General features: G+C 43.9%; 5 protein-coding genes across 8 annotated transcripts in view; 2 read left to right on the top strand and 3 right to left on the bottom strand.

Annotated features, from left to right (window-relative positions):
* cul2 (cullin 2) overlaps positions 1-13,973 on the bottom strand; it is a 16,561-nt gene extending 2,588 nt beyond the window's left edge. For 2 of the 4 annotated variants that reach the window (XM_080544522.1, XM_080544524.1), the window contains exons 1-17: positions 13,884-13,973; positions 12,297-12,435; positions 11,931-12,033; positions 11,725-11,819; positions 7,507-7,612; positions 7,309-7,391; positions 6,635-6,731; positions 6,091-6,201; positions 4,650-4,812; positions 3,907-4,049; positions 2,959-3,066; positions 2,726-2,785; positions 1,820-1,948; positions 1,582-1,668; positions 1,086-1,238; positions 781-858; positions 607-673 (exon numbers count right to left, since the gene is read on the bottom strand). In XM_080544522.1, coding sequence (XP_080400648.1) covers positions 607-673; positions 781-858; positions 1,086-1,238; positions 1,582-1,668; positions 1,820-1,948; positions 2,726-2,785; positions 2,959-3,066; positions 3,907-4,049; positions 4,650-4,812; positions 6,091-6,201; positions 6,635-6,731; positions 7,309-7,391; positions 7,507-7,612; positions 11,725-11,819; positions 11,931-12,033; positions 12,297-12,415 — 1,702 coding nt within the window. In that variant the 5' untranslated portion in view covers positions 12,416-12,435; positions 13,884-13,973. The remainder of the gene's footprint in view (positions 1-606; positions 674-780; positions 859-1,085; positions 1,239-1,581; positions 1,669-1,819; positions 1,949-2,725; positions 2,786-2,958; positions 3,067-3,906; positions 4,050-4,649; positions 4,813-6,090; positions 6,202-6,634; positions 6,732-7,308; positions 7,392-7,506; positions 7,613-11,724; positions 11,820-11,930; positions 12,034-12,296; positions 12,436-13,883) is intronic. The other 2 variants (XM_080544523.1, XM_080544525.1) reach the window with 1 other exon arrangement.
* Positions 13,974-37,193: 23,220 nt separating this feature from the next.
* ccny (cyclin Y) lies at positions 37,194-71,696 on the top strand. The gene is made up of 10 exons (XM_080544426.1): positions 37,194-37,409; positions 56,797-56,871; positions 62,038-62,072; positions 63,221-63,321; positions 63,615-63,650; positions 64,141-64,198; positions 64,537-64,656; positions 67,865-68,031; positions 69,104-69,266; positions 70,071-71,696. The coding sequence occupies exons 1-10, from the start codon at positions 37,253-37,255 to the stop codon at positions 70,185-70,187; spliced, it is 1,029 nt and encodes a 342-aa protein (XP_080400552.1). The 5' UTR covers positions 37,194-37,252; the 3' UTR covers positions 70,188-71,696.
* A 4,217-nt stretch (positions 71,697-75,913) lies between these two features.
* gjd4 (gap junction protein delta 4) lies at positions 75,914-77,786 on the top strand (the record flags this gene model as incomplete). The annotated part of the gene is made up of 2 exons (XM_080543925.1): positions 75,914-75,977; positions 76,567-77,786. 2 exons carry the CDS (start codon positions 75,914-75,916, stop codon positions 77,784-77,786), a joined length of 1,284 nt encoding a protein of 427 aa, XP_080400051.1.
* Positions 77,787-96,510: 18,724 nt separating this feature from the next.
* LOC308169286 (E3 ubiquitin-protein ligase TRIM21-like) lies at positions 96,511-98,154 on the bottom strand (the record flags this gene model as incomplete). Its single annotated transcript, XM_080543965.1, has 1 exon — positions 96,511-98,154. One exon carries the CDS (start codon positions 98,152-98,154, stop codon positions 96,511-96,513), a length of 1,644 nt encoding a protein of 547 aa, XP_080400091.1.
* A 10,889-nt stretch (positions 98,155-109,043) lies between these two features.
* Positions 109,044-112,053, bottom strand: fzd8a (frizzled class receptor 8a). The gene has a single exon (XM_080544260.1). It carries the CDS (start codon positions 111,596-111,598, stop codon positions 109,832-109,834), a length of 1,767 nt encoding a protein of 588 aa, XP_080400386.1. The 5' UTR covers positions 111,599-112,053; the 3' UTR covers positions 109,044-109,831.
* Between the last annotated feature and the right edge of the window lie 32,126 nt (positions 112,054-144,179).

The raw sequence follows: 144,179 nt of genomic DNA, 5'->3' as shown, positions 1-144,179 counted from the left end.
AGGCACATCAACAGTCATCACCATGCACAGTATATTCAAGGCATAAAATAAAGCACCGCATTTGCCATTCCACACACTTCCAATACAATACAACGGTTTCCTTGGTGCACGCCAGAAGACGTAATCCCCTCTCCGCAGTGTACTCTAGACATTTTTGTCATGTGTTGGGATTAAGCCCAAATCCTTTTAATTGCAGTGTTTGTGGGGACTGCGTCTGGTGTATGCTGTGAGCTCTGAGAGTGTGATCACGGTCTTCGTACTCTGTGATTTCATGGATTATGAAGTAGAGCCATGTGCAGTGTTGAACATAATCACCGTGTCACTACCACCACGGTCCTATTATAGAATCACACTGATAGGGATGAAAACATCCACACATACTATATTTCAGACTACGGAGGCATCAGTAACTCCTGTGAAATCAGGGAGAAGCCCTGCCATGTATGGAGGTTTACTGAAAAACAATCTACTGTAGCTACCGAAAACTGCAAGTTATTCTGCTAATCTTATTCTGTTATCACCTGCTGTGTGTGTGTGTGTGTGTGTGTGTGTGTGTGTGTGTGTGTGTGTGTGTGTGTGTGTGTGTGTGCGCGTGTCTGTCCGTACCTGTGCAGAGATAGTGCAGCCAGGTCAGCTTCCGCCCACTGAAGTGTTGATTATAGAACAACTCAAACTGGAAAGAAAAAGCATCATCATGTTAGTGTTACAATTGACAAATGATTTTTTTCAGTTTAGGGAAAAAAAACAGCCAACAGTCCAACAGTCTCCCAGGCCACCCACCATCTGGACGCTCTTCTCCAGCTCCTGGGGGATGGCAAAGGTGGAGGAGGGGACGTGTGTGAGGGGCCAGGCTCCTGCCTGTAGACACACACACGCACACACACAGAGACACACACACACACACACACACACACACAGTCAGAATGCTTTTCACTGTGAGCTTGCCTGACCTTTAAAAAAACATAATTACCATACTTCATCGCAACTCTTATTAATGGAAAAGCAGCATATCAGCTGCTAGGCACATACACTGTATATACACTGTACATACACTGCTACGTTGCTACACTGCAGGCCTCTCTCACCTGTAATACGTAGATCTGGAAGCTGATCCCCAGATCGACCACTGTTTCCTGGGTTTTGATGAAATTGTTGAACTTGTTGTTGAGGTCTGCGCTGACGCTCATGTCTGTGTACATTCTGTGGAGCTTGCTCGTGAACTCGTAGCCGCACGCTTGCTGTGGTGGGAAGCACAGGGAGTTCACAGGGTGACGCAGGGGACAGGGAAGGGGCAACCAGGCACTTTAATAAACACATCCTTCATTATTACTGCCAAATATTACAGATGATGACAGATACATAAGAGTACTTGTCACATGGTGTAGGGCCAGGTACTGCATAGCGAATCACATCAATGTTTTGAGGGTCGGATTAAGAGCAATGCAGGATGGGATTAGGAGACAAACTGACAGTGACTCTCAATTATGGCATTAACGATTCTGTTCAGTAATCAAACCCTTCACTGGTGCCTGGCAGTTGAAAGGCATCTTAATGATGACATTGTGTGAATGCATTTCTCACCTTAAGTTTGTTGATCATGGCTTCTTCGGAGTCCATGGACAAGGAGAGACCGTGTATTAACCTCTTTGCTAGCATTCTTGCATAAAACTGTGTGGGAGGGAGCACAGAACTCAATTACTTACAGAACAAAGACAAGGAGGAGAAGAGAGACATGATTTCAACTGTACCGTCACCATAGACACCCACAACGGAACAGAGCAAAAGTGAATAAAAGGCAGTCACGGCAGGAGTGGGTCACCTTCTGAAACACGTCCTTGTCGTCTATGTACTTGAACACGGTAATAAAGCTGGTCAGCTTGTCCTCCACCTCGTTCTCCGTCATTCCCTTTGCAGACTTCTTCAGCAGATTGTCACAATACTTGGCGAGCTTCAGGTACAGTCAGACAACACAAGGTCAACACACCAACAACAGACGCAACGGCTATAATTTATCTATAACATATTCATAGCTTTCTCTTTTGGGGCCAGCTGTGAGAAATGGCTCAGAGGGTCCAGTCTGTCCGTTGCCTCTGGTCCGATACTGGTTTGTCACCACCAGATTGAGGTTGTGACCAAAACAGTTGAACCACAGCTAATAGACCCATCCCTAAGCCACGCCCCCAGATAGAAATTGTCCAATCATGTCACAGCAAAAGTCACTCCAGGCAGAAAACTCGGACAAACAACTCACTAATATCTGAAGGTGAAAAGCTTCTAGACGAAATATTCTTGTCATATTTAAAAAATATATGTCTATTACTTGCCAACTCCCGCCATTGTAAGTCATTGAATGTCATTCAGTCACGGTCGGTCAGTCAGTCACCGTCAGTGAAGTGTTGTTTGTTTGTCTGAGTTTTCAAAGGGGGCGTGGCTTAGCGATAGGTCCATTCCGGGCCATGATGATGGCTGCAATGTTAGCGGCATTATCAGTCGTTATGCCTCGAGAGTGTATGCGCATCCCAGTGCTGCGCAGAGTAAATCAACAATGTTATCCACCGTGTGGTTTTCTGAGAAAAAGGTAGTCTGTAGGCATTTTGACTGTAGTTTACAGTCGGGTGTGACAAAGTGGACGGTTAACGACATGTATGGTGTCATGTCAGGGTATAGCTGTTTGAACCCGACAGCAGCATTTGATACAGACAGATATCCCACCCGTGCAGCTCACCAATTCAGGGGCTTTGCAGATGGATTTGGGCTCCCTGTAGTTAACCACTGAAGTCAAAGCCTGGGGGGAAGAGACAACAAAGTTTTAGTTTGACAGCAAAGACAGCCATAGACTACATCGAGCCATATGCATTGTGAACACAAATAACCATCTCATTGACGCCATCTACTGGACTGACTGCTGTCCACATTCTGGTTTGGCATAAGCTCTCTAAGAAAGTCAGGAGCTAATACCTTATCAAGTGCGCTCATGAAGTGCTGATCCCCGTTCAGAACTGTGTTAATGAGCTGAACAAATTTACTGTGAACCTCCAAGACAGACTCCACAAACTGGGTTGGCGTCTAGGGGACAATGGGAGAAATAGCAGTGAGTTACATGTTAAAGGGATGTTCCACCCTAATTAGATGGTGCAGTTGCCTAGCACTAGTATTCAAGGTCAGGACATCAACAAAACAGTTTTTACATGCATAGATCTTATTAAGTATTTACTGTAGATTAACTCAATATCTGTTGGAATCGGCATATTTCCAAAAAAGACTCAAACTGAACTCTGAAATATTTTGTCAACGTAATGTGTTTGTGTTAGTTTCCAAATAAAATGTCCTGTACTTTTTAAACATACTGAATAGATCAGACTTATTTCCTGACAAATGCGCAAGTAGACCTCAAGTAGACCTCTCAGACTGTCAACATTAATTGGGTTGCCTCAGTATCAAAATGTGGCTTTTGGATTGGAACTTCAAACTTATAATAAACATAGTGTTGCTACTTGCACAGCACTTTATGTTCAGCACTTTATGTCCCTTATGTCCTGTGTCTTTTATTGTTACTATTGTTTCTTTCTTCTCTGGCACAGTGTTGAGTGTCTAGTCCCATTTCATTTCACTGCATGTTTTACTTTGTATTTCTGTGCATGTGACAAATAAAGCACCCTTGAACCCTTGAACCCTTGTGGGGTTTATCAATAATATAGACCAAATGTAGAACAGACAAATTACTCAGAAGCAACATTGGTGTAACATATCCTTGATTTGAGTGTTTGGAGAATGTCAAGTTATCTTTCTAGAAAGAATGTCACAACATCAAATCGAAGTGCAAAACAACTATACGATGTAAACGGAGTGGAACATCGCTGTCATGATAAAGTATGTCTAAGAAAAAAAAAAAAGAGATATATTTACGCTGCTGAGGTTACTGACGTTTTCCTGAGAGAGGTTACTGGTGGCTCGGAGGCCCTCGTCGTGGATATGGATCTGCAGCTCCTGGATCATGTGAGGTAAGCCGCTGGAGACGGCTCTCAACAGAGTGTACATGTTAGCCATGTCTGCAGAGGGAACATGGCCGAGGGAGGGTCAGAAGAGCAGATCTCTAGACAATACAGCTGGATAAGCTACGGGCTCTGACTTCAATCTGATTCAGGCCTATACAGTATCAAATTAAACCACATGCAATTCTGACAGCACTAATCCAGCCTGCTCAATTGCCGGTAAGAGCAGGACCTCACCTGGTCCACCGATCTGTATGAGCTGTCAGCCCACTCCTATGACCGTCTTGGTTGTGCTAGTTTGGTATGACAACGGTAGTCATAAGAGTTGGCTGAAGCCTATACAGATCTGGGAGCAGACGAGGTGGACTGCACTTGTATAGCGCCTTTATCCAAAGCGCTTTACAACGGCCTCTCATTCACCCGTTCACACACACGTTCACGCACCAATGGCGGCAAGCTACGACGCAAGGCGCCGGCCCGCTCACTGGGAGCAATTTGGGGTTCAGTGTCTTGCCCAAGGACACTTCGACATGTGGCCAGCCGGCTGGCTCGAACCGCCGATCTTGCGATCATTAGACAGCGGCTCTCCCTCCTGCGCCACAGCCGCCCCCAAGGTCATCCTCTGACTAAGCCGTCCTTCTCCCCTACCAGACTGACCCTCTCTCTTCTCCTGCCGGATGATGTTCTGGCACTCTCCGTGAAGGAACTGCAGGTGGTCGGCCACCATCCTCTGCTGGCATTCGTGGATGACTTTGGCATAGGAGCTGGGGTGCAGGTACTTCCGACATCGCACCTCCTCATCTTTCAACCGTCCTAAAACCTAAAAGAAAAACACAAGGAAGGGCCAAGTCGGAGATCGATCTCGTAAAAAAGGTTCATTCGTGTCGAACGTCAAAGACAACCGGCCCGGCCCCATTAGGCTGAATGCCAATAGCCCACTACCAATCATCCCTGCGGTCTCCTACTGCTGCAGTGAACGTGAAGAGAGGCAGAGGCACCGTAATGAAATGACATGAGACGTGAGGAAAAAGCTAACCAGCTAATACCGATACATTAGCTACTGACAACCCTTCTCTGAAACTGACAACTGAACACAGTCCGACACGAGATGGGGCTACAGAGCAGCGTCGGTCATCACAACAACAACAGATGGACAAGCATACTGCCCCAGTGCCTTTTAAAGCCAGAGTGATTAGGTTTTATTTGCAGGGCTGGATAAATTGGTCGGATAAATCTGATCATTGGCAGTGATTTACAGGTTAGTCCGGGAGCGCAGCGGGGTATGAGGAGTGCGCTAAACCAGGGGACTGTGATCTTTCCCTGCAGGCAAATAAACCGTAATACACAGATTAAGCATTTAAGTCACTTCATCCACAGGATCTCTCTAATACATCCCTCACAATTAGGGAGCCTTGCGGCGGTAGATTTGACCTCTTCATTGGATTTATAACACACACTCACGCACGCACGGCTAACGGCGCTACAGCTGGTCGCTCCCTGGGTCTCCTCGGATGACTGTGTGCACAGCTGCTCCACAAGTCACCGAGGCCTCTAATAGAATAACACCAAGGAAACAGAGCTGATACGGCCCCACGTGAAAATACCTTCATGTATTGACAAGTTGTGTTGCATTACTGATCTAATATTTTCATAATATCCTTATGTCAACAATTTGTCTCCAGAGAAGCATAGCAGAAGCAAAGGTAAAAGGCTTTCCCGACCATCACACCAGACAGGTTTATTTCTGGGCATCTTCAACATTTGGACTATAAGGCGAGCAAAACAGACACGTTTACATAGTTCCTAGTAGAATGTAATTGAAGCTACAGTTGTTGTGCCCAGCTGTGCGTGAGCTCAGCTCCTCCTACAGAGCTGTCATCTCTGACAGGTACCCACTTCTGACTCCCTCACCTGTCTCACTGCCCAGGTAGGCCTGTCTGTCTGTCTGTCTGTCTGTTTGCCTACCTGTCTGCTTGTCTGTCTGTCTGTCTGTCTGCCTGTCTGTCTGTCTGTCTTTCAACCAAACCCTCGGGCCACAACGGGACAGCAGCATGACCCAGGCCCACCCAGGACGCCACCCTACCTGCAGTCGTGTTACCTTTTCCATATACTGTGAGCAGTTGGATTCTTGCAGTAGATTGGAGGCTTCCTGTTTGTAATACCCTCCCGTTTTTGTCAGAAATGGCCCTTCGAAGATTTCCTGATAAAACTGAAAAAAAAGAACAGGAAGAGCATGGGTGAATTGAGAGAACACACAAAGTGCAAGTACACACCTAAGCCACAAAGACATACAGTGTCATTAACATACATATATAGACATACAGTACATTAACACAGACAAGGCGTTAGGTTTGAAGTTTGTTGTCCTGGTTAGGATGTGGCGAGCGACCCACGGTCAGAGAAAACATGCATGATAAGTTTCTTTGGAAAAGATGATTACTGTGCCTAGTACTGCCTACTACATAGATCCTACGGTATATAGGCTATAAAAGAGAATAATTTCTTGACTTCAGCCAACCTTACTTCAAGCTATAATAACAGTAACTGAAATTATTCAATGTGGACCAATGTGAGGAAACAATGCAACAACCAAGCAACAATAAACCAGCCTTCTCCTTTAACAGCTCAGCACTAATGCTTACCTTCAGAGGAAACTTTTTCTTGTACTGTTCAACATGAACAAAGGAGTTGATAACCCCATGGATTACTTTCTGGTTCGGGTCATCACCACAACGGTCACTGAAAGAGAACGAGCTCTATTAGGGCGAGGCTATGTCTGACAATCTTTAACAATGCAGTGTGGCAAAATAACACACTTTGTTGCTTTCTCATATCTACATATTATCAAAAGGTAGGCCTATATGCAAGTGGGAACAAATGCCAAGTGCATAATAATAAAAAGCAATTGGCCTAATACGAAATACAAATTGAGGTTTTAAATTGCAGTAGGTCGTCTAACACCACCTCGCTAATCTTGATAATAGCTACTGCACGTTACCGCAGAGAAAATTTAATCTCCTTTTCACGCCTATTCCCCGTCAATCAAAAGCAGATCGGGAGCTTAGAACTATAAGGTTCTATCTCCATTTAGGGTAGTTCAGAGATATCGAGCGTCAAAGTTGTTACATTCCATTATGTTTTGTGAGATGGAACCTTTGTATTTTATGAATTACTAACTCAAAAATTAATAAACACCTAATGGATCAGATTATGTAAAAAAAATCAATTTTGACAAAAATGGAGATAGAACCTTATAATTCTAACATCACAAGTTAGCACTGCTGAATCCAAAACAGAGCCTCAGTCAACAACTAACTTTTTGATTTCATTCAGCAGCATCCGGATCAGGACATCTTGCAGGGGCTCGATCATCAGTTTCCGCCACATGTCTAGTGCTAGCTGGAATGTCAAAGGGGGGGGGGGTCACAGGTCACATTTTACAACAACACACAAGGTGGATACATTTATAATGTGGCACTGAGTCTCTTACGGTGAGTGGACAGAAAATGTTTACCTCTCCGATCTCCATGAGTGGTTCGTTCATGTCAACCCCGCCGTAGCCATACTGTAAGTCTGCCTCAGTTAGTTTGTTCTTCTTGATAAACTGTGTGTTCAGGTACCTGCATTGGAGAGGGAGATCTTTACCAAATGTGTCATATTACAAGGATAACACTCAGAGATGTTGCTGATGTAAAGAGTTGGACCATGGTAGTGGTGGGCTACGTAGCAGGCTATGAGAGACTCCTAACTGAAGTTGACTATGGTGTGTGAATGGCCAAGGTCCACTGGGTCAACCAGCCCACAGAGATAGCTGACAGCAACAGGACATAACTGTCACACAGACACACTCTGACACTCACTTTGGAGGCTGTCATCAAAATCACCTGCCGCTGGCTCAATCTAAATGACAAGTTGTTTTCACAGCTGTGCTGTCGACTTGGATCAGCAGGACGTTGATGAGACTCACCCCAGCCTCTTAAGCTCTGTTAATCTACGTGACGGGGCCGTTTTAGAACGTCGCAGAGAAAAACTCGGCGACTACTTGCGCCGAGACACAGGCGACCGTTTCCATAACAGCGACGGAAGTTGTGTTTACCCTGCGAGACGGCTGAGAGCGACAGTGACATGGTGGCGGTAGCACTGGTCAATAAACGGCAAAGACGCCGAGCTAGGAAACAGAGGATATGGAGCGTTTTCTGACTTGAGTAATTAATTAATTAATTAATTAATTTTAATTTTGCCATTTAGCAGACGCTTTTATCCAAAGCGACTTACAATTACGAATTACAGGGACATTCCCCCTGGAGTAACTGAGGGCTAAGTGCCTTACCCAAGGGCACACTAGTAGTGGTGTGGCTTCAGGCGGGATTTGAACTCACAACCTTCCGATCCCAAGTCCAACTCACTATCCACTAGACCACCACTACCCCCAGGTATGTAGGCTATCTAGCTAGCTAACTTGCCTCCCATTTGCAACACAAATGCATTAGCTGTCAAGGTTAACGTGCACTAGACGAAAACATAAAAACACACCGCTGCACTCATATTCAGACTCCATTGTCATGACAGACCTAAAAGTTGAATAAAGCCAGCTCCCTATATAACAACAAGAGATTATCTATTGGCTACGGAGGGGTCCGTTTCATGTCACTCAAAGATGAACCTGAGTATGAAGGCTATCTAGCCAACTTGCCCCCCATTTGCAACGCATTACGGCGAACGTGCACACACACACTAGATGAAAACATCAAAACACATCGCTGCACTCATATTCAGACTCCATTGTCATGACAGACCTAAAGGTTGAGTAAAGCCAGCTCCCTATATAACAACAAGGGGTTATTTATTGGCTAAGGAAAGGTCCGTCACAAAGATGTACCCCTTTCTAAGTGAGAGTTTCATATGCTGATAATTCCTGATTTGCTCGGAAACGGTTCTTATTGATAAGGTCCACTCCACTGCTTGGCAACAGATGACGCTGGTCTGTGCTATTTCCTGATTGGCTGAAGAGAAATATCAGATGGTCCATAAAATCTGGACGTTCTGCTGAGATTTGACAATCGCTGGCGATTCCTTGCGACTGCGACTCGAGTTCTGTCACGTCGCATAGATGTGAACTTGGCTTTACACTCCGATTCTAAGCCATACAAATGGAAAACAAAGTGAGCTTGTGTAGGGTAATGTAACCAGTTATACAACATAACATAACATACAAAGCACATGTCTGCTTTCTAGGGTTAGGGTTAGCATAGCATATGATGGCAATGTCTCACACACACACACACACACACACACACACACACACACACACACACACACACAGCTTGACAGGGAGCACGTGTAAAAATAGATCTGATGTCTGCCTCTCCAAGGGGTTTGTTTTTTCCAAATGAAACAAGAGGACACAGTAAACAGCTTTTGGCACTCCACAGTTATGCATTAAAGGGTCATATTGATATTAATGGACAATAATAAGATGATGAACTGCAAGCCAATGATGAACCCCTCGGGCTACATTTGTAGGGACAAGTACCGTATTTTCCGGACTATAAGTCGCTCCGGAGTATAAGTCGCATCAATCAAAAAATGCGACATTAAGAGGAAAAAACATATATAAGTCGCACTGGACTATAAGTCGCATTTATTTAGAAATATATTTCACAAAATCCAAGACCAAGAACAGACATTTAATCTGGAAAGGCAAGTTTATTCAACTACAAATAGCACACAGAACAACAGGCTGAATAGAAGTCCGGTATGTTAACATAACACATTAACAGTTATTCAGCAACACAATAGCATAAAGAACATACCTGGGAAGCTGAATAGGCTAAATGAACATAACAAGCCAGCGAGTCCAACAAGCAAGTTACCAGTAATCAAGTTTGCTTAGCTTCAACAAGCTAATGTTTTAGATAACTTCTTCAGGGGAATAGGAGCAGCATATACCGTATTTTCCGCACTATAAGGCGCACCGGATTATAAGGCGCACCTTCAATGAATGGCCTATTTTAGAACTGTTTTCATATACAGGGCGCACCGGATTATAAGGCGCACCGGATTATAAGGCGCATAGAATAGATACTGCAGCCAAACGTTTGACTGGGGTTGCGTTACGCCCAAGCTCCACCTACTGCGTTGCGTCACCTCTCCATCGGTGTTGTGTCAACTTCCCGTTGTCCAAGCTCCACCTGAGCGTTGTCACCGTCAACGTTCTACCTGCTCCACTGTCAAAAATATATATTTTTCCACCTCAAGTATCAGCCGTTCGTCATCCATTTTTGCAACAAGCGTCAAGGACCTGCGGTGATTCACAGCTGACTCGCGTGAATAGCAATTCGCAATAGCTGCAACCACGAGATATAGAGTAGTTAGCTACAAGCATTTTCAATCTGCTATTATCTCTATTAGTGGATTAACCGCTGTGGTGATTTAACAGCTGATAAAAATACATCAAGTAGACTACAAACAGAGCAAAACAACACCAGAAAACAACCAATAGGCTATACAATTATAACCAACAACCAATATGTGACAGCTCCTGGTGAAATGTGCAACGTACTTTTTCAGTTTTTACACATGCTTAAACTACAGATTGTAAGCTTTCAAATGATGTGTCATACATTCAAATCAGAGAAAGATTGAACACGACAGGCGTATTTGAATGTTGGTTCACCTCAAACACTGAATGGGAGAAAAGTGACTCTGACCAAACCACAACAAACGCTGTTAGCGGCTAACAGCTAACAAAACACATCGCTACGAAGGTCTAAACTGTATTTTAATAACATGACAACATACTGGGAGAACATCGACATGCTAAAAACACATAACTACACATAACTAGATGAACACACAGTTCTTGCTTTTGAACACGAGCTAAAACGAAACTATGTTTACAAGTCAACCCTCCCTTACCGGTAGCCTCCGGCAAACGAGAATAATGAATCCAATACACAAATGATAAGTGTTTAGTGATCGTTAAACTGTTGTTTATTATATCGAGTGGGTACTTTAAAACTTCAAGTTGAAAGGACCAAGAATCTCACTTTGTTCCCTCGGAAACTCTGTTTAGTCTTCTTTACTTGGGGTCTTGTGGTGTGGGACTGTGAGTAAGCACAGTATACCGGTGTTTACTGATTACCGTAATGCTGCAAGCGGTGCGGCTTTGTAGTTTACCAGTCGTACTGAAACATTTTGACAGAGCGCCTTGAGCGCCGTGTACAACCAGTATGGATCAACAAATTAACCAATTGATCCATATATAAGGCACTCCGGGTTATAAGGCGCACTGTCGTTTTTTTGGAAAATTAAAGGCTTTTAAGTGCGCCTTATAGTGCGGAAAATACGGTAGTTGTCACAAGCCCAGAGCGGCCCAGAGCGCCCTCTGTCGGCTGTAGACAGTAATGTTTACTCCTTCGTTCATGTCAGTCAGTATGAAATTATATATATATATATTGATATATAAGTCGCACCTGACTATAAGTCGCAGGACCAGCCAAACTATGAAAAAAAGCGCGACTTATAGTCCGGAAAATACGGTACTCGCCCTAGAAATAGTTTAACGTTGCATCATACCTAGTTGCTAAATCCAGTTGACCATTTCATGCTTCTTGCAGGATTCAAATGAACTGTCCTGAACTATTTCAAATTTTAGAAAATGGTGCTAAACTAATCATTAGGGTGTCATTGTGTGAAAGAAGACGTTTCCGGAAAAGCAAAGATACATTACCTGTACAAGCAATCCATGTAGTCTGCTCCCTTGCTGTACTCCTCCCAGTATCTGTGGTACATCACTAAGACCTTCTCCTCAGACTCCAGAACTTTCTGAAATACACAGGCACAATATCTCTCTTATCAAGGCCATAACAGAGCTGTGTTTTAACTAACTCTCAGTACATACGGGAACATTGTCCTCAAATCGTAATGGATGTTTACCTTGCACAACTGCCGGACATGGTTCTCCAGGAATACCTTTGTCTCTGTGTACAATCTTTCACCCAGGGGCTCTGGGTATGCAACACACAAGGCATAAATGTCACTGATTTAAGAGTGAAGGAAAGTAAGTAACCCATTACACTTTGCATGGAGGGAAAAACATGTTGTTATGACATCATTATTCTTTTCAGTTTGAGAGGAGATTGTTTATTAAAACTAAGTTACAGCTTTATGGCATGACCATGTAATTCATGCAGAGATCAGTACAAATTACTCAATTACTAGGCAACACATTTTTACAGGCTGAAAGCTCTGACTTGTTATCAAAGCTTTTTTTTCATGCAAGGCTTAACATTGAAAGGATACGAGAACCGGTCATTCCATGTGGCTCTCTCCACATAGTCAAGCATCACAACAGCCTTGATTGTCGTCAATAGCTTGTTCCATGTCTCATCAAAATCCACCACCCGCGGCTTTAAGGACATTGTATGACTTCTTCTTTAGGCTGGAAAGAGGGAACATTTTTCGTTAGTTCCATCGGACATTACAATAATATTATAACAAAGTAACCATATACTGTCGCAATCGCAAACCAAAATACACTAACAAAAAAAATCATGTTAGAGCAGTAGAGTAAACAATTATATATAATAAAGTAACCCCTTGGAAATTAAATTAAATTAAATTAAATTAAACTAAAATCAGAAGATAAAAATGAGTGTCCTTACTCTTGTAGCTCTTGTTATTGGGATAAATCAACTGAATTGTCTCCAAATATGAACAACATTCGCAACATACATGTGCATTGCAGAAATGACCAGAATAAATAACACTCCAAGTGCTGTTATGTGATTGTGATGAGAAGTGACATTAATTTGACAATGAATGGCTTGTGAATGTAGCCAATCATAACAATCTTAGCAATCAGACAGCTATTTAGGCCCTATCATGCACAAGAACAGGTTGATGTAGCTAACTACTATTCTGCATCGAAAAATACAAATGGTCTATTAAATGACATATCAGATGGTTAGACATCTCGAGGACCATCAATGATCCAAACTCACGGGTTTCTAGGCTGACTGACAGTGTCAACAATCACCAGTCTCTGTCATATAACTAGAGTACAGCTTTATCTGTGTATGTACAACGATGCAATCTGCATTATTCATACATGATAATGACACCAGCTAGTTGAACTGTCACAGGGAGGAAGATGACTTTCACGACAGTCAATCTTTAGTTCATCCCGCAAGTGTCTGTCTAGGGAAGGCCTAGGTTAGCACGTAGCTCTCCGTTTCATTCGTCATTCCAGACTGCTAAGCCAGCAACAGAGAACTAAACATTACAACATTACACATTCCTCCTGATCATTAAACTCATGTCGAGTCAAATCGCTTAAACGGTGACTTGTAATACTACTAGCTAGCTAGCTAACCCGACCATAGGTAAGGAGTAGCAATAGCTAGCTAAAATACAGAGCAAGCTAGTCTAAAGCACTGGTGATCGCTGTCTGCAGCTCCGATGTTACAATGTAGCCTCCGTCTGTCTGTGGCTGTGTTCGAAATGGCATACTAGCATACTGCATACTAGCATACTCAATGAATATATACTGCATACTGCTTACTAAATTCATAATAAGTATGCGAATACCAGCCGACCGAAAATCTAGTACACATTTCTCGCATACTCAAATTTCACATAATCTACAGTGTGAACGCACTGCATACTCAAAATCTACGTCATATCTAGTATGAGTAGTATGCTAGTATGCCATTCCGAACAGTGTGTGAGTGAGTTAGCCGCTAGCTAGCTGGTACGAGCTAGCCTGTGTGAGCCTCCTAGCCCCGATGACTTTCTGACATTTCCACTGACAACAACGGCGCAACGTTGTATCGTTGTTCACACAAATACGTTAACAAGGTTACGCGAAGGTTTGTGAAAGGTCCATACCTCTGGTCCGATATGTTGATGTTATTTAAAAACTCCAAGTTCCTCCGCTGTCAAAGGCTTGACGATTTCGCTTACAGGTCTTCCATTACCCTACCTCCTGGAACAACTTAACTATCAGCTGGAGGGGTGTACATCACTGCCATGGCTCTGTATTTTGCAATTACTTGGGAATTATTACAAAAAAGCAGGAAAGATCAACGGGAATTATGTAGAGAAAAACGTTTCATGTGATATGTCAATAATACAGGTAAAAGCGATTAGAAAGCACGTGTAAAACAACACTGTGTAGAAATGCCATCCCCATTTCAGAATGGTATAGGCGTAAAGCTACGGGTACCTATTTGCTAACTGTCAGAGCAAATCGCGTATTGTGATATTATAATTGCATATCGCATACTGTAAATTAGGTTTAGGGAGAGATGTAGGTCTATATCTTAATATCTGTTTGATTTTACTTGCTGGACTTTGGGTCTAGTCCAACGTCACTGCATTCCCAAGTCGGTATAACTCAGTGGAAACAGATAAAGTTGTGGGTATTGGATTGTAATGTGAACTGATTTCACACATGCCATGTTGTTATTCTCATGTTTGTCTGTCATTTTCATATTTATCTACAGTTGGTTGATGTCAGTCTATGTCAAAACATCCTATTTTAAAACGTGTTTTTTAAAATACATATATAAATATATTCATATATATTCATTTTCTTTCTATTTATATATACATTGCACTAAAAGCGTTAGCAAGCATTCAAACACTTGCAATGCTCTCACTGTAGTTGACCATAATTCCATCGCCCCCCCCAAAAGATATTAATCAATTTGAGAAATATGGAGTGATTAATCTGAAGTCATATTATTATATAAATTATATCTCTGAACATGCACAAATGAAGTGGTAACACATCCGCATGGCATTCAGCCAAATCTGAATAGTAAGATTTAGGATCTATGTGACACAGTCTGATCATTTGGTCCGCATGTCTGCAACCAATCAACATGTTCTGACTTTTCTTTTGAACAGAACTATGTTTCAACGTTGAGAATCACAACACAAACTCGCCAGTCAAGCCAAATACTGTAACTCAATAGATTGGGTGAGTAATCCCCACTGCTACCAAGTTAACTATAAAAAAGAATCCATACCAGTTCGCCTACAGAGCCCACAGGTCCACAGAGGACGCCATCGCGACGACTCTCCACTCCACTCCACTCTATCCCACCTGGAGAGGGGGAACAGCTACGCGAGACTGCTCTTTGTGGACTGGTGGACTCTGCTTTCAACACTATCCTTCCAGACAGGCTAGTGACCAAACTACTAGACCTGGGACTATCACACTCCATCTGCGCATGGATCAAGGACTTCCTGTCTGACCGCCCCCAGAGAGTGCGGGTGGGCTCCCACACCTCCACAGCCCTCAGACTCAGCACTGGGTCCCCCCAGGGCTGCGTGCTGAGCCCAATCCTCTACAACCTCTACACCTACGACTTCACCCCCGTCCACCCCAGCAACTCCATCATAAAGTTTGCAGACGACACCACCGTGGTGGGCTGCATCTCGGGGGGGGACGAGGCGGCGTACAGGGATGAGGTGGAGCAGCTGGGCAAGCTGTGCAAGGTTAACAACCTGCTGCTAAACCAGCTAAAGACCCAGGAAATCATCGTGGACTTCAGGAGGAAAAAATCTGAGATCCAGCCCCTGCTCGTCGACGGAGAGAGCGTGGAGAGAGTCTCAACCCTCCGATTCCTGGGGGTGCACATACAGGATGACCTGTCCTGGAGGACCAACACAGCAGCCATCATCAAGAAGGCACAACAGCGGCTCTACTTCCTGAGAGTCCTCAGGAAATACCACCTCAGACAGGAGCTGCTTGTGACTTTCTATCGCTGCACAGTGGAGAGCATCCTCACCTACTGCATTTGCGTGTGGTTCTCCAGCTGCACAGCCGCAGAGAGGAAAGCGCTACAGAGAGTCGTGAGATCGGCCCAGAAGATCATCGGCGCCCCCCTCCCCTCTCTGGAAGAGCTGTACAACACACGCTGCCTCAGGAAGGCCTCCAAGATCTCCAGAGACCCATCCCACCCTGGGAACAAACACTTTGTTAGGCTGCCCTCAGGCAGGCGGTTCAGGACCATGTCCGCAAGGACAAATAGACTGAAGCTCAGCTTCTACCCCAGGGCCATCCAGGCCCTGAACACAGCAAAGACCTAGGTTCTAGGCCCTGGACAATCTAGACAACTTGATGGCAGCTACTAGATTGTAAAACACAAGTGCAATATTGAAATACAACTGTGAACATTTCAAACCTGCTAACTGCGACACTTTTAAATGAATGTGCAACAATACTATGTGCAATATGACAACCCTTGTGTACATAAGGTTCAGATATATAGGAAAAGTTAGGATATTTATAGCATAGCATAGAGTACAGCACAGTGTTTTATTGTATAGTATAGTAGTATAGTATAGCAGATAGTGTACATAGCCTTTATTTATGTAAACCAGCTCTTTTCCCTTTTTTATTTTTACCCTTGGCCCTCTTGTTTTTAGTCTTTTTCCTAGCACCAGGGGAGCCCCCCCTCCTAAATGTCGTTGTATGGTACCTGTACTGTATTAATGACAATAAAGACCATTCATTCATTCATAATACTACTTTACATTGTTATCAGGCTCACAAAACAAGCTGTGTTAGTTGACTAGCGAGTGTGTCATTGATTTTCAACAACACAGAAATGTATTGACATTATTTTTTTCGAAAGAAAAGTCCGATCATTCCATCAGATCCCAATATGAGGACCAAAGCATTAGAATGTGTCACATATATAGAGAGAGATTTTATTAGGCCATGGATATGTATGTCCTGTCCAACCCAACGCATGCCATGTCGTGACGTTAGAATTATAAGGTTCTATCTCCATTTTTGTCAAAATTGAGTTTTTTACATAATCTGATCCATTAGGTGTTTATTAATGCCTGTGTGGTGTTATTTTTAAAATGTTGACATTTTTGAGTTAGTAATTCATAAAATACAAAGGTTCCATCTCACAAAACATAATGGAATGTAAAAACGTTGACGCTCAATATCTCTGAACTACCCTAAACGGAGATAGAACCTTATCATTCTAAACGGAGATAGAACCTTATCATTCTAAACGGAGATAGAACCTTATCATTCTAAACGGAGATAGAACCTTATCATTCTGAGCTCGCGATGTACAAACGCAACGTTCCAAGTCAGTTAGCTCTCTGCCCAACATATCATGCGCATATGACCATTGTCGTTTTTTGAATAAATACGGTTGGTTAGAATACTTACGGTTAGACGTCGAGCTGCACATTTTTAGTAGCGCCTGTGTCGTTGCCCTGCGTAAACACAGCTGATTAATGATCGGTGATCACATCACATGTCCCCGGGCTCCTTTGGCATCTGACAGACCAGAGAAGATCAGATCTGACGTCGTGATTGTTGGGTGATTTTGAAATCAGACCAAAAATCTGCAACCCTAGCAACATAACACGAACAGCTGGTAAGTTAGCTAGCAAAACGATATATATACCTCGATAATCCGCCACTTTAGCGCCAGATAAACGATCCATTCCGTCATTACTACATTGTTTTTTAATCTAGTAACATTATTATAACAATAACAAGATTATAACAGTATTATTTCCACTCATGTAACTGATCGCTAGCCTGCATTCGCCTGCTACTAGCATACTAGCTAGCTAAATTGAACAATCCAGCTCACAGAGACACACCCCCTCCTCCCTCTCACCTGCACTGATTAAAAAGGAGAAAGCCCATTATGATGTTATAGTTATAGTTATGGCAATGTATTTCCTATCTATCCACTTCAGTTAGTTCTGGTCAGTACAGCTATCTAGGCTTAACAGTCTGTTGGAACGGAGGGAAGTTGGGTTAAAGCCTCTGTTAGACTACTTGGGGTTAATTTATTCACCCAGGACATAGATCTGCAATATTACAGGATTGATAGCAAACTAATATGTGTTTGCTAGTTATAAATACATCTCTCTTTTTGAATTCAAGATTGACATATAATGTCATGTATTGTTCTTCACAGGACAACTATGGAGAACGAGGACTCTGAAACTCAAGAGCAGCCTGGCAGTTCAACAAAAGTACAATTTGAAGTTTGTTTTAGCCTTACCTGAAGTTAATACCTGAGTTCCCCCCAACCCATTGTTAGCACAGCTTACATTGTGTGATTGGCTGTATGACTATCTGACACTAGTTAGGTTGTAAAGATATAACAAATGTTGGCCCATAAGATGAGTTGTTTAAAAGGTGAACTGTGAGTGTCAGTTATTTGTTATATCAAAATGAAAACAATTTCAGGATGCAACAAGAGCAAAACAGGATGTTTCTAGCAAACCCAACAAGAGAGAGCTTTCCTCCAAACGACCATACAGGTAAATATTATCCTTACCCTTTCTAGCTGGGCGATATGGACACAAACACTTATCACAATCATTTTGAACAATTTACCTCAATAATGATAATCGAGTCATGATCAACGTTTTGAGAACAAAATCTTGCTGTTCGCTGCTCAAGTGGGGTCAATCACACAGGTTTTAAAATTCAACGAGGACCTCATGAATGAATGCATCACTTGTATTCTCCTTACTTGAGATGAGCAAGGTGTGCTAAGGGTGGCTGTGATTGGCTGCTGTGCTTTGGGGAAAAAAACAAAAACAAGAATACAGATGCAGAAATCTGTCCATGAATACGGATATTGTTATGTTTAGATATGGTTCTAAGATTGCAGGATAACTGTCTGTGTAATCACCGAAATTACTGTAATGTCAAATTACATTGGTATGAGACCTGAAATGTCAGCATCAGTACATTTTCTCAACTCTACCTTGATATGAATAAACAGTGTAGAATAAAAAGTAAACATCTAATTGTGGTCAATTGTATGTTTCTCTTTAGAAAAAAAACTCAAAATGAGATGTTATCAGATGTATCAGTTGTGACTCAAACTGATGCGGTGAAACAAGAAGTAGAAGAGGAAGCCGCCGGTGACTTCCCAACAACTGTTTATCAGACCGACGATGGCCAATACAGTAAGTCTTTCCCAAAGTGGGAAGTGTTGGAATTTGAAAGAAAAGTACATATTAAGGCCAGAATTTGAAATGACTGTTGCACTTCATTTTACACTTCACAAAGTCAGTGTTGTAGTCGAGTCCCTAAATCTCGAGTCGAGTCCGAGTCTTGGCACCTCAGTCGGCATCTTAGCAGTAACTGTAACAGGATTCAACGCCGGTGAATCCGCATGTAGGTGGAATACGTGCCTGTCCTTGCAGGAACTTGAATAATGTTACGGTAACAAAGCTATCAATGTCTTGAAGTAACAATGTTTGTTACTTCAATGTGTCTGTTCTCCTCAGTTGCATTCACTCCGGGAGGTGCCTTCCATTTCTCCGACTCAGGAGCTGAGGGTATGCAGGTCATGCAGCCTTTGACCATGTCCAACACAGGGGCTCCCCAATCTGATGCAAGCACCATTCAGTACGCCACACAGTCAAGCGATGGCGGTCAGCAGTACTATATGTCAGGCAACAAGATGATGGTACCAGGTAAATACTCCAGAGGTCTTCAATATGATCATATAGCCTGGATGTGGGCATAACCAAGGTAAAGCATGTTCATCTGTCATAAATAATGGTGTATACTGTATTAGTAGCAGAAGTAGTAGTAGAGAGAACTATACTATTAGTTGTACATTGAGTTGAAAAGTTCTTCTCCTAAAATATGTAGCTTTGAGGCTCAAAGGACGTCCTGTGAGGCCATGCAAAGAGAACGAGCATCAATAAGTTAGCATACTTGTCTACCAGCAGAGGGAGCCCCATCCCCTATCACATCATTTTGAATGACTTCATGATAGTTTTGCTCCAGGTAGCACCGATGCATGCAACTTTGTCAAATACTATGTGCTTTACTCGTGTACATTTCCCCCCAGCATACAAGTGTAAAGAATCAGAGACCATATGGGTTTATGCTGTAAGGCTTCCTCCCCATCTTCTTTAAGAGGTGTGGATAATAGGGCAGAATATTTGTTTCTGTCTTATTACAACAACGAGAAGCACCTCTATAAACCCACACATTCTGTTCAATTCTAACCATGAATTATTACCAAATAGCCAAAAGACCAAATAGAAGCAATAGACTGGTGTAGGGGGAGGGCCGACAAAGCAAACCACGGCATTGACACCAGGAGGCCAATGATGTCATAGTGATGTCAATGCCCTTAATTGTAATTGCTCACATAGCTGCTGATTTAGAAACATTTCAGTGAGAGAGTTGAAGGAGAGGGGTCTCACGTGGAGTAGAGTATGACTGTTACTGGTCTGAGTCTGAGTTAGGTATGTACGATCATTGGCATTATTATAAAGTTGCAAAGAAATAATTGTGAGCTGTGGATGGAACTCATCTATTCTGTGGTGCACTGCTATGCCACATCTCCGTTTTTTTTTATGACATCGCAATAGTTGGCTACAGATAGATAATAGGTCAAATAGAATGAAGACTTACCATGATCATAAAAGTGTTGGAAATTAATTTAATATAAATTAATATCCTGAGATCTGGGCTTTTCAGTTATGCCATTGGAACAGTTGGTGTGGTGCTGAGGATCTGTTGTTAGACACTGATATTTAAACATTAATACACACCGGTATTCAAATCCTTGGAAGAATGTTTGCGTTAATCTTTTGGAGGCTACAACAAAATATCCTTGGAAATATCAGTCCCACTGTTTCCCTTTTAACACGATAATCTGAATTCAAAAAGCAAAGGTATTTCTCACAGGGTGTTTTCCTGTCTACTAAGCACTCCCTCTCTATCTCTCTCCCTCCCTCTATCTCTCTCCCTCCCTCTCTCTCTCTCTCTCTCTCTCAAATGCCTCAATGCAGAGCCCACTCACAGCCCACAGATGCTGGCATCACCAGTGTCCTACAATTGGCCCCCAGCTGGAAAAAGTAAATGCTAAGCAACAAATAAGATGCATTAAAGTCAATCCAAGTGAATGACAGTTCCTTTTGCAAGAAGAGCAAAGCTGAATTAATTTCTGCTCCTTGGAAATGAATCAAATCTTTTCAGAATTGCAGACTTCAAACAGCATAGGCTACAGTATGTGTTAGTGTTCATAGCAGTATGTGAATTCATATCTACTTTTTTTTTTCCTTCAACTAATTGTTCTGTAAATATGAAGTATTTCTCCTTTGATGTTATGTGAGCATTAGCATTTGCAGTATATTAGCAGGAAACTAATCAACACTGTGTTTGGTGTCCTGTAGAGACAGCATAACAACCATCACATCCAATGTACGTCATGATGTGTGTTTATTACACAAACTACGATCGTCCCTCTCTAAAATGGCTTCACACACTGACTCCCTGTTGTATCTCTTCCCCAGCGGCCTCAGGTGACATGTCAGCCTACCAGCTCCACACACCGACCTCCAGCATGCCCCAGGGAGAGGTGACGGCAGGTTCCCCCGGCTCACTAGAGAGCCCCCAACACGAGGGCGAGAAGGCCGAGGGCGAGAAGGCCACGCGCAAGAGACAGCTCCGCCTCTTGAAGAACAGGTAGACGTTTAGACAAGTCTGTCATCTGTCAGCGCCGTACCATACCACAGCCTGATCACACTCATCTCCTGCCTGACTCCTGCTGACAAAATCACAAATCGTCACTCACTGGAAAGCTTCAAACACGTTCAAACATGCTACAGTGATAACAAACTCACGTGCTTGTAAGCCTGCTCCATCCACTTCCTCGTCCACCTGGGTTGTGTGTATGATCACTGCTGAATGTTCTCGCTCTTTGTTGGGTCGCTTTGGCTTTGTTGTGCTTCGACCGTGTAAAAAAAGGAGAAGCTATTTGTTATGAATGGCGTGATGACATTTTCCTTTGCTACCGCATGAAACGTACGATGTCCTGATTTTGCATGGATCATATCATCAAGTCTCTCATACATAATCATGATGATAAGTTTGGTAATGATCGATGTTTCTTTAGTGCTATGAATGCATTCTGTATGATCAGGCTATTTTTTGTTGTGGGCCAAGATAATGTCAACAAGATAACTCTACATCGTTCAGTGTAGTAGCCTAAGTGATTGCATTCTCTGAGCTATCCATCATTGTTGTTACCTTAGGGATTGTTAACTCCCAGATATAGTTCTCTGATGTTTATTGGATACTGGATTTAAGTGAAAGGCAACTCAAGTTATGTTGTTCTTGGCTAGCAGTCTTTTCATGGAGGATGTGGGTTGTCGCTTCCAGGGTAGCTCCCCGGGAGTGTCACCGAAAGATGATATAAAATGCCTCGAAAACTGTGTGGCTGTGCTCGAAAATCAAAACAAGACTCTTATTGAGGAACTGTTAAAAACATATAGTATTGTCACAAAGCTGAATGACCGTTGATTCAGTCCAGTGGGACTGCTAAATGCTTGAGAGTAGTGAAGTTTACAGATTGCCGTGAGAGAATCCGCTCTCACACACACTGTCCATTCTGCTCCGTGTGTATACAAGACAGTAATGTCCATGTTTCTGTGGTCATTCCCGTGGCCGGACAATTCTCTGGTGCGGTCTGGAGCGAGTGAATATTATGGGATGCTCCTGTTACTTTTTGCAGGGATGCTGCCAAAGAGTGCCGGCGAAGGAAGAGGGAGTATGTGCGCTCCCTGGAGACTCGCCTCGACGTGCTTGAGATGCAGAATAAACACCTAATGGAAGAGCATGAATACTTCAAGAAGATATGGGGTCCCTATGTCCCGAGGAGTTATGAGTAGACAGAACGTACCGTCCACTCTGCCAAGACATAACACAGATATCAACGCCTTTGACACCCGGCTACAGCAGACAATAATAGAATACTAATAGAATACTAGTAGAATACTAATAGAATACTAATAGAATACTAGTAGAATACTGAGGGCGTTACCCCAGGATACCTTTTACCAAGTTGTTAGCTTGGAAACCTTACCAGCGTACAACCAGCACTGTATCTCTAAAAGGGATATTCTTTTTAAACACTTTATTGTACTATTTAATTCATATTTATTTGGTTGTTATTTTACATCTTAAGAGAGCTTCTATTTACACTGTAATTGTATCTAATGTTTGTGCGTTTGTCTCTATGGGCTGAATGTGAATGCATGTATTTATTAAAGTTTACAAAACACAAATTAAAAATGGAGAGACCATATGGGTTTTTCTTTGTTTTGTGTTTAAATGTATGTTGAATTGGATGCAGCTGAAATAACACTCATTGCAATTCTCTATTCTGTATTAGTTCAAGTGTGCTACATTTCACTAATGATATGCTTCTCGTAATGCTTTGATATAAATTAGATTGCCAAATAAAACCTTCCCCCCCGGAATTGAAAATATTTTTTTTTTTTTGTAGAATGTCTGTATGGTAAACGAAAGATATAACTGAAATCCCTTTCTTACTGCACAGTTACTAGTGTCCTGTAAGCAGCTATACTATATGCTGGAGCTGACAAGGCATATAGCATTAGTATTACAAATAACTCCAAGTTAATTATGTCATTTATATAAACTCTTACGCAAAGGCCATGGTATGTAGGCCCAACACAATGTTCTATCACTGGTCGATTCTCAACCTTGGGGTTTTCTTTACAGAACGTGCTGTGCTGTACCTTCAATGGAATGACTCAGAACTGCACCGTTCTCAAGGCTGCTGTTGCTGTCATTGATGCAGCAATGTCTTTTTATCCCTTTTCTGCCCTTTTTCTGAAGTGATCCGTTCATGTTGTCAGTCAGTTCAGTTGACCTCTCAGAGCCACTAGTGATGGGAGGAATTCCGCCTCTTTTTAGTGAGCCTGATCTATTGGCTCAGCAATAAGAGACGGCTCTTCAGACACATTTTGCAATATTTTGACCTATGATTTGTATGTGTATATACATAATATGTGTACACATACATATATCACTTAAATAATTCTATGTAATTATACTAAACCGTATAATTTCCAGAATATTATAATTTTAGATTATGTTACCTTAAATAATGTAAAAACATCCAACACTGTTACACGTGTATTGAACGTTCTATTTATATTGAACTACAGTATCCAAAACAATACCATTCCAAACAAGTCACACAATAGTAATGTTTCAATAATTACACAACTGACAACAGACACATATATTTCAATTTAATGTATATGATATAATATGGGACAAACATTTTTTCACAATGTTCACGTGATTTTCTGGGATTTTTTTTGTTATATTCTGCCTCTCACTGTTAAAATGAACCTACCATTAAAAACTCTGGGGTCTGGGGGACTGCCTTCTCTCTCTGGGGGGATGCCTTTACCTCCAGGGGGGTGCCTTCTCAATCTGGGGGGCTGCCCTCTGTCCTTGGGGGGCTGCCTTTACCTCCAGGGGGGTGCTTTCTCAATCTGGGGGGCTGCCTTTACCTCCAGGGGGGTGCCTTCTCAATCTGGGGGGCTGCCTTCTCTCTAAGGGGGGCTGGTTTTGCAGCCAGGGGAGCTGCCTTTGCTCCCTGAGGGGGTGGCCTCTCCGCCCTCTTACATATGTATATATATTGCGCGACATTGTGATTGAAACATCAGTTGTCATGACAACAGGTGCAACATGCCAAAAAACTATCCTATTAATACAAGCGGGCCATCAAGGCCATAGAGTCTCTAATTCAAGACTCCGGTAACGCTGCACACCGTTGATTGGTCAATGGAAATCGTCATCCCATGTGCATAGATTTCATCACTAACCGCCATTTTTAAATACCACAACAGATTTCGCTCTAGGAAAATGTCACTTACTGTTTCTGTAATAACGTATTAATAAAGATTTGAAAAAATATGATAACCATCGTATTATCTTAGTTTAATGTCATTTCAATGCATCATATAACTTTTATTTACAACAAGCATAACCAACAAATCGCTATTATGGCGATGTGCTGTGCCTATGCTGTCCTTCAGTCCAGAGCTTCATCATCCCCCTTCTAAGACTGCCATCTCCCCTTTCCATCCCTTATGTCATTTTATCAATGAACATTGTGTTAATGTTATTTCAACATTTAAGCCTCTTTCACACATAGTTCCCTGTAACTTCAATGGAATCCCAAGCTGTGCCGTCCAGGCATTTTCGCCGTTCACTCATGAGTCAAATGCCGGTAGATTCGCGTCTTGTTGGCGTTTCCCTGGTTGCGAGATCTAAACTACTAGAACTGAAATCGGCAGGTAACAGGCACGTAACATCCATATGCTGTATATATACATACATATATTTGACTACCAGCAAGACACCGGAGCACTCTATAAACGCGGAGATTGTATGAGCCTCGCGTCAGTCAGCTTTTTCGTAGAAATACATCGCTTCCCAATCCCTGGTTGCGAGATCTAAACTACAAATCTACTAGAACTGAAAGCGGCAAGTAGGCTAACAGGCACGTAACATCCATATATGCTGTATAAATAAATATATTTGACTACCAGCAAGACAGCGCTGCACTCGTATCTATCAGCCTGTCTGTATGTCATAATGATGTCGTTGAATGCAGTGGCGGCTGGTGCTAAAATGTTTGGGTGGGGCACAGGTTATGGGGGCATGCTCCACGGGGAAGAATATCAACTTTCAAATCTGGATTTACAGTCAATTTTAGCATGAGAATAGCTCTACCCCCCTGTACAGACCTCGCCATCCCCTCTACCCCCCTGTACAGACCTCTTCATCCCCTCTACCCCCCTGTACAGACCTCTTCATCCCCTCTACCCACCTCTACAGACCTCTTCATCCCCTCTACCCACCTCTACAGACCTCTCCATCCCCTCTACCCACCTCTACAGACCTCTCCATCCCCTCTACCCCCCTGTACAGACCTCTTCATCCCCTCTACCCCCTGTACAGACCTCTCCATCCCCTCTACCCCCTGTACAGACCTCTCCATCCCCTCTACCCCCCTGTACAGACCTCTCCATCCCCTCTACCCCCTGTACAGACCTCTTCATCCCCTCTACCCTCCTCTACAGACCTCTTCATCCCCTCTACCCTCCTCTACAGACCTCTTCATCCCCTCTACCCCCCTGTACAGACCTCTTCATCCCCTCTACCCCCCCTGTACAGACCTCTCCATCCCCTCTACCCTCCTCTACAGACCTCTCCATCCCCTCTACCCTCCTCTACAGACCTCTCCATCCCCTCTACCCCCCTGTACAGACCTCTTCATCCCCTCTACCCCCCTGTACAGACCTCTTCATACCCTCTACCCCCTTGTACAGACCTCTTCATCCCCTCTACCCCCCTGTACAGACCTCTTCATCCCCTCTACCCCTCTGTACAGACCTCTTCATCCCCTCTACCCCTCTGTACAGACCTCTTCATCCCCTGTACAGACCTCTTCATCCCCTCTACCCCCCTGTACAGACCTCTTCATCCCCTCTACCCCCCCTGTACAGACCTCTTCATCCCCTCTACCCCCCTGTACAGACCTCTTCATCCCCTCTACCCCCCTGTACAGACCTCTTCATCCCCTCTACCTCCCTGTACAGACCTCTCCATCCCCTCTACCCCCCCTGTACAGACCTCTTCATCACCTCTACCCCCCTGTACAGACCTCTTCATCACCTCTACCCCCCCCTGTACAGTCCTCTTCATCACCTCTACCCCCCCAGTTTTCTCTACAATTTCTACAATTTTCTCTCTACAGTTTCTACACGTCAACGTGTACCGAAACACTTGTTTCCAACGTGGTCCTACGTTTCTCCTACACCAAGACACATACAAAGAGCATAGAAACATACAAAGAGCATAGAAACATACAAAGAGCATAGAAGATACAATCAGAATACAGTCTGCCATTCCTTCTCCCAGCATCGATTTGGTTTTCCTATCATGACTGAAGGACAGATGATTCACTTACTTACACAAGTTTGACTTCGGTAATAGGTCCAGTTGCAATATCAAGTTGGGAACAAAAGATGCCTCCTTCTAATCCATTTGTTCAATTTGTTTACAAAGTCCGGTAGTGGAAAGCAGAACAACGCATTTGTTACTTCACATCCCGCTAGCCATGTTTTCTTCTCATACCAACCCCTCGTAAATCCTCGGTTATACGATTTTCCAATTTTCCCTGCCTTTGTATAAACTTGCTTTATAATTAAATTTGGTCTGGGTGGTCCTAATTCCTTTACTGTTGATTTCTCCTGGTTGCTACGACGGCTGAACGGTGTTTCTTTTAAAGATTCAACCGAGTTGTTCAGAACATTACTAGCCATGGTGGAGCAGGTGAACGAACGTGACGCAGGCCGTATGACATGACGTAAGCACGTACGATTCTTTGTGCATGTCCCAAAACCCCATAGACAAATGACCGAATGGCCTGAAGTTACCAAAATAGATTTTACATGCAAGTCTACGAGAACAGCCTAGTGCAATTTCGAGTAGGATGAAAGTTGCCCTGAAAGGGGCGGGACTTGAAGCTGATTGGAACATACTCCACAGAACACTAGCTGATTGGACTATGATATACTCCACAGAACACTAGCTGATTGGACTATGATATTCAGAAGCAACACTGTCTAGAAGTCATAGAAAAAAAATCTCTCTCTTCTCCCTTTGGTGGGGCATTGTCCAATTGCCCCTAATGAACCAGCCTCCCCTGGTTGAATGTCGTGGAATGGTCATTGAATGCCGATGCTGAGATACTGTGCTGATGGACCATTCGCTGACTGTCTTTAATAAATCAAGCACGGAGATTCCGACCCGTGTTGAACATCCTATTTCCGTGTCAAATCGTGTATGCTGTGCACCTAATCTATCCTGAGATGACACAACGCATTTAAGATCACAATCCTCAATAGATTGATTCCATCGTTTTACCGACAAGAATATTCTACAATCTATCAGCCTTTCCGTATAAATACATCGCTCCCTGTATAACGATATATATATATATATATATAACGCAGGCACGTGCCGTGAGCTTTTAGATTGGGTAAGCATAAGATATAGAAATACACGTAATTACACATACACGCTATCAGTGAACGCAGTTTCAAGGAAATGCAATTTTGATGCCCTAGAACCCGCTAATAAACTGTAGTGTCACTTTGTGATCAGATTACCAAAAACAAAAAAAACTGTTGCCAGTTTCGACTATATCAGGGGTGCTCATTGTTCAAAGATCTTTTCAAGTAGCCAACCTGCTGAAATCTACAAATCCAGTTTCAACATCGCACACGCACACACGCACAACACAGACACACACCGTTTCCATCCTCCATAGTAAACACAACACACTTTCTTTTCACACTTTGTCACACAGGCACTTGACATCACAATCACAGACCCTCCCTCTCAAAGTACTCAAACCATATTATAAACAAGCACAGATCGCCACCAGCCTCGCGAATCATATACATCATATAAACCGCTCATACCAGGCTTGCTGTAGCCGCTGGCGACTCTCCCTTTCTGGGTCAGTGTGAACATCGGTGAGCGAGCGGCCAGGCGGCCTTTAGCCAGTAGTTGTGTTTTTCCAGTCCAGTCCAGTCTACGAAATCCCTTTAGGTCGCTGACAGTAATGTCCATATTCACAAAATCAAGCAAGTTATCCTTATTGATTATTATTATTTAGATCGTTTGAGCTAGCTGGCATAAGCTATTCTGCCGGGCGAGAGGTGAAATGTTAAGTGAACTTGAAAGTGATAAGAGCCAATCAGTAGCTCTTATCGGAATGAAAGACCTACTCTGATTGGCTGTAAGCATGCTTACCCTGGTCACATTAAACAGCGGGTTGAGGCATCGGAAAAAAATAAAAAAGACATTTTCACGCATTCGAATGTACGCGAGGGAAAGCAGAGAGCGGAGTGCTTATATGCAAAGCAGAGTAGAGAGTGCTTTACTCCTACAGGTGGCGCTAAAAATGCAACGTCAAAATGAATGACTCCTGCTGCCCTGGGACCTAAAATACGACTCTTTTAATGAAAACAAACAAACGGTTACATGCACTTTTATTTTAATATTTTCCTTTTTTCTTTTTTCGTTGGGTAAGCACTGCTTACCCTGCTTATATGGACGGCACGTCCCTGATATAACGTTACATGTTTTAAGGCTGATCTGTGCATGATGGTGCTGCATTTTGACATAATTCTTATCGCATTTCCCCCCGTTGTGCTGTGCTGTGCCGTTCCATAGTCCAGCGCTTCATCATCCCCCTTCTAAAACTGCCATCACACCTTTCCATCCCTGGCGTAATTTTATCAATGAACGTGGTATTATACATATTTACATATTACATATTTGTTATTTATGGAAGTGTCCGGTTGCTGGAGGAACCAGGACGCCGGCTACACTGCACAGTTTAGCCCGAAATAGAGAGAGTGCTTTACACCCCGAGAAGTTATGCTTTTAACCGTAAACTCAATGAACCGGGAGTTCACCCGCTGCTGCTCGCAGCACCGCTTGCTGCTGGATGAAACTCCCGTTGACAGCGGGGGGAGAGAAAAGTTTTAACAGGGAATTCGCTCCGCGCTGTGTCGACCGTGATAGGAGTGTAGAATCGACACCATTCAAATGGTTTCGGGTTCCCTGTCCTCTCCCCTATCCGGACACGTTTGAATTGTTATCCTAACCCACGGTAAATCACAGTTATTAACCCGCAAAGGGTGCCTCCGGGCACCGTGTTTGTCCGTGAATAACACGGCACACAATGATACTACAGTTCATAAAGCAGACAAGTGAAGGCAGTGGTTTTAAGGGTTCAGAAAACATGACTTTATTATGTGTACATAGCTTCCTCTCTCTCTTTCTCTTTCTCTCCAAAAAACCACGGTTAATAATATACCACATGCCGAGGAAAAAGTATACGATAGCTTCAAGTTCCTCCATGTTGCTATTGTTGTGGCTGTGTTGTGTCTCGTGAAAATATACATCACCACCATGGCGCGCTTTTATGACGCGTAACTCCGCCTACTATCGCCTACTCCTCCTACTCGTTCCTGGTCTCTTGTGTATAGTGGAAAACCAGAACTGTTCAAAAGCGTCCCGAAGCGTGCCGAAGCGAGCCGACCCGAGCCGAGCCGGGCCGATAGTGGAAAAGCGCCAAAAGTGTAGTGTTGAAAGAAAGGCCTAGCTCTTCAACTCTTGTCGGCTTCACGCCTTCTCTTTCACCTTGTTTATTACAGAAGGTGGATCAGTATTGTACTGTCCAGTTAGGATGGGGTGTGTTCATTGTGCATGTTTTAGCCTATAAAATGGGACAAATGTGAAATGTTATTTTAAATGTTATTTGAATAATTATTAGTTATTATTAATTAATCAAATTATTAGATACTTGTAACATTATTTTGAGTTATGCCTCATAACTGCGTGGGAATTGTTTGATTATATAGATCCGTTATGCGTAGGGATATTGGGGGCTGTGATTAGGTGCTTAAATAGTGGGAGACCGTGCGTAGGGGTTCATTGTGTGATGCCAGGACTTGAGTGATGCCACGGTTAGTGTGTTTGATGCGTGTTTTGTGTAACATTTATATGCTTTGTTTTAGTCTTTGAATGTGTCAGAGCTGTGTATTTATGTATGTTTTGTTGTCTGCATTCGCAGGTTTTACAATCTATTCAATTTTCATAAAGAATAAGAAAAACGAGTTGAATGGTATCCGTGTCCCTCAGTCCAGCCTTTCTGTCGGCGTTAGTAGACAGAACAATTGTAAAACCTACGGCCCGGGCATCAAAGAAATATCTTTGAAAAGATTCCCGAGGTGGTGGAGAAGTAAATTGACAGCCACATTCAGAGAGGAGTTCTCCGCGGGACGAATACAAGCGTCGAGGGAACTCGGAAAAGTGACTGCAATTAACCGGAGCTAGCTAGCCAGGTGTGCTGTCTGTGAAGCGTGTCTGTGCAGAGCCTACTGGACATGAGACAGTGTCGGCAGCGCGAGACAGCGAGAGAGGACAGCAAGACCAGGAAAGCGGTCGGGTAAGCAACAGCACTGACCAACGAACTAATTCAAGCTGGATGTTTATAGAGACTTGCCTTGCTAGCCAGAGTAATTAACGTGGGACTGACTGTGTCTGCTAAAGTGGCTAACCGGCGGAGTGATATATCCAAACTGTGAAAGGAGGAGGAGCCCTAGTGCGTCGCAGCAACCAGGAAGTAAATATACGCAGAAGATCCGGAGTTTCAAAATAAGAGTCCCATTTATTCTTGAAGTAACCAGGAAGTTAAAATACACAGAAGATCCGGAGTTTCAAAATAAGAGTCCCATTTATTCTGGCAGTAAATAAATGTCAGTTTTGACTGTAAAACGTCACAGTTGAATAAAACGAAATAAAAACACTAAGTGAGCAGTTTGAAGGGACTTTAATCTGTTAAAGAAAATAACAGCAGAGTTTGAATAAATATTTAAACATTGATAGCCTGTGAAAAGAGAAGGAAAATGGCTGAAGAGGACCAGTCCGTAGCTCAACTGAAAAAGGAGAGAAATTCAGCTAAATCCAACTTTAACCAAAAATCTGCCTTCATGCTCCGCGTTACACCCTCCATGGTCGAGAGCGAATTAAAGGTCCAGTGGCAGGCTTTCTCTAATGAAGCTGAGAAGCTCCTGGAAGCCAATAGTAGCTATGAAGAGGGTCTGCTTGCAGAAGCGGAAGAGGACCCCACCAAACTATCGGAACAACAGACGAGAGACATCGAGAAGGTGAGCAAAGACTGCATGACTAAATTGTCGAAGGTTGGCGATCTCGTAAAACTCCATCTGTGGTCAAGATACGGTGAAAGAAGAGTGTTGTTCGCGATCAGGGAGGCTGAACGAGCTAAAGAAGAGACAGAAGAGGTCCCATTGGGCCAGCTAGACCATGACTGCCATGAGAGACAAGTGCACCATTTAGAGGAGCTCACTACAGGAGCAGAGAAAGAGCTCTCTGTCTGGAGAGACTGGGCCCCTGTCGCTGCTATAGAAGACGTGGAGAGACAGCTGCATCATTTAATGTCCTCAAAGAACAAGCTCAGGCGAGATAGAGACGCCGAGATAGGAAAAGCTCGAAAGGCAACTGAGGAAGAAGACCGCGCCCGCCGCACAACAGCTGAAGGAGACCGCCAGAGGGCTGAAGAGGAAGAACGCGCCAGACGCGCCCAGCTTATCCTGGCTCAACAGGCGGAGACTGAAGCACGGGCAGAGCTTGTTAAAGCCCAGCAAAAAGCGTTGGAGGAGACTCAAGCAGGCGCACGGGGTGGAAATGCAGCTACGAGAGGCATTCCAAAAGTGAGGCTGAAGCCTACAAGTCTCCCGACGTTTAGAGGTAGCATTCGGGAATACTACCGCTGGAGGAAGGATTGGGAAAGCCTACAGGAACAAGGCGATCCCTCCGGGTCTCCGGAAGTTAAGAAGTTTCAACTTCTGGAAAGTATAGAGGAGACCATAGTGAAGGATCTCAGGCTCGCGAGCCACAATACTGCCGAAGATGTCTTCAGGGTGCTAGAGAGTCGTTTCGGAAACAAGAATGCAATCACCAACCTGATCGTAGCAGAGCTGCAGAAGATTTCTCCAGTCAAAGAGCACCAATTCAGGAAGGTGATTGATCTGATCCGAATCACAGAGAAAGCTCTAGCAGACCTTAAAGATCTTGACAATGAAGTAGCCATCAAAAACCCTCTGGTGACTGGAGCCATTGAGAACAAACTGCCACTCACTTTGAAAAAGGAGTGGCTTACTTTCAAAATAGACCCCCGAAATGGTTTCCAGCCGGAGAGATACTTTGACACCTTCCTGGACTTCCTACAAAAGCAGGAAAGCATCCTCGAACAGTTGGAGCAGATGGAGATCACGGAGATCCCAGAGAAGAATACTGGGAAGAAGTTTGCTTTCACTAGAGCCACTGAGAGAGGCAGCGCTGATGACAATTGTGTTCTGTGCGAAGATAAACACAGAAGTAGGCTGTTCACCTGTAAGAAGTTCAGAGGCCTCGACTTGGCAGCAAGAAAGGCCGCGGTGAAGAAGTCTAGAGCCTGCCGGCTGTGCCTTTCATCACATGGCGCTGACGGAGAGTGTAACCTTAAATTCCTCTGCACCAAGAGAGGCTGCAAAGAAGGAGAGTCGTCAGACCACCATTACCTTCTCTGCCCCAGTAGAGACAGTAAGAGGGATGGTGGGGAAAAGAGAGAAACTCCAAGTAGCGGCGTTGAACGTGCAAGGAGGTTAACCGTTGAACAGGAAGAGCTCTTGTCCCAACTCGCTCCAGAGATTGCGCAAAAAGTCAGGAAAGCCTTCACAAATAAGACAGCAGTTACGAGCTGCACTAAAGCAAAAGCCGGGAAGCTCCTGGAAGAAAATGGAATAAAGGAGTGTCCGGTAATAATGATGCTCCTGGAGGTCACTGCTAACGACGGGCAACAAATTGGTGCTCTGATAGACCTAGCATCAGATACAAATTACATTACCCACGCGGCTGCAAGTAGGCTTGGCCTGAAGAGCGAGAAAATCACGCTAGTGGTGCAGGGCGTCGGAGGGATGACTGTGACAGCCAACACCAGAAGGTACCTCCTGAAGGTGAGGTTCAGGACCCCGGAAGGTGAAAGAGCCCACCAGTTGGTCTGCTACGGCTTAGATGAAATAGCCAAGGTGCACCATGCCATCGAGCCACAGCAACTGAAAAGGTTCTTCCCCGAGGTCAAGACCCAGGAGTTGGTCCGGCCAAGGAGTATTGAGCTCCTCATCAGCCAAAGAGAGGGGCGGCTGGTTCCCTGTCCCGTGAAGGTAGTAGGAGACCTGGTCCTGTGGGAAGGCCCACTTGGAAAGATTGTGAGTGGGACGCATCCCAATCTGTTTGAAGATGTGGAGACGGTGACCTACGAGTCCAAGACACACTTCGCCCAATCAATGAGAACAGCAGCGGCCAAGTATGAGGAAATCGTCAAGTGTATCGGGTGCTGCGAAGAGACCAGGGAGAGTGGACTGAGGCAGGAAAGCAACTCCAGAGTCCAGAGCTCAATGGCAACCAACAAAGAAGTGTTGGAAGACGATCCTGAAGAGGACATCGGGGAGTACGCCATCACGAGGGTGAACATTGGAGACCGTCCTGCTGGTTGCATTGCTCAACTGGCAATGAGGGAGACAGCAGGGCTACCTCAGTTCATTGAAAGGGAGGAAGAGCGTCGTGTCTTGGAGAAAGACAGCTACGTCGACGACATCTTGACTTCCCATGATGATCTGAAGATGCTCGACACCATCACGAGTGGAGTGGAGGAGATCTTGAGCGCTGGAGGATTCTTTCTAAAGCCGTGGGTCCGGTCTGGCCAAGGTGGGAGGAGAAAGGACGGCGCCAGAACCTGTGGAGGGGAGAGGCCTGGAGCGACATCCAAAACCCTGATGCTACCGAATCAGCTGAAAGACGAGGATAATAAGGCCCTTGGCATTGGGTATCTCGTGGATTCCGACCAGCTCTACGTGATGACATCAGTATACTTCTCCAAGAGAAAAGGAAAGATGAGGACAGGCCTCAACCTCAAGGTAGAAGAAGTCCGGGAGAGTACACCCAACGGCTTGTCAAGGAGAGAGCTGCTGAGCCAAGTGGCTGGCCTATACAATCCAATTGGCCTGGTGTCCCCGGCCAAACAAAAAGGAAACATCCTTGTAAGAAGAGCCTTCCAAGAGGCAGGAGGCGGGAACTCAGCCAAGGAAACGTGGGACCCTGGGAAGACAGGGTCTCCAACCGAGTGGTCGTGGATCCCCGGTGAGTGCAATGTGGCCGACATCATCACAAGAGGAGCAGTTCCTGAAGAACTGAGCGAAAATTCTCTGTGGCAGAATGGACCTGGATTCCTGGAGAAGCCTTTTGAGGAGTGGCCCGTGAAATCAGCGGCAGAAGTGGCAGCTGATGCTCGAGAAAGTGTGAACAAGCTCAAACGGAAGGCCTTCTCAGGAGCGCTCACCAGGGCCCAAGCTAACGTGAGGACCGAAAAAGAGAAAAGAAAGGCTCTGGCAAGCTGCCCGGGGTCGTCCTCCACCGGGATGTCAGGAGGATGGTTGTTCTCCTCCCCATTGAGGAACAAGGGACATTGGTAGCCTCCCTAGACTAGTAGCTAGATCGGCTAGGTGGGAGGTGTACTGTCCAGTTAGGATGGGGTGTGTTCATTGTGCATGTTTTAGCCTATAAAATGGGACAAATGTGAAATGTTATTTTAAATGTTATTTGAATAATTATTAGTTATTATTAATTAATCAAATTATTAGATACTTGTAACATTATTTTGAGTTATGCCTCATAACTGCGTGGGAATTGTTTGATTATATAGATCCGTTATGCGTAGGGATATTGGGGGCTGTGATTAGGTGCTTAAATAGTGGGAGACCGTGCGTAGGGGTTCATTGTGTGATGCCAGGACTTGAGGGATGCCACGGTTAGTGTGTTTGATGCGTGTTTTGTGTAACATTTATATGCTTTGTTTTAGTCTTTGAATGTGTCAGAGCTGTGTATTTATGTATGTTTTGTTGTCTGCATTCGCAGGTTTTACAATCTATTCAATTTTCATAAAGAATAAGAAAAACGAGTTGAATGGTATCCGTGTCCCTCAGTCCAGCCTTTCTGTCGGCGTTAGTAGACAGAACAAGTATATAACATGCTCATATCCCTATCCTCAATGTACTGCTCCTGCTAATAAGTTAGCAGTTCTCTGACTACCAACTTGAGTAAGCAAAACCTAAAAAGATTGCCTGTATCTGACTAAAAGTAATGGCTTTTGTAGACCAGTAGGATGTAGTAAAGCACCACAAATAGCTTTGATATGCCTACAATACAGACATAACAGTAAAATGCTGTAGCAAATAACTACATTCTTTTCCATTTTCATGAAGATAGTCAGTCTGTAAAAGCAATCTGAGCATTGCAGATGTAGCATTGGCTAAAAAGGAATTGACTTTCCTTCAATAAATAATAAATCAGGATTCACCCGTTGTTTACATTAACTATCACTAATCCTAGATGATTAGCTGATGATGATTTTAGAGGATTGCCAATTTAATATCACAGTCATTGAGAGCATTAGCCTAATTCTGTCTGATCAGTCTACAAATATCACTAGTTGGAATAATGTGAAACATTTTGAATTACACAAAACCATCAGAACTATCAATGTTGTCCAGCTTTTATAAAAACAAAAGTGTGTTATTTGTTGTGTGATTATGACTATTATGAAAAGGGTCAGGAAAAAGATGAGAGATTGAATGCAGTGGTCCATGGTCTTTTAAACAAACAAAACAGGTATATTGGGTTAATAATGTGTAAATCCAGCCTAGTAGCCTACAGTGTCAGATTCAGAAGCATAAAACCCAACAGATTCACTGATCACAAGGTTAAGACTTAAGTAGCTGTATCACTTTTGATTTGTCATGTCGTGAGTTTAGAATGATAAGGTTCTATCTCCGTTTAGGGTAGTTCAGAGATATTGAGCGTCAACGTTTTTACATTCCATTATGTTTCGTGAGATGAAACCTTTGTATTTGATTAATTACTAACTCAAAAATGTCAACATTTTAAAATAACACCACACAGGCATTAATAAACACCTATTGGATCAGATTATGTAAAAAACTCGATTTTGAGAAAAATGGAAATAGAACCTTATAATTCTAACGTCACGATTTGTCATGTGGTTAGGTAAAGAGACAACAACAACAACAACAACAACATATTATTATTATTATTATTATGTTATTGTTTTAAACCAACAGTGTCTGCCTTGCTTCAGGGGAGAGAGTAAACAGGCCTACTAGGCAGGCTACTGTATTGCACTAGTCCCACATCCCCATCGGGTGCTCGCTAGTTTGTATCCACCCACTTGAACCGGAACCTTTTCGATCAAAAGGCTGAACAGTGTTGCGCTTTTGGGGCTGCGTCGTCCACCATGTAGTGCGCGTATTCCGTTTTGATCGGAGGCTTAACTCACTTACTCTATTAGTGATGAAACGAGAACAACATTGCAACATTCGAGTTGAATTGTAACTAGACTAAACACCAACTCTGGTGCGTGCGTGGGAGAGTGCAGAGCAGATTTCGGAGAACTCCGAGAGATTTGGCAGAGAGGGGGGAGTACCACCACCATACTGATTTAATTGTCTAGTTTTTTTTTTTTTAATGGCTTTGCATTAACAGCTGCTGCAAATCAGGGACCGGACAAGGGTGTGTAACGTAACCGATCGGAGATTCTTTGCAGTTCTATCCTGCGCTACCCAAGTATTGCACGTTACCGCCCAGTTTTTTCCATCGGTGCGTATCGTGGTCCACTAAAATATAACGGAATATAACATTGTAGCGATCCAGTGGGGCTTCTACCACAGTGACCTAAAGGATGGGGAACACTACCTCCTGCTGCGTCTCGTCCAGCCCCAAGCACCGGAGGAACAACCACCATTCGAGGCTCGAGCCCTACCGCCCCGAACCGGAGCTCAGCAGGGAGGACACCGGCTGCAACCTCCAGCACATCAGCGACAGGGAGAATATGGATGGTAAGGGAGTAACATGCATGCCTTCTCTCTTCACTCATAAGGATGCTGAGAGCATTTACAGAATGGACTAAACACGGTTTATGTGTAGTTGTGTAATGTGTTATTGCAAATGTCAAATGTATCAAAACATTTCATAATAGCTTATGTACTCTTCCTTCTTGAAAAATGGGCGACACCATTGGGGGACAAAATCTCTTCAACTTATTTATTCAATTCCCCTTTCAGATAAGTTAATGATTTTTCCTTCTGGTGGTGGACTTTGCAAGGGGGGATTTTCGTTGCCAGAGGCGCAGTCTGTGATGTCCCTCTCTGCACTTGTGGGAGTGCTGCTCAGAGAGGGGGGGGCGCGGGGGTCCACCCATCCTGCCAGGCCCCTCCACAGGACTGTTCACTGGGTGTGCTGTGGAAGGCATGACGTGATGCAGGCCAAAGGGTGTCTGTCATCACTGTGTGTGTGTGTGTGTGTGTGTGTGTGTGTGTGTGTGTGTGTGTCTGTGTCTGTGTGTGTCTGTGTGTGTGTGTGTTTGGTTAATCTGGTGTGAGTTTAATGCGAAGAGTCTGTCCCACAGCTGTTAACAGTTGTTTCACAAAACCTCCACACAGCCTCTCTCCATCACTAATGCAATTACATTCTTACTAGAAGGTTCCTCTGACCCATTAGTCCTGTTGATCTGAAAAGATTGGATATTAATGGATAAGTTCAATATGGTACATTGCTTCACTTTGCCATATGATAGACTGGGTGGACTTTTGCCCAGCCCATTTCATTTGCTGTTTCAATATTTTTCCAATTTAGAGGACAGGGGTGGCTAGGGGTTAAGGGATAGAGGTTGATTTGGAATTTGGCAGCTGTTTCGGGGACAGTGTGAGCTGAGTGATGGAGAAGTTGGCTTGGCCTTTCCACATGGATCATGCGGACTATTAGAAGTAAGGAAGGTTGTAAGCCCATAGTGATCAGCTGTCGACTCTGGACGAACATAATAACCAGGGGTGGACATACAGTGCCCTCCATAAGTGTTGGAAAGAGGAAGCATTTTGTCCTCATTTAGTTCTATATTCTATACTTTGGATTTGGATACACTTCATTTTCTGCCTGATGTTTTTGCTTTCTGTTGAATCAATGAGTAGATTCTTCTTAAAAATGTTGGATTTGTTCCTTATTTATTCAGTAATAGCATATGTGATCTTTACTTTGACCCCGTTAGTAATTGTTTGGTTTCTAATCCAAACTGCTGTATCTGCTGTTCGAAGATGTACCAGTAACGGTGACCAGATCAGTGTGTTGTTAGGACACAGGCCAGTGATGTGAGAGTGTGATATGATGGGGTGGTGTCTTTGGCAAACGTATTCATGCTGAAAGCCCGGAGAGTTGGAAAGCTGCATAGGAAGTGACCAATGAAATGAGTCACCGCTCATTAACACCAGCATTGTTGCGAGACCGGTCTGTGAGTCGGAATCAGATAAACCGTTATTCACATAACAGTGGTCGTTAAAAAAACAAAAAAACAACCTAAACCTATAACCGTGCTGGAAACGATTCTACAATAAATAAAAAATTACCACAAGGTCCAATGATCCCTATGTGGTTTTAGTTTGAGATATGTGTGTTACTACAAAAGTGGAATAAGGACTGTCCATTCCACTTGTGTAATAACACAAATAACTCAACTCCATATACCATGAGTTTCCAAAACGCTATGCAACAAAATGTCTTCCCTAATGGGAATCCCACACATCACTAGTTAGTCAGTTACTGCAGGGTTTTATGGGTCTGGGTGGGTCCCCCTGGGTCCCCCTGCGTCAGTGTGGGTGGGGGTCCCTGATTAATGAGTGGTCACGAAAGTCCCAGGCTTTAGGGATGTCCTCTCTTGGCCTCCTGGTGGGGTCCAGCATACTGCAGAAACGTATCAGCCGGGATAACATCATTGGATAAAACCCGGCAGACACGGTGCGATTCCAGCCACGAAATCGCCAGAATCTCACGTCCAAATGTCAATCTCCTGATCGGCTGTAAACGCAGGTCATTTGTGGTGAACTTGACGCCTCTACTCGCAGAGTGTGAGTCGGTTACAGAGGAGACACGATCGTGTCCAATTTGAATTCATGCTTAGAATAATTATATTATATAATATAGCTACATAGAATATTATGTGCCTATATGTATGTAGATACATATAGCCTAGATAGAATATATCCCCATCTAAACCATATCGGTTTTGAACCATGAAATTAAAGAATTCTGGCAGGACCATAGCTGCCTTTTTAATAGATCTAGCGAAAATCATGATTATTAAAATGTCTTACTGTTACGTATTGAAGGGTTGCAAGCCCAGTTTGAAAGCTACAAGCCCAGTTTGAAAGCTACAATCGGGTCTGCTTGTGCAGTGGACATTGCATCAAAACAGGGTGACGTGGGGAATTTGTAGTACGACTCTCTCATTGGATGAAACCATCTGCGTTTGTGTCCATCTGGCATGGTAGCATGACTTCCTCAAAGACCTGATGAATGTAGTTGTAGTAAGGACAATGACATTGTTGTGTTTATTTACTCACCGGATCTGATCTTTTGACCCTCTCATTTGTGTTCGAACGGCATTCAGGTGTGAAGTCTATGAGAGCATGGGAAGCTTGCATGCAAGACATGCGTGTTTTTTGCGGCTGTGGCTCCGGAGGTAGAGCCGGCGTCTAATGATCGCAAGGTCGGCGGTTCGCGGTTTGATCCCCGGCTGGCCACGTGTCAAGGTGTCCTTGGGCAAGACACTGAACCCCAAATTGCTCCCAATGAGCGGGGACGGCGCTGAATGAGAGCTCATTGTAAAAGCACTTTGGAATAAGGCGTTATATAAATGCAACCCATTTACCATGTCGTTGTTAGTCTTTGTTAGATAAAGATATTTCACATCATTGTGTGAGAGTTGATAAAGTTGATTGACAGAGCTTTTATGTAGCTGAATGTGTTGAATTAGCTTAAATTGCTGATTTGATATGAAAAGGAGAAGAACCGTGTTCATAATGTAGCACTCGTGTGGCACTTGTGACTCAACGGTACAGGTTGGCCTACAATTCTACAGAACTCTGAAGTACCAATGTTTCTCTCCTTTTGTGGCCTTGTGCTTGGAGGCCATTTTACATCTGTAGGAACACGAATGTAAAACAGTCATATTTGTTTGCTATACTTCAGCAAAGGTGAGATCCCAACTCCAACAAAGTGTCTCTCTGACCCAGAAATCTGCCCCCCAGCCAGAGGTAACTGTAGATACTACATTGTGAGACTGATGGCTGTTCTGTGGGGCTAGGTTTATACCCGTGTGTGACCCTAGCACCGAGCATGTGACTAGAAGGAAATCAGCCATGAGAACTGCTGACTGCAATGACGACAGTTTGGACACACACACACACACACACACACACACACACACACACACACACACACAGCTCCCCTTTAACTCTTTTGTATGAGTGGGTGCTTCAAGAGGCCCCTAGCTCCATCATCGTACACTGACAGGGGATTTGATTTATCCCTACACCATAGATCCCTCTTTCTTCTTTTTACGATAAACACGCCCTTCCCCTTCTTATATTATATCCAGTATTATATAGCCCTATATACTAGGCACGGGTGAGGAGGTTGTGGATTATGCGTTGGTAAATAAATCCTCATATTTATATTGACAACTAGACCTTTTATTTCTCCATGTTGGCGTCAGTTACAAATCCTGCAGACTAGGAACAGTGATTCACCAATGACCTGTGAAATAAAAGGTTGTGGCCTTGCTGGCCTGTGTGTGAACATTACAACATTTCATCTCCAGACTCGGACATGACAGAAGAGAGCAGAACAGAATAGTCTCCACTGCTGAGTGTTTTTGCTCAAGGAAACAGAGTGAAGAAGAGCTGCCACTGTAGCAAAAGTTCAAAGTTAAACCCACATCTTGAAGGGGATTTCTCACTTCAACCCGAGACAGAGAGAGCCAATTATTTGCTCTTTTCAAATGACCTGATTCGTATTGTATTGCTGTATTGAAACAGCAGCTATATGGAACTATAAGCTTGTAAGCCTGCATGCAAAGGATATCTGCGGGACTGTGTGGCAGTGTGTAAGATAAAGAGGATTTTGTTCAACAATGAATGAAATCAGTAATTAAGCAACGTCCACAGGCGGTTCCTATAATTAGTGTCACTAAAGTTTAACGGCTAACAGGGAGACACTAGTGGGCTAATTAAAATCTGCACATTGATGAATCATGCTTGGTTGATTAAGTTAGGCCTCAGTATTCAGGCTACCATTGTAACTTTGTCAATTCCAGACAATATGCTGGTATTTCCCTATTGCATTTCAATGAATCCTGCCTTGTTTGCCCTGCATTCTAACCAGGTCGACAGACAGACTGCGTCAGACTCTAGCTGATCATTCAGTGGTACTTAATGTGCCGTGAGCCTGGCTCTTCCTGTGGGTTGGAGTGTACTCTGTCCGTCTCTCTCTCCTAGGAGGACCTAGGCTGTGAGTGGACCTCCCTTCCGTCTGCTCCCTCACCGCAACACGAGTGTCTGTCTCAGGTTTCAGTCTGCTCCTGTCATTCATTAGCCTGGTTCAGCCTGGCCCTACTCAGCTTAGCTTGACTCGGGGCTCCTCCTCCTCCTCTGGCCCCCTGCCACCACAGTGGGCCCAGCATACTAAGCAGCCAACTCAATTATCCCTTAAATAGGGCTATCTCCTATTTTGTGTGTGTGTGTGTGTGTGTGTGTGTGTGTGTGTGTGTGTCTCGCTACTAGGGGTATGATGGGTGAATGTTAATGAGAGTAGGATCTGATTTGAGTCCTGTTTAGTGTCAATGCTAGGGGAGTGAGAGGGAGAAATGGATGGATGGAGTAGGAAACGAATTATTTTGACTAGAGGCTGACATGTGTTGGTTACATCCAGCGATTAACTAATTATCTAAAAATGTCATATTTGAGATGTATGCAATATACTGTTTGAGGCTATGACCATCTATCTGGAATATTGTAGCTATGCGCCTGGTAGGCTACTATTTATGGTATGGACTGAGAGGAAATGTCAGTTATCTATAGAATAGGCCTAAGGCACTGCTTGGCAATGACAGCTACTGCAAGAATGTATCATTCCGTGATGTTAGAATTATAAGGTTCTATAAGGTTTGTCAAAATTGAGTTTTTTTTACATGAGCTGATCCATTATTAATGCCTGTGTGGTGTTATTTTTAAAATGTAGATTTTTACAAAGGTTCCATCTCACAAAACATAATGGAATGTAAAAACTGTGACGCTCAATATCTCTGAACTACCCTAAACGGAGATAGAACCTTATCATTCTAAGCTCATGATTTTAGGAGTATCCCGAGGGAGCCAATAGGAGAAAAGGGTTTGATTTGTAAAGGATTCAGAATAATGTGTACGTAAGCAATTATCTATCTCACAAACAAATGACTCCAGTGAGAGGATTTGTTAAAAGACAAATGGACGGATTCATGAATCAGTAATGAGAATGCCATTGCCTGTACAACCTCACCTAGCACATCATTCAGTTGAGAGAAGTTCTGAGGCACATAGCCTACTGTATGTGGGATATGTGTTAATGCTGGGCACATGATCAGTCATTTCCCCAGTTCCTCTCAGGAGAAATGCATATTGCAATCATTGCAATCCAGTAGCACTGTGATGAGATACGAAGTCGAGGCTCATTGACCGTGGCAACATCACATGTAAGAGCTTCCGGAGCAGCTCTGAGACATTAATCCATCGGTGCTGTTGAGTGATGATAGTCGTTTAAAGTCTGTGTGCCTCAAAACTCGCCCCAAGCCTGTGATCTCCTAAGCAGTGTAGAGGAGTGATCTGTCAAGGATTTAAGGATGTGCAAGTGAACAAATCACTTGACTTCTGAGTGGGGTTCAAAAGTTCATGGATTGCAAAATACAAACTCACTCACTCGTGAACATGACGTCTTACTTCTGCATGGTTGGTCAGGATTTGGTCATCTAATTCCTCCGCCAGTAATGAATGTTTACGTTTTCTAGCCCTCTGCCTCTTGACGTGCACCATGATTTGGAATGTCCCCGGGTGAACTTTGGGGTCTCAAAGAGTGCCTAGAATAGTATGTAGCCATTATATTGATGTTGTAAATTCAGCCTCCACCTCTTTCATGATGTCTGCTGACTCCTAAGGTCCAGGGTTAGGGTCCATAAGGTCCATAAATATTGGCACCCCTGCACTTCTGTCAGATATACAGTACCAGTCAAAAGTTTGGACACACTTCCCCATTCAATTTAATGGGAAAGTGTGTCCAAACCTTTGACTGGTACTGTGTATCTGACTGAAGTGCAGGGGTGCCATGACTGTGTCTCTCAAACATGCCGCTCTGGATTGACCAATTCAAAACGTGTATCATCTGAAAATGTTAAACAGATGGAAATAGGAAGGTGCAATGTCAAAAAAGCTTCACACAGGACGTGTCTCAATAAAACCCAGCGTTCAAAGAGGATTCTGGGAAATGCATGGGACCATTAAACAGCAGGAGTCCCTGACCCCAACCACTACAAGGCAGTTACAGGCCTGTTTGAAGTCTGCCTCACCGTGCCCCACTTGAAAAGGGTCCCTCCTGGTCCTACCTGTAAATATGTTGCCTCCCCCCTCCTCCCTGAGGGAGTGGAGGGTTTAATGTATCTCCTGTGGAGGCAGGAACAGGCCCATAACCTGGTCTATGTTGCTGAAAGAAACAGACAGATAATATTATGACAGAATGACTGACAGACAGAGAGTTAGGGAACACACAGACATGGGGGGGTTATCAGGGCCAACTGGATTGTGTGTGTGTGTGTGTGTGTGTGTGTGTGTGTGTGTGTGTGTGTGTGTGTGTGGTGTGTCCAATACATAGGCCTACTGTCCACTTAAATCTAACTTCTGAGACACAAGGCCTTCCTCAGTCCTAACCCACCAGTTGTAGGCCTCAAATCGGTGTTAATTTGTGTAAAGTCAACACTTTCAACACTTTCAACGGCCCTTGTGGTAATATAGTCTAGACATACAATGTCTGTATTGAAACTTTTAGCGTACATTTAACCTATTTCTGTTTTCTGCTTGAGATACTATAGCTCCAGCTGGTCTCATTAAGGTGGACAGGGTTATGTTAGGTATGCCCATTTCTAACTGTCTTCTCAGAGACGTTTTTACAGTGTTGTATCAGTCTGCCAACGGATCATTCTGAAATGGCTGTGCTGTCCACTCAGATTAGTGTGTCTCGACTCTCCGATGTGAAAGGGTGGATAATAGTGCCAATCTCTTTGAAGCAGAGGCAGTGAGTGAGCTAGAGGGAGGGATGGAGTCCTGGTTATTTGTTTTTACCCACTCACTCTGTCTTCCTACCCCCACCTCTGGTTGCACCTGTAAGGTCTTCAATGAGGTCGTCTGTAATGGATATCTATTGGTGAGGTGTTTACTCCAGTGAAGTGAGCTGCCGTATTGCTGTATCGGAGGGATAAAAAGCCAGCATTAGCAGTCGGCTGCATCAAACGCTTTGTCAGAGCGTCTCAGCAGCCATTGTTTGGGGGTATAGTAGGGTTGGACGGTTTTTACGGTTAAACCGCAGTTTCTAAAATAGCTTTCTACCAAAACCGCCATAAAACCGGACTTTTTAACATTGAATCACAATTCACAACGTCGTAAATTGCTAATAAACGCCATACAGGTGTGTGGTTGAAGATGCTATGAAAGTGAATTTTGTAAATAATCGGTCAATAAATTAACTATCTAAAAAGACGTGTCACATCATGACAGCTTCTCTTCAGAACGGAAAATTAGGGAACAGTGTTGCCAGATTGGGCGTATTCCCGCCCTACTTCGGGACCCACAGCCAAAGCCAATCACAGAAGCCAGGTAGGCTGATTGATTACCGGTTGAGTTGGTTTTGGAGTGCTGGCGTTATCCTGGTTGGGCAGACTCTCTGTGCTGTGTTGTCTAGATGCTGTCAAATAAGGAATCTCTGTTTTGTCTCTTTGAAGTTGCTGCTGCGCTGCTGATGTGAATATGATGTTTGCTTAAATGCACAAATAACGTACTGAAAAGAAATCGCATTCCAACGACCGATTTTGTTTGGGCTAGGTGCACGATCTCACTACTTCCTGAAAGGCAACTGGTATGAACATATCCTGTCTCACTCTATTGATTTAATTGATTAATCAGCTGTGCACTGTGTGTTCCAACGGTTTACCGCACAGCTGATTAATCAATTAAACCAATAGAGTGAGACAGGATATGTTCATACCAGTTGCCTTTCAGGAAGTAGGGAGATCGTGCACCTAGCCTATTGCGTTGCGGCTGTGCTTCCGGTGTGCTTCCGGTGCCTGGGGGCTCAGCCACAGGTTTTTGCAGACACTTTTCTAGGAGGGAGAAAACCATCTTTAACCACATTTCCTGTATCCATCAATTACCATCTGTCTCTCCTGTTGCCTGTACGTTAGCTTTGGAACAGTTGTATCAAACTGTCAAACATGTCACTTGGTCCTGCAAGCAGCACAGAGGAAAAGAGGACAAACCGAACAGTCAACCCAGAATGACTTGAAGTAATATGATTTTTTTTAAATCCCCCATATCGGGAAACAATTTGCTCAACATCCTATGAGTAGTACAGTGTCCATTTCTCTGTTTATTTATTTTGACTGAGCTCCAGCCTGTAACGATCTTTCAGCCCCTCGTCTCAACACTGTTACGGCTCAGTGTCTGCCAGGCTTCCCCCAGCGTGTCCTCAGCAGGTGCCTGGCTTCGGACCATTTCCTGGTCACACATTCCTCCCGTTGCTGTTGTCCCTCTGTAGCCCCGGCCAGTAATCGCCCAGCTCCCTTACATGCGTCAGCCTCGCAGGACCCCGACCTAACACTGGTGTGTCCTAACGCCCCGCTTGTGCAGCTGTGGCGGCACCTCCGTGTGTAATCGCTCTTGTGTCTGGGTTACGCTACGCCACAGTGATGCTTTGCCACAGGTGGGACGCCTTCCTTCTACTCTGAGCGTTGACAGATTAACACCCCCCCCCCCCTCTCTCTCTCTCTCTAAATTGTCCTCACAATTGTAATTTTGCTGCAAATTGAATCTACTACTGTACGTGAATTCAACTCCCACGATAATCTACATTGTCTGCTCATTGTACAATCTCGTTAATCCTCTAGTACGACGAGACGTATGGTAACCCGGAGTTAGCCTGGTTAAATGGCTGTGCGGAGAGAGCGGGTCTGTCTCTGCCTTTGATGAGACTGCCTCTGCCAGCTGAGTCTTTTCATGCCTCTGTTGCCTAGTTACAGGGAGCGGAGCGGGAGGGTGGGTCTGGGCTTTGCGGAGTATTGGGGAAACACTCTGAGCCTCAGAGACAGGATGCAAGGCCTTTATGATTCCCTTTAGCCGCTCTCACACCTAAATATACTGTAGCCAGGAAAATGTGTGCCGACAGCAGGCATAATACTGAAAATATGTTACTATAAACTCTGCCTATGGGCATTCAGATATGGTACGACTCGAGTCATTCCATGGTAACAGAATGCTGGGACTCGGATTTTAGATTTTCAAACGTATGCCAAACAAAAACTCCTCCTCACAGGTCTGCCCTCAACTCTTAACCCTGTCAAAGAGCCACCATGGAAATGACGTTCCCAATGGTCGTATGACATGAGGAAAATCTCTCAAAATGTTTGTAACATGTTTGTAACATTTTACTGAAATATATATATATATATTTATCTTTATGCAGCATGTGTTTTGTTTTCGGTGTGTGTGAGGGGGGCAGCCAGGCAGCTCACTCTCTTGTCCCTGTTCCAGCACAGCCCCGTCCGTTACCCAGCGTCCCTTGTGGTTTGCTGGGTCTAACTGCTGCCCAGCAGGGTCCTTCTCATCCTCGGTTGCTAAGGAGCATTGTCTGGCGCCCGGCAGTGTGCCGGCTCCCACCGCGCACATCAGAGTGCTGCACTGCTTCAACTCTGGGCTAATTGCAACCATCAGTCTCCCCCAGACGACTTGTCCTCAGTGGTCAAATACCACCAGGCTCCACAGCAGTTTGCATTGCCATGATCTGTTCCATTTTAACCCTTTAGTGGACACTGACACTCTTATCTAAAGAGACTTACAGTTAGAGATTACAGAGACAGTCTCTAATTTAGGGTTGAAGTGCCTTACTTAAGGGCACACTAGTGGTGGTGTTCCCAGGTGGGATTTGAACTCATGACCTTCCGATCACCAGTCCAACTCACTATCCACCAGGCCACCACGGCCCCCGTAGATGAGATATGCCACACGGAATAGGCCTAAGTATGTGTGTATGTATGTGTGTATGTATGTATGCATGTATGTATGGATTTAATTGTATGATTTATTGTGCGATTTGTCTTTGCTACTGTTGTCACGAGGCTATGCCTCTTTGACAGGAGGACATAACTTTAACTTCATACATATCTTCACCCGAGGTGCTGTGCATGATTGCGCTCATCGCATCTAAATCTCTGCTCTCTCTCTCTCTCTCTCTCTCGCTCTCACACATCTCTCTCTCTCACACACCCTTTCCACTGACTGTCGCTATGCCAGGCTGCCTGGTATGTATAACAATGGATTCCCCTTCTACAGACGCTTTGTGTCTAAATCTCTGCCCTCTCTCTCTCAAGCTCTCTCTCTCTCTCTCTCTCTCTCTCTCTCTCTCTCTCTCTCTCTCTCTCTCTCTCTCTCTCTGTCTCTCTCTCTCTCTCTCTCTCTCTCTCTCTCTCTCTCTCTCACACCCTCTCCACTGACTGTCCCTGTGCCAGTACTGGTATGTATAACAATGGATTCCCCTTCTACAGACGCTTTGTGTCAACACGGCACACAAGGAATGCTTTGATTCGTTTGGCTTATTAAGAATAGGAGGGGGAGTCGGCGGTTTGTGTCGGGGATGGTAACTCTATAGAAGAGCCGGGGAGCTGGGGAAATAAAAGCTTGGCCCGTCGGCTCCAAGATAAATCAGTGTGTTTTGTACCGAGGGGTTTACTTGTAAGGGCCAGGTTTGGGCTAATAGGGAGTATGTTATGTGATGCCTTCAGTCCTGCGAACTTTCATTTATGTTTTATGATCTTAAGCGGTACGGTGATGTTATCTTCTCATTTTCCTGTAGAGAATGTTTTCAGGGTGAGTCAAGGATTTGACCCTTTCCCCCCAGTACAGGAAGTGCCTTCCCATCTGTCCATGCAGACAGGAAGTCTGGCGTAAGGGAGTGTGGCTGAAAGTGTCACCTCCCAGAAGGCTGATTTTGTACCGGAGCTGTTAATGCTCTAACCATGCCATTTAATGCTCTAACCATGACCATTTAATGCTCTAACCATGCCATTTAATGATCCAGTGAGCATGGATCTCCTTTATTGAAACCAGAAGCAATGTATCATGTAGAGAGTTTAAAGGTGAACTTTCACTGACCTAATGTTACTATGACAGATGGATTGAAAGCTGGTCGTATTGCACCTCTGTGTCTCTATGGAACAAAATCCATCCTCAGTCAGTGAAAGTCATCGTCCAGATTTATTAGCGAGCTAGCAGAACCCCCAGTGTAAGGCCAGGGTCTGGTTTCGGCGTTGGCTCTGACCCGTGTCGACACCTCCATAGTAACCAGGGCTGGCATCCAGCCGCAGGGTTTGTAAACAGCCTACAGAGCCTGCCCGGGTTCCTGTTGAGATTAGCGCTGTGACGTGGGCCCATTGTTGACAGAGGCATGCTGAGTGCTGACCTTCAGTTGTGTGTGTGGTGTGTGTGTGTGTGTCTGTGTGTGTGTGTGTGTCTGTGTGTGTGTGTGTGTGTGTGTGTGTGCGTGTGTCTGTGTGTCTGTGTGTGTGTGTGTGTGTGTGCGCGTGCACGCGCAAAGGTCTGCCTCCTGTTGTCTCCCTGACCCCTACCGCTTTGGACACAGAAAATAGTGCAGCAATTAAGCTTCACTAAGATTGGGGAAGATAGCTAGCATGCCAGTTGCCTGAGCACAATGGATAGCATTGCTGCGTAAGTGCTAGCCATGTTCACGCGAGGTTCTAGATAAGCTGTGTGCTCAAGTTGACTGAAGTTGACTCATAAAAAAAAGAACAATTGCTACGAATATTCTCTATTTCGCACAATCCTCTGGAAACAAATATTTGTGCTGAGTCTATAAAGACGTCCATTAGCTGCTCTTCATTGTAATTGTGTAACTGTGCAGAGGTAAGTGGAATGATCAGTTCTTACATAAGTCTCTGTTTTCACAAGTTGGTCACTGCATGAGTTACTGAGGCTGAGCTCTCAGGGGGAGGAAATACACTGACAGAACCACTGCTCTCTTCACCTTCTCAGAGTGACTGGATTGGATGATTAAAGTCATGTTCTCACATGAAAGTCCGAATCGAGACCCGGAGCAAGTGGATGAGTTCGCCACATTGTTGCATCAATTATTTCTCTGATTTGCGTTCTCACAGCCCTTCATGTAAACGAAGTAACATACGCAATCAAAGCAACAGACGTGGTAGTTGATTGGTCCGAAAAATGTAGAATTGCCCGTTGTCCCGCTCTTATACAGATCAACACGCGTGCGCTGTTGTTTTCCTATGGACTGCCTCGGGCAGCGTTCTCACCAAAAGCGAAGCGAAGCAAAGTGACGGATGTGTCGTTTCTAACCGAAGTGAAACTACCCTTTTCAAGCGGAGCATCCATTGGTTCTTTGCTGCGGGAGCGACTTCGAATGCGCGTTCTCACAGCTCCAAACGACGCAGAGCAAAGCGAATTTTATCCTAAACTCCGTTTCAAGTGAAGCAAATGTTCTAGTGAGAACACACCCTGAAAGACATGATTAAACTACAGAGGGCTCATTCAGGGGATGGGGTTTGGGTTAGCATGTTGGGCTGTGTCGCTCACTGAGGCCTTAGCCCACACAGATCCTGTATGCTATTGCTGAATAATTAATCCAAGGTTTTGAGATCTATTTATTGAGTCAACAGAAAGCAAGAACATCACACATACAAGAAAGCGCGTACATATTTAACTAAAGCGCCTGCCATATGAACGCATGGAACAGAAATATTGCTTCTTAATATTGTTCTCTTGGAACTCTCGGAACAGAGTTACAAGGGGTAGCGGTTGAATCTCGACCTCTTCAAGACCCTGATACGTCATCAGTAGTACCATAGAAAAGCCTGGACTGTAGCTCATTGTTAGCCACTCTGAGTACACCGTGTGGGCAGTGGCAGATCCTCTCTCCCAAGAGAAGAAGCACTGCCTCGCAGAAATGAAGTAATGGAGGGAAATAACGAGGAGAACAGAGAGATTAACAGAGAAATTGATCACCACCAGTCCTTCTGTTTCCTCTCAGGAGGCAGAGGGGGGAATGTGAGGTCAGCCTCCCAGGCAGTAAAGCACTTATTGACTGCCTTCATTAGCCATCTTACTCTGCCTTTTCTCCTCATTGAACAGCAACATAGGACACTCAGCCTCTCTTTTATTCCTAACACAGAGTAATGATCTTGTCGGTTTCTTGCACACGCACGCCGTTTGCTTCCCTGATGAGGACAGGTATTATTCTACAACGGATTTAATGAAGAACTTACCCTATTCTGTTAGGACTTCATTCCGTAAACTACTGTTTATCACTAACTTCAAACCTTTTCTAAACGAAGTCAGTCCATATGAATGAAACTAAGAATAGCTGTCGAGTCTGTCTCTGAAGCCCCAACAATTTGAGGGAGTGGCAATGTGTTTGGTCGCTTTCAGGGAGTATCAGGTGTACAGAAGAAGACAGCCTCTTGCCCAAGGACACCTGGACAGGTGGCCTGCCGACCTTGCCGCTCATTAGACGCCGGCTCTACCTCCTGAGCCACAGCAGCCCTATCATCTCTCTGGGTGGTTAACAAGTCTGTTAGTAAGAGAGGGACACTCAACAAAATGTCCACAGTCTACGCGGGCTCTACGCGGGCTCTACGCGGGCTCTCTACTTGAAAGTGACTTTATTCTTTCTTACTGGCAGACAGTTAGCATGTTGTGCTCGGCAACAGTTGTCGGCGATTTCGGCGCAGTACGCCGTACAGTTCTGAGAAGGATCGCAAGGCAACACTTTGATGTTATGTGAGGCAGGGTTTCTCCTGCGTTGCTCGCTGACGGAGGCCTCAGGCAGGTCTGGCGTCTATAGGAGTGTTGCTCGGCTCGACTAGTGTCTCAACAAACCAGGTTTAATGGAGCTTTGTTCAGGGCCTGAGGATGTCAACCTGGATTATCACCAATGAACTTTTGGCTTCACTGTTCTCTCTATCACACACACACACACACACACACACACACACACACACACACACACACACACACACACACACACACACACACTTACTTAAAGGAGACTTATTTTGTCTGTGTTTTATGTGACAGTGATATTGATAATACAGTGTTTCCTCCAGGAATTTTTACAATGGTGGCGGGTAGTGCTGATTTTTTCGCGTGCACGCGCATGAAACGCGCACGCGCGCTCAAAACAACGACGTAATTTCAGCCAAAACTCGAGGATGGCCCAAAAAAATAAAATGTTTTCCTGTACTTCTCCCGTGTGTCTCTTATTGTCTGTGTCTGCATGTTTTTCCAGCATGTAATTCCGTTGTCAATAAAAACAAAAACACTGATCTGACGTTTTTTTTCACAACGTTATTACTTGTCACTTTAAGCCCAGGAGGGAGTTAGCGATTAGCGATGTTTAGCTTAGCTTAGTTTAACAGAAGTATCTTCACTTTTAACATGACTTCCCGTGGTCGTAGAGGGCTGGTCGACGGCTTAAAATGACCGTGTAGACCTGTAGACCTTATCCAGCTATAGTCTTGTGTTTCTACCCCGGGCATAGCCGGTGTTATTCACGGACAAACACTCCTGTTAGAGTGGTTCTAGTACACTGGACATAGGTAACACATAGAGAGGCTTCTCCTCTCTCTCTCCATCCTACACTACACTACACTACGCATCCTATACTACACTACACTACGCTAGCTCGCGGTGTTCGGGTGACAGCCAGGGCGCGTTCGTAAATACGCTCTGGAAATCTGATCAGCACTCACGGAATGCCTCTTGTCCAATCAAATGACTTGGTCCCTTTATGACGTTGAACCCAGTGTGCGCTCCGGGGCTCTCAGAGCGAATTTACGAACGCAGCCTCAAGTTCAATACTCGCGACACACACGGACTGGTCCAGTTTCAGCGCTTGTGGGTGTGTCTAGCGCTGTGAAGGTCTGAAAAGCGGCCTAAATCTTTTTTTTTTTTTGGGGTTGAGAAATCTGAATGGTGGCGGAGGAAATTCCATCGTGGCGGTCCGCCACGATGAAATGCATGTAGAGGAAACACTGTAATAAGTGATATTGACTGATAAGTATTTGTCAAGCTCTTTCGGCTGTGGGGGCGGCTGTGGCGCAGGAGGTAGAGCCGGCGTCTAATGATCGCAAGGTTGGCAGATCGGCGGTTCGGGCCCCGGCTCGCCACATGTGGAAGTGTCCTTGGGCAAGACACTGAACCCCAAATTGCTCCCAGTGAACGGGCCGGCGCCTTGCACGGTAGCTTGCCGCCATCGGTGTGTGAATGTGTGTGTGTGAATGGGTGAATGAGAGGCCATTGTAAAGCGCTTTGGAATAAGGCGCTATATAAGTCAGTCCATTTACCCTTTTTCTTTATCGACCTATTCAGCAGCCAGGCGAAGAGCGCAGCCATGGAGGTGATAAGTGTCAGATGGGAGCTATCGCCTCAAAGCGCTAAGCTGATCTAAAGTGCCTATTTTATATCAGCCGAAGAGAAGGATGAGATTTGAGCAGAGAGAGGCACTGTGGGTATTAACTCTCCAGACCTGCTTTCCCATAATGCTCCCCTCGTATACCTTGTCAAGCTCTTAGACACGGAACGTATCCTGCAGCTAGGATCAAATCCTGCTCGAAGGGATATGTTCTGAATAGTGATTTCTCAGTGTCTTCGTGTTTTGCCCTGGTCTTGAGATGGAAATGTCTACCGCTAATCCTGAATCGCCTCCTGGAATTTGTCTCCTTGCCTTTTATGATCACAGATTGCTTGAACTCAGACTGAGAGCGACACACACGATGGAAAACTATGACTGGACTCATTCCATAAATAGCATACGCATAAGAAATACCAAATTCCTCTTCGCCCCCCCCTCCCCCCGATGATAACAAGATCTGTCCAGATGGGCACACACTGCCCAAGAGGCCATGGTGGTGCCATCTGGCCCCTCCCCTGGCTGGCCTCTCAGTTGGACCGGGATGAATGGGTCCTTGCTCTTTCTACTGATATTAGGATCTAGTGCCAGACTTGGGTCACGGTGCCAGGACCCAGCCTGCCCAGGCACAATGCCAACACTGCCCACGGCGGGCCCGAGAAACAGTAGAGCACATGAGCTGTGGCCATGTCCAGACACGTTTTAACATCATCACGCTTTCATATCCAGAGCCCAATAAAACCCGTCTGCACGTACTGTAATCCGTGTGCGGTCTGTGGTGTCGAGAAGCCAACAACAACATTCGAGAAGGAACGTCTAGATGTTGTGTTTGTAACCGTTTAAGTGTGAGAATGCATTCTAACACAGTCACAGTGACTCGCCTCATTTCGGTCAAGGGAGACTTAGGGGAATTCCCTATATTGTCATAACTGACGAACAATGAAGCCCGTTTTGCGCTCCCCCCATTCCTCTTCCTGTCCAGCTTCCTGGAACAGAGGAAGTTGTGTGCGTGCGTCTTCCGTCCGTTAGAGGGAGGGGACACAGAGGCTGGACCGCGGGAGGAAGAGAGCCCCTCCAATGAAAACGCTCCTAAATCAAAGGGTACTGACAACCTGCGTGTGCGTGCGTGAGTGCGTGCACCTCCAATAGGGTAGGCTTCAGATGTCCTTTTTTTCATATCAGGAGAATATTAAACCCCCGCCTTTCGTCTCTCACATCGTCGGGCTCCTTCCCACACACCGTTGCTTAACACCATCTTTTATTTATCGTTGTTCCTTCTCCGTACATCACAGGAGTGCGTCGGGAGCTGTGTGTCCTTTGAGGTTTAAGTGCCTCTCTCACACAAAAGACTCCAGTTCAAAAGAGTTTGAGCACAATGGAGGCAGCTTGTTCACATGACCTCTATTGAGAGTACATGTAATATGTAGCTAGACTCGGTCTGTCCGTAACGTGTGTTGTGTTTCTATCATTTAATGTGTAAAGCAACAAACCACTCAAGCCAAACTCCCACACCTGTATGAAGATCAGCATAGAAGGATTTGTCCTGATAAGACCAAAGCTGGTCTTCATAAGGCTAGCTTCATAAGGCTATGGGCTGTAGGCGGGCGCTTGAACCCTCTTCTCTCCTCTCCTGTCCTGTCCTTTCTTCTCCTCTCCTCTCCTCTCCTCTCCTCTCTTCTCCTGTCCTCTCCTCTCCTCTCCTCTCCTCTCCTCTCCTCTCCTCTCCTCTCCTCTCCTCTCCTCTCCTCTCTTCGCCTGTCCTCTCCTCTCCTCTCCTCTCCTCTCCTCTCCTCTCTTCTCCTCTCTTCTCTTCTCCTCTCCTCTCCTCTCCTCTCCTCTCCTCTCCTCTCCTCTCCTCTCCTCTCCTGTCCTCTCCTCTCCTCTCCTGTCCTCTTCTCCTCTCCTGTCCTCTTCTCTTCTCTTCTCCTCTCCTCTCCTCTCCTGTCCTCTTCTCCTCTCCTGTCCTCTTCTCTTCTCTTCTCCTCTCCTCTCCTCTCCCCTCCTCTCCCCTCCTCTCCTCTCCTCTCCTCTCCTGTCCTCTTCTCCTCTCCTGTCCTCTTCTCTTCTCTTCTCCTCTCCTCTCCTCTCCTCTCCTCTCCTCTCCCCTCCTCTCCTCTCCTCTCCTCTCCTCTCCTCTCCTGTCCTCTCCTCTCCTCCTCTCCTCTCCTCTCCTCTCCTCTCCTCTCCTCTCCTCTCCTCTCCTCTCTTCTCTTCTCCTCTCCTCTCCTCTCCTCTCCTCTCCTCTCCTCTCCTCTCCTCTCCTCTCCTCTCCTCTCCTCTCCTCTCCTCTCCTCTCCTCTCCTCTCCTCTCCTCTCCTCTCCTCTCCTCTCCTCTCCTCTCCTCTCCTCTCCTCTCCTGTCCTGTCCTGTCCTGTCCTGTCCTCTCCTCTCCTCTCCTCTCCTCTCCTCTCCTCTCCTCTCCTCTCCTCTCCTCTCCTCTCCTCTCCTCTCCTCTCCTCTCCTCTCCTCTCCTCTCTCCCTCCACTTCTCTGCCCCCCCCCCCCGTGTCTCTCAGCTGCAGCTGGGTGTAACCCCTGCCCTTTCCTGTTTCAATGACATCATCCTTGGATCCATGGAGCTGCTGACAGGGTCAGGACCCCAAGCCAAGGGTGGGACGTCCCAACCCAGAGTCAAGGCAGGCTGGGTGGGATGATAATAATAATAGTAATAATAATAATAATAATAATAATACATTCGACTTATATAGCGCTTTTCTAGACACTCAAAGGCGCTTTACAAACTGAAAAGATCGAGTAGTAAAATAAAAAAAATAAAAAACAAGTATAGAATATATAATCTACATTTTTAGATGACTAAATCTAAATCTAAGTGTCTTTGTAGGACAATCTACTCTGTATACTGCAAGTATATCTAGATTTCGGATGGAGAAGCGGCGAACAAGCAACGCCAGCGTCCTCTCTCGACCGGCATTTCGGCCAAACATTCGGCCTCTCTCGACCGGGATGTCAAGGCAGGCTTGGTGGCGTGGCAGGGCTGAGACCATGGCTCAGACCTCAGGGGTTGCTGGGTGGTAGGGGGACACATGGGCTTACCGTAAGTCTATGGAAATGCTGAGTTGTTGGGAGACAGAGAGAATGTTACCATGACCACCACTGGTCATCATGTTGTTGTTCAAATGTTGAAGTATTACTGAAGTAGCCTACCTAGTTTATCCACTCTCTCATATTTGAGTCTCTACTGTATTTAGCTTGGAAAATATGTATTCATTTTTAGTTAACAGCCATCCAGCCATCTTTTATTATTATTATTATTATTATTATTATTATTATTATTATTATTATTATTATTCCAAAACAGCCATGGATCAAACAAGAATTTTTTTCTGCAGTACCAAATTGCTTATATGACCACTGATGTTGGAATATTAGCCACCTGGTGTTTGGTATGTGTAACTGCAAAGTGAGCAGTCAGTTTTGGTATTTATGAAGCCAGGAGAATGCCCTAATAAAATGTTGAATGTTCTATACATGGTCCACGATCTACATTAGAACCCTTATCATTTCCTTCTCTTCTTTGTGTTGTTTGCCAACAACAACCTATGTGGTCTTAGTCACAAATCTATACTGCTTACTTTGTGTACTCTGTGTACAGTGCTCAAAACAGTGAGCTCTGAGTTGATCACAATTTATTTATTTATTTTCACAGATTTGAACATGGAGTACAACCCATCGGACCACCCGCGAGCCAGCACCATATTCCTCAGCAAATCTCAGACCGATGGTGAGTGTTTCCCTTCTGTCTCACTAGACATTAAACATATCAAAGACGCTGAACCTTGTTATCTTTGACCTTCTGGGCTTCTCATAAACATGGCTCTTTTTGGAGTTAATCAGTCACAATTGTTCCACATGATGAAGAGAAGCTCTGACTGAAAACTTCATTGAAGTCAAAGGCTCTCTGTTCACTTGACACACCTCAAAATATGCTCCGAAATACTCACTGCGATGATAAAGGTTGATTTTAAATGATTTGTTTCATTTAGATTATTTATATGCCTCACAGTGACGATGATTTAGAGAAGTCACAGTATGTATGCATAGCCTGCGGGAGGGACTGTTGTTGTTAATCGTTATTTCTCACTATGCTCTTTTAGATAATTCATTGTTTTTTAGGCTGTCTTGTATCTTAGGTAACATTATGCTGCCCTAGCTCTCTCTCATGTATGGTACGTGATGTAATCAGAGTCGGCCAACAGTTATATATGAGAGAAAGTTGAGATGCAAAGGATACATCGTCCTCTAATAATCAACCAGCATAATGCCCCATCATATTGCCCCTGTCTGTCTTTTATAAACATATCTAGAGACAGCTTCAACTCTGTGTTTTTCAGTTGCTGTTCCCAATAAGAAACGTAAGTATAGAGTGTGTGTTAGACTATATACTGTAGTTGAGTGTGTTTTGCCTTGTGTTTAGGGTAGCCCTGCTGTAGTCAAGCTGTCTATCTGTGTGTGCTGCTAGCAGGAAACTTTGCACTCTCTTTGCAGCCGAATTGTGGTGTGTGTGTGTGTGTGTGTGTGTGTGTGTGCGCGCGCACGCACGCGTCATACTATAGGCTACTTCATGCTGTGGATTATACTGAGCTGTGATATACTGTTGTGTGTTTTCTGTGCAAAGTCTAGCCACAAGAGCTGTGCTTTAACCAGATTTTCACTGAGAAAACACACACACGCACACACATTCCCGTGTGCCTTTTAAGGACTAAAAAACATAACCCACACTCCCATCTAGACGCATTTAAATTGTGAGTTTTCAAGTAAGCTCTCTGTATTTAATGGAGTGTGTTTCCGGCGTGTGTCGTAGCTAGCTGACCGCGGAGGGTGTGCAGCGGCGGAGGCAGAAATGGGAGGATGGGCTCGTTGTCACGCATCGAATGGAATGAGGAATTGTATCAAGCACACATGAATTCCATTCCTGGCGTGATTCCATTCCATACATTACAATGAGCCCGTCCATGTCTTCCTCCGCCGGCCTCCGCTGGCTTGCAGGTTGTGTAGACAGCAGAGTGTCAGTGTGTCATCGTTGTATGTCTGTTCCTGCTTCGTCAGCGATCTTCCCTCTGTGTTCCTACTGTATATCAGCCACACACACACACACACACACACACACATTTACAGCCTCAACCTCACCATCCTTACCTCGTCACGTCAATGTGACAAACACTTCAGTGCACCCACCCGCCACACGCCCCCCCCCCCCGCTGCCTCTCGTTCAGCCATAGCTGGAGTGTGTCCTCAGAGCTCTTTTTCTGTCAAATGAAATGATTTTAAAATAGAGCTGCAGGGACAAGTGTGTATACACAAGGACAATATTCATTGAATGAAACATTTAGCTTTAATTCCCTGAGATCCATTTAGGCCAAACCATAAAAGGAGTAATGGAGTGATTCATTACCCCTCTGCTTACTGCGTTCAACTTCTCACAGGTCATGCTTTCAGAATACGGACGTCACTTAACACTCCATTAATAGAGTTAGTGTTCCTGTATCCGCTTGTTAAGTCGTGACGTGTTTCCGGGTCCAACGTTGGCTGAGGCGCTGTCTTCGAAATGCCGAAATAATAATAATAATAAATTATATTTATATAGCGCTTTTCCGAGGCTCAAATACCCTGACAATATGGGGACAACGGGAAAGTGCTGCTGTGTCCCTTGTTGTATGAATAGATCCGAGTCTAAAAAACGATTGAACTGTCATTCTACCGCTGTAGTTCACTGGTACTCTGGTGCGGGGAATTTCTGGTTTGGACTCGGAAATGGCTAAACGTCACTTTTGACGTCAGACTTAACAAGCGTATTGGTCAACACTGTTCACTTCACAGATGAGCAAATTATATTAGAAAAATTGCTTGATTTTTGCATAGAACATCTATGGGTGTACTGCATAGGCCCTCATCTCTTGTCTCTGGTCTTTCCATGTCCTCATATGAGCCTATGAGCACACTCCGTTACCGTAATACGGGATACCTTTTGGAAAGACTGCCCCCTGCCAAGGTGGTCTTTGTATTACACCACGGTGTGGAGTCAAATGACACCAAAGCAACTCTACTTTACTCTTTCTTCTAGTACAGCGGCTAAGCTCTCTTATTATGAGTAATTGTGCACTTTTTGAGAAAAGCATGACATTTCTACAATAGGTAGTTTATACCATAAGGTTTATTTTCAGATGTGGAGGGAAGGTCAGATTTGACCTCTGAGGTCCGGGAGAGGTCAAATTCAAGATGGCCACCAGTCCACCGTGTCTAATGTTCAAACACGCTTAGTTTTGGAACAGTAGAAAACCACGAAAGTAGAGTATAAAAACACGAAAAAAAACGACAAAGGTGTCATTTCCAACTAAGTTAGGGATGCCATTAATTTGGTGATACTTGACATCGCCAGAATTCAAGAAAATGCATTTAGGTCAAGGTCAAGGTAAAGATTTCCCTCAGAAAACACAATTAGTTGTTCTATTTTATTTATGAACTCGAAAACATACTTCAATTACTTTTTTACTGACCTGCATTATTCAGTTATTAGTTATTATTTACTGGGATGTGTGGTTATTTTATTCCTGCTCAGCACAGAGTTATCAGCAGATGGCCCTCTAGGGCACCAGTAGCTAACGCCAGTAGAGTAGAAGTCAGTAGGCTACGTGATGAGTGCAGTATGTACGAGACAGAGAGCAGTTCTGTCAGAGTCAGAACTGCTTGAAAACAAGAGTGTGCCTGTGGCTGATGCAGTAATTCTAATTCAAATGCTAAATCCTAGCACATCAAGAACATTTCAAGAGTATGGAGAAGCAGTGTTTGCACCATACATCTCTGCTCAACATGAGACCTTGTCTGGGATGTATACCTGCCTGCCAGCCTGAAAGCCTTCCTTCGATGCGATGAGAACAAAACCGAGTTTTCTTTCCTGGCATGCCTCCCGCGGAGTCATGCTTGGCCTGCCTTGCCCCATGTTCGCAAGAGGAGGCCGACACTCGTCTACTTCTGCATGTGGCAGATGCTGTGCAGAAGGGTTGTAAGAAGGTGACCATATGTACCGTTGATACTGATGTGGTGGTACTAGCTGTGGCTTCATTCAGCAAAATAGCTCCTGATGAGCTGTGGGTTGCCTTTGGTGTCGGGTCAAGCTTTCGGTACATAGCTGTTCAACAAATGGTTGCCACAATGAATCCCACACAGTGCCTGACTCTCCCAGTCTTTCACGCTTTCACTGGTTGTGACACTGTCTCTGCATTCACTGGCCAAGGAAAGAAGACTGCCTGGGAGACTTGGAAGTCTTTCCCAGAGGGCAATGATGCTTTCCATGAACTCCTGTGCATGCCAAGTGAGGTCAGTGAAGAATCAAGGCTACTACTAGAACGATTTGTGGTGCTGATGTAAGACCGAACCAGTGAGAGCACTGAGGTGAAGGATGCCAGGAAACAGCTCTTCACGCAGAAGTCCAGAACTTTAGAGAACATTCCTCCAACCCAGGCAGCCCTCAAAGAGCACATCAAGCACACTTGCTAGTTGCTACCAGGCCAACTGTTGGAACCAGGTACTGGTCCTGGATCCAGAGATGTCAGAGCCATCTGACTGGGGTTGGACAAAGGAAAGAACTGAGTGGCAGCAGATCTGGACCACTCTCCCTGAAGCATCAAAGCCGTGCCATGAATTGATCTGCTGTCACTGTGAGAAAGGGTGCACTGGACGGTGCAAGTGTGCCAACACTGATCTGTGCTTTTGTTCTGGAGATTGTTAGATTTTGATAGTTGTTAGTTGATAATTGGATAGTTGTTACAATTTGCCCTGCTCCGCCAAAGGCTGCGCTCAGGTCTAGTAGAATCAGGATGTTGAGGGCACCTGAATCTGCAGAGATTAGTTTTTGGACTGGAGGTGGGTGTGAAGTTGGATGGCTACAATGCTTTCTAGGGTTTTGGAAAGGAATGGTAGGTTGGAGATGGGGCGGAAGTTGGAGAGGTTGGCTGGGTCAAGAGTGGGTTTTTTGAGAATGGGGGTGACAGCGGCGGGTTTGTAGACTGAGGGAACGTGGCCTTTGGGATAGTGACTGATTGAAGAGGGCAGTGAGGTGGGGGGATGAGGGCAGGGAGTCAGGCCTTGGTCAGGGTGGTAGGGAGGGGGTCGAGGGAGCAGGTGGTTGTTTTAGAGGCGGTGATGATGTCAGTGATGAGGGAGGAGTCAACAGGGGAGAAAGTAGTGAGAGAAGTGGAAGTGGAGAATCATCACCCCTGCCACCACCTCCACCTCAGAGACGTTGTGTTCTGTGTTTTAGTTCTGTTCTGGTCTTGTGTTGTGTTGGTCTCGTAGTTTGCTATGGTCTAATGTCTTGTGTGGTGTCTCTTCTCTTGTCCCTCCAGTCCCGGTCTCCCGGTCTCCCAGTTCCCGTGTCAGTCACTTCCCTGTGTTTCTTTGGCTCTCCCTGTTGGCGGCTCTGTGTATTGTTCTGTTCGTGTCCTATGATTACAGTATGTGTCTCCACCTGTGTTTGGTCTTGTCCTTCACCTGCCTCATGTTTCCTTGATTGGTTTGCTCCCCTTATATCCCCTCATGTCTTCCCTTATATCCCCTCATGTCTTCCCTTATATCCCCATATGTCTTCCGTTGTCTTCATGTCTTCCCTTGTATCACCAAAATAATGAGCATCCCTAACTTAGTTGAAAATTACGCCGTAAGTGTTTTCCTACTCTGTTTGGTTCCAAAATTAAACGTGTTTGAACATTTGACACAGGGGACTGGCGGCCATCTTGAATGAACGGGAAATGAACTATGGTAGAAATGTCATGCTTTTCTCAAAAAGTGCACAACTCTTGTGCTAAGCTGCTCCACTATTCTTGTGTGTCCTATAAAAGACTGAAGTGGATTTCTTACCGTTATGTCACTGACACCACATTCTTCTTTGCAGTTCGGGAAAAACGGAAGAGCCTCTACATAAACCATGTGAGTATCAACGTCCCTTTATGAGGACGTGCATTCAGTTGAATTGTGTTAGGCAGTAGATGGCTCAGTTGTCTCTCCATGAAAATGTAGCTTCGTATAATATGCGCGAAAACCTGAGTTAATTTAGCTGATATTCAATCATGTTGTCTGCACATTCACACGTTTTTTTCTGTATCCAAGTTTGGTTAGCACTCTCCCTCTCTATTTCTTTGAGCACCTGTGATTTGATTCTGTGATTGTGTGTGTGTGTGTGAAGATTTTAATCTCCTTTATTATTTCGCAAGTTAACACACATTTCGGAGAACAAGGTAAAGTATTATCCGTAGCATCACTTCTTTTCTCCCGTTGCCCTGTCTTACAACCTCCCCCTGCACTCTCTCACTTATCTCATATCCCTCCCCGTCAAAGATAGATAGACAGACAGATAGAAGCTATGTTCTGTTGTAGAAAGAGTTAAATACCATTTGTAGTGTAACATGTAGTTTGTAAAAATGGAGCAACGCATCCATGTCACAGTTCATCTGTCTCCAATCTCCATCCCCCCTTATGGCTATATATCTCTGATCTAGTGTGGGTGTCTGTTACAATAGCGCTTAGCCGTTTGTTCTTTGCAGTCCACCTTCACACATCTCTGTCATGGCCAATTAGGGCTGCCGAGAAACCTGTCTCCCCTCAGCCCGAATTCCCTGTGTGTCCTAGATTAGATTTAGCCAATGTGCTTGCTTTATACAGACCCCTTTCTGTCGAGTGTGGGAGGGAAGCGTATGTCTGTCTGTCTGTCTGTGTCCGACTTTGGACATTACACAGCGAGTTCGAAAAGCTGTACAGAGTTGATGAGATTTGTAACGAGCGAGCGAGTGGAACGAGTGGGTGGTGTCTGGGTGAAACGGTAGTTGACAATGTGCCACAGACTGATAAGGTAACAGCTGTTGTATAGGTTTTAAGGTGAATCTTTGTGTTATACATGTCATTCTCACCGACAGGAATAGAAAGATGAGAGAGGTATTGGTTGTGGGTAACAGGTGTCCTAGTTTCTCTGACTTCCAGCATGTCTTCTGGGTTGCAAAGGCATGACAGTAGCAGCAAGTGGTGTGTGTTCGTGTGTGTGTGTGTGTGTGTGTGTTCATGTGTGTTTTGTGTTCTCTCAGCACCACCCGGGCCAGGTGAGACGGAAGTACAGCTCCTGCTCCACCATCTTCTTAGACGACAGCACCGTCAGTCAGCCCAACCTCAAATACACCATCAAATGGTAAACAGCACCTAGAAGATGTTCAATTTTTCAGGGGTGCAAACTTGTCACCTTTTAGCCGTTTTAGCCGTTTCTACCTCAAGAGGTCAACAATTTTCATAAATGTTCTTTGTTTTCAGGCAAAAAAGTCACCTTTTTGGGCCATCACCAGTTTGCATCCCTGCTTTTTTATAAAGATAGTCTCTTTCTTTATCCTCTCTTTGGCTAGTTTAGTAACATGTGGGTGAACAGAATACTGCCATGATGATGAATGGTGATTGAAGATGATAACAACCCTTTTTTGTCTTTTACAGTGTATCCCTTGCGATATACTACCACATAAAGAACAGGTAAGAATGATCTGTCAGTTTTTTCGAGTTGAGCTTCTTCAGCATGTCCCAGTACTATTTCAGAGAGCCAGTCCAGTTTGTAGGTGTTAAAGGATCATTCCCTTCCATCACCTCATAAAGTCTTTTGAAGGTTATCACCATCTATTTAGGAATTCAACATCAATTATTTTGCAAAAGGCAACACAACACACACCTTTCACAACACAAATAGACCCCCCCCCCTGCCCCCTAAGGTTCCCCAGACTTTGGTCCCAAATGCCAGGCTCTTGAGATCCTCACCCAGGGTACTCTGAAGTCTGGAGCGATCGATCGATCGCTGTGCCATCGAACCAGAGACTTGACAGTGGACCGCTTGAAGGAACGAATGAAATGACGTCCTTCCTCCTTTCCTCAGCCACCTTCAGTATTTTAGATCACATCTAGATGAGCTTCTCTCTCACTCTCCCTTCCGCTTTGTAGAATGACGTGTTCCTTCATGTTGTCCTTCCAGAGAACTCAACGGTAGAATGTTACAAGATATTTTCGATGAAAAGCTTCATCCGCTGTCGGTAAGGCTTTACCTTTTACGCACGCACGCACGTGTACACTCACACACCTCGTGAGCTTCGAATTATAAGGTTCTATCTCCGTTTAGGGTAGTTCAGAGATATTGAGCATCAACATTTTTACATTCCATTATGTTTTGTGAGATGGAACCTTTGTATTTTATGAATTACTAACTAAAAAATGTCAACATTTAAAAAAATAACACCACACAGGCATTAATAAACACCTAATGGATCAGATTATGTAAAAAAACTACATTTTGACAAAAATGGAGATGGAGCCTTATAATTCTAACGTCACAACCTGTCTAATATCTTGACATTTTTGTGTCTCTCTGCAGAAGTCGGAGATTCCTTCTGACTACGATAAGCACGACCCGGAGCAGAAACAGATCTACCGCTTCGTCAGGACGCTGTTCAGTGCGGCGCAGCTCACAGCAGAGTGTGCCATCGTCACACTGGTGAGTGACTGACATCGGCAGTGTCCTGGTAGCCTCTCACCCGACATTATTATTATTATTATTATTAATAATCCTTTATTTAACCAGGGTAGTCATATTGAGACAGTAGCCTCTTTTTCAAATGAGCCCTGGCCAAGAAAAGCAGCACTTAATTAAAAAAGACACCACATACAGTATAAAAACATACAATATACAACATAAAATAACAACAGAAACAGTGAGCAGATAGTCTAACCACATAGATAACCTAAGCACATTTGCATGTATGATTCAAAGTATCTGTAACGTACAGTTTAAAGTCAGAGTGGAATGAACATGTTAAGTTTCAACTTTTTCTGAAGTACCTTCCACGTTGATGGAGCATTGGAACAGAATGCGGTTTCACCAAATTCAGATCTGACATTTGGCACATGTCATCTCATTAAAGAGAATGCTGTTATTGACATGAGGAGGTAGTGTTATCCCACACTACATGGACATCAACAGTCTAACAGTCTTATTTTTGGATAACTTCCCCGGGAATTACTGAATATCTTTAAATAGGGAATTTTCCATGGACATCACATTTCCCAGATATGCTGTACTTGGATCGTCATGTCCAGCTCCATTGAAAGCGTCGTAGAACAGAGCAGCCGTCTGTCTGTCCACTCCTCTGCTGGGAAACGGCCCTCATTTTATAGCACTTCCTGTGACCTACCACCTATGTTTGGTCTACGTTTGTGTGGAAGTAGGATTTAAATGTGGTCTCGGTTTAAGTGTTGTTTTACAGAGCGGGGGTGGCTGTTGTGATAACCCTTTCACTGGGGCTGGGGAAATTGCACACACGCGCAAGAGAGCGACACAGACCAGGAAGAACAGTTCAGCCACTCCGGGCGTATTTAAGAACTGAAAGGTTAAAAGGCGCTTGCCGGGGCGCTTAGGTGGCGTAGAGGACTAAGCGTTGACCGCAGGGTTTCCGGTTCGATTCCGGCCGCGGACATATCCTGCATGTCATCCCTTCTCTCTCTCTCACCCATCCTTCCTGTCATATATCTACTATCACAATAAAAAGAAAAATATGATTGGGACTGCCCCACTCAGAAAAAAATAATAAATAAAAAAAGGCGCTTGCCGTATACTCAAACTCAAAAGGCTAAGGTGTAAATTCTAACTTAGGTTCTTCCACAAGGGGGGGTATGTCCGGTCGACGTCTAGTCTGGGGTGGCTCGACGGCTTTGGCGCTGGTCGGACTCAGGCTCCGACTCGATGGCTCTCAGGGATCCTTCCCCAGCTCCGCCCCGGTACTCGGCCTGGCGAATAGAACACAGCTACTACTACAGGACTCTGGTGTCCTCCCCAGTCTCCTGGTTCCTGTGTCGCATTGGATAATGAGCCCGAGGTCGGTTCTCCCACGGCCACTCGGGCGATTGTCCGACGCAGCTGCGTGAACGGGCAGTATCTCCCGCAGGGTTCGACATTAACGCCATTGTTTGCGCGAGCACGACGACGCTGCTAGATCCCAGATATTTTTACCTGTGTGCAGGAAGAACAACAGATGGCGCAGGCGCGCGACTAGACTAGATGATCGTGAGTGAAGATATTATCAAAGTGTACTCGCCTGTCGATCACCCGTACGCTTTGATAATATCTTCACTCACGATCATCTAGTCTAGTCTCGCGCATGCGCCGTCTGTTGTTCTGTTGACAAGTAAAATGGTGTTAATGTCGAACCCTGTCCCGTCTAGCACTCTGCCTCTGTCTACTACTACTGACTTTACTAAGTTGCTTTATTTGACTGCTCTGCAGTGTCCTGACAGATGCAACAAGCGAGGAGGGTTTAAACACACCATAAGCCTGACACACTGGCTTGCATGGCCCAACAACACCCAAAGGAGAGAGCCTGGATGCATTGAATAGGGCCCAGGCCCAATGGTTCTAGCCACGATCCTAAACCATACACAGAAAATTCGGGTGGATGTAAGCCACTTCCGCCCACTCCACCCATTTTAAATGGACTATTTCAGCGTGGTTGAAACTCTCACTGCAGGCCCACTCGCTGGTCCGCTGGCACCGCCCGTCGGCCGCATGCCCTCAGCGTGGCTCAGCAAATCAGACGGCTGATCGCCGGGCCAGTGGGCGTCTCCCCGGCTCCCACCGCGGCCACTAAGACAGAGGACCTGCTCTCTTTTCCTTTAGTCGTTTTCCCCCTCTCTTACTTTTGGCTCGGCCCGATAAAGACTGCACACTGTGTCGTTGCGTAAATACTTCACTTAGTATGTTAGGCCGTCACGTGACAGTGTCGCCACTGTAATGCAAACGCGGGGTCACATTGGGGTCACATTCTCGGCCACCTCTGCCGCATGTAATGCAAAGCGCATATTTGTCTGCACAACAAGCCATTTGTTTGGCTGCGTATCTGAGTTTACTCAATGACTCCTGGTGTGCAGCTAGGTCTGTTCTCTAGACAGACGATACAGTTCATCTGTCAGCTACGGATGAACTCTGGGGAGGAGACAAAACAGTGTGCAGTGACTATATAAAGAACTGAACTTTTGCTCCATTAGCAACCCAGACACATTTTAGGCCCCCAGACAGCTCACTACCTGCCATTTTACCGTCTACCACCCAGCATGTCTGAGAACAGTCAGAAACACATCTCTGGTCTCTGGGAAATTACAAAATGATGGTCAATAATGGAGAAGAAAGCACCTCCAATAAAAGCGAGTCTGCTCTTGGTGAATAGCGCCCGAAGGCTCGATGTGTTTGTGATTATATGTCTGGGACACTGCATCGACTCTAGATGGCTGCAAAAACAGAAAGGTTTTCGATTTACATGGATATTTAATGAGAAACCCCTGGGAAAGTGTGTTTTGACAGTTTTGCACTGTGGGGGAAGGGTTATTTTGAGGAAACATTGGAAATTATTCCAGTGTTTCTTGTTTTTCCTCTAATTATGTGTTGGACTGAATAAATATTTCAGTGTTTAAGAAAAACACAGACAGGGCTGATGTAAAACATGTGCACGTGTCATATGCTGAACATTATGTGGGTCTGGCATGCATGTGTCTCTATCTTCTTCTATTGTTTTACTGACTTTATCTCAACCTATTTCCCATTTGGATATGAAACATTATGGCTATTGTCCTGACCACGTGACCTGACCAGAAAGAAAGTCTTGGATCTCGATACAGGCTAGAACAACAGTCCACATTTCTACCTTCTCTTCCAGGTGTACCTGGAGAGGCTGCTGACGTACGCCGAGATCGACATCAGCCCGGCCAACTGGAAGCGCATCGTGTTGGGCGCCATCCTGCTGGCCTCGAAGGTGTGGGACGACCAGGCGGTGTGGAACGTCGACTACTGCCAGATCCTCAAGGACATCACAGTAGAGGACATGTGAGTCTCAAGAGACCCTCGATAGAACCAGTTCAACCAGCGGCTACTACTGTACCGCAGCTAGCAGGCTTGGTTTAACCTGCTTGGTCGAGTCTGCGTTTTGTGACAGACACTTGGGTCGTCAGTATCCGTGTTTGTTCATATAAACTGTATATAACTGGAGGCTTTTTTTCTGGTCAGATTCATGAAACACTCCTGGTCTTATCTTATGATTTGTTTTGCATTGAGTATGCAGACTTTGTACAATACACCCATATACACCTTATCCCTCTACCCCCCCCCTCACTCAGGTCTGGCAACTGTATCAGTCTGTACTCAGAATAGCCTTGGTATGGGGGCGGGGGGTCAGCCCGTGGTTTAGGAGGTGTTGAGACAGGCGTGTGGGAGTCATTCATGACTCGGGTCAGAACCCCCTCCCACCCCCCCTGTCCTCGTCTGGTGCCCTCCCTCCAGCTGGGGCTTGGGGCTGGGGTAGAAAGGGCTGGGCACTGAGGGCTGGAGGTTTCTGGGCCCGGGGGACCTGAAGTCGGATCGTGTTATAGGCAATAGTTAACCCCCTGACCCACTTTGAGTATCTGAGTACACAATTAGTCTTAAGGCTAGTTGTTGTCTTGCCCTTCAGTCGGCTCAAATCACACAGCCCGCCCTGACCATGAAACGAATGCATGAGATTCTCTCTCTCTGAGGAGGAGGAAAAGGTTTATTCGTCAGAGCCCTCCTGCTTGCTAAATTTAGCTTGTCTGTTGCTGCCCGGATATTTGAATATCTATGTAGGTGGAGAGAAACGTCTCATGGTCGCATGGCAGAAGGTCTTTAACCTTGCGGAATCAAAGAGGGGGGTGTTTGTCTCAGGGGGGTGGGAACTATCAGAAGTCTGTCAGAGAATAGGTAACAGGCAACTGACTGTGAAGCCAATGAAAGACGTGCGGTATAAAAGTCCTCTTTTCTTGTGACAGAACGGTTATAGCACTCTGCACCCTTATGGTTTTCTTGTCGGAAGAACAACTAAAACAATTGACGAGGAGTATTTACTCCCGATATTCTCTCTCTTTCCTTCTCTCTCTCCGTGAAGGAACGAACTGGAGCGACAGTTCCTGGAGCTGCTGCAGTTTAACATCAACGTGCCGTCGAGCGTCTACGCCAAGTACTACTTTGACCTGCGCTCCCTGGCCGAGGCCAACAACCTCAGCTTCCCCCTGGAGCCCCTGAGCCGAGACAAGGCGACGAAACTGGAGGTGAGACACTCTGCCGCCGTTTTAGAAACACTCATCTCCTCGCCGGACGAGCCGCGAGCTACTTCTCTAATATCACTAACGACGAATTGTATATGAAAATAGCAAGTACGATTTCAGAATGTCCATTTCTTCTGCCCTCCTGCAACCCAAAGAAAGGACCCTTTCCGGGGGTCTCCTACTACCCCCTTTCATTAGATATCGGCTCTGTTCATTGAGGGCTTAAGGATGCACAAACACAAACGGACAAGAAGCTAGGCTGATAATTACTGAGTGCACACTGCGTTTGACAGTGGTGCTCTGTGGTCTTCTGTCACTCGGTGTGAGAGACTGGGGATGTGGGGCTGTGTAATTATCTCCCCCCAGCAGCACCAGTGACCCCCTCTCTCTCTCTCTCTGTCCCTCTGCCGTTCCGCCGGGCAATTATTGGCTGAAAGGGGTCCAGGCAGTAATGATGCTGGTGGAGGCGAAATTGTTGTTGTTTCCCCTGTTGTCCCCCTCTATCAAAGGAGCCGTTATAGTCCTGTTTGCCCACAAGAAGACTATGATCTCTGGGGTAGGAGCACGGTCACGAGTTTTGACCTACCATTCACCGTCGATCTCTCGCTAAAGGAATATCCGAGAGGACGGAACTCCAAAACGATCTCGCTGTTAAGAAAGAAAATCAGGAACACGCCTCTATTCAGGGTCACGGTTAATCAATGAAGTTTATGTAGCAATGACGTTTCTCTAGCAGCTTTAAACACGAGCAGAATAGTGAAAAGTAACTTATTTAACCCCTAAATTCATCTTTTCTTTCTGTTTCAGGCCATCGCCAGGTTGTGTGAGGACACTTACAAGGACTTGAGGAAAGGGGCTAAGAAGCGTTCTGTGAGTGCAGACAATCTGACAGTGGTGCAGTGGGCCCCGGCCATCTTATCCTAACAGCAGCTGGGCCACCAAGACGAAGGAGAAAGACTGTCCGACAGAGCCACTGCTGCCTGCTGGGACACTTCTAGAGCAGGAGGAACGTAAACTCAGATACTTGTTCTGTACATCTGTGTGTATTTCCCTCACACCGACAGGACCTGGCACTTTTCTGATTAGTGTTATTGTCGCCCCATGTGGTCGCTGTACAGTACAAACAAGATGTCTCAAGTCGCCTGACCTGAAGACTAGTGGGTGTCTGGATAGAACTGTTAAGCCTCTACTGCAGAAAATCAGAGGCAAGATGAAAGGAAATATGGGAAGGTGGAGAAATATTTGAGAGAGGAGTATGTTCTTAAATTAAACCAATGACTCAAACAACTGCATTCCAATAACCCTTAGGGGTTGAATCTCTTATACGGCTGAGATGAAAATATATTTGAAAGCTCAGTTGGGGTATGCTTTGTACATTCCTCGGATTTTTAGTCTTGATTTGAGCAAATTCCTCTCTGAAGCACAAGCTGTTTTTTTTACCCAGGTAACAGGCAAACCCTAGTTTTCAGACAACATGAATGAAATTTAGACATTTTTGTACTGTACTTTCTTTTCTTTTTTTTTAAGCAGATGTTTTAAGCAAACTGCTCTCATAAATGTTCCGATATGTATTTGCAGAGAATTTGAATTGAAGTTACTCACCCTCGAGGGTTACTTTCTAATTACTTTCCACAAAAAACTTGATGCCTGACGATTGAGTTTAAAATGGCATGTTTTCTTCTTCTTTGTTTTACTGTACTTTGACAACAACTTAAGGGTGCACCTCGAACTGGAACGTAAACGAAAAAAGAACACAGCTATTCCAGTAATGATTTGGTTCCACTGGATGTATTTTCTTACATTTTAACTTTACCATTTGAAACATTCCTTCCTTGTGTACACATGTCACTGAGTGGCAGTTGGATGGAGAGAAGGTACTGTGTCTTGCGTAGAGTGAAACAGGTTCAACAGGCTCGTTCAGGCCGCTCAAAGTCCGAGTAAACTTTCAGCTAAGTACAGTGGTGAGGGCGAGAGATGTACTGAAGCCTGCAGAGTGGCTAATTGGCTACTACTGCTCACTGTCATCAGCTGATGCACCATGTGTGTCAACTGGCACATGTTGCCCATTGACCAGAGCTTCTGACAGAGACATAACATATTGAACTGTGAGTGATGGAGTGAAAGAGGAACACACACGTCAAGTACATAGAGAAAGGTTGAAGATGAAACATAACTATTTGATGAAGGAAAGAGATTACATTCCATTGCTATATAAATTCACCAGTCATGATTTACATAATGATATTTCACACATTACATTGATCTCTCTCTCTCTCTCATAGCCAGAATACCACAGTCACACATTCTCCTGTACTTGTTCAAATGCATCCACTCACTTCAAGCAATATAAACGTACCACTGTTACATTATAGGTAAGCATTTTTGAAAGGAAGAGTGTAAATGGCAAGCACTTGAATGGAAAGAAAAGTGTCTACCATGAACTTACTTAACTTACTACTGTCTTGTTTTTGTTTGTTTAAGTAAGTAGGCTATTCTGTATCCACTGCCATCGTTTTTTTTTTTTTTTTTTTTTACCTCTGGTGCCTGTATGTTAGTCTAACAAAATAACCTTATTTCCTCTGAAAAATGGCAGGGGTTAAATATTTCTTAAAAATGTCTTGAATATGTTTTTTTTTATTATTTGTTTTATAACAGTTCTTCCAGAAAACAGCACAAATGGTTTCCGAAAGAAAAGCCACTTTGCATGATTCTAACATTTATTTCCCAACACATCCTATCGTTTATAAGAAAAGAAAAAGGACATTTATTAAACAAACACTGCTCACAAAAGCATTAAGAATATAGATTGATTATTTTGCTAATTGATTTGTACAGTGTATATAAGATCTCAGTGTGCTGTGAGAGACCACGCTGTAACTTAAAAAACAACGACTTTTATGTTGAAATATTTATCTGATCAGTATTTACATTAGAGGAAACTGTGATGCTCTGTTGTAACACCAGATATGAAGAGAGATGAGAATGATGGAGGACATCGAAAAGAGGACTATTAGATCTAGACAGTAAAACCACAGGACATTTGACATTTCTTTGTCAGATTAGTTTTTTTGTAACATCATGCTTGCATAGGTCAGATTAACTTAATGGGGAGTTAATGTGTGTTAACAATTGAAATGAGACACGCATAGATTCCCCCATTTTATCATCAGTTCCATACAAATGGGTGATAAGTTTCCATATTGAATGGTTTTATTATTTAGCTGTTACGAAACTGGTTGTGTAGTATTCCTCAGTATTCTTGAGATGATGCTTTTGATTTCATGTTGTTGAATTTATGGTAACAGTGTCTCAGCATAAGCATTCATACCTATTGAAAGGATTACAAGCAATCTTCTTTAGGTTTTCAGACTTTTCTCTCAGTCACTTCCTGGCATTATAGAAATGAAGGCCAATCAGCATGTCTTTTCCCACCATATCTTCAACCAGTCATCAGGAAAAACTATTCACAGGATGACGAACACCGTTCAAATGTAAAAAGGGATGGAGTTGTACCAAAGTATGAACATGATGAAGGACTATCCTAATATGTGTTGCTGTGATATAGGCCCCTCTTTGCACATGATTAGAATGGTAGGCACTTGGAAATGGAACTGTTGCATTGAATGGTGCTGTGAAGGACTAAACGTGCAAGTGTCTTTGGGGGGGGGGGGGGGGGGGGTACAATTGTTGTTGTGAGACGTTAGAGGTATTCAAAGATTGTATATCCTATTTATTGTATGTGTGTGCATACAGTCTGATGTTTATTTTCCAAATGTAGAAAGTGAACTCATGCCCGTTGGGGGCGGGGCCTGTGGTATAGGCCGGTGAGTGGTGTGATAGCCTTGTGCACTGAACTCTACCTCTGCATAGAGTTTTTACTTATTTTCTCTCTTTCTAACTCTTTTTCTTCTACGACAATTTTAGGATTTACAAATTCAAGCTCTACGATTTTTTTTCTGTGCTAACGAATGAAAACTGCTGTAGTCAAAACAAGTGAAACCCTTGTTTTATGTCGGTTTTATCATTTCTATGATTTGTTTGTTGTTGTTGTTTTTTCTTTCTCCTCAGTCGGTCAACCCTTTTGTTCCTGTTCTCAGTTTGCCAAACACAGATCTCTATCTCTGTGGGTTGATCAATTAATCAATTACCTGCTTAATTGTACATTCTGTTTTAGCAACAGTGGTCCCAGTCACCAGAGGCTGAAGGCATGCAGTCTCGCTATGTTCTAACTATGATTTACTGACACTCCCAGTTCAGAAGCAATGTTTAGAAAACCTGCACAAAAAATACATTTTAAACCTTGCAATAAAACAACCCTTGTCATTGTCCTTTTTATTGTGTCGTCGATGATAGCCATAAGTGTGAGTGAGTTGTTCGTTTTCAGAAGGAGTATTTTGTGAAGGAGTATTTGTGTCTTGAAATAGTGAAGGCCTAATATGTCCCATCGAGTGATTGACGTTGACTCTGTACCTCCCCCTTAGCTCTATAGTGGTATGGTCTTCTTAGCCCTTCTAAATGTGTCTCTGATTAAGCATTCCATGAGGAGGGGAGGCATTATCACTTTCTGGTCCTACCTCAGACATACTAGCTAGTGTCAGAGGGCCTCATGCTCCACATAATTAGGTTAAAGAGGAAGACGGAGAAGGGGGCTGTGAGAAGAATGCCAAATTCAATTAGCAAGAATATGGTGTCCACTGTACACACCAAATAGTTTGACTGCTATGTTGATCAAGGAATGTTGCACACACATTTTCAGATTCAAAAGGGACATGAATACTTGGGATGACGGCACAAAATAGTAGTTACAGTCATTTGTGTCTGCGAGTGGTTTTTGCATTGTGTGCTGATGTTTTGATATGCATTAGAAGGATTAGGCCTCGCTCATATTTGTTCTGTCTCAGAAACAAACAAAATGACTGAAGAGCAAGACTTTCTAGTCTCCCACATTGTCACTAAGGACCATGTATAAGGACCATGTATAATCATGTATAATCCCCCAAATTAGCCTGGCTTTGCATTTCAAATGTTGTGTGTTAATTGCTCTTCGAGTCAATTGATTCTCCCCAGTGCTATTTGCTGAGCCAGAGCTGTAGGCTAATGAACAACAGGCTGTCACATCTAAACACACACACACACACACACACACACACACACACACACCTACACACACCTGCAGTACCAAACAGGATCTCTGTGAGCATTGAGCCAGGAATACTGATGTGTTGTGAATCAAAAGGCCATTTATCTGGTGGCAAAGATGTTAGTCATACATGAATGCAATTAAATGAGGTAGAATCATGACCAAAAGCAAGATGTCCCCAATAAAATATGTTCATTTATTCACTTGTACACTTGCCCAATACAAAGTCTATCCGAAATGTACACTTTGGCCAGTATATCCAGTCCACCATGACCATTGTACAGCCTTAAACCAATACATTTCATCTGCCTGATCTGGATAATATTTATAATATGCACAGACAAACAATCAAACCCCAATATTTACTTTGTTTTCCACATTTCAAGCAAATCACTTTGCAGCAAATCATCTGCAGTTCACATGTCAGGATCTGAATGCAGGGCTGGTGAGGGGATGAAGCTGTGCTCACCCTAAAACACCCAGGGGACTCCTTCTCAACAAAGCAACCTCAATACTATGAGCTGCATTTCCACACATTTTTAAATGGTAATAATGGGAGGCCTTTAGGCCTGGTTACTGCCTGGCATCTGCCAGTTATAATCATCATACATCTCCAGTCGTTAAAGGCCAAGCTCAGTCTTTACCCATGTGTCCAGTAAAGATGTCCTTCCCCTCCCCAGAGGGCACATACAGAGGGTGACACACTGTGGAAAGTCCTCGCTGCTATCTGATCCAGTGGAATTCACCCAAGATAGGAGCCGACAGGCCTGAATTAACATTGGGGGATTGTGATGTTACCAGAAAATGTGCAGACATTTGCACAAAGAAAGATCAGTCTGTGTCTAACTGTGTGGTTTAATTGATGGTTTCATGACAAAATATAGAGGCAATTGTTTAGCTTGTCATCAATCATATTGTATCAACGTCATTTGCAATGGAACATAGATACCTCCCATCCTAACATGACTTGTGAAGAAAATATCCTTGGTCAGGGGCTAGTTTTTAAGTGCTTTTCCATTGTGCATGAGAACTGAATACGGCAATTTAATGAGTAATCGGGAGGGCTTGTTATTTTCCTGTAAGGAAAACCAGCACCGAAATATCTCAGCAATGCCAGGACGCCGACGTGCCTCTGCTGGGGTAAGAATAGCCCTACAATGGGCCGCTCACGTCTGCCGTCTTCTGTTGTCAACAGTTGTCGCTCGCGGAGCCAGAGGTAAGACAGGCGGCGCAGGGGACCGTGGCTTGGGAGACTCAAGACTCAAGGGAGACGGCCCCCAGATGAGTTTATCAATCAGGGCCTGGGAGATACTAATGTTAGCACTGGACTGTAGCCTAGTTACCATTGGTTTTTTGGCTTTCTTTTTACCTGGAGGTTATTGGCTAACCCTCTCAAGCAGTTGTGTCCCTCGCTCGGCGACGAGCGGACAGTGTCCTGGTGGTGATTGAGAGGTTAAGAGTCAGGCCTGGAGGGAGACTGCAAGGTTGCAGGGGGCCTTCATCTGTAGACATGGGAAGACAGAGCGCCTCTGAGGTGATCTTCATCTCTCTGAACCACAATATCACTTTAGTAGGTGAGTATTTCTCCTAGAACAGAACAATTATTGGATGTGTCATCATCAAAGTGATTTGAAGTTTGTTATGTACTATATGCTCTTTTCTAGGAAAGTGCAGTTAAGACAGTTGTATATTGCTTTGATCTGACACCTGATAGCACACGCAATAGACAATTGCAATGCTTTTGTCCGTCATTACATGTAAACTTGAAGTCAAGGTGAGAAGCTTCTGTTCACTGTTGTTGACACAATCCATTAGTTACCACTGTAAAACTTGACATTTCCCATCTGAAAAATAATCTGTTTATTTTGATTTCAGAGGCAGAATCTATGTTCTTAATGTTTACAGATTCAATGAAAAATTGTTGAGGCTAAAAGACGTTTTAATATTTCTATTAGAGAACCGAAATATCCGAATGCAAAAATACTTTTCGTAGGTCTATGACTTTAATATATATCAGGCTGTTAAATCAAATAATAACAGAAAGATATGAGCAAATGAAAAACAACATCTCCGAAAAATATTGAATAACTCCATACATTGAACAGAGTTGATCTGAGAGACTGCATCTAACAGATCGAATTCTCCCTTTTCACTGTCTTTTAGGGAAGGTGTGGCTGATCATGATGATCTTACTGCGTATCCTGGTGCTCCTGTTTGCTGGATATCCCCTCTACCAGGACGAACAGGAACGTTTTGTATGTAACACAATACAGCCAGGCTGCGCCAACGTGTGTTACGACTTATTCTCCCCCATCTCCGTGTTCCGCTTCTGGCTAGTCCAACTAGTCACCCTCTGTCTCCCCTATATGATATTTGTCATCTACGTCATCCACAAGGTCTCTTCAGGCTTCACCCTGGACCACCAGATCTCAGATAGAGTCAAAGCTGGACCGCTGTACAAGTCGTATATAAAAGACCAGGAGTCTTTTAGGAAGACCGTCGTGAGTAAGACAGCTCTTCAGATTGACCAAGGCAGGACACAGCGCTTTACAGGAGCCTATATGTTCCATCTGATGTTTCGGATACTGTTGGAGGCCGGGTTTGGGGCAGCGCACTACTACCTGTTTGGTTTCTACATCCCCAGGAGGTTTCTGTGCCAGCAGAGCCCCTGCACCACCCAGGTGGACTGCTACATCTCCCGACCCACAGAGAAGTCGGTGATGCTCAACTTCATGCTGGGGGCGGCCGCTCTGTCCCTCCTGCTGAACGTCGCCGACTTCGTCTGTGCCGTCAAGCGCTCGGTGAGACAGAAGAGCAAGAGGAAGATGCTGGTGGAGAAGATGTACGAGGAGGAGCAGTATTACCTTTCGTCGGCCGGGGTCGTCGGCAGGGGTGTGGACACCAACATCCCTCTGGCCCAGGTCCTGGTGGAGGACGGATCCTTCCGGAAGAGAGGGGCCAGTAAGTCCGTAAGCGCTGGTCAGGGGCCCTGCTTCCATCTGGAGCGGGCCTCTCACGCCTCCGTCCCTCACGGAGGTCCTCTCACCCCCGGCCAGCCGGGCTCAAACACCGACGGAAACAACGACTACTCCCCAGCCCAGGAGGAGGGACCAGACGGGGAGGGCAGTGAGATGGCGCTGTGCCCTGTGGAGCCTATGGGGACACCCAGGTCTATACGAGTTAGCAAACGCGGCCGGCTCAAACCTCCCCCGCCCCCGCGACGGGACCTGCTGGTCCCCCCTGGGATAGGGCCCGCTGACGTCTCCAAAACGACCGCGGTGTGTACCAGGAGAGTGGGCCAGTACACGCTGGTGGAGCTGACAGCTGCGGACGTGCAGTCCAACACCAGCGAGGGCCAGGAGAAGAGGTCGGAGTGGGTGTGACTGAGAAAAGCTGGAAAGCTCCGAGATTTTTAGGACCAGATTGAGACGGGATAGCGTTGATATCAAGTCCGCAGGGATCCATGAGGGCAGGGGGGTGAGAGATTCCACGCAGCTAATACAGTGGCAACTGTTGAAGACATTGTGTCATCATTCTTAAGTGCATTCTGATATTCAGGCCGAACTTTCCAACATCCGAATAATCAAATGCAGCTCTGTCTATGAATACATTTTAGACCGCATGATAAGGAACACACACAGCAGGCTTATATCATCAGTGCATAAGCGTAAGCTGTACATATCTTTTAGGGATGATCCAAATCTATTCATGTTGTACTCTCTTAGTGAGAGAATGCTAGGACACTCTACACTACTCAGTGTCCTCCCGTAAAGCCCAACCTTGAGTGCATCTATAAGTGTGGGACCCACCTGTTGCTTCTGTAGTGTAAGCCCCCCCTCTCACTGTCAGTAAACATAGGCAGGCCATGACCTGTCCAGGCCCTGCCCCCCTGGGGCATTGTGGTCACTCTAGAGGCCCTGCTCCTTTGTCTGGGGGTCACAGGGGGGTCAAGGTGGACTTCTGCACCCTGTCACCTGCAGTGTGGTGTTTGGGATGCCTTTGATGGACACAAGAGGGTCAGGTTGAGTTAAGAGTATCATTCCCCATCCAGAGCTCTTTCTTCTTCTGGTAGAGAGAGAGCGATGAAGGACAAGCTGGTCTTCTGGCCCACATGGGCTCACAAAGCAATTACAGCACCCGGCTGAGATCTGTATTTATGGAGATGGCTTGTCACTCTATTTCAAGGCCTCCGAGGGCTTAGGGCTTTAGACATATACCCACACTCGGAAATAGAGCTGCGTGCTCCAGTGTAATCGGAGACTGTGATGTTGCCTACCCTTCAAGTGTTCAGATGCCACTCATAGTGGCGTTCATTTCACCTCCGCGGTAAATTAATTTGTGAGGGTCGGTCGGTCGCCACACGACAACACGACCAGTGCTGTCAATCGTATGTTATGTCAAAAGCGGAATGTAGGAAGTATTTGATTGCTTTTGCACACTATAAAATCTGTCAGAGCATTACTGTAGTTTTATTAATAGGGCTCCTTTGCTGAGATGTCGTTGGTGTGAACGACATTTTTGTTAAGTACTGTATACATTTTCTTTTTTTTTTATAGAAAGGGAGAGATATTGCTGTGACAGTTGTGTAAACTGTATCTCCTGTGTAAACTGTGTCTCCTGAACTGTCAATCTGCTTGCTGCAGGTTAGGGGGTCCAAGTCCAGAAACAGTTGGAACCCGATTGTTATTATTAGGGATTATTGAGAAAACTATTGAGATCAAAAGGTACTACTGTAAACAGTACTGTCCATGAACATTATCATATCTTGCTTCACGTTCATTCAATCACAAAATAATAGCATCATATTTTCAACATCATTGTGATAAGGCATGCATTTAAAATATGCATATGTATGAGGCATACAGTATATTCTAGCTTGGGCCAGAGGGTTAGTGCCCCTGTTAAGTAATGACATGCTAACCTACGGCAGACCAAGATGATACCCCACCTCTGACACTTTCAAATTGGCATCCCTTGACAGTGAGGGACTAATGGAACCCTATTGACATCTTCTGCCCCTCAGCACTGCGTCTCCTAAAGACACCCGCTTTCCCCTCTACTGTGTCCTCTAAACTAGGTTTAGAAGAAGGTGATAGAAGAAGGTTTTTCCTTCTATCAATGGCCCCGGGCCTGAGCTGGATTACTCTTCCTGCTACGACTGGTGGATTGATGATTAGCTTAGTATTCAAATGTATTAATTGTAAGTCGCTTTGGAATAAGGCGTCTGCTAAATGCCAAAAATTTAAATGTAAATGTAATGGTGTGATGCCTAAACCGAATTCGATGACTTTGACAAAATAAGGATGTTATATTCTAACGAAAGCAATCGTTGCGAAAGGCTGGGTCATCTCTGTTTGCAGCTATATCTTTATGCCACTTTTTTTTCTTAACGTTGCTCATTAACGTTTGTGACTGTATTGTCGGATACAAGTCACAGATATGTTGTATTCATGTTTTAGCCAGTGACTAACCAACAGATCAGCCAGTTATAGATTTGACATCATTTTGGGGCGGAATTTGATTTATGTAGCCTTGGGTATAATCTGTGTGAAAGGGGATTCTGATCTTGATGAGCTATTCTGTGTCCTCTCTCGGTCTCTTTGAAGGTGACAACAAAGCTAAATGATGCCCTAGAGTCTGATGCATTGTAATGTGAGTGAAAACTATAGGTATAGTAAAAACTATAGGTATAGTAAAAACACACTGAGGACCCTATCAGGAGCTCTCATTCAATGTCACTTCGACTATGCCGTAACATCATGGTACTATAGAACCACAAAGGCCCAAAAAACAAGACTCCAGACAGCCCAAAATAAACTGGTTAGGCTTTTGCTAGGCCTCAACCCTAGGACACATCTAACCGCTGCTCATTTTTTGAGCCTTGATTGGCTACGAGTAGTTGACAGAGTGCAGCAGCTTGCACTGGGCCTGGTCTTCAAGATACGCTACACCACAAAGACACCCAAGTACCTGTCAACATACTTCCAAAAAGTGAACAACGTCCACACATACAATACCAGAGGAAGCTCCACGAACCACGTTCAACCGCGTTGCACCACAAACAAGGGGTTAAACTCGTTTGCAAACTATGCAGTAAAAATGTGGAACGCCCTTCCTATAATCTTAAAGGAGTGCAAAACACTGCCCACCTTCAAAACCACTCTCAAAAAACATTTACAGGAGGCTGCAATCCGTAACTGGACCCTCTAAATCAAAAATCAGATTAAAAGACCCGAACTACCCACTGTACATACTTTGTGTTTTGTCCCCCGCCCCCACCTGTGGTGTATGTCCCCACCTGTCCTACCCGCTGTACATACCTAATGTTTTGTTTAATTGTTCTTCCCATGATGGATGTATGTTTATCTTGTAGATAGTACTAGTTATTTGTCTGTATTATCTTGTAGATAGTACTATTTTTTTGTTGTTGTCTGTCTTACATGTAACGATGAATTGAGAATCAAGGAACCCAATTGAAATAAGCCAGTGGCTTTCTTGGGTTTTTATCCTGTTAGTTGACCTTGTATGTAATATGTACTTTCATGTACCTACTTCTGCAAATCTTCTAATAAAGTTTTCAATCAATCAATCAAAAAGGCAGTAAGCCCTCTGGTGAGAATTAGACAATTGTTGTCATAAGATCTGTCTACATGCTATGTGTAACAGGATACCGAGTTTTTAATTTGTTGTATTAGCAGACATATAAAACACAGACATTGAACTCCCCCCCTGTTTTATTAATGTTGCTATGTTTAACTTAATAGTTATTTTCTAATGTTCTGTAGTGGGAGATATAGTAGGGTATTGGAGGCCTTTCATAAAGATACATGTCAATGCATTACCACTACACGTGGATGATACATTCTATTGCCTCGTTTACTTTCTAAAATCATGTTTTGTCATTGTTATTTTATTTGTTCACCAAGGTCCACTTTTCTGTAACATTACCTGATTTCAAATGCTGTTTTTTTAAAGCCTTGTTCCAAATGTCATACCTAGTTATAATTCAAATGACTTGAAATGAGATGCAAGTTATATGGGATGATATAGTTTCTATTTAAACTTTTCTATCGGGTTCCCTCACTGTTTCCCTGTACATTATAAATTGGTTTGATTCATTGATGGATCTTTCACGTTTTACTTAAAACAGCACACTGCCCTCCAGTGGTGCAAACTGTAAAATAGTATTTCTGTTTGAAATTATACCAAAACAATGTGACTACTTTCTTATGATAACGTTTCATAATAACCTCTGGCTATGGAAAACCAAAATAAATAAAATAGCAAAAATAAATAAATATATAATTACAAAGCCAATTCAAGCAACACATCTAATGTAAATGAAAGTTCTGTTAATAATGGCTAATCTTACAGGTTCCAGCATCTGCTGCATCTACTTTTGGCTGCCCATAGGTATAATAATAATAATAATAATAATAATAATAATAATAATAATAATAATAATAATAATAATACGGTATACATATGAGGCTGTAGAGAACTCCTTCACATTCCAGATATCCAGACACACCAGCTGTATGGTCTACATATATACATAAGTATATATATATATATGAAATATGGAATATATAATGGTATTTCCATGGACACAAATATGAACACAATTCAGTTAATTCAAAGTGAATGTGAGAGACATCCAACTGGACTCATAGGACTAGCAGCTACCAACTGCTTAGAATTCCAGCTGTTACATCTCAATGCGGTATACTAGCATACTCAATGAGTATATACTGCATACTGCTTACTAAATTCATAATAAGTATGTGAAAACCAGCCGACCAGAGCAAACACGCTATTAGGGATAATAATTACAATGAGCCATTCATTCAAAATATACAAAATACAATTAGGTTATTAAATACAATAACGACAGGCTTGGTACTCACTTAATGTGAAAAGTGGCATCTCCCATCGGTCAGTATTTGCTTGATATCTGGTGTTATGGACGTCACTCCGCAGGCAGTTCTCAAGGTTTTTATGCATCAATCGATTCCTCTCGTGCGTCTTTATCGCATTCATTGACGAAAAGGACGACTCGCATGTATAGAAAGGGAACATTGTGAGCACGTAAAATGTGAGTCTCACAACGGCTTTGCATTGATGAAACCAGGTAGGATGAACGTATAGTTCGCTGTCCATTCCTGTTTAAATGCCCTGTTTTCACCGTCAACTTTCCTCTTTAGACCTTTGGAGAGTGACATTATGTTTCTCTTGCTAGCTAGCAGGTTAAATGTTTAGCTAACTTCACCCGACACGCAAACAACCAATCCAATAATAATGTGACCTTGTCTGGGAGGAGGGGGAATAATTATCAGAATAAAACTATGTTAAATAATTATTAGAATAAGTTAGGCTGCGCTACATCGTCAGTCCACACATTTATTATTAAAAAATATGGAAAACGGTGAAACTACGTTTCAACGTTGTTGAGAATCACAACACAAACTCGCTAGTCAAGCCAAAATACTGCAACGTAATGGATTGGACTGCTACCTAGTTAACTAGAACACTACTTTACATTGTTAGCAGGCTCACAAAACAAGCTGTATTAGTTGACTAGCGATGTGTACATCTCTCGAAAGAAAAGTCAAAGCATTAGAACGTGTCACATTTTTAAACAATCAATTACTTAAATTAGCCTTTGATTAGGTTCGGGCCCGCCATCTAGTGGCTATTTATTTTTTGGCCCGAAGCCAAACTTAATTGCCGACCCCTGGTGTATGGGGTGGAGTGGGAGGTCAAGTTGGTTGTAGTAAGGTCATCAGTCAGTGGCATCAGTGTTGTAAGGGAGGCAGAAGGACCTGGAGAAGGCCACGGCGACGCGCTTCAGGAGGGCTCTCCAAGGCTTCTCCTTGGTGCTGTTGGCTGTATCAGCAGCCTCCGTGTCTGCAGAGATGACAGACAACAGGATGTGACGTCATGTATCCCATAATGCTAGCATTGTGCGTGATATGGAGAACGTGGCAGGAAAGATCATAGGGATTGACATTTCTACTGATACTGTAAACGGGCATCTTACCATCAGGGCCAGGGGGGACTGGTGATTTCTGTGAATAAAACAAAGAAAGGTGATGATAATAATAATAATAATAACTTGGATTTGTATAGTGCCTTTCATAAAACCCAAGGACGCTTTACAATTCTAGAGGAAATGGTCAAAACAGAAACAAACAAAACAAAACAGGAACAGTGACTATGGGCCAAAGGCCTTGGTGAACAGTTTTAAGTGCTGATTTGAAGAAGGAGTCCAGGGTGGGGGCGTTGCGGATCACTATGGGGAGAGAGTTCCAGAGGGTAGGTGCAGCCACGCTGAAGGCTCTGTCCCCAAAGGTCCGTAGGTTGGTGCGGGGGGTGATATTTGTCCTACAGCCTACAGTAGGCTACATACAGTACTGTATATGCTGCTGTAAGACAAGCTCCCCCGATCAAGTGCTTTAACCCAGATGTGACTTTATCCTCCTTTTATTATTATTATAAAAAATAAAAAGTATGCACTTCACCTTGTTTTTCTTTGTTCTCTTTTTCGGATTTCTTTCTCCCTCCTCTTTCACAGAGTTGTCCATCCCATTCTTCTGTGGGCAGGATTATATTCAGAGAGATACAGATATGAGGCAGACAGGCAGTGCATCACAATCACATGCTGTGCCATAATGAGGCCAGACACATTTCCACAATGTGTACACAGTAAAGTATTCAACTGTGTACACATTCCGTTGGGGGGGCAACCGTGAACACATTGCCCCCCCCAACGGAACCCCCCGCCTCCCCAAGAAAGAGGAATTATTACGGACGTAGACACCAAACATCTGACAAGCAGGTTAAAATATCTGCGTTTTTTAAACGCAGCCAATCCGAATCTGGCGAGTGGTAAGCCCATGGGCTAGTAGGTCCGCTAGTTGGTAACGTCCGCTAGTAGGTAACGTCCGCTAGTCTCGCATAGCCAGAAAAGATTTTGCGCGAGTGTGTGCGCGCGACGCGAGAGAGTTTTTGCCGGGTGAGATGTCTGCAGATGGAAAGTAAGAAAGTCGAAACGTTAGCAAATATAATTGCTGAGTGTTCTGACAGAGAAAGTTGGTTAAAATTGGTCGTTATTATTGTTACTAGAAAGTGTGTGACATGGTGTAAAATTAAATAGTGTCAAAGAACTAGCAAGCTAGCTATTCTATTCTATTATTATCAATGTATGCATCAATATGTATGTTATATTGACTAAAATATATAATATGTAGCTATATATATACAGTTACGTGTATTGCATTCTATAAAGTTAGACTGCCATACACTTACAAAGCCAGATCAACAATCTATCTATCTATTCTCTTCTTACCTGTGAGGAGGTAGTACCACCTACCAACTGGCACACCAGGTTTACAGAGCTGCCAGGTACACGCCAGGTACACACGCCAGGTACACCTCTGAGGTGACATTCACCCTCCAGGCTGGAGGTCAGACTCAGGCTCCTCTGGGACGTCTCAGAGGACCCTGTGTCAAAGCTTAAGTCCTCCATACCGACGGCGATGTCATTCCAAGCACACTCTTCATACATGTCACTGTCGTCGTCATAGGCTTCCTCACCGCTGTCCTCCTCGTCACCATAATATTTGTCCTGGCAGACGTCACTCATGGAGGAAGACCTGGTCAAACACAGGGTGTCCTCCTCTTCACTGTCTTTGTCCTGGCAGACGTATGTCATGGTGGAAGTGTTGGTCAAAGACAGGGTGTCCTCCTCTTCACTGTCTTTGTCCTGGCAGACGTATGTCATGGTGGAAGTGTTGGTCAAAGACAGGGTGTCCTCCTTTTCACTATCTTTGTCCTGGCACACGTCACTCATGGTGGAAGTGTTGGTCAAAGACAGGGTGTCCTCCTCTTCACTGTCTTTGTCCTGGCAGACGTATGTCATGGTGGAAGTGTTGGTCAAAGATAGGGTGTCCTCCTTTTCACTATCTTTGTCCTGGCACACGTCACTCATGGTGGAAGTGTTGGTCCAAGACAGGGTGTCCTCCTCTTCACTATCTTTGTCCTGGCACACGTCACTCATGGTGGAAGTGTTGGTCCAAGACAGGGTGTCCTCCTCTTCACTATCTTTGTCCTGGCACACGTCACTCATGGTGGAAGTGTTGGTCCAAGACAGGGTGTCCTCCTCTTCACTATCTTTGTCCTGGCACACGTCACTCATGGTGGAAGTGTTGGTCCAAGACAGGGTGTCCTCCTCTTCACTATCTTTGTCCTGGCACACGTCACTCATGGTGGAAGTGTTGATCAAAGACAGGGTGTCCTCCTCTTCACTATCTTTGTCCGCTTGAGTCTTGAGGGACGCGTCCATTGAACACGATCCTAACAAAACAAAGTTGACATGACATTTGGCCAACAACATGAATTCTCTTTGGGACAAGCACTCAGACTTAATATAAACATATAAACTAATAATTGCATGCCCGACAATTAGGTACTGACACTTTTACATGAAGATGACCTTATGCATATGCAGTAACATTGTAATTACTATTGTTCATAACATGTTGGCATCAAGTGAAAACAGTAAACTGAAGGATATATATTTTTCTCTGACCTGGAACATATTTCAGGTCTGAGGGAGACTGATACATAGTGTTACATATGTTACTGTGTAATAAGCTCATGAAGGTAGTGGTACCTTTCATTAAAATAGCCCAGGGCTTGTCAGGGTTCTTGCAAGTCTCGTGGAGAAGGTCTCCCACCCTGGTGGTCAAAGCCTCACAAGTGGCGTCTAACGCCACCCTCTGGTGCTGGCTGATGGTGTTGGGCACGGCCAGAAATGTGCCAATCAAGTAAGTGACGGCCCGTTGTGCGAAATTATACAGCAGCTCATTCAAGCTCTGGTACAGTTTTCCCATGTAGTCGATGGGCTTGGACTTCCCCTGTCTAGCAGAGAACACCAAGCCAATTCTGTCCATGAGCAGCTGGTAGACCTTGGGGATCACGTCCTCCTCATCCACATCAGTGTACAGCATCCTCAGTATAGCAGCCGACATGCATCGGGAAGAGATGGGAGAGATGGGAGGCTGAGTCTCCTCCTGCTGCTCCTCGATAGCACTGGTGTAATCCACTATCCTGCTCAGAATCATTCTCAAGCCTGAGTGACTTGACTTAGAGAGAACAAACAGTGGTCGGCCATGTTGTCTGTTGTCGAGGTCCTGTTGTAACATGGTGTAGAGGACCATGGCGGGGAGGACAACGTCAACGCAGGCAACGACCACCGAGGTGATGACCCCCCGTTCCCACTCCTGCAGGTCATCTATGGTCACCTTCTCAGAGAGAGAGACAGGTACTGTATAAGTGACAACATTTCTAATTGGGTTCATGATGAATGAATGAATGAATGAATGGTCGTTATTGTCATTGTTATAGTACAGGTACCAAACAACGAAATTTGGGAGGGGGGGGGCTCCCCTGGTGCTAGGAAAAAAAAACTAAAAACAAGAAGGGAAAAGAGCTGGTTTACATAAATAAAGGCTATGTATACTATACTATACAAATAAAACACTGTGCTGTACTCTATGCTATGCTATACCTATTCTAACATTTCCTATCTCTGAACCTTATGTACCCGAGGGTTGTCATATTGCACATAGTGTTATTGCACATTCATTTAAAGTGTCGCAGTTTGCAGGTTTGAAATGTTCACAGTTGTGTTTCAGTATTGCACTTGATTTCAATCTAGTAGCTGCCATCAAATTGTCTAGATTGTCCAGGGCCTAGAACCTAGGTCTTTGCTGTGTTCAGGGCCTGAATGGCCCTGGGGTAGAAGCTGAGCTTCAGTCTGTTTGTCCTTGCGAACATGGTCCTGAACCGCCTGTCCGAGTACAGCCGAGCAAAGTGTTCGTACCCAGGGTGGGATGGGTCTCTGGAGATCTTGGAGGCCTTCCTGAGGCAGCGTGTGTTGTACAGCTCTTCCAGAGAGGGGAGGGGGGCGCCGGTGATCTTCTGGACTCTCTGTAGCGCATTCCTCTCTGCGGCTGGGCAGCTGGAGAACCACACGCAGATGCAGTAGGTGAGTAGGTGATACTGTAGAAAGCAAGGCTAGTTTTGCAAGAATTAGATATTTTGAAGAAGTTCATCACTGAATTACCGTCTGTTTCAGGAGCTGCCTGATTAGACTCTGCTGACTGGAAAACAAATGAACACAATATTTCACTGGTTAACATTATTGACAAGTAATACTGGTGTGTACAAGGATACTGTGTTTTTCTCCTACTGGACATAAGGAGGTTCACAGTAGGACTCACGTGTGAGACATCAGGAGCTCCTCCAATGTTAACACCTCCCTTACGCCCACCGCTGATAATGGACCAGGCTTGGCCTCCAGAGAGGTGGCACCTCTGAGCACCTCTGGGGTAAGGCGGTGAACCGGAGATGGAGCGGAACTCTTCCCACCCTCCGGTGTCAGCCGCTGGACTAGTGGTGCTGAAAGAGAGATACACAATCAGATATCACACCACCCTGTAAGCATGTAACCATGGCAACAACGCTATGGCCTCATATCTGGCGTACGACTAGGGTCACCAAAACACCCACATGTAGTCTCCTTTCTGGGGGCTGAAATCCGTGTTTTGATAGGTGGCAGAACTCCTGGTAGTCCTACAGGGAGAGGAAAGTCAAGTTGTGATTGGTGGATTCTTCCAGGGGATAGATAGGGAGAATTCTATCAATGAAAGTCACACTGGGTATCTTGGCTAATCATACTCACGGTAACCACCGTCAGAAGAGGACCAGGGCTCCTTCAATGCAGCAATGTCCTGGGATGGAGAGTCACTTTTACTGAATACACTAACCACACAATACTACAGAGTTGTTAAATACACTTACTGAGAAACAATGGTGTTACTCAACAAAACAGGCGATGGCAGAGTGGGGGTGGGAGGAGTGTGTGTGTGTGTGTGTGTGTATAGGGGGGGGTTACTTACTATTGTGCCTGGCCCTGCCAGTTCTTTGGCCACCTCTGAGGTGACTCTAGGGGTCCTCCTCCGCCCATCCCCACGGCGGGGATACCGTGGCGAGAGGCTACGTGGAGGCTTCGGAACCAGGCCCTGAGAAAAGAGAAATCCTACTTTCGGGGGGTCATCTCCCTTGTTTGGTCTCCCAAAGTCCACCAGAGCAGGAAAGGTTCCAGCCTGATGCAGAACGAAACAACAATTAATCAGGGACATTGGGATAATATGATGGACATTTTGATGAACTTTTAGCAAATAATATACCCAATCTTGCGTTTGATCTCAAACATTGGTACCACTCAAATAGAGGTATGGGGGAGGCGGGGGGGATTGGGGGTTTACTTACTATTGTGCCTGGCTCTGCCAGTTCTTTGGCCACTTTGGGCTGGCTCCGACTAGCTCTGGCTGCCTTGGGCCATGCGGCCTTGCGGCTGACATGGAGGCCACACAGAGGTGGGAGGCCACACGGAGGCTTCGGAACCCGGCCCTGAGACAACACATGATCATCACATGAAAGTGGGCTGGACTTGAGAGGCCTATGGAAGTCAATCAATTCTATAACAAGTCAATGGCTGACACCAAATCATAACGTTGTCTATAGCCACTGAACCGATCAGAATGGATGGGGAAAATTCAATACCTTACAAACATGGTATGTCTAATTTTCTAGCCTACCAATCCAGTTTGCTCTAAGACAAATCCTACCTTCGGGGGGTTATCGTTCTTGGGGTGCAGTGGGACCGCCTGAGCTGTAAACCACTGTCCAGGCTTCTGGGGACAGGCAAGCTCGGGCGTCTGGGGAGCTGTGAGGGTCCCAGCCTGATGTAGAATAAACCAACAACCAATCAGGGTTGTTAGGATAGAGAGGAGATTATGAGCTACCAATTTACCCAGTTGTATTGCATTTTATCCCTGACATTCTTATAACTCAAAGTTTTAACTTGTCCCATAATAACAAAGGAAAAAAAGACCACCCCAGAATGAAATTAATCCAATTATGATCTGATTTTCACAGTCAGCTAAACTCTCCCTTGCATCACATCCTCCAAGGAACAGACGATTGTTGTAAATGAACAGGAATTCATGTAAAGAAGTGTGAAACTGAAATGAACACAAACTAATGAACACAAACTAATTCGCTTTTTTGTAGGAAGTTATGGTCAAAACTATAATTTATTTTCCAAAATAATTAAATGTAAGACCTAAGATTAACTAATCAGATAGGTATTACATAGAACATCGCATTCATGCTAATCAGAGCATCCTGTATAAATAAGAATAGACTGAATGCTATCATTACAATGTGCTATCGTTACAATGTGCTATCGTACATGCCACCAAACTGTATAACTTAAAGATAAACATTATAACAATAATAGATAATAATTGAACTTACAGGTATTGTCGCTCAAAGGGTTAGAAACTAAAGATATCTAACGATGTGGCAAGAACATTATTGACACTGTAAAAAAACGATCGTTTTCAAGAAGCAGCACTAAAGAAAACACCACTAGATGGCCTAGCCTAGGAAACTAAGATAAAACAACTCAAATAAGACATAGAAACCGTTCCAAACTTACTTTGAGCTTTGGTCTCCGCATCTTTTTAGCGTTTGTATTGTCGTCCATGATTAGGCATGTACAGACAGAAGGTACTTGACGCTTTTTAATACGATGTGTTTGCAAATCAATCACCGACTGATTGTTTTTCCAGTTGCAGTTTGCTTCAGGTGCAACATTGCGTCACAACGTCATCTATGACATCATAATGTCAATCGCGACCACGCCCCTTCCACTCCACCCACTGATGGCCTACGCACTAGAACCATACAACTGGCATCGATGTTTACAGTTAATTGGTTATTATCAAATTAAGAGTATAATATATAGACTATGCCATATAAGATACTTTCACATGCTATGCACTGCAGGTCTCCCCATGAACAATTTCGTCAGTGTCATATCTAAAAATATATTTATTATATCCTAAAATAAGGCTCAATTGTCTCAAAAAAGTGCCGTATCAATGTCCCTGCAAGACAGCTTTTCCCGAACTTGTTGTCTACTAAGCTGACAGATAGCTGCTTAATTGTAGCATGTATGGACACATACAAAGGCAGTGAGAGGTTTAACTATTTGAACGACCATTACAGGTCAATGTGTAGCTAGTAGAGGCACTGGTACTGTACATTGATTGATTGTGTTGAGGTCCTTTATTGAGACTAATTTCTTTCGTCCTGTCAAAGACATTGGTTTGGAATTTAAGAAATCGGAAGAAATCTGACATCTGACTCCTGTTTTCACTTACTAAACTTTGAGTTTGATTATGTGGTCCTCTGTGGCTCAGATGGTAGAGCATGGAAATACTATCGCATAGGTTGTGAATTTGATTCCCGCTGGGACCATATACTGACAAATGTATGCACTCACTGCAATGTAAGTAGTTTTGGATAAAAGGGTCAGCTAAATAAATATACTGTCGAAGCGTTCCGCTTAGCTGCTCACGTTCTTAATTTAGGCCACTAGATGGCGACATTGGTGAATGAAATGAACTCCACTGTAGGTTGAACGGAGTGCTGTAGTGTGTTCCTTCCCCCCACTCCCTATTGAGGTGTGTTGCCACAAATAAAAGCATGACAGAGGGTCTAGATATGTTAACATGGTCAAAAGCAGTGACGTTGTGAACCCTGGGGCTCTAGCCCCGAATGTTAAACCCCCGCAAGTTAAACTTTCCATAAGAATAAGTCTTAAGCAGTATTCAAGTGTTACATGCCTCTATTTGAATCCCTCCACCCATACATCTAATAACTTTATTTGTATAGCGCTTTACGTCAAAGTGCTTTACAATAGGTAAGCAACAATTAACACATAATTTCACAGCACAAATACACAAGCTATGCTCTGTTCGGAATGGTATACTAGCATACTGCATACTAGCATACTCAATGAGTATATACTGCATACTAGCATACTCAATGAGTATATACTGCATACTACCTACTAAATTCATAATAAGTATGCGAAAACCAGCCGACCATTTACACAGAATGCATACTGCCTCCCAGAATGCATTTCGCCGGGAGCAGCGAATTTAAACCTCCATTTTAAACCTCCATTAGCTAAAATATGTAATTTGGGCTTTACAAGTGTTAACATGTCATTTTATGAAGTTTTAATATGTTTTCAGGTGAGAAAGTAACCACATATATTCCCAAAATGTGTCCAGTTTAATATTAAACAGTTTTTAAGCATCTGATTCCCTTTGCAAGCCATTAAATCAATAACATTATTATCAAACGTACATTCTGTTAAATGTAATTACGTCACTGTACGGTCTACTGACGCCGACCAAAAGGCTGGACTGAAGGACACGGATACCATTCAATTCGTTTTTCTTATTTTAGTAAAAATTTAACAGATTGTAAAACCTGCGAATGCAGACAACAAAACATACATGAATACACAGCTCTGACACATTCAATGACTAACACTTTTAAAGGTTTGGAACGACCTCCTCCTCATCGCAGACTCCAGGAAATGTGCTGCCCTGGTCCTCCTGGACCTCAGCGCAGCTTTTGACACTATAGACCATGCCATCCTCTTTAATCGCCTCCAGCAGGAGGTTGGCATCACCGACACCGCCTTGTCCTGGTTTAAGTCCTACCTCAGCAATAGAACCCACGCCGTCCACATAGCAGACAGCTCCTCCAGACAAGCCAACCTCACCTGTGGGGTCCCTCAGGGCTCCATCCTCGGTCCCATCTTGTTCTCCCTCTACATGCTCCCCCTCTGTCTAATCCCTCAACGCTACCAGATCTCATTCCACTGCTATGCGGACGACACCCAGCTTTACTTATCAATCAACACTGACGACCCCGCCGATCTGATGCGCCTGATGGACTGCCTCCACGATGTGAAGGAGTGGATGGCCCAGAACTTCCTACAGCTGAATGAGAGCAAGGGGGAAATCCTCCTCATCGGCAACACCACCGCCATCACTCAGCTCAGCACCAACATGGGAAGCCTGTCCACCCTTGTCAGACCACATGTCAAGAACCTCGGTGTCATCTTTGACTCCGAGCTCAACCTTAACCGACAAGTGAGCTCCGTCGTGAAGTCATGTTTCTACCAACTTCGCATCATAGCCAAGATCAAGTCCTTCCTCACCCCCAGTGACCTGAGGAGTGTCGTCCTCATGCTAATTTCATCTAGGCTCAACTACTGCAACTCACTCTATGCTGGACTTCCTGATAAGACCATCTACCGCTTGCAGCTAGTCCAAAATGCCGCTGCCAGGCTGGTGTCAGGCACTAAAATGAGGGACCACATCTCCCCTGTCCTCATCTCCCTTCACTGGCTCCCAGTAAAGAAGAGAGTGAAGTTCAAGATCTGCACCTTTGTCTACAAAGCTCTCAACAGTCTCGCCCCACCCTCCATCAAAGACCTCCTGGTCCTGTCTTCCACCTCAAGGCCCAGGCTCAGGTCTGACGCCCAACTCAGCCTGAGGGTCCCCCGCACCGACCTCAAGAGGAAGAGTGACCGTGCCTTTGCGGTGATAGCACCGACCCTGTGGAACGCGCTCCCTTCCGCCATCAAGTCTGCCCCCACTCTGGACTCCTTGAGAGCCAAGTTAAAAACCCACCTCTTCGTCAATGATGTTCCCTAAGTCTACTCCCTATTTGTTGTAAATTGTATCCCTTGAGATGTTCGTTTAAGTAGTCTGTGTCTGTTTGCTTTCTGTGTTCCTTGTCCTTGTCCTTGTCTTTATCTGTTCCTTTACCCGGGCTGCGCCCCGGGCCGATGTAAAAGTTGGATGGGGGGCGCATTATAAATAAAATTAACATAATGTAACGGAGTAGAAAGGTCAAGTTCAATTATAGCTAAAATAGGTATAAACTGCGCCCTCTAGTGGTTTAATGACGTGGTATATCCGGGGTGTGTCCGTGACCCGGATGCTGTGTAAATATAGCTGGACAGTGCAATTGCACGGGACGTTTTGATTGATTGATTGAAAACTTTATTAGAAGATTTGCAGAAGTAGGTACATGAAAGTACATATTACATACAAGGTCAACTAACAGGATAAAAACCCAAGAAAGCCACTGGCTTATTTCAATTGGGGTCCTTGATAACGTAACGTGATCTCCCTCAGTTCATTCTTAACCACTGATGCGGTAAGGTCATGTTTTCTGCAGGGTCTGAGATCGCATATAATTTAAGAGATTATTAATGTACCTATGTTTTATTTGAATGTTTAATGATCAAGATAGCTGTTTTGAGTTTCCCTGGTTATAGTATTTTAGTTTGGAACATGCCACAAGTTTAGTAATGTGAGTTTTAAGTTGTTAACATTGATGGCGCTAACGTGAATGTTCGTGTAACACTATTTTAGAATGTAGCTCGATGACCCTGCAAGTCCCGTGTCCAGAATTTGATGCACTGTTTTCTACAGGTAATATTATTATTGTTGTGTTATTATATGTCTGTTGTTCTGTTAGTAGACCGTATTGTATGCAGTGGCGTAGCGCAAAATCCCGGGGCCCCCCCGCAAGGTGGCGGCGGGGGCCCTTTCGCAACGGAGTAAAAAAAAAAAAAAAAAAAAAAAACGTGCGTTTTTTAGAGGCCGATGCGTTATTGACGTTGCGAAATTTCGCAATATGCACTCTACATTCTAAATGCTTGACTTAGCAAAAGGTACAAACAAGTGAGAGCAATAGCCTTTAACTAAAACCAAATGGTAGACTACACATCAGTAGAATGTATTATAAGTAGAATAGTACAAGCTTTATTTCTTTAAACAAAGTGTGGTGTGCACAGCAGTGTGATATCTGTAAACATATCTGTAGACTCTCCGCTAAGGGTTGCCAGATGGGATTGAGAATTTCCAACCTAACCAATCTAAAAACTTCTAAATCCACCAAAAACCAGCCCATCTGGCAACCCTGTCTCCGCTGCATCAGAGTCTACTTGTTGCGTAAAATTGGCCAGGGTTAGTCAAATCCTTTTGGATTTGGATTTGTCCGTTGGACATCTCGTATATTGGTATATTGTGGCATTTCTTTACTGTTTGCCATCTGGTCTAGGAATACCCAGGGAGACGCAGACCGCAGAAGTAGATTAGAATAGTAGAATAGAAAAAAGAAACAGCTATATATAGCCTAACCATGCTGAATTACAGTATGTACCTGTATGATGCACTGACAGCCTGTGACTGTGAACCTGGCCGGACCCTGCCCTTCTGCCTGAGTTTGAGTATGATGCTGCCCAAATAAATGTTATTGTTTAGTGCTGTACGCTTTCGTGGTATTATATTGTGTGAATTATCATCTGTATGTTGTTTTTCTTTCACTCGACTAACCGCCGAGATAATACTTGAGACATGTACTTCCGTAAACATACATTTTTTATTTGATTTTTTTACAATATCGGACCGACAGTCCCACATATAGCGGCTATAATGTCCGAATAGAGAATCTACCACCACCTAAAGAATGCTTATTGTACTTTGTATTGTATTTTCGCTTGCTCATTTTCCTTGTGTCTCGCTGCCTACGTGTGACGTCAAAGTCATGTTGCTATTGGATACGGCTAACTATGTATATATTTTTAAATATAGGCCTATATATTAAAATTAAGGTTGATACAATGAAGGGCCACTTATTTTCTTTATTTTATATATTTTGTAATTATACAAAAAAAAAAAAAAAAATTGGGATCCAATGTTAGGGGGCCCCCTAGTGGCTGGGGCCCCCCCGCGGTGCGTCGCTTGCGGGCCCGTCCGCTACGCCACTGATTGTATGAGGTTGGGTCTTCCACCTCGCTAGTTTGCAACATGCTCGCGGCTTACCTAGCAGCCAGGTTGCAGCCATTGTTGCACGTGGTGCGCATGCGTATTCCAAGTGCGTGGTTTTTCCATGCATTTGGATGTTATGATTTCTTGTTGTTGTTGTTAAATGAATACCACTATATGATCACACAAGTGAAGATTTATGTAGTCTACACATTTTGTATTTTTGTTTCATATTATTGTTATAATTTGTGTAGTATGAGTGACTACTGTATGCTCAGTTCATTCTTAACCACTGATGCGAATGTAGCTCGATGACCCTGCAAGTCCCGTGTCCAGAATTTGATGCACTGTTTTCTACAGAATAAATGAACGTGAGCCATCCAGCTGAGAGTGATTCATGAAAAGATACACCCCGTCACAATAACATAACATAACATAACACAAAGCATATAAATGTTACACAAAGCACGCATCAAACACACTAACCGTGGCATCCCTCGAGTCCTGGCATCACACAATGAACCCATACGCACGGTCTCCCACTATTAAGCACCTAATCACAGCCCCCAATATCCCTACGCATAACTGATCACTATACTCAAACAATTCCCACGCAGTTATGAGGCATAACTCAAAATAATGTTACTAATAACATGTTATTCAAATAACATTCAAAATAAAAATCCACATTTGTCCCATTTTATAGGCTGAATTCATGCACACTGAAATACCCCATCCTAACTGGACAGTACAGTCACACACATGCAGAGACTGAAGGACAACTTGTGTTTTTGTTTTAATAAGCCAGACAGCCAGTCTGCTACCTCAACATCACCATTCTAAAGCTCTGGGACCTGGACTAGACTGATTATTAATGTGATCAATGGATCTGATCAATCCAAGTGAATCTAATTGTCTGAACATCCTCAATTTCTCTCTGTACACACCCAGTATTCATTACACTCAAAATCGCCAAAATACTTAAATATAAAAATGATAACTAGCTAATAATGAAAATACAGTATGTTGAGAGCATCTGATTCATAATAATGTGAACACCCTGAGAAGTCAAACAGTCTCATGTATATAGAGTCATATTATCTTCTTATGAGGCTGGAGAGGCTGGGCTATATCTGACATTGCTGCTGCATATTCACCATCTCTAGCAGACACACTGAGAGCACAAATTATGATAACAAACGATAACCAAGTAAAACATGACTCTATTTGGTCAATTACACCATAATCTTCCCTAATGAGTGACAACAGATACATATAATTCTAAATGTGCTTATTTTTCTGCTTGGTCAGAGTTGAAGGTTAAAAATCAGTCAGTGTGATTGACAGGAGAGATGATCAGAGGGGCAGAGTTTTTACCACCATCATTACTACCAGGGTAGAAGAATGGATAGAGTTTCTCAGTGAAGGTGCAGCCAGTGAAAGAGTAGATCAGAGACCTGGCCTCCACATCATAAAAGGAGACCTGGCCCTCCTCATAATCCACAAACACCCCCACCTTCTGGGGCTTCTCTCTCAGGGACAGGCGGACAGCAGTGCTAGCATTAGCCTCGTACTCATTTCCATTCCTCAACCAGACAGTCCAGAATCCATTCCCAGGGCTCAGTGAGATAGCCCCCTTCCTGTTGATGGACTCTCTGGCCACTCCTACAGCCCAGCTAGTCTTCTCCTTCACCTCCACTTCATAGTAAAACCTCACTGAGGAGAAACCCTCCTTTCCTAGAATACCGGGACAATAGGAAAACCTCTCTGCGTTATCAGGGAGATTCTTACTTGTGTCTCCTAATCTAACTTGTTTCCCATCCTCAGACAGAATGAGACTGGGCTGTGCTGTATCAGGGTCCAGAGTCACGTCCACTGCATACTGCTGACTTCTCTTCAGCTTGACTTCAGGCAGCTTCTCCATCTCTGTATTCAGTGTCTCCTCCAGCTCAGACAGAACTCTCCTCACAGACTCGACATTCAGATCACTGTGGACGCTGACCTCAGACCAGTCCTTGGTGTGTGGAGGGGTGGACAGGGAAGGGAAGCTCTGGAGGAGGTGGAGGTGGTCCTCAGTGTGCGAGAGCTGCTCCAGCTCAGTGCTTCTCCTCTGTAGCTCAGTGATCTCCTGCTCCAGCTCTTTAATCAGCCCTTCAGCCCACCTCTCTGCTGCTTTCTGCTTCTCCTCGATCACGTCAAGGAGCTCAGCCTGGCTTCTCTTCATGGAGTCCACCAGAGCAGTGAAGACCTGTACGCTGTCTGCTTTCTCTCTCTGTGCATCTTTCTTACTAAGATCTACTGAGTGTTTGATCTCTGAAACCTTCTGCAGTCGCTCCTGGATCATCTGCTGAACATCTGCCTCTGTCTTCCCCAGCTGAGCCTTCCTCTCTCCATACTCCTCCTCTATGGGGACGGTGTCATGGGTCTTGTGGTCTGTTTTCATGCACAGCCAACACACACACATTTCATCACTCCTACAGAACAGCTCCAGGAGTCTGTCGTGCTTCTTACACATCCTGTCTTCCAGGTTCTCCACAGGGTCGATCAGCTTGTGTCTCTTTAAGGCTGCGACTCTCTGATGAGGCTCCAGGTGAGTCTCACAGTAAGAGGTCTGACACACCAGACAGGACTTCAGAGCCTTGAGCTTCGTCCCAGTGCAGATGTCACAGGACACTTCTCTAGGTTTGACAGGTGTGTCTGGGGCTGGGCTGCTGGTTGCCTTCACTTCAACTGACTTCCTAAACTGAGTGGCCATCTCAGAGATGAAAGTATTGACAAAGAGATCTGGTCTCTTTTCAAATGCTTTTTTACACATTGGACACTGGCACAGGTCATTGCTGTCCCAGTACTTTCTGATACAGGCCATGCAGAAGTTGTGTCCACATTGAATAGTGACAGGGTCAGTGAACACATCCAGACAGACAGAACACAGGAACTGCTCCTCAGACAGGAGACTGCTGGAGGAAGCCATATCTAGAGAGACCAGAGGTGACACCATAAAGCATTTCCTGGAATCAATCAGATCTCGATAGTTTCAGCTATGGAGCTGTCAAGACTTTCTTATGGGATTATACAGCGACCAATAATGATAACATTATTCTACATCACATAGGAAATAGTCCTTCAACCAAATCAATACGTTTTACATACTGAACCGTCTATAAAAAGAGTGTGAACACAATAGTTTATCTTGACTTGTCATTGTAAGTCTCTCAACTCACCTGTCTGTGATTCTGTGAGAGTGTGGACACTGTCTCTGTCCTTTATACTGTATGTGTGGTAGATGTCTCTGTCCTTTCTACTGTATGTGTGATAGATGTCTCTGTCCTTTCTACTGTATGTGTGATAGATGTCTCTGTCCTTTATACTGTATGTGTGATAGATGTCTCTGTCCTTTATACTGTATGTGTGATAGATGTCTCTGTCCTTTCTACTGTATGTGTGATAGTCTCTGTCCTTTCTACTGTATGTGTGATAAATACCTGTTTGAGGACGATATCTAACAAGTTTGAGAGAGTCTGCCCTTGTCCACGATACACTTTATGTCTCTACACAGTTTAGTTTCATTTCAGCTGCCTGACGTTGAGATGCTCCTCCCCTCCCAGTACAGCTCTCCTCCCTGGAACAGAGTTAACCCTTTACAGGCTGGTCTGTTTCTAACATGTGGTTTTACACATACGCTCTTCTTACCTGTCATTTCCTATCATCATATTGTTCCCAGTCAGTATAAACTGTAATCAGAATAATATTTGTGATGAGGACTAAGGTTGCTACAGAGGAAACACTTCCTCTGGCATGGATCACCGTGTTTGATGCCACCCAGGGGCGGCGCTAGGGGGTGGCTACTGGGGCTCAAGCCCCGGATGTTTTCTGAAAAGCCCCGAATGTTTTACTTTAAAAAAAAATAAAAAATAAAATAAAAATTGTCTTGAGTAACGTGCAGTACCGGAGTCCAACAGAGAGGCAGCAGCTGCGCGACATTAGCCTGCGTACTGCGTAGCCTGCCCTGCCCTGAAGAAGAAGTGATCTCAATCAGTGCCTGACTTGCAAAATTGTAAGGATGGATATCCCAAAGTTGTTTTCAACAAAACAAGCGCCAAGAACTGTTGCAGCAGCAGTATCAGCAGCAAGAATGACATCACCAGCAGTGATGACATAGATGATGTTTCAGGTTTGTGAATCTTATTAGAAAGGTGACTGACTCACTGACACTACTTTTCCAGTTTGCTGATGCTAGCTGGCTATCATAACATAACGTTATGTTATAATGAAAATGAAACATAGCAAGGTACTGTTACGGTACATGGTAAGAAATCAAACAAAGGATAATACTTATACAAATAAAGTGAATAACAGGCTGATAGTCTTTGATATCTGCACTCTGGTTGACTGAGTAACAAGTGAAAAAGAATGATGTAACGTTAATGTTACAGCTAGTAAACATGGAGTAACCACATTAAGTATGCCCTTATGGTAGTATGTATGTATACAGAACATGACTCAAATCTATCCTAAGATGTAACGCTAACTAACTAAGTTTGTTTAATGTCCCAGGGGGGATTTGATTTCACAGTACTATACACAGGCCAACAATACATGTAATATATCGTCATATAACACAGGACAAGACTCTAAATACAATATAAGTGGTGAGCACAGAGTCTGCCCTGATATACATACTGTAACATAACTAGCCTCAGCCCATCAATTATGTAATTCTATACAAATATAAATGATGGTGACTGACTGACAGGGGGAGCTACGTGTGCTGACCTCCCTCTGTGCCCAGAACCACCACAATTAGTTTGCTTCATTAAAGGGTGTGAATGTATATGTGTTCTCCAGTGCCTTTTGTCCGCTTTAAGGTGGTGGTAAGTTGAAGGTTGAAGGCAAAAATTTCCGACGCGCTCCGCGCGCACATTACATTCTCCCTCTGGGCTAAGCCCCGGATCTCCTACGATCCTAAATCCGCCCCTGGTGCCACCTAAACTCTCTCTCTCTCTCTCTCTCTCTCTCTCTCTCTCTCTCTCTCTCTCTCTCTCTCTCTCTCTCTCTCTCTCTCTCTCTCTCTCTCTCTCTCTCTCTCTCTCTCTCTCTCTCTCTCTCTCTCTCTCTCTCTCTCTCTCTCTCTCTCTCTCTCTCTCTCTCTCTCTCTCTCTCTCTCTCTCTCTCTCTCTCTCTCTCTCTCTCTCTCGCCAGGTATGAACAGTAAACAGGAGAGTGTATCAGGTCATAGGTTGCTACAGAGTTAAGTCTTTCTCTGCCACAGATCTCAGTGTTTAATGAGGCTTAATTCACTCATTGACAAAGAATTCCGGAACACTCACCACAGAGTGCCAAGCGTTTTATGTGGTATCTACCTAGCAACAACACTTTGATTGGCTACAGGGTTAGGTATTGAACACAGGCCTGAGGACGGAATGAAGACTAGAGTGTCCAGTGTTTTATGTGGTATCTACCTAGCAACAGCACTTTGATTGGCTCCAAAATGAAGCGTCATAATTGATGCATTTCTGGTGAATAAAGTCACCCTTTGCAGTCTAGAATGATGACAATGTGGGCGACTTTATTCACCTCGGTGATCAATTAATCAATCATCATTCACAGGTGTCAGGTAACAGAGACTTTATTCATCAGGTGTTGATGTTTGATATGCAGTGATGATAAAACCACCACAGAAACAGACCATTAGACAAACGTATAATATCACAGAGAAGATCTCTCTCTCTCATATTACAATCACAGTCACCCTTAAACAGTTTTTAAGCATATTCGATTCCCTTTGCAAGCCATTAAATCAATAACATTATTATCAAACGTACATTCTGTTAAATGTAATTACGTCACACACATGCAGAGACTGAAGGACAACTTATGTTTTTGTTTTAATAAGCCAGACAGCCAGTCTGCTACCTCACATCACCATTCTAAAGCTCTGGGACCTGGACTAGACTGATTATTAATGTGATCAATGGATCTGATCAATCCAAGTGAATTTAATTGTCTGAACATCCCCAATTTCACTCTGTAGATACCCAGTATTCATTACACTAAAAATCCCCAAAATACTTTAAATTTAAAGAAGACATTAAAATGATAACTAGCTAATAACAAAAATACAGTATGTTGAGAGCATCTGATTTATAATAATGTGAACACCCTGAGAAGTCAAACAGCCTCATGTATGTAGTCATATTATCTTCTTATGAGGCTGGAGAGGCTGGGCTGTATCTGACATTGCTGCTGCATATTCACCATCTCTAGCAGACACACTGAGACAATGAATGAATGAATGAATGAATGAATGAATGAATCGTTTAATGACCACACGACCTAGGTCGGTGGAATTTGTTTTCGGTACAGCTCAATACAGCAGTGTCAAAAAAACAAACATACACACATTGAACTATTGTTTCAGTATGACTTTTATTAAACTGCGGTTCCTTCCGCTCACGCCCACATACAACATCCGGGTCTTACATGCAACATTATCAGGTCACCCCTAGGTGTCCCTGTAACACAGGCTACTAACATATGCCTATATGTAACAACTATCACATGGACATGAACACACATAACCACAAGACAAAAACATATTTACAATTTACAATTTATAAAGTGCAGTGAGTCAGGTGTTGAGAGTCCTTATGGCAGAGGGGAAAAAACTGTTTTTGAAGCGGGTTGTTTTGGTGGCCAGGGATCTGTAGCGCCGTCCAGAGGGCAACAGTTGGAACAGGTGGTGAGCAGGGTGGGAGGGGTCAGAGATCATTTTATGTGCTCTATTTGTGGTGCGTTTGAGATACAGTGATTCAACTGATGGGAGAGGGGTGCCGATGATCTTGGATGATTTCCTTACTATTTGCTGGAGTTTCCTTTTTGATTTACTGTCCGAGCTGCCGTACCAAACTGTGATAGATGAGGTGAGTATGCTCTCAATGATGAAAATGAAATGAAAATTATATGATAACAAACGATAACCAAGTAAAAAATTACTCTATTTGGTAAATTACACCATAATCTTCCCTAATGAGTGACAACAGATGAATATAATTCTAAATGTGCTTATTTTTCTGCTTGGTCAGAGTTGAAGGTTTAAGATTGTTGTCTTTATTTGCACTTGACCACCACGGACCTCATTGTCTCTTAGCTTGTTTTATAGCATTTTCGCTTTTTAATTGTCTAGTGTGTAATATTTGTGACATATGTGTATATGTTTTCTGTTTTTGCACCTTCAGAAGAACCACTACAATTTCATTGTATAGGCAACTGTACAAGGACAATAAAGTCTATTCTATTCTATTCTATTTCAAGTGGCATATTTGTAATCATGACGACTAGCCTGGTCTAAGAATGCATTTCACCATGTTAATTCCCAGTATAGTGAAAATACCACCGCTCATCCGTGATCAGACTTAGCTGGGGTGCTGCAGCTGAAGAGTATCAAATAGAGTGCAAGAAAGCAGCATCTGCACACTCAAATCTGTGCAAAAAACGATGTTTATTGCAAGCTTTCGGTCCCCAGGCTATCGGACAATGTAAACAACAGCTGTATGACGGGTTTGTATGACGCAGTTTGACGAGGCTGAAAGCGCACAGGGTTGCCCGATGGGATTGACAATTTACAGCCTAAACTTTCTATAACCTCAAAATCAAGTAGCCCATTCGGCGGTAACCCGCCCCATCTGGCAACCCTGGACGCAACCCTTCAACCCTGGACGCGAAATGCATTTTGGGAAATAGGACCCGACCTAGTGTCCATCGTAACTGACTTAATTTTTTCCAGAAGTAATTGCTCACATACTAAATTTCTCGCATACTCAAATCTCGCATACTGTACAGTGTGAACGTACTACATACGTATCTAATATGAGTAGTATGCTAGTACGCTATTCCGAACACAGCACTGTGGCAAAATGTTATCATCTGGAATCAACAAGACGTTCCCATAGCCGAACACATTCAATGTCATAGTTCTATATTGTCCATAGCGCCCCCTAGTGGTCTGATCATAAAATGTCCTTTGTAGAGGGTCTGGGAAAGCGCTCAGTCCTTCAGATAAAAGGAAAACTTTTCCTTTTGTGTGTGTCAGTCAGCCACAGGGGGACAGAGGGAATGCAGTGTTCTCCCCTCCCGTGTGTGTGTGTGTGTGTGTGTGTGTGTGTGTGTGTGTGTGTGTGGGGGGGGGGGGGGCAATGGATTGCATGGGAACTCAGGAGAAGCAACAGACACTGCTGGAACAATTGTCCACTGCGGGGTCTTTGGCAGCCAGGGAGGCTGTCAGTCACACTGACATCTCTGTCACACACAACAACAGTTCTCTCCCTGCCCAAATCTGTCATTTAGTTACTGGGGTACAGTACAGGCCACTGGTTAATTGATGATAATAATAATAATAATAATAATAATAATAGCTTGGTTTTATATAGCGCCTTTCACAAACCCAAGGACGCTTCACAGAATTTATAGACAGAGAGTCAGACAGACACAACAAAAAAACAAAAAAAAACAAAGAGACTGTGACAGCGACCAAACTAAACCAGGGGCCAAAGGCCTCGGTGAACAGATGGGTTTTGAGATTTGAAAGTGTCCAGGGTAGGTAGGGGCATTGCGAATCACTGTGGGGAGAGAGTTCCAGAGGGTGAGTGCTGCCACACTGAAAGCTCTGTCCCTGAAGGTCCGTAGGTTGGTGCGGGGGGGTGGAAAGCAGACCCATGTCTGAGGACCGCAGGTTTCCGGGATGGGGTATGTTGGCAGAGAAGGTCGGTTAGGTACTGGGGGGGGGCGCATCCGTGGAGGGATTTGTAGGTGAGAAGGAGGATTTTGTATGTGATGCGGGACTTGACCGGAAGCCAGTGGTGCATATGTCAAAACATCCTATTTTCCAAATGTTCTCCTCCTATGAAATTCATATTTGAAAGATGAATTAGCAACTCTGTATCTAGTAATACATTTTTATCAACATGGTGCTATTCATCTAAGGAGTTAATGGCCAACTTCCCTAAATCCTGAACAAAACGAACTCTGTCCAACAAAGCTAATCGTAACAGCATCTCTGCGGTTTATATCCCTTGTGACTGACCCGACTCTTAAATCTCTCACAGAGTGTAGACGTCTCTAAACCCGTCATCTCACAACATCTGTGGTTTGAAATGGCCTATTGGGAAGATGAACATGAAACTGGGGGTCGCAAAAACCCCTCATTTATCTGAAGAGGTCATAGTGCCCTGAGGTTATCCATGGAGGTATACACATGAGGCTGAACTCCTTCACATTCCACATATCCAGACACACCAGCTGTACGGTCTCTTATGAAGTCAATTATCCTGTCTTAATCCAGCACGTCTATCTAGTAATAGGTCATTTGTTTGGATATATTGATATCGATCAAATATCTAATGACATTTGTGGTTGTGCTTTTCACACTATGCTATGTTGATTGGGGTTTGATAGCGCGGTGAAAAGGGTTGGTTTTTGATTACAAATGACCTGAGGCTGCAACACACAGTTGTTGTGTCTCTCACAGCGGCTGTTCACTGATGCAGATATATTCCACATCTCTCCTCGTGCATTCGGAGATGAAAACCACCAGGCTGTGGTGAGCGATCGATAGCATTAATAATGCTATCATGACCCGGCTATCACCCCCTTCTCCAGTGCTTCTGCGTCTCGGGCTCATCAAACGGCCCGATTAATATTTGATAGGTAGCCTTGTCAGAGTGTTTCTCGTATCATGGCAGAGGAGCAAAATAAAGGCAACACTCCACCGAAAGACACTGATTTGAATATAAGACAAGTCAATCATCGCGTTGGATGAGAGGTGGTTTTCTGGCTCACTGCACAAGCTGAGATGTTCGAGACTACATCTCTAATTTGGCAGTGGACTTCACACTGTATACGGAGAAAGGTGCTATTGCTGAATGATAACTATATTGTATATACCTGGGGATAACAAAAGGTGAGAGGAAGTTGTTGGATAAGACTGACGTTACTCTGTAAAAGGTCAAAGGAACCTGTTAAGCATCCGACCGGACGGGCTGGCAGCAGGCCCTAGCGCCATGTGCTAATTGTCTTGCCCTGTACAAGCTTCCTATGTTCCCATGGTTACGTAGGTAGTCATACGTTACATCCTCTCAAAGCTATGATTCTTGCGCTTCGAGCCAAATACTCCATCTCAAGATACAATCACAACAGCAGGCACAATCAACATCACTGTCAGACCACCAACAAATGCTCGCCCCCACAGAGCCAGGATCATCACAGAGCACCTCCAGTATTTGGGAGTGGAGAGGGTGGAATGGCCTGCCGTGAGTCCAGACCTCAACCCAATTGAACACTTGTGGGGTCAGCTTGGGCGTGCTGTACGTGCCAGAGTGACCAACGCAACCATGTTGGGTGACTTGCGGCAAATCCTAGTTGAGGAATGGGATGCCGTCCCACAGCAGTGTGTGACCAGGCTGGTGAGCAGCATGAGGAGGAGGTGCCAAGCTGCTGTGACTGCGTATGGATCTTCCACACACTACTGAGGTCCCTGACAATGTAAAATGAATAAAGTGTAAAAATGGCCTTATTACTGTGGGAGAGTGCAATCATCCAATCCACCAAGCAACTCAAAACGAGAGTGAATACCAACAGAAGAATATAGGGGATTTTGGCAAATATTTTTGGGGCGCTACCCACACGTTTAGCTGTGTTGCTCATTCCACGAATGCATGATCCTTACAAGTTGTACCTCGTTGTAAAGGTGACTAATCAGGCTTTCCAATGATATAAAATACAATACCAATTGGTATTATTAAAGGGGAGGAATAATCAACAAAAACAGCGTTTCTGAACTTTTTTTGAGGGGTTTAGAAGAATATAGGTTAAAATCTTGTTTTTCATGCCCTAAAGGAGCAAGAGCAATAAAAATACAAAAAGAACACAGGAAAATCCTGACTGAGGGTGTAGAAATTGTTTCATTTTTCTCCTTTTTTAAAGGGTTAGGGTTAGGTTGTTTTTTTGTCCTAAAATATGTTGCAATTTTATGTTACATACAGTATAAAAACGGGGCTAACCTCACAACCCAGCTTCCCACAGTTATACTGTAAACTTACAGCTGATACTGCAACATTGTTCTGATAAAATACACAAATGTTATCTATTTTGGCAAAACTCACAGACACACTGATAAGTAAAATGATAAACACGACAGTAAGAACATGTTTAGACTCTAGAGTTTTTCTGGGCATCTAATGATGAAACCAGTGCACGAATATAGAAAGGTAACAAAGCAAATATTTATTTATTACTGTAATAAGTTCAGCTGTACGCCCACAAGTTTTTAAAAATAAAATGCGGTGATACAGATCTACACGTAAATCAGTCTGCATCCTGACCAGGCCAAAGGACCTCATCTACATCGCCTGCCATGTTTTCCTTGGCCAGGGTGAAAAGTATATACAGTATAGGCTACACATGAACAGGGCTCTCAAGTCTCACGCATTGGGTGTGAGACAAAGTGTGGCGTGTGAACAGGTTGAAATGCGTGTGTCTCACGCCCAATGCGTGAGACTTGAGAGCCCTGCATGAATGTAAGACAAAACAACATTAAACTATACATTTCTCTAAACACTGTAGGCATCCATAGAAACCATTAAGTTATGTTATTGTAATTATAGAAGACTACTGAAATGGTTACTTACTTACCTTTTCTTATCTCTTCTTCTTCTTCTTCTTCTTCTTCTTCTTCTTCTTCTTCTTCTTCTTCTTCTTCTTCTCCACTCTGTTCTCCATGCTTCTCCCAACACAGTAGATGTCACCTGAGGCCTCTTATGCTCTGACATGATTGAAGTGTTTTGTCAATTGAGTTTGAACAGGTGAGAAATTAGTGAGACCAATTAGGGTGTGTAATAGGCTAGGTGCACGATCTCTACTTCCTGAAAGGCACCTTGCATGAACATATCCTGTCTCACTCTATTGGTTTAATTGATTAATCAGCTGTGCGGTAAGCTGTTGGAACACACAGTGCACAGCTGATTAATCAATTAAACCAATAGATGAGAGAGGATATTTTCATGCCAGGTGCCTTTCAGGAAGTAATGGAGATCGTGCACCTAGCCTATTGGGGTGTGGCATTTTGAAGGCCAGTGTTTTCCAGGTGAGCAAAGTGTGCTAAATGAGGCAATTTGTTCTTGGGAATTTTGCAAAAATGTGCTTTTGAATTTCTATTTGAGTGAAAACAATGGAATTGTGCTTAGAGTTTAGCAGTCTTGTTGTTGATACATGAGCTTCAAGCTTTAAGACTTGTGTGCATAGTTCGTTTTCTTGTGTGTATATAATGGATAAAAAAAACTGTAAGCTCATGAGGTATTTATAAGTTATTCTCTTCAAGAATCAATGATAAGATATAATTGATATAAAAGTAAAAAAAATGGAAGTACGAATTACAGTTGGACATTTTAAAGAAAACCCCCAGATTCGGGTTCCGACCTGTTCCAGAACCAGAAGGCTTTCTGACGGACAGCCGGGCCAGGCCATGCTCTGAGTCTGACCATTGGACGCTCCGACCGGTGCGGTGTCCTTGGTTCGAGCACTCACCTCATTATAGAATGTGCAGCATTACTTTCGCCGCTAGATGGCAGTATGATTTAGTGTTAAAAACATTTGAATATTTTGTCGAAAAAAATGTCTTTAGGGGATACGTTTGATTTTCACAGACCTTTTTTTCTACAAAAAAAGCACCCAGGCGAGCGTAGCCTATAATATTCAAATGAATTATAATTTGCACAAAATTGATAGATTCAGGTAACCTGACTGAGTTGGGCTACTTTCCAGCTGTCTAGGCCTATTCACCAAACTCTCACTTTGAGCAGTAATGCCTACGTTTTATGTAGTTATAATACTGCAGTTGTTAACATTTAAAACATTTTTACAAAACACACACAAAAGAGAAAAACTAAATAAATGAAAACTCACCTAACAATGGTTGATGAAAACCCACTTAACAATGGTTACACACTACAGACAAGGTATGTAGAGTAGTCTTGATAAAGTAAAACTTGTCAATTGCAGGTGTCTTTCTTGAAATAACGTCCAGCTTGCCACAAACGCCAAAATCCATCAACTGTCTGAGCACAAGGGAACAGTCACGTTTGACCTGACAATTAAACACATGTCTAATTGGGATTACATTTTATCATCATATGCCAACGCATTGGGTTAATCGGGTACAAAGATACATTTGTTGCTACAATGGGGGTCCTAAAATGTGAGATCATGTGAACAGACCACCTGCGGGGCTTTCATTGCCATTTCAATATCATTCATGTCAAGGCCTTGCACTCTCTCAGTAACACAAGTTGTGAGAGATGTTTCGATTCAAGCTCCGTAAAATAGTGAACAGTAACCTGTTCAGCTGGGACAAATTAAAGTGAGATCCCCAAAGTTCTTTATTTCAATAACGTCTATCAAAACAAAACGGTCGCAAATTGGACATTTAGGGGAACCTCGGTGCATCTGACGGGACACTTCAAACTACACGTAACCTTTATTCTTTGCCATTAAAGAAAGATCAAAGTGTCCGCAGATGAAAAGAAACCCGTTCCCTGCATTTAAACTCCATTCACTTCGTCTTCTTTTAGTAAATTAAGAAGCGAGCCTAGGCAAGCATGTGAAGAAGTTTTTAACAATTATGGAGATGCTCTCCAACTCAGCCCCTGCCTCTAATTACGTCTCTGATGGTTAAAAGGGTTCCCTTCTGCCGAGACGCACAAAAGGATCTATTGCAGACATTTGGTGACCGCAAGGAATCCCAAAGTACAGAGTGGAGTGATGGTGGGAGATTGACAACTCTAAACAGTTACACAGAAGTGTACATTTATCAAAATGCTTTTTTTTATTGTCAAAATAAAAGTCATATTTGCTTTTCCACAAAGAGACATCTACACTTTATACAAATGTACAATATCTTATAAATTTTCTTTTATACATCATTTACATGTTTGTACACCAACATTATATAAATACATTTTTGCAATGAAAAAAACAACCCGTATAATACTTGGGGCATTATTAAGGCTTAATTTAAACCATCTTTGATATTGTGATTGATTTATACAATTGTGTTTTTGCCTGGCACTAAACATCTGTTAACAAACCAAAGTACTACTTTTCTATGTAGTAGCCTACATTAGGAACGAAATGTTTCTAGGCCTATGTGTAAATAAAGAACCGGTCTGAATAACGTTATACATATCAATGGAGAGGAATTAACTCGTGTTAATGCCAGGTACATTGTTTTAACCAGTTCTTCAACAGCTTTCCATACAGATGCCATCAACGGTTCGTTACTATGCTAATTAAGTAAACGAGTGAGAGACAATCTCCAAAACAATTCGTGAGCTTAGAATGATAAGGTTCTATCTCCGTCTAGGGTAGTTCAGAGATATTGAGCGTCAACGTTTTTACATTCCATTATGTTTGGTGAGATGGAAACCTTTGTATTTTATGAATTACTAACTCAACAATTTCAACATTTTAAAAACAACACCACACAGGCATTAATAAACACCTAATGGATCAGATTATGTAAAAAACTCAATTTTGACAAAAATGGAGATGGAACCTTATAATTCTAACGTCACGAATTAGCAGTCCATGGGGGTCCCTATTCAGACCTGTGACAGTGGCATTTGCTTGGGGCAGGACACCGAGCTGGCGGTGCCCGACCTCCACGTCAGTCCCGTGGACACATCACTATACATGGACCCACTGGTCCCCTTACTGCCCCAACAACACCTAGTGCAGAAAGTCCTCCACGATTCTAATGTTTTCCCCGACCAAATCCACACGCCCGACGTGATGCCCACCAAGAGGCACATAAAGTACTTCAACATAAACACGGCGTACTCCGGCTTCTTGAGGTCCCTCTCCGATAGGCAGGAGCAATTGTGGGCGATCTCCCAACCCTGTCTGTTGTGTTGCTCGTAGAAGTAACACCCGACTATGGTAGTGGCGGGCACCGTGTACAACACTGTAAATATCCCGATTCTGATCATCAACTTCTCCAGCTTGTCCGTCTTCAAGTTCGTGCCCCCTTGCTTGATCACGCTGCGTATCCGGAACAGGGACACGAACCCGGCCAGGAGGAACATAGTGCCGATAAATAGATAGATCACCAAAGGCGCCAGTACGAATCCTCTGAGATTGTCTAAGTTTTGGTTGCCCACGTAGCAGATCCCGGCCACGGAGTCCCCGTCCACGGAGCTCAGGGCCAACACGGCGATGGACTTCATGCTGGGGACGAGCCAGGCGGCCAGGTGGAAGTACTGGGAGTAGCCGGCGATGGCCTCGTTGCCCCACTTCATCCCGGCGGCCAGGAACCAGGTCAGGGACAGGATGACCCACCAGATGGAGCTGGCCATGCCGAAAAAGTAGATCAACAGAAAGACCACCGTGCAGAGGGCCGGTCCGGTGGTCTCGTAGTGGACGTGCTCCACGTCGTATTCCCGGTTGCAGGCCACCTTCTCGTGTCCGGCGATCAACCGCACGATATACCCGACGGACACGAACATGTAACAGGCGGAGAGGAAGATAATGGGTCTCTCGGGGTACTTGAACCGCTCCATGTCTATTAGGAAAGTGGCCACGGTGGCAAACGTGGACACAAAACATAAGACCGACCACAGTCCTATCCAAAACGCGGTGAACGTCCTCTCGTCCGGGGTGAAATAGGGGTTGTGGCAGGGCATGGCGCAGTTGGTGATCTGGCCCGTTTTCACCCGGTTGTAGAGGGGATGCCGGTCGGTGTTGACTTGGACCATGGGCGTGAGACACTTGCACCCCGGTTCGCACGGAGACGCACCCGGTGGCTTGTATTTACCGGGTCGGTTATGTCCTCCGTTCTTAGTCTTCTGTGGGTTCACCGGTTTCCCCGGTCCCGGATGGTTGGTGGGCTTAGAAAGCACCGGGGAAACCGTGGTGGAGTCGGTTCTGTTGTAGTCCATGCACAGGGTGTCCGGGTTGCCCTGCACCGGGAGTAAGTCACATTTCATCCGATCGGGCCAGGGGAAACCGTACTGTCTCATCAGGGGCGCGCAGCCCGCCCGGGCTCTCTCGCACACGCTCCGGCAGGGGGGCAAAGGCTTTTTATAGTCCTCCAGGCAGATCGGGGTGTACATGCTGCAGAGGAAGAACTTCAGGTCCGGGGAACACTGGATCTCCACCAGGGGCCAGAACTGGTGCACCTCCAAGCCCGCCTCGTCCTGTGTGTCGTGGTTGAACTGGTTGGGCATGTAGGTGTAGTTGTAGCCGATGCCTCTGCACAGGGGCACGGCGATCTCCTGACAGGTGATCTCTTTCGCCGCGGTGCCGCTCGATCTGGGGAAAATGCAAGCCAGTGCCAGGAGCAGGTAGATCCCCAACAGGTAGTACTCCATCGTCTGATCTCTCCTCTGTTGATAAAACAGCTGGTAGTAGAAGTGCGCTCGTCAATCGTGCGCGAGCCCCCAGTCCGATCAGAACCTGTGCATGTGCAGCGAACCCATCTCGCTTGACTTGTTTGCACAGATAACGTGCAAACCGTGTTTACTTTCTTTCAGAGAAAGAGCGGAGGAGCAGGGTAGAATAATAATAATAGCCTTCAGCAGGGCTGAGCAGTCAAAGATGGCTGAGGAGATGCAGAGATGCAGAGATTCCAAACACCGGCGTTCCCTCCCTGGTAATGGGGGTATATAGCTCCAGCTTACTGCATCCTCGCTCGAACAGCCTCTTGGCTCCCTACCAGTTCCCTGCCAGCGATCCTACAATTATAGACAGGCCTGCGTTTAAGATCGTTGCCTACTGTCTACCGAAACACAGCGACTACATTCGTTACGCGCGTTGTCCTGCTCTGTTTCCCATACAAATCGTGGTGCCACGGGCGCCGTGTTTGAGTATTTATACCGAAGGCGGTGAAGTCACGCCCACACGCTCCACGGTCCAATCAGAGAACAGCAGAGGCGGGACTTTGGGATAACGTGACGTTAGAATTATAAGGTTGTATCTCCATTTTTGTCAAAATTGAGTTTTTTTTACATAATCTGATCCATTAGGTGTTTATTAATGCCTGTGTGGTGTTATTTTTAAAATGTTGACATTTTTTAGTTAGTAATTCATAAAATACAAAGGTTCCATCTCACAAACAACAACAACTTTGACGCTCAATATCTCTGAACTGCCCTAAACGGAGATAGAACCTTATCATTCTAAGCTCACGACATACCATTTATGCCTAGTGTAGTGTGCATAAGGCACCCGTGATTAAGGTAATAGCCTTATACACCCGTGAATGATCCCCCAAAATAGCTTCTTAATTGCATTGATTTGATAACAGTCCTCATTTTAAAAAACATTTATATAGATGAGTCTGATTATTAGATTGTAATTGCCCAAACATATGCCTACCGTTTTTTTTTTTCTCAATGTTTGCCCAATTTCAATGACTTTACGCACTGGTTGCAGTAGGTTAATTTCAACATGATAAGACCAACCAGGAGGCTATCTGCCCTTAAGAAAGGGATAGTTATTTTTTAATTGAGTGCTGATGTTTCGTTTAATGCTTGCACATGTCAACGCCAAGAACAAGCATGTTAGTTAAACCGTGGCTGAGGACAGCCTTCACCATTCCACCACATTATTGTCCACTCAAGTCTACTTTAGGTAAAGTTTTTGTTTGATTACATAAACACCAGACAACTAACTGCAAATGGAAAAAAAGTGAATGGGCCTAGAAGAGAAAGTAACAATGTAATAAACGTGTATATCATCATTTAGTGTACTATTTTACAGTGCCAGTTTACAAAAGGAATCTGACATTTAAACCTCTACAATCACTATCTCTAATTGGTTCACTGTTTACAAATGGGTAATAATCGGTTTACAATGGGCACTAACCACCACCACAGTATTAGACATGTAGACAATTTTAACACATTTTAAATAAGTCTTAATGAGAATGCCAAGAGTGCAAAGCTAAAGCTAAGCTGTCATCAAAGCTAAAGGTGGCTACTTTGAAGAATCTAAAATATAAAACATATTCTGGTTTGTTTAACACTTTCTTGTTTACTACATAATTCCATATCTGTTCTTTCATAGTTTTGATGTGCAAAAGTGTATAACAGGTGTTGGTCTGAAGACCATTATGAACACAGCAGATGACCGTCAGCATCACTTACACTGTGATAGGGCAATTTACTGTTGAACGCATATTGATTAACATGCTGATATAGAGGCCTATCTGCTCCAGCCACCAACTGGACCCCAACCCCTCTCGATCCCCAACTAAATCCGGAGTAAGGTTACTCACAGCCCCCAGCATTCCAAGTTTGAAAGGGTAGAAATATGATTACTGCATCTGTTCCAAACTTAATTGTCAATTCACCCAGTGAGTCTTTCTTAACACCAGCAGGCCTGGTGTAATGCCATAGTGACACAGATGTGTCCTAGCTCTACTTTGTGCACAAAGACCCAGTGTGCTGTCTGGGGGTGGCATAGAACACATTACTGAAGATTTATTTTGATCCCAGATTTGTTTATCCCAGAATATCTAAATGTTTTAGCTGCAATCAGATGTCAGATGAACTCGTTGTCGACAACTGTTGGTCTGCTAGTGTTAAGTAAACTATGTTTATCTCATAGTTTAAAGTGTGGTGTTATATAGTCATTCAGAGAGAAGGGTGTAAGAAAAAGTGTATTCCAGCCATCCATCATGTCCAAGAATTAAGGCAACATTCTCAGCGAGGCAATTGGTAGAGTTAAGGTTGAGTAGTATTGTGTTTGGATTAGGGCCAGGGTCTTTGTCATGTGCGGCAGCTTTCGCAGTAGACACACTAATCTAATAAAATAACACACTTTAATTCATTAGCCTGCTTGTTTTGCGAAGAAACAGCACACATATATTGTTTGAGGACACAGTGATGTGATTAGATCTGGTATATGGTAGGAGATAAGGGTCGACTCCACTTAATAGGCGTTTACTTTTCATTAGGCTCAAAGTCTGAGAAACACCAACCCAGTCGTATTGGTGAGGAAGGTATGATATTTTCACCAACACCAATAATTGACCAACATTCAAATACAGTAGGTGTGAAAACCTACACATAATAAGGTGGGAGGAGGGTGTGGTCATTAGAGGAGCGAGTGATAGGGAGGGAGGGATAGAAGGGTGTGAGAGAGTGCTCTCAGTTCCGTCAGCCGGTAATGATTCACTGAGATAATTGACTCATTCCTGATTTCTAAATCAGACTGGCGTTACTCAGTGTCAGGGAGCATGTGAAAATGACTCCTAAGACTTTGTCATCCAAAGCACTTTTTTACCCTAATGAATATGTGTCTAGTCCCTTTTGAATATGTGTATAGTCCCTTTTTCTCATTGAAAATATATGTGCCTAGACTATACAATGCCTCAGAGATATGGTAATACCACTTTAAGGCTAAAGCATTCAGAGATATACCAAACACAATTCCAAGAGAATTCCCCTATGGCATTTAGCGGGTTCACGTTAAACCAGTGCTACTTGTTAAGACTTCATTAGCCATGTTTGCACAGCCTCTTGTCTTGGTAGATGGAGGAGGCCACTCCAGGCCTGGCCTTAGCCCTGCTATAAGACTCACCATATGGGGGCTGTTTGCTTAAGGGCTGGCCTGCTAATCAGTTTCAGGTTAGACTGGAGGCTGTAGAACCCCCTTCCCCACGGTGCCCCGAGGTGACGGAGCGCGTACCCTGTGAATTACCGCACCTTCGCCCCATTACCTTAACAAACACGGCCTGCCCCTCCAATCAGCCTACTGCTGGGAGGAGAGGCAGGCCAGGAAATCCTCCGTCGGCCTCTACTGTCTGTGTGTGTGAACACTCACACCATGGGCCACGAATACATTAGTGTAAAAAAGAAAAAAAAGAAAAAAAAGCCTGTGCTGTTGAAAATTGAAGAAAAGATACCACTAGCTAAATGGTGTCAAGACAATGTTATTTCAGCAATGACAGAGAGCTTTACCTATGTAATTCATGACAAAACATGAGACGTGAGGTTGCCCAAGAGAGACTAAATTGTAAAAAAAAAAAAAAAAAATGTCAGGAATTAGCTGTTACTCCCCTTTTTAAGGCAAGTAGTAAATATCCTTACCCCGAGCAGTTTTCCTGTTATAATCATTGAGACACTGTGTTATTGTATGTTAATTGAAGCTTTTCAGAGCTGTGTTACCCGACGCCATTTCCACATGAATTCAGCAGTCTGTTTTTGGCTGGTATGGAGCTGCTATTTGACACCCCATGTCAGATTTATCGCCGCTCTTGTAAAACAGCATGCATCTTGTTCACTCTATCCAGAAAGTAAGTGAGCCTGCGAGATTTCCCCTGCTCAGGAGACATAGCGGGTTGAGTTTTTGAACCCAGGCCTGTAATTTGAGATGAGGCCTGCCTGACACATGGAGGAGACCTCACGCTTACAGGTAGAGCAGACCATCTGGTGAGATTAAGCCCATGGGGGGGAACACTAACCTGGAGACACTGGCCCCCAGTAATTTCATGTTTCTACTTCATTGCCCTCATTATACCATAGACAGACGGTAGATATTCTGGAGGGCAAGCAATGTTGCCCCTGAGGATAACCCTAACCCCCCCCCACCCCCAGTCTAACCAGGATTACCTGGGTTTGTGATGGTGCCATATCTCCTCTTTGCAGTGTTAGGAGAGAGGTTTTGAGTGCCAATTAACTTCTTTATATGGCCTTTAAGAACATGTTCTGTTTTTTCTTGTGGTGGAGTGTATGACACGTTCTGTTGTTTTAGCTGCAGTGTTTTACCAGATAGCTATAGGATAGCTATTAAGTGGTCACATTTGTGGATATAAGCTTACACCTATTATACTTTTTAACAGAACTATGTTTGAGGTATTCACTGCATCTCTTGTGTCAAATATGATATCTGGTGTCAATTATTTCAGGTTGTATGGTTACTATATGGGGCTCAGTCTCCTCTTTAGGAGACACAAGATACAGTCACATGACTGATCGTAGTCTGTCCTGACCCAGATGGAAGCCATTGCCTAGCTTGAGACTGGTATCTGTTTGGTTATGGTCTGGGGTACACATCTACTGCATCTCTCTACCTGTGTGCTTCTCAGGGGTCAGAGGTCACCGGCAATTGACAGGTGCTCCAACCTCAAGTCAGCTCTGGATATCCTGTGAAAACCTACAGATGGTATCAGAGCGTCTTGCTATTCCTTCTATTTCTTGGCTCAACAGTTTGTTAATGTACTGAGCACAGTGGTTGTCTGCCCCCCCAACAACCCCCCCCCCCCCCCCTGCCTCCCTTCTGTGTCTCTCTCTCTCTGAGCGACCTGCAGAACAGATGGCGAGGGCTAGGATGACCACCAGACCACGAGTCCGGCCACATCCGGCAAGCAAGAGGGAAAAGAGAGAGAGAGAGCAGATGTAGAACACAAACGATTTTGCAGATATTGAAACCCTCTCCAGGTGGGCTCTCTTACTCTGTCAAACTCCTCACACACATCATAGACAGGCAGAACTCCTTGAGCGAAACAACCCAAGGCGCCTATATTGCTCATTAGCAATAGGATTAAGACATGTTTATTTATATAGGAAAACACTACTGTGGGTAAACATGGGCTTATTTATTAATTTACCCTTCACATCCAGTTCATGTGCTTGACAGACTGAGTTGGGGGAATCGATGCAGGCGAGGAGAGCACTGTTTGAAGTTCTCGTGCGAACATCTGCAGTGAGTTGGGGGGAACTGAGACTCACGGGTTGGTGGCGACCATGGTCCACAAGTAGAATATCTTAGGAGGGAAGGATCTATCCCAGACCGAAGAGAGGAACACGCATGACCTGAGTCATTGCATCCACCATCGTCCTCTCTTCATGGACTGGAACACCTTCCACATTTCCAAGCTGCTGGTTGACACCATATGAATGGAACGAAGGACTTGACAGTGAATACCACAATTAGGCCTACCTAGTTGGCGTAGATATGTTTACCAGCATTGTACACTATGCAATTCTAGTTGGTTTAATTGTATTGCTTGATGGTGGTAATGTACTCTAAGGTAGTCTGTTCTCTGAGTGAGTTTTTATACTGCTCCTGGTTGCTGTGACCTTTGAACAATGTCTGCGATAAACCTTGACTCTTTTCCGCTCTGATGATCCTACCAAACCAACAGTTCAGTGTCCAATTCACATTTCCCTCCTCATGAACCTCTGTTGTAAAGATTCAGGACTGTAGGCCTTGACTCTCAGGACCAATGGCAGGGGAGAAGTAGGCGATTGCATTATGGTTCATTTCTGATTATTTGATAGCTGTTATTCGGGGTGTTTCGTGCTTCAGTGTGAGCCGTTGGCGTGGCCAGCAGCACATCAGCTGAAATATGAAAGCCGACATTGCAGCAAGGGAGATCGTTTTCTTACTAGTTTACAACTGTTTGGTGCTGTTCAACAAGATAGACACACTGGATACATCATTTCAAATAATGTATAGGCCTACTGTATAGCCCAACGCCATGATTCTGATCAATATGATAGCATATTGAGTTAATTACAACTATCTCACATTTCCATAACTAAAACACCAAAACAATGAACAATGGCTTAAGCTAAGATCTCACCTATGGACCCCAAATTCATTAATGTAACCATATTTCTCACACCTCATGTTTATTTATCCAAACTGGATATTCGTACATTCGATACAGTTTGATAACATTCCCCCCCCCCCCCCCCCTCTCGTCTGACTTTTTAGAAAAATTAAATCTGTTAAACAATGAATGCAGTTTGCATGGCCTAAAGCACACTATTGACTATCAGCAGCCATTTGGATGATGTGATCCAACTTCTCCTCAGGGTCCCCCAACTTATAAAAACATAATTAACGGCAGTGAACTTTTCAGTGGAGCAGTGGCAGAGAGAATAATAGTGACAGCAGAGGTGTGGGGTTTTTCTGGTAGTGTAGGCCTATAGTAGTACGAGGGAGTGTTGATAGAGGTTTAATAAGCATGCATGCCACCCAGAGCTCCTTCAAGGTGACTTTATTTGCAACGATTGTTGCTGATTGAATCAGCCAAGGACACTCAGAGTTGGAGATGTTGAAGATGATATGTAGACAATGGTCTTTATCAGATCAATGACACCGTTAAGATATCTCCAGTCATAATGGGTTGGTAAGAGAAGCAACAGTCCAAACGTGCTTAAGTGCAAGATCAGGATCAATATTGTTACTATTTTACTATTATTGTCTAGTTTTTTACTGTGCCTTGTGATCAGACATTCCGTGAGCTTAGAATTATAAGGTTCTATCTCCGTCTAGGGTAGTTCAGAGATATTGAGCGTCCATTCCATTATGTTTTGTGAGATGGAACCTTTGTATTTTATGAATTACTCACTCAAAAATGTCAACATTTTAAAAATAACACCACACAGGCATTAATAAACACCTAATGGATCAGATTTGGTAAAAAAACTAAATTTTGACAAAAATGGAGATAGAACCGTATAATTCTAACGTCACGATTCTGTATACAATACTCTGTACCAACCTCAAGGTTGCTAATTTTATACAGCCTGCCATCTTGATTAATGATTACAGCTTTATTAATTGCTTGAAGAAAGCTGTCTCGTTATATAATTCTTACAGAGATTATATCTGGAATATCTATTGCCTGGGTAAATAAAATAATATTCTGTGGCAATATTCTGTGGTTAAATTGTATATTTAACATACCACCTTATACCAGTGTCAACAAAATACACTTAGACATCAACATTGGCTGTAGAACCTCAAAAAAGGGAATAAGCTCCTAGTAGAGCAGTTTGTGTGCTGAATTTTCAGAGACTCATCCAATTCTTTGTTATCCGACTACAAAGCGCAAAGAAGAAATACGTTTGGTAATTATGATATTTTCATCTGTCAAAATAGCTTAGGCAATATAGCTCTGAATGCATTTGCATGTCATCACTTCCACGAACAAAGACATGCAAAGGTGTGGCTGGGAGTGGTTCAGTATATCTGCACACCACAGGTTGTGGAGAGGAAGGCTGGTCCCCTCCACTGCCTAGTGACTGATGTTTGATTGACAGAGAACACAGTGGATTCACCTAAGCTGCTGACCCCACCTCTCTTTCACCTTCTGTCTCCTCCACTCTCTCTCTCTCTCTCTCTCTCTCTCTCTCTCTCTCTCTCTCTCTCTCTCTCTCTCTCTCTCTCTCTCTCTCTCTCTCTCTCTCTCTCTCTTTCTCTCTCAGACACAGAAAAGGTTGAAACCTGATGAGGGCCAAATCCGGGGAGGAATGGCTGTGGGCAGTGACCTGTTGTAGAGGGGGTCACTGAGAAACAAAGGCCATTCAGGTAAGGACTGAGACAGGCTCCCATGTAGATAAGACAGCTGGAGAGAATAATGTAACTAGCGCCTCCATAGTCAACGTTAAGAAATACTCTCAGACAAATGCTGGGGGTGTTGTTTCAGTCTGGAAAGAGAGGGGAAAAAAACAGATTGACAGGTGAGTAAACACACTAAAGCCCAATAGGCCTTCCAGAAATTACGAACCAGTGTTGAAAATATTCCATACAGAGGTGGTAATCCTCTTTATGGCAGCTAAGCTTAAGCGAATTTCAAACTTACAAACACATACAAAATGACTTGAAACACTCCACCTCTCTCTCACAAAATACATGACTGTTTTTTTTTCTTCAAAATAGACCCATTTGCTCCTAGGCAATTGATATGTTTTGAGTCGATTAGAGGCTTTTCCCTCAAAACCAAAAGGACATAGAAGGAATGTTGATCAGAGCTGCGTCATTTCAGTTAAACCTTCGACTTCCATGGAAATATAAACCTCCAGCTTACCTATCACAGTGTTTTTTTCCCCTTGAAGCTGGTCTTGAGGGCCCCAATATGTGTAGTGTATTTCTCCATACTCATTGAAAGGTTCCTATATTGCACAGAATGCATCACTTTGCTGCCATTCATCAGCAATTCAGAGAATCACACAAACAAACAGCTTCAAAATAATCGTACATTGGATGCAAATGTATTGTAAGTCTGTAACTAGTAGTACTCTAATGATGGACAATTCCAGTGTGTTCCTGGTGTCTGTCAGTCATGCCAAAGGGGACTGCATACCTGATAGGGATTGGGGGCATTTTGTATGGTAATGTGAATGTAGATTTTTTCCCCTCTAACCTCTCCAAGTTTCATGTTGGAAAGTAAGAGAAGAGAGGAATCATTACTATTTAATAGTCACTGCCGTGAGTCTGTGTCAGGAGAGGTATATAAAATGTAAGAGTGTGTTTGCCAATTCCCCTTCATTCATTCGTGCTTACAGTTCCAAACTGCACTCTGAGCAATAACAGAGCAAGTCCAATCTCAGAGATTCTGTGTCACGAGCATAGCCTGTTAGCATTTAAGAAACCTTTATATCAACACAACATCTAATTGAGCTGGTTTGAATCTGACCAGCCCTGTTTGGTTTCCACTTCTTTCCTCCTCTCCCCCACCTTCCCCTTTTCTTAGAAGTTTTCATTATCTTAAATCATTCTTATGCCTTTTGTACCTACAGGCCTTTTAGCTATTGAATGCTGCTTTATATCCCTGTACCTCTCTCTCTCTCTCTCTCTCTCTCTTTCCCTCTCTCCCAAATCCCCCTCTCACCCACTCTAGGGCCTAATTATGAGGTAGCTTCAAATAAATACATTTATTTTTGACACAAAATAAAAACTAAAAACTTGCACAATCCACCGTTTGACAATGGGCCAAATTACACTCTCAGATAGATCTTATTCAGTGGGGGCACTTAGGGATTGGACAGGCCAGAGATTTTCTGGGTGCAGTAATTGTGTCTCATTAATTCTTACAGTAATGCAGGGCTAGCTATACAGGCTATGCAATTAGCAAGCTGAGCCCTGAATAGGCCAGTTAATCAGGGGACAAAGGCTGAGGCTCAGCGACCATTAGGCCCAAAGGAAGTGTTGCCATTGTCAGGAACATACCATGATGCCTCCATTTAGGACCTATCAGTATGAGGTAGAATACAGGATGTTTCATCCCTCTAAACCACTTCCTGCTTTTCCGTCTTCTAAATGAGTGTGGTGTAGTAATGCCAGATTAAGATGGCTTTTACCCCAAATGATGATAATTTTTACAGGAGAGAATTTTGGCAGGTTTAGTTGAGGGATTCAGCTGGACATAGTTTAGAACTCTTTCCACACCTTTTTAGTTCAGTTGGTGTTTGATAGACGGGAACTTAAGTAAAAGTGTTTCCAATGGGATAATGGTTGTTGTGTATTATTAATTCATCTCATTGATATAGAAGGCCTACGTCTCAATGTTTTTATAGTCACATTCACTTGCTCATGGAGACGAGACAACATCTTGCGTACGCCCAGACTTGTTCTCACCCCTCCCCCCCTCATCCCCCTCTCTCTCTCTGCGTGCCCCAGCCCACACTCAAATCTGTCGACTCAGGAGTCTGGGAGACCTTATGCCATCTCGGAAGGGTGAGGAGGAAAAGAGAATAGCAGATACTATGTTATCTTCCCCTCCCTTTCCCTCCCTGCAGCTTTATCTTTCATCCCTGCTAATCACATCGGCAGCCAGCCTCGGCAGAGAATAAATGAACTCTCCTGGTCATTAAAATTAAGCATTGAATTATTGACATGTAATTAGCCTGGCTTTTTGAGGGAGACACTGAAAACTTTCTCCCTGCGGTGAAGGAGAAATAATATGACTGCTGTAGTCATCAGAACTAGAGAACAAGATGCCAGAAAATTCCAACTTGGAAAATCCTATTTATCACATAATAACTAAGTGCACTAAGCCTGGTTCCATCTCATTTTTTGGGAGTTTATTCCATGAGGAGTAGTGTCTTCTGCTCGTTATCTCCTTCGTTATGCCGAAAGCTGCGCTGTCGTTGGATTATGTTGTGGATTATGCTAATGTGGCAAAAAACACATGCAGACAACTAACATTAAGGTGTAACTTGCCAAGTATTCATGAGGGCAGAATCCTTATGTACTCATCTTGTTTTCTGTTTATTTATCATTATGCATACCGTATTCTAATTTCATAATAGCTGAGCAGATTCCTGGTGATTCCCTCTCCCTCAAGCACAATAAGTATGACAACATGTCCATCTGGGTGGATTTGAAAGGATAGTGTGAAATATACACTTTACATCGGAGTTACCAATTACAGTGACAAATGCCACATGGAATTCTAAATAGCGAGGAAAACTTACCCAGATTAAATACACAAATTTGTAAGTCTTTTCATTTTAGCAGACTAGGAGTTTGACAAGCTGTTTACGTTAAGCCTAAGTAAATCAAATCCATAATTTGCTTTCCGACTAATCTCATTTTGTTTACCACTAAACACTAAGTACAGTTGCATTGCCTGACTGTATTTGCTCTATTTACCAATACTGTACAGGATTTCAGTTAAACGGGGAGTAATATTTCTAAATAATGGTAACCTACTGTATATTCATGAAACCGTGACATAATCTGACATTGAGACAGGAACTCGGCGCAGGGTTAACTGGATGCTTCTGGGTAACAAGTGACAGCAGATGAAGTTGGTGCTTATATGAGAAATGCATGAGTCACCACAATGAAGGAAATGATCAAATCCCCCACAGGACATTCAAAATGGACACAATAGGAAACAACGATTTGTTTAGATCATTCTGGCAGTCTCTCGGCCAAGGTTTACATAGGGAAGTAAGGTCAGTTGACCCTAAGTTAGGATGAAACATTAGGTTAAAGGTCATGGTGTTTCCAGGCAGTTGTAGTGTGTGTCCAGGCCATTCCAAATGAATGGGAGCAGTATCATATCTCACCTTCTCTATGGCTCTCCTGTTCCAGAGGTTGACCACGTCCCAGTTTCCCATAACCTGGCCTGTATGGCTCATTAGGCAGCCCTATCACAGCTCCTCAGCTTGCAGGTCCTGATGTGATCTGCAGCTTCTAGCAGCTTCTGCTGTGCATCTGGATGGATATACGTTTCCATGTCCAGAATAGTGTGAAGGTAAAGCAAGGATTGTTTTTTTACTTGTATGTACCGTGGTTGCAATATACCCGTTTTAGAGAGTGAATGCGCTCTGTGCCTTATTCTACACAAAAAACTAAGCAATTACTTCATACTATGTAAACAGCTATTTGTTACTGTATTAGTTAGTACACAGGTTTAAGAGCGTCTTTGAGTAAAAACAAAAAAAGGATTTTACTGGCTTACTTTACTTTATTCAGGCAGCATATTTTAATAAATAAATAAAATATTTGAGGAGGTGAGCCAGATAAGGCTTTAAAACTAAATACCCATGGAGGCAAATATATGTTTTTTGTCTGACTGTAAGATATTTTCACCAGCTGTTTTCTCTTCATTTTCATCCTGAAATCCTGAGAAGCAAATCTTTGTCTTATTGCAGGTGCTAATGATTGTTTGGCTGCCAGTGCAAACAAATGATTAACATGAGTGTTAACAAATTGCCTCATTTGACTTAGCAAACTCGTCCCATTGTCTTGCTAATGGCGCCCAGTGTGAGCAGATTGCCTGACACATTTACACACATTTACTATCTATAATGACAATGTTAAAACTCCACTAAGGAAACAAAAGCTATAGCCAGCTACTTAGCCTATGACTGCCCCAAAAACCTGCTTCTAACATTGTAGTACGGCTGAACATTCAGTAGTAAACCTGCTTCTAACATTGTAGTACGGCTGAACATTCAGTAGTAAACCTGCTTCTAACATTGTAGTACGGCTGAACATTCAGTAGTAGCATACCAATTGAATCTTTTCTGACTTTTCTATAGCTTGGTCTCCATTGGGCTTTTGTGCACATTGGTATGTATATGGCTATAGTACCAACAGGTCACATGTTCTCCAGTGATGAAAGACTAAATAGGATTCCTCCACTTCATGCCTGTGCTTGATTTTCCTTCCATACTACGAGGATCAAACACAAGCCATACCCAACTGTAGCTCATTCAGTCACCAAGGAGTTTTAGTGGTGAAGCATTTTTGCCCTGTGGCAATGCAATCTCAATATCCCAATGCAATTATCAGAGTTAGACGGTTCCTCTCCATGGCAAAGGCCAAAAGATTCTTGCCATGGTGCATTGAGACTCAATTTGATTGAAAAGACCCATGCTATTATATCTCCACGGACTCCAGGGCCTCTTAAACCCCACACAACCCACCCAGCACATCTCGGGAGAACTTGTTTAGCATTTTCGTTTATTCTTCGTTCTTCTTCTTCTTCTGCTGGATAGAGGGAAAGAGGGAAGACAACAAGCATTTGCTGTTTTCGAACAAGAATCTGCAATAATGATCACAACAAAAAAAACGAATCCACAATGGGGGGTATTTGCAATGTATTGTCTATTTGGTCTTTCCAAATGAATTATGTTTGCTAGCACTGCTCACACATCTGAGCACATGGTCTGACAGGGAGACACCACACTGCAGTGTGAACCCAGTCACAGTCGGTGATATCTGGGTTAGTTTCATCTGATTAGCTTCATAGAGGCAAAACATTGTGTGCGAAAACAAAAAGTCAGTGTCCGGGGAACAGAAGATGACACACTGAGTAACTAGAATATCTTCTGCTTCAGTGCCCCAGTGGTTTAGGATGTAAGAAAAACTGACAACAGCACCAACAAACTACAATAACACCCCTTCATTGATAAGCAGCATTGTCGCGGGAGGAGAGACACCAGATATGAGCAACATGTCCATTTGGACTTTTGATTCATTTTTAAATTCCCTGCTTTCATGTTGTGCCCTAATTCTTTATGCAAAACCAATTGCAAAGAACACAGCTGGATTGCTGCTTGGGCTGGTTAAAAATTAATGGAGCTGTCAATGTCGGAGCATTATGTTACTTTTTAACCACACACCTCGTTATATATTCAATCTCGGGAAAAACAAACACCACATTCCTTTACCTTTAGCTGTGCCTTGCTGTCTTGTGCGAAAAAAAAGACATTCTATTCGTTTCTGTTTCGTTCTGTAGAGGTGTTCCATGGAGCGTCTAACAACAGAGCTTTAACACCTCTAATATTTATTAATCATTTCAGTTGGTGAAATGGTGGGAACTCATTTAAGGCAACCTCATTTAAGGGGGTGACCACCAATCCAATTAGGTCTATTTTGGAGGTTGATAAAACAGTCTTCAGAGGTAACCTGTGTTGACACCGGCACATCCTCACACACCCTGATACGCCTCCGTGTGTGAGTGCTGCAGACCTGGCCCAGGGAAAGTTCATGTTAAATTCCTGCAATTACATAATAATGAGATTGTTATATTATGCGTGGTGACAGCGCTGATCTATTCATCTGCGTTCAGCCGACCAGAGGGGGCCTGACATCATGAGGAGACAAGCGATGGCAGGGGCTAATTCAGCAAGCCCTCTCCCACAAAGCCTTGCACAATGCCCCCAGTATCTACCTATTGTCTCAGGCCCCGGACCACCCTGCTCGACCCCTTCAGTCACACGCACAATGGACCCCGGTGGACCCTCGGACACTCGCTGAATTCACCGTACGCTTCACACTAAAAAGAATCCGATCAGACCTTGTGTGTTTGTGCCGAGGATCATGATTGTAGGCTGTGTTAACTTACATAAGCAATGTCTATGTGGTTCTTTGGGTTTGGTTTCGGGTGTCGTCAACGACATGTTGTCATGTCATTAACTATTGTGTAGGTGGCTAGATAATCGCAGGCCCGGTTATTCAGTGCTTTTGTGTTAGGCCCCATGTCAGGCTCCATCTTTGGCAGTATACAATCCATTTCAGTAGTCTCTACATAAGAGGAACGGAGGCATGTGGTGTTTTCGCTGTGTGGATGAAGCACCATCTTTTTTTAGGGGATCGAGGGGCCTGTCACTGTTGACATCTCCTCACTTTGATGATCCAATCTGTGCCCGCTAATCACAAGGCGGGAGAGTCTGTGCGGTTTCCACCAATCCGCAAGCGGCAGGAAAGATTAAAGCGACTTCCTATCAGCTCTGCGCCAAGTACCAGGGGAAATATATAGCATTTCACTCTACTAATGTTTCCTCTTTGGGTTTGAGTGGGGACTCCGTTATCTGATTGGACAGTTCTTTGGGTTTGGAACGTGATGTAAGGAGACACGGAGGCCATTGAAATGGGCTGACGCACCATTAGCAATTATAAACATTGCAGTTTACGTTCCCCCCCCCCCCACGCTAGGCTGTAAGTATGCGCTTCTGGTTTTTCATGTGGTCAGAACTCAATATGTTCCTACTTAAACAGAAGCATGTGGTGAACCCAGAGAGTGGGTTCCTCTTTATGGTTGCTTTCTTCAGGGAAATGGGTTTCTCTGCTCGTAGGATCGAACATTAGAAGCAGGCCAATGTTAATATGAAGAAGGATTCATGTTTGAGCAAGTATTGTTAACGGGGAAACGTGTCGTTTTGCACTTTGCTGCCCTCTCAGGCCGCTCTGAAAATATTAAAAAGGACACGCTTAACCGAACGCTTTTGATCATGTCGATCATGTCATTCCTTGGTCACTACCAATTTATCATGGCCACTTAGCACTGATTTAAAGCTCAATTCTACACACACTTTTTTTTTGTTTTGAAACAACAAGCAACAATCGAAGTTCACTTTCAAAGTAAAGTTTATTAAACTAGACTTATTCAATTAAGTCATTTAAGTGAACTTAAGTGTGCTTCAGGACTGACTAGGCATGTAGCCTATCTTTGTAGCATGTAGCCTATCTATCTGGGGGTAGTGGTGGTCTAGTGGATAGTGAGTTGGACTTGTGATCGGAAGGTTGTGAGTTCAAATCCCGCCTGAAGCCACACCACTACTAGTGTGCCCTTGGGTAAGGCACTTAGCCCTCAGTTACTCCAGGGGGAATGTCCCTGTAATTCGTAATTGTAAGTCGCTTTGGATAAAAGCGTCTGCTAAATGGCGAAATTATTAATTATTCTTTGGTGGTTGACTAAAAGCCCATATAGGCAATCAATGTTACAGCTGGTTGGTAGCTAGTACTAGTTACCCATTCAACAATATCCCATTTCACAGATAATTTACTCACTAAAACATAGCATACCTGATATTGACTGATAGAGTATTCATATTCATTCATATTCAGAGTAAGTCTCCTGGGTTAACATCTGTTGACATCTAGCAGCAGGGAGATTAAGTTCATGCTTGCTAGCTAGTTTATCTAGCTGTCAAATGCTACTGGCTAGGCACAGTCATTTGTAAAGTCAGAAGTCACGGCTATTTACATTGTACATGTTTTACAACGCTATAAAATATGAATGGAAGTGGTGCACATCGAACCATCAACATCTTCAAGTAATTATTTCGGAGACAACTTAGATATGAAACATACCTTTTGAAAGTCACAGATTACAATGAAAAACAAGTTAAGGAAATACTATGAGCATCATTGTGTTGTATCATAACCTATAATCTGTCAAGCCATACACACATAACCTTAATTACATTTTAGTGAAGAAGAGAGAGAAAATGACTATACACGTTTTATAGAGGAACAGACCAGCAGATCCTGTCAGACAAGTACATCCTGTGCTAAAGAACGTTTTATCAACTTGGTACTGTAACCAGACATGAATGTAGGTTATTGGAGCTGACGATGACCAGATTATGGCTGAGAAAATACTTGTGGAGTTTTACAACACAGAGGGGGGGACGCTGTCAGTCAAGTATAGGTCTCAGCAAGTATATTTCACCTATAACAAGACCCGTCATTTCAACGAAATGTCAAGAGCGGAGATAAGAATATGAAAAAGCAGTTGGTTTGGAGGATGTAGCAGTAAATCTAAACCACACTGTGTTACTCAACAGACCATTTATCTGAATTCACTTTTTTCTTTTCAGAATTCATTATGTTGTATGATTATTGAATAGGAATAAATACAATGTAGATTTATGAACCTCCCTGTTTCTTGGTACTAGGTAGGTAATTACTGATACAAACAATATTTTGACGCCTCATTGGATTTCATTCATGGGTACACACACACACACACACACACACACACATACACACACATACACATACACACACACACACACACACACACACATACACACATACACATACACACACACACACACCACACACACACATACACACATGTGTACTGGTTTGGACAGACAAGCTGTCAGACTAGTTATCTCTGGGTCCTCATCTTGTTAATTCAGTAGATGGAGACAGGGTATTTGCCTTGTGGAAAACTAAACACGCTCACAGGGTTTCTCCCTACTGTCCACAACGCAGGCAGGCAGGCAGGCAGGCAGGCCCACACATCGCCTGCAGTCATTTCAGCCCTGGCAGCCTGGTTGGAGTCAATATGACTGGAGGCGAAATGGTGTTGAGCTGGTCTCCCTCAATCAGGCCCCTGCACTGCAGAAGAAGCGCCTGCAACATTCATTCAATATGACTGAGCTTCTCTCTCTCTCTCTCTCTCTCTCTCTCTCTCTCTCTCTCTCTCTCTCTCTCTCTCTCTCTCTCTCTCTCTCCTTCTCTCTCTCTCTCTCTCTCTCTCTCTCTCTCTCCATCTCTCCTCCCCCACCCCCCTCTCTCTGTCTCTCCTTCTCTGTTTTACCAGCTGATCTGATATGCAGGACAATCACAGACACGCTTCTCGCTCCTCACCCTGCAGTGTGATGATGTCAAATCATTTTGAACAAGGGGAGAGCAGGGGCCATTGGGAAATCAGGCACATGGCTGCTCCAACCCCCTCTTGAAAAGGTCACTTGTAGCGTATTGCTGCTTTTACTCTGAAAAAGTTACTTGTTACTGGAACATCTCACTTAACTCCTCAAAGTTTTCAATTACAGCAATTTGGGCAGAATAATAATTAGAAGTAAATGGCACCGGCAGTCTTTGAGCGATTGCACAGGAGTCAGAGAGACAGATCCTTACGCTCTCTCTCTCTCTCTGTCTCCCCCTCCCTCTCTCTCTCTCTCTCTCTCTCTCTCTCTCTCTCTCTCTCTCTCTCTCTCTCTCTCTCTCTCTCTCTCTCTCTCTCTCTTTCCCACCCACAAACGAGGAGAACTCGGCCCCTGAGCAATCATTTCACAAGTACGCTCCTCTGCCAAACAGGAAAAAGAAAATCTAAGTTTCTGTAACAAATATTACCTAGCAGATACCTCCTTTGTGACACAACCAAAGGGTAAACAGGAGGAAACATTGGACTGATAAGAGCATACAGCATATCATAGATCTGATACTACTCAATAATTAAGTGTTTTTGGTCCCACAATCCCAAAGCCTCACACATTTATTTTTTATTTTCATTCTCCTGTGGGAAGAGATGTAGGTAGTTAAGAGACTAGTCAAGTGTGTTACACCCAACACTGCCCTAGAGGACACGTTTACAACTTAAGACACAATGACTCATTGGGCCTGCCCCCTCATTACTGCACTCAAGAGGATTCCCAGGGATACTAGACAGACTCGAGTAAGTTTCCAACAATGTGTAACACAGTTATACATAATACAGAGTAGCAGGCCCCTAGTAAGACTGACTCAGAAAGATTGGGTGCATTCTTATTTTAAGCTACCTTTTTAATGAAATAACCCTAACCCCCATGTAAATACTTGGTTATTAACCTGCCTTAATGAGATAGATTGATGTCCTTTATGACTTTATGAGAATCTGTTCACGCAGTAGTTAAACAAGCTACAACAGGAGTAGAAATGTTGGTGGTTGACGGTTGGTTGTACACAAGAAGAAAAGATACTCTGGAACATTAGTAGGGGAGAATTCATAATGTATGCTCAGTTAATGGTAAGCACAGTGGTACGTACAGTGAGACAAAACTACCATGTTTTTGTTTTTGTTTGGCTCAACTCCCCTCAAGTTTGAATTGTTATTCCAGTGAGAGTAAGACAATACGGCAATCAGTCACAAGCCACAAGTCTGTCTGTGTACTGCATGGGTGGGAAGAAAATAACAGAGATCTTACACGAGACCTGGTTCTCTCATTACTGCTCTGACTCTTGATGGAAAGAAAATTGATGGTTTCCTGCCTGGTGTAGACAGACTGTAAGCATAGGCAGATTTATCGCATTATGATCATCCCTTCACAGCCACAAAGCCACAAATATAGATTTCATTGTCATCTTTAAGTATGCAAATGATCCCCCTGTCAGTAGATGGACGGTTCGTGGCCGTCTTCCAGGGCCCTCTCGTTTTAATATCCAAATCTAAGGCTTGTTAACGTGCCGCATTGACTCTCCAAAACAACAGTCAGTAATTCAGCAGCAATAGATGGGACGGCATTTAAAGCGATTTCTATGGCAACAATCCCCAGGAACATTTTAATTTTCAGCATCAAATGTGAAGAAATTTTGATAAAGCAGTGAAAGCAGTGATAATTAGTAGTGTGTGTGGAGCCTGCTTAAAGGGACATCAAAAAGCCCTTAGGAGAAACACTGCCTTGTGTTACGGCATCATTCACCAGTACCCCCGCTGTCAGTCAGCATTAACTCTATTTTGCCGGTCGTATTTTCTCTTTGTAATCAAAGGCACTGTTCTTTTAAAATGACTCTGATAATTAGTTTATTTAATCATTGGAATGGCCGAGGAATTATTTTTGTAGCTAGAGGTGATTTTGAACCTGCAACAATAACTCTTAGAATATCAGTTTAAGGAAAGCTTCACAGCTAATCCGAAGGCACATTATATCAACAGTACTAATTTCCATGCTGACTATTTTCCATTTAGAAGTTTTTGGACATGAATAACATTACCTATGAAAACTGTGTGAAAGCAGTACTGTCCAGATTGTTGCTTAAGAGTCCTAACCAGTCCTAACAAGAATAAAGAATATATTTAGGAAAACAAGTCCCATTTAACCAATCAATGTTCTTTCTCCCTTCCTGGCAGCATCCCTTCTTTCCTCTCTCTTTCCATCCCACACCTGTTCCTTTCCCTCTCTCACCCTCTCTTCTTTTTGGAATTAGAGAAACCAAGCACTGGGCAGCGAATGGTGTTTGAAAGAATAAAAAGGGAGAAAAAAAAGAAAAAATCAAAGCAAAATCGGCAGAATGCTTATTTTCAAACTCTGCGGCACCAGTTGTACCGAGCAGGCCTGAGTCCTGTGAAAAGAAACGGAGACGGCCTGAATGCAAATTAAATCCCCCTCATTCCTGCAAATATTGTCTTAGCCATTAGTGCGAGCTGACTAAAAAGGAGTGGTCTCTCTCATTGTCGGCTGGCGAGGGAGAAGTCAGGGGAAGAATTCTATTCAGCCGCGGTCTTGGGGGCTCAGTGCACTTGGGGTTTGTTTGGTACCATTCAGACGCCGTAGACCGTGGCAACAAAGAGAGCTTTCAGCGTACCTCACTGTAAAAGCATGTGAAAAAGAAGAAAGAGAAAAAAAAAAAAAAGGGGGGAGGGGGAAAAAACCATGGACCAAGGGGGGATTGCTGGAAAAGTTTAGGTATATGGTCTAGTTTATTTGGCGCTGTGTGATATTGGAGGACTTGGTGCAGGCTGCGGAGACCCCACTGTCGCAGGGCGAGGAGTGGGGCGGTGGAGGGGTTTTCACCCACCTTCCACCCACCCCCTTTGAGGTGGGAAACTGGGCATGGTAGGCCTGCCTTCTTAAGTCAAAAGAATTCTTACGGCAAGTAACAAGCACGTAACGTTACATGTTTTAAGGCTGATCTGTGTTATGTTATGTTATGTTAATTTTATTTATAATGCGCCCCCCATCCAACTTTTACATCGGCCCGGGGGGCGCAGCCCGGGTAAAGGAACAGATAAAGACATGGACAAACAGACACAGACGACTTAAACGTACATCTCAAGGGATACAATTCACAACAAATAGGGAGTAGACTTTAGGGAACATCATTGACGAAGAGGTGGGATTTTAACTTGGCTCTAAAGGAGTCCAGAGTGGGGGCAGACTTGATGGCGGAAGGGAGCGCGTTCCACAGGGTCGGTGCTATCACCGCAAAGGCACGGTCACCCTTCCACTTGAGGTTGGTGCGGGGGACCCTCAGGCTGAGTTGGGCGTCGGACCTGAGCCTGGGCCTTGAGGTGGAAGACAGGTCCAGGAGGTCCTTGATGTAGGGTGGGGCGAGACTGTTGAGAGCTTTGTAGACAAAGGTGCAGATCTTGAACTTCACTCTCTTCTTTACTGGGAGCCAGTGAATGTGCATGATAGTGCTGCATTTTGACATCATTCTTATCGCATTTCCCCCCCGTTGAGCTGTATATCGGCACTTATTAAAGTGAAGTGCTCTTATGACACGTAACTCCTCCTACAGTCCCGGGTCGCTCCAGGTCTGTTGTGTATAATGGAGAAGCGTTTCTGAAAGTACGGCACGGGTAGGATACAAATGCGTGCCGAGCCGAGCCGTACCGGGCTGGTCGATGGAAAAGCGCCATTAGATCACCCCAGGGAGAAGAATAGAGCTGTTTGATCATACACCCATACCTGCCATGTCCTCTCCAAAGCAGTTTGTGGATTTTTATCTATACAGACATTTTTACAGCTCCGTTCTGGTTTGTGCATTGACTCCCATCCCAACGTTACTACATGTGTACCTTTGGTCACAGAGTTTAATCATGACACACTTTTGCAGTTTACAGTTCAACTGGTGAGGCTGTTCCGGACACAGAGCAGGTAACCCTTCAAATAAAAATAAAGCAAAACATTGACAGACTTTATTTTATAGTGTTTTCGTTTCATTTGCCCCTCGTTCCAAACTCCAAGGTCTGCACTATCCAGTGGGTCTAACCAAACATGACTGTTCACGTACAGATTATTTTCGTTTGAGTCCACATGAGAATGTTTGACCTAGTGTGCGTTAACACAGTTCATGGAACCAGTGTCCCCCCCCCCCCCCCCCCAAGGTTGAGTGATAAGCATTATGTTTCATAACCACTATATTTATTGTGCTGTACCGTATGACGAAGTTATGAAAACAAATGTAAGTTACGGAAGAGATACAGTTGTAAATGTGTGTGTAGTTGTAAGTGTGTGTGTGTGTGTGTGTGTGTGTGTTTGTGTGTGTAGGTAGTAAGGGGCGTGTGTGCGGAAAGCAGAACACCCCTTGGCATTTCAGCTTTGTTTTTTCAAGTTTGTCTGCAGCTGCAGTGTAGCATGTATGAGGCAGGTTTTGACCAAAGTAAAACAACCAAATTCTAGTTTTCCTTCCGATTTTCCCCCCCTTCTTTTCTTTGGAGAGATGGCTTCTGGCCAGCCAGCTGTATAATCAACCATGTTATACTTTATTGACAGATGCTACTTCTAGACTTGGAAAGAATACAGATTGTTTTTCAAACCTCAGGGAAAGATTGAATTCCGTGGCAGGATGATATATGGTACGGGAAGCTTTGTTACTTTTGGACCCACTTCTACTCGGTAAAGGGTGGAAGGCATTCCTCCATTTAGTTAAAAGGAAGAAACGAGTAGGAATATATGAGGAAATACATTATAGAACCATATATGTGGTCTGGTGTTTGGCTGGACACAATCAGATAATACCAGGTACAACATATTTGGACTTCAATAATAATTCAAACTTCTCTATACGTTGAGGTGGACCCCGAGGAGCCACCTGTCACTGTATTCAATGTAATCAGGTCTGGTTCACAAGTGTTTAGTTACATTAAATAAAGGAATGGTACTGATATGGTCAAGTCTGGTCACATGGATAATGTGTATGTGCATACTTTCTCATTCTGTGTGTATGTATTTATGTGTGTGTGTGTGTGTGTGTGTGTGTGTGTGTGTGTGTTTGTGTGCATATGTGTGTGTGTGTGTGTGTGTGTGTGTGTGTGTGTGTGTGTGTGCGTGGGTGTGTGCGTGTGTGTGTGTGTGTGTGTGTCTGTGTGTCTGTATCTGTATGTGGAGGAGTAATGCAGAAAGCAGTGGTAAGGAGCCCCAGGTCTACTGAAGGCTAAGACGGTTGTTTTTCCAGTGCATTCTCCTCTGACATGTCAGCATCTTATAAAATAGCACCGGAGACTCTCTCCCAGCAGCCCGCGGTACAAAGAGGGGGCCTCCGAAAGATATAGAATTACCAGATGTTACTTTAGTTTGTATTTGGTTAATGCATGTCATCTTCGAAATCTTCACATAGAGATAGAAGGGAAGCAGGCAGTGCCAGAACAACCCGAAGGAGAACAGAAAACAGGTTCCTGGTGACAGATAGAACGGAGTTGGTTGACTTCTTTTAGTTGAAGAACTTTATCTGTTCTTCTCTGGCAGTCTGTCATTTTATGGGTTTTTTACTATAAGATCTTTGACTGAATGGGAGATGCTAACACATGTGCGGCACGCACATTAAGGAGGAAGAGGAACGAGACTAGCATGTCAGACTGTGAAGACTCGGTGGAACACATCTCGTGACGTTAGAATTATAAGGTTTTATCTAAATTTTTGTCAAATTTTTTTTTTTTTTACATAATCTGATCCATTAGGTGTTTATTAATGCCTGTGTGGTGTTATTTTTTTAAAATGTTGACATTTTTGAGTTAGTAATTAATAAAATACAAAGGTTCCATCTCACAAAACATAACGGAATGTAAAAACTTTGACGCTCAATATCTCTGAACTGCCCTAAACGGAGATAGAACCTTATCATTCTAAGCTCACGATCAGCACCCGACCAATGGTCTTGCCCCATTCTCACCACACTATTCAGAGGTCACTCATTAAGCTAGCCAACGCACCTCCCTAAGCTAACAAACAAATATTTAAACACAGACGTCGAGCTCAGTTTCATTTATTTAACCTCTTGCCCCCCACAGAATACTCCAATTCTACTGATGTATCATGCTACTGTTGAATTTGTCTCAACGGGTCATTTTGACCCGCTCTAGCAGGGAAATGTATTTATGAATCTTACACCCTTGTGGTAACTAACGCTGGGCATGCCTCCCCCTTAGCTGTCAAACAATATGGTGAGCAATACGACTAGGTTAGCGATTGGGAAACGCTTGTTGACATTTGTGTTTTTCCACTTAAGGTAGCGCTCTGCCAAACCATGGAACACCTACTTGAAACCACATCCACCGTGTACCACTGCTATGGTTTATGTGTCTCAATCCACTATTTTAACAGTTCTAAGTGGATGCCAAACAGTGTCTAGGCCCCTCGCTTAGTATTTGACCGTTTTTTTACAAAGGGAAGAAGTATATTTGTCCATTGACTACTAGACTTTGGATGTTCCTATCATGACCCAGTGTTTGAACATGAGGCCCTTCTGTATCTAGGCTTATGTGTTCAAGTCGTACTCAGTGACTTGTCTACTAAAGTGTAATTACATAAAACACAGAGAGACATCTGTGGACCTGAAGGGGGGTGTGTACACTTGTCAGTCATTTGGTGTCTGCAGGGTAGTTCAGGTTATAGAGTCACGTTCCCTGTTGGCAGGTCAGACGTCAGGCAGCCCAGTACTACTGGCTAATTGGGCTAGTCAGGCAGGGTCACGTAGTGGCCTCCTGTCAGGGTCACTTACAGTGTCCTTCTAATCTAGCCTGTCCTCTTGTCTGTGCTCAGGTATGTCTGAGGATACTCCTGGCTGTAACCGTCGTCCCCCCCTCGCCCCCTGTCTCTCTCTGGTCCTCCCCCTGCTTGCCTGTCTCTCTCTCTCTCTCTGGTCCTCCCCCCCTGCTTGCCTGTCTCTCTCTCTCTCTCTGGTCCTCCCCCTTGCTTGCCTGTCTCTCTCTCTCTCTCTGGTCCTCCCCCTTGCTTGCCTGTCTCTCTCTCTCTCTCTGGTCCTCCCCCCCTGCTTGCCTGTCTCTCTCTCTCTCTCTCTCTCTCTCTGGTCCTCTCCTTGCTTGTCTGTCTCTCTCTCTCTCTCTCTCTCTGGTCCTCCCCCTGTTTTGCCTGTCTCTCTCCCCGGTCCTCCCCCTGTTTTGCCTGCCTCTACACACTTTCCCCTCTGGCGACGACAGGATTATGTCTGACATGTTTAAGGAAGTGGCTTTGGCAGCAGATAGGAGGTAGGCAATGTAACAAAAAAAACATACACCGAAAACACACACACTCTCAATTCCAGGCTTTCAGTCAGTAACCTTGTACCAGGCAGGTTTCAATGTCCCGGCTGTCTGTCAGGCCCGAACTGAAATGAATCTGCGTGTTAGACGAGACAGAGAGGTTTAGTATTAACTCTGTTATCATTACAGGTGTCACATAGGATGACAGAGGAGGGTGGTACTGTTGGTAAACTGATCGCCCGGTGTTTGAGTTGAGTGAGGAATTAGTCATGCTTAGGTTAAAGGGAAGTGTCGAGACAGGTGGGGGAGGCAGCGAGGTACAATATGCGAGTGAGATCTTCACTTGTTGTTTGTGTTCTATTAGCCACGTCCCTGCCAAAAACATGACAATGATAACACTGAGGAAGAGAGGAAAATCGAATTATACACCCCGAGCTTAGCGCGATTGAGCTCAATTGCCCCCCTATTCGATTTCACCAGAGAAAAGAGCTGAATTCCACTGGAATGACTTAATTGCATGATAGCTTTGACAAATGATGATTTTTGGGCACAATTACAAAAAGAAGTCAGGGGCAGGGCCGAATTTCTCAAATGTCTCTCTTTTCTTTCGACAGGCTGTTACCACAGAGCCCAAAGATGACACAGGTGGTGGGGGAGGGGGGGGGGGAGAGAAAGGGGCCACGTTCAGAGGGTTCGCAAACTCCCAAAACAGCTCTGCCTATAATTGCAGACAAGCATGTCCAAAAGAGGGGTGTCTACATCCGACATCCTGTTTTTTTCAGCAGGGGGTTTTATCCCAGAAAAAGGAGAACAAATGGCAGGAACCGGAGCGCCTCGGACGTGCTGAGAGCTCCCCTGTACCTGCTTTTAACTCGACGTGTTCCAACAGATGACTCTGCTGCCCTGGAGGTGTGCTTTTCTTATACAGCCGTGTAGTCGGTTACACCCCACACACCCTATCCTCCACACTCCTCTGCCCTTATGAAGTTTTATATGATGTCATGGACTCTAAATCAATGTTATATGAGTGGGGGAAATAGAGAGAAGAAAGCTGTCTTCAAAGAGGTTCAAGACGGCCTTTGAGATGTGTGAATTGTCCCTAACAGGTGTTTTGATTTATAATCTTTGGTTTTTAATTGACAGGAGTGTACATGACATTCACATGAAAGGAGAATCGATACATTCGTATGATACAACAGTTTTGGTTGATGTTATGAATGAAAAAATATAATGCCGATCATTTCTACATTCAAGACGAATAAGAAGAAGTAAGAATGTTTTCTTACTTGGTGCACCATGTTAAACGACCCCTCGTGGAATTTGTAGAACCGACCACGATGCTTTATAAACAATATGTCAGGAAAGAATCAGCTGGAGGCTCAAGTCAACTTTAGGTTTTCTTCCCCCATAACAGGTGTGTGAAGTTATTTTTCTGAGTGGGCTAGTCCCACTCATATTTTTCATTTTTTATTGGACAGATGGTGAAGACAGACAGGAAAGTAGGAAGAGAGGGCATGTCAGCAGGGCATGGGCCGGATTCGAACCCATGCCGACATGGGCATATGTGTGCACTGTAGACCGCGGTGCTAGACCACTGGACCACCCCAGGCCACGGGTGTGTGATTTCAAATTGAACCGCCAGCTTTGCAACCTGAATGTGGCTGTTTCCAATCGTGCTTGGAAGCTATTTCTTTTTTATGCCAATTCTTCCTAATTCTTGTTGCTTATGCTAATGTTTTCTAATGCCTTCCCCTGACAACATGACCTTGACCTTAACCACTCAAAGTTAATACTAAGTTAATGCTGCCTATAATACTGGCCACGCAAGTCACAATTCACCTCACTCTCACGCTCAACTTGTTTTTGACATTACAGCACCACATGTGGTCAATGCTGGTATAGCCACAGAACACATTCTTTGGTCTGCAGAAACGATCCCCCCAGAATATATTAATTTTTACACTACGTTGGGCACTTAAGTGCTGATACTGATTTGGCAACAAAAGCTATATAAGATTGAGGAAGGTGCATGTTTGTGCTGTGCATCTTGTGAACTAGAAGAACACTAAAATGGCAATTTACAGTAAGAGATGAATGCAGATAACAGTAACCTGACCATTTACTATTACTGTGCTACACTATATGGACAGAAGTATGAGGACACAATTATCGTCTGGGGCTGTTTTCATGGCATGGGCTAGTTCCCTTAGTTCCAGTGAAGGGACATCTTAATGCTACAGCATACAATGTGATTCTAGAGAATTGTATGCTTCCAACTTTGGGGAAACAGTTTGGGGAAGGAACTTTCCAGTTTCAGCATGACAATGCCCCCACACACAAAGAGAGGTCCATAATGACATCGTTTGTCGAGTTTGGTCTGGGAGAACATAACTGGCCTGCATACAGAGCTCTGACCTCAACCCCATCGAACACCTTTGGGATGAATTGGAACACCGACTGAGAGCCAGTCCTTCTCGCCCAACATCAGTGCCCGACCTCATTAATGCTCTTGTGGCTGAATGGGAGCAAATCCCTGCAACCTTACTCTAACATCTAGTAGAAAGTCTTCCCAGAAGAGTGGAAGCTGTTATAGCAGCAAAGGTGGGCCCAACTCCATATTAATGCCCATCGTTTTGGAATGAGTGATGTTCGGGTGTCCCAATACCTTTGTCCATATAGTATACCTTTACTGCTACTATTTCCACTAATACTGGTAGTACCACAACTAGGACAGCTACCTCCACTATATTTCTCAATCTTTTTCTTAAAAGAGGGTCTAGTGTACCATCAGTAAGCCATGTTAAATACAATCTAATTGCATACTCTATGGAGCTATCTTGTAATAGAGCAAGCAATTCATATGCCCACAGCAATACCATACATGAGCAGAGTAACATTTTCTGCAAACTCATTGCTTTCACAGAACATGGAAATGTGAAGCACTTTTTGGCAAAACAGTTAACAGAACTCTCAAATTAAGACACACCAATCAATTGAGTAAATATTGACAAACAAAACTGAATTATTTGCTTAAAGCATATATCTACTGTAGCTGTTTCCCCCACTATAGTGAATCTCTACTCCATACATGGAAACTTTCATGCCTCAACACTTCCTAAACTGTCATCCTTCAACACTTTAACTAACAATCAGTCTGTCATCACAAATGAAATATGTCACATGTGGCCTGGCAGACAGGAGAGAATTGATTACTGTTTTTTTTGCACTTTTTGTGTTCGACAGTGATGCCATGTTGTTGTTGTTGTTGTAACTACATGCTTGATTCAGAATTGTCTTAGATGAGTTTGATTTATATTTATAATAAGCATTCATATTCTCTGTAAGAGGCGCAGTACAAAGTATATACTATTAGTACACAGTTTTTCTGTTGAGTTAAACAGTTACTGTTTTTCACTGAATGTCACTGAATATTGATGGTTATAGTTACTATTTAGTGTGCCGTTATTCAATTAATGGTGGATTGAACTTTTCATTAGATGACAAAGGATACGGTTTTGATGCACTGATTAGCTTTTGTGACATAATATTCTAAGTTTTGAGAGTTACAGTGCATTTTGGAAAAAGAAATGTGCTGTTTTAGGCAAACGTGTTAAATGGTTTAGGGGGGAAAAGAAAAAAAAAACTATAATGGCTGTTATTCTTGGCATTTTCTTTTATGTTTTTAATATTATTGAATAGTAATAGCTTGTGGTTCTGGTAAACACCACAGCCCTCAGATCAGAAGTGTGTGTTCCTGAACCCTGTCAGCAGTGGAACTAAAATAAGTCACGGTTTGTTATGGCTGTGTGAGTCCTCGCTGTGGCCTCCCCACTCTGTGGTTTGAATAGATGCTGTTATTTCTAAATATAATCCCAGATGCACTACCTCATCTTACTCTATGCCACCATACACAGTTTACCATCTTAAACTTCTTTTCTTTTCATACAGAATGGAATTGGAAATGTGTGTTGGAAACATTTAGACAGAATCTCATGTAAGCCAGACAATGTATGGTGTAACTTCTTTTTTTACTCTCTTATACTTGTATAAAGGGATGTAACAATAAACTTTGAAACTAACTTAAAACATCCAATTTGAGCATGACAACAGGTCCTTGATACTTGTGTTTTGTCTCCACTGGTGGTCTAGTGGATAGTGAGTTGGACTTGTGATCGGAAGGTTGTGAGTTCAAATTCCGCCTGAAACCACACCACTACTAGTGTGCCCTTGAGTAAGGCACTTAGCCCTCAGTGGGGAATGTCCTTGTAAGTTGCTTTGGATTAAAAGCGTCTGCTAAATGGCAAAATTATAAAATTATTAAATTACTGTAAACAAGGAACTAACAAACTGTGTGGGGAATTGGAATTGCGAGGTACAAGACAGACCGCTCGTTCAGTATCATCAGCATCACAACTAGAGCATTTTGTACAATTACCATGTTGAAAACATAACCAACGACCCGAACAAATGTAAACACCAGCACTCCATGGCAGCAGCCTCAGAATAGCGTGAACCTCTGACTAATATTCTCCTCTATCAGACCATGTCACATTGGTTCTCACTGACTGCTACTTTAACGACGTGATGTGTGGACAGATTATATACAAGAGAATTGCCTGCTGTCATAGCTTCTGTCATAACTTTAACTAAGCATTCACTTCAACAAGCACCTCATATGTTTCTTCAGACAGAGTGTGTGTGTGTGTGTGTGTGTGTGTGTGTGTGTGTGTGTGTGTGTGTGTGTGTGAAAGAGTAGCCTACTCCTCTTTCAGCAAGAAGAGGGCAGAAGAGCAAAAGAAGTACAGATCTGAACCTGGCGGATGTGTGTTAAACGGCTTGGGCCGGTAATCATTATTCCCAGTTTTCCCCTCCGAGTGGGAGCAGAGGCAGCTGAATGGAAAAAGAACGCTGTCCAAACACTGGTCTGCGGTCTCGCTCTCTCTCCCGCGCGCCTGTCATCAACAGACTGCATTGTTTTGGGAACAATCGCTGCTAATTTGCCATCTGGTTGGGGTGCCTTTGTTGTGCGGGTGGGTGGGTATTGTGCTGGAGTCATTAAGGAGTCCTCTCAGGGAGCCCCGCTGGACAGAGGAGGAGACAGGGGGCTGTCTCTGTGGCAGAATGCCTAAAAGGTTAGGACCACAAGAGCAGCTTCCCAGTGCAAAGACCCCCCCCCCCCCCCACCCCCACCCCCCAGCCTGTCCTCAGGGGAATGCACACACAGTGATGTCACAGAACCTGAACAAGTAACAAAGCATAGGCGTCTCTCTCTCTCTCTCTCTCTCTCTCTCTCACTCTCTCTCTCTCTCTCTCTCTCTCTCTCTCTCTCCTCACTCTTCTCTTTCTCTCACTCTTCACTCTTCTCTTTCTCTCTCTCTCTCTCTTTCTCTCTCTCTCTTTCTCTCTCTCTCTCTCTCTCTCTGGACACCAGACCTCCATCTCCTCGACTCCAATCCACTTTACCCCACAACCAGCTGGCGATGATGAGTAGCAGTGTTTTTAGCCTACAAATCAATAGGCCTTTCTCACCTTTGAGTAGTGCTGCTGAGAATCATGGTATAGGTGGTAGAGGAGGGAAGGGGCCCGAGGGTACCAGCGCTTATGCATTATTGAGAAGTGTACAGTAGCTCCCCCATCAGATGCAGGTTTTGTCTGAAATAGTCTTATACAGCTGCTGGAGTGAGAAATGAGGTGGTACTGACCGCAGCAGATACAGCTGCTTTTCTGGAATCAGAGGAATAAGGAAGAAAGATGCATAGCAAAATGCTGTATTTTGTTACTTATCATAGATTAGATTTGAACATTTCATATTTTCAATATTGACTTAAGTATCGTAAGGTACATCATTTATCTCTGAACAGTTGAATTTTCATCAGCCAAAACAACACCACGTTAGATATCCATGTTATTTTGGTTTTGAAATTCATTGCAAAGTTTATGAATTCATGTTTTTTGAGAATAATGTTATATGGAGCGATGGATGCAAGGACTGACCATCCATGAGATCAAAATAATCATTTGAAACATGTTTGAAGCTATACAGTGTCTGTTTTCAATTGCATCGTTTACAAATAATGGAGTAAAACAAGTGTATATTTTGGGTTTTGAATGGAACTAAGAACTAAGTTCACGAGGCATCATAATCAATAGCGTAATAATATATATCATTCATTTAAAAGTCCAATTACAGATTGCCCCTTTAAAATCCATGATGGATTTTTGGGCGTTTACTGTAGAATCCTTAATTAAAGGTGCTTTTTAGAATCTCGTATAAACAATTCACCACAAATATGTATTCATATCTCATAAATGTGATTCTTCAAATCTATAACCAAGCCAAATTCAGAGATCCAAGTGCATGAAAAGCAAAACACTCGAAACTATTTTGATGCACAACAGTATGCAGACTGAAATAAAACGATGAACGATGGATAGTAACTAAGGCAAGGTCATGTAAAGAACAGACGTAAAGAAAACAGAACATTTATTAGGTTCATTCATTGAATGGGTGTAACTGCTGTTTGAAAAGTCTCTTTTAACCTCGACCATACAGCACAGTCTACTAGAAAAACATGCATGCAGAAACAATAGTACAAGGCCACCATAACATCCCCACCTGCATGTTATTGTATCTTTAATTCTGCACATTTCCACAAAACACTCATAAACATGCATATTTTCTTGTTCCAGCTGCGGACCAACTTTTCAAGCTCCGAACCAATTTATTTTTCGGTCTGAACGCGACGGCTGGTTCCAGACTAGGTTCGCGTCCCCGAACCGGCACGGTTCCATGGCGGTGTGAGAGCCCTATGAATGGATAGGGTAAGGGCAAGTTGTCAGGGAAAGGTATTAGCAAACATTAGCATTAGCAACAATAAAGTTTGGTCAAAATTGCCCCAAAGCTGACATTGAATCCACAACATTTGGGTTGTAAAGTCTTGGTTATACACTCTTCACCACCCCCACCCCCGCTCCCACCCTACCACCAAGCAAAGCAATCTTCCTTTTGTAGCCCTCTGCCAGTTGCAATTGCCGGATATGTGCATGTATATTGTATACTCTGAGTCCGTAACTGCTATTATGTGCAGGCGCACACATTCTATAAGTGACTGGCCTGCCCTAAATTTATTTAACTTTATAACATTAAAAATATATACAATCAATTAGACCCTCTCTCTGATTCAGGTTCCCATGAAAAAAATAATTGGTGGTCTCAGACATGTTGAATCTTTTACTCATAACTCATTAATCAGTTATATTTGAATTATTGAAATCCAGATTTGGCTCATATTAGCCTGAATCCATGATTGACCATAAAAAGGAACAGTCCTTGTTTAGTTTCATGATGTCAACGCAAAAGCTTCTAGTGTCATTCTAATGATTGCAAAACATTGCAGCAGCCAATGAGCTGACTGTGATTGTCTGATCCTCCTATTTCTACAACTTGCACTTACAACTGCATCTCCTCTACAAGGGCGATAAATAAATAAAACCAAACTTCAACTTCTGTAAAAGTTTGAAGAAACGCCTAACAAACATACATATCCATCACATTGATTTGACATGGTGTGACACGTCTGGTGTGAAACAATCTATATACACCACTTGAGTAATACAAACAACTGTACAAATGTCACTCGCAAATACAACTGAACACTGAGGTGGAAGGATAACACAATCTAAATGTCAATATTATTTAATTGGTGTACGGAAACATGATGTGGGCATGTGACAGCCATCAGAAGAAGGGGTCCCTAGATCTGGATGGTTGACATCCCTCCATTGTTAATGAATGATAGCTACATCTGTTTCTGGGAGAAGGCCCTTATTGTTGAAGTCTAGAAGGGGGCTGATCTAGAATAAAAGGATTGGGGGGTTGAATTGCATACTGCATATGCATGGGGGTTTGCTTGAGAAAACTATCTATGCACCTCCTTGACTGTTTCAGCATCAGTTGAGAATCCCTCAGAAGGTGAAAGTAAGACTACAGACACATC

This window comes from Nansenia antarctica (genome assembly GCF_963989245.1).
Source record: "Nansenia antarctica genome assembly, chromosome: 13".
In the NCBI taxonomy this organism is placed as follows: domain Eukaryota; kingdom Metazoa; phylum Chordata; class Actinopteri; order Argentiniformes; family Microstomatidae; genus Nansenia; species Nansenia antarctica.
Note: the sequence above shows the minus strand (reverse complement) of the source record. Positions and strands in the feature narration are given on the sequence as shown.

What these genes read in the sequence shown, in the direction of transcription:
- ccny (XM_080544426.1), top strand. Translation starts at nt 37,253, where the DNA reads ATGGGGAACACTACCTCCTGCTGCGTCTCGTCCAGCCCCAAGCACCGG. An exon ending in TACTACCACATAAAGAACAG is followed by an intron (nt 63,651 to 64,140) that starts GTAAGAATGATC and finishes TTGTCCTTCCAG; the next exon opens with AGAACTCAACGGTAGAATGT. An exon ending in AAAAGCTTCATCCGCTGTCG is followed by an intron (nt 64,199 to 64,536) that starts GTAAGGCTTTAC and finishes GTCTCTCTGCAG; the next exon opens with AAGTCGGAGATTCCTTCTGA.
- fzd8a (XM_080544260.1), bottom strand. Translation starts at nt 111,598, where the DNA reads ATGGAGTACTACCTGTTGGGGATCTACCTGCTCCTGGCACTGGCTTGC.